This window comes from Nyctibius grandis, chromosome 7 (genome assembly GCF_013368605.1).
Source record: "Nyctibius grandis isolate bNycGra1 chromosome 7, bNycGra1.pri, whole genome shotgun sequence".
Classification (NCBI taxonomy): Eukaryota; Metazoa; Chordata; class Aves; order Nyctibiiformes; family Nyctibiidae; genus Nyctibius; species Nyctibius grandis.
In genome coordinates, this window is record NC_090664.1 from 56,995,093 (window position 1) to 57,126,948 (window position 131,856).

Below are 131,856 nucleotides of genomic sequence, written 5' to 3' on the forward strand. Positions count from 1 at the left end.
AGCTGTGCTGGATCAAACAGCAGGTTGTGTTGGCCCCGTCTGCTGTCTCTGACAGAGACCAAAAGTAGGTGCCTGGGAAAACGCAGAAGAACAGGACAAACACAGGGTAATACTTTGACTGGCATATGACCAACTCCCAGCAACCCCTGGCTGGGATTTCTGATTGAGGAGTTTTATCTTTGAGTGTAAAAACTCCTTATGCATTTTTCTTTGGTGAATTTTGTCTAGTTGCTTTTTAAACTCGGGTAAATTTAAATATCCACACCCTCACATGGAAGAGACTTCTACTGTCAAGTTATGTCCCATGAGAAGAAACACTCTTTTCTGTTGTTTTCCACCTGCTAATTACGGTGGATGTCTCCTAGTTTTAATATTATGAGAAATGGTGCATATTTGTTCTATATTCATCTCTCAGACCTATTGTCTCCCCAGGCCTGGTTGCTCCAAGGACTTCTTTTGCAGATCATGCCAGCTTGCACCCTACGGCCTATGCTTACAGAGCAGTTCCCACCTTCTTTATGCCAGCAAGGTATAACCACATGCTTGGTGAGCTAGCAGAACTGTAACTTTTTTATTGGCTTGTACTAATTCCAAGCCACAAGCGAAAAAAGTAATTTCCTTGACATGACGTTTGATAAATGATGCTAAAAGGTGGACATCACTTTTCTCTAGTTCAGCTAGACATCGTTACTGTTACTAACTTGATGTTATTTTTGCATTCAGATGGCTTACAAAACATCTGCTTGACATGTACAACTTTGTGGCCTCCTTGGGTATGGCTGTTGTGTCTACAGGCAAACTGGCTTGGGCAGCCTACAGTAATGGCTAGGAGCTATTTTTGTTTATCAGCATCACTGATGGATGTAAACAGCGTTAGGTAGAAACAGATCACTTGGACTGGAAGTTCTTTAGAACAGAGTCCACCATCTTGTTGCGTATTTGGGCACTAGGGGTGGTCTTCCATCGTAATGAGCACTAGAGACACTGTCACGAGACAAGGAGTATGATTATGATTGACACTATCATAATAGCAATGACACCTGGATCTCCTTGTGTTCCTCAGATATTGAAACATCCTAATTAAAGGGGAGGAAAAAATAAGTCAACAAAGTTGTGCAGCCAGCCTTTTGGTTGTGTTTTATTACATATGAATTTTGAGTATCTGCTGCCTTTTAATGTGTAACCTTCCTCTTCCCCGCAGGAACAACATCTGCTGCTAAGGCGAGGTGTGTCGTGCAGTCCCTACCAGCCTGTAACAGCATCTGGGCAGCCGGGGAACTTATTCAGAGCTCTTGAGAACCACTCAATTATCATTTATTAACAAGTCTAAAGGTTAGCTCCTTGCCAGCCCTCCATGTGCCAAACTCCTTCTCCCTGTCTGCAGTGTTTGGGGGATGGTGTTCCCACTCCATGGTTGAACCAGTAACAAGTGTGCTTATTGATTTAGCTGTTATATCAGCCAAAGTCCTTCCCTTACCCACTTCAGGGCTATTGACTTGTCTTGCCCTCTCCACTTCATTGAGACACCCAACTGTCCCAAATGACACCGTGGAAAGCATGCCTGAGAGAAATCTCCTGCAAAGTCTGGTCTGCTGTTCTGGCTTGGGTTAAGAATGTGGAAGACAAAACCATCTGTTAAGTGTTTGAAGGAGCTGTGTCTCATCACAGTCTACATGCAAAGGTATAAGTCTCTGTCAAAAAACTTACCCAACTTCATTCACATTGACTAGCCAAAGGCTACTGTGTAGTCTCTACTGTGAACTTGGGTCTAAAGAGTGGGTTGGACCCAAGTTACTACTTGATTTTTGAGAGCACTTGGAATTCAGGTGTACTGCTTGTGAGGGAACAGCATGAGGAACGGAGAGGGAGCAGCAATATCAGAGGAAGCATTTTTTCTCTGGAAAGCGGCAGTTTGTTGAAACCAGAATTCCAGTGAGGTTGCTCAAGACTAGACTGGAGCTATCAGTCACTCAGAAATGGCTGGTGACTCAGACAGGATATTGGCTGTAGGTTCAAGTCTCTGTCTGATAGGGAGGGGAGACTTGCCCTTGGATTTCCATATGCTGCCAGTTGTCCTTGTTGTGTGGCTGTTCTGAGATACTTTTCTCACTGAAGCTATCCCATTTTGCATAAAGACCTTGATATTCCCAGGATAAAAGGCACTGTCTGCATAACCCGACGGCATTGATTAGGACAGAAAAAACAGGTTCAAGACTCTCCTTGGATGCCTGCATGAAAGAAAGTCTCCCTATAACAAGTTGGCACCCCACCACTGCCACCCTGTTTCCCACACGCACCGATGCTGCAGAGTGATGCCAGGGGAGGTTCAGGTTAGACATTAGGAAGAATTTCTTCTCAGAAAGGGTTATTAGACATTGGAAGGGGCTGCCCAGGGAGGTGGTGGAGTCACAATCTCTGGAGGTGTTTAAGAAAAGACTGGACATGGCACTTAGTGCCATGGTCTGGTTGACATGGTGGTGTCAGGGCAATGGTTGGACTCAGTGATCCCAGAGGGCTCTTCCAACCTGATTGATTCTGTGATTCTGTAATTGAGAATGACCATGGCCTCACATATCCCGGGAAAAATACCATAGAGCCAATTTATTTCTCAGAGCTCAGGTGCTTGGTGAGACATACTCAACACAGCCTTGCTGTACCTCCTCTTTGACAAAAGAGCAGATGAAATTTAGGGTGTTGGGACGTGCATGAACCAGGGAGAACGGAACTAGGTTTCAAAGGGTCAGGTCCAGAGCACAGCTCTGTTTTAGATCACTGGTAAAGTCTATTTAACCTCGCTGTCCTTGCACGAAACCAACTTGCAGAGAAACTGAGCTGACCTCACCTTAACACTACCACCAAGTTCATTAGTTAACACTTCACCTGTTGACACTTGCAGGCAAATCCCAGACCGGATTGTAGCCCTGTGGAATGCAAATCTGGCTATGTGCCGCCAAGTGACTGTACGATGGGGAAAAAAAATCCACACCTGCAAATAAAAGAGATCAGTAAGCAAATTCCAAAGCCAGGCTGGGTAGCAATGAGATGGCAAAGCTTTCAAATTATATTGGGTGACAGCTTATTTCTTTATGGCCTGGCTAGCTGCTGGTCAGGAATTGCTTTCAGCTGGTTTTCACAGCTTCAGAGAATGCTGTATTGGACTGATTGCTCAAGTGGGATTCAACTTGCAGCTTGAGATGTCTAAATTTAGGCAGCAATAGGTAGTGTGCTGCTTACATGTGCTCGGAGAGTCTAAGCTCCCAGTACAACCAGTGAAGATGGAATTTTCAACATGCTTGCCTAAACACAGGTGTCCAGTACCATCTATGGTATCAGTGTAATTCCTCTGGGTATCCCCCTGCCAATCCAGAATGACGTGGATCTCCTAAACGGTCTGTAGCATTGTATGTGCCAAGCCCATATGATGTTGCAGATGCCCTAAGTGATATAAGGCAGCACTCAGACCTTATGGTGAAATGAATTAGACTTTACTAACAATAACGGGAACTTGAAAAGCAGACCTCAAATTCTGGCAACTTGGGCTCAGTTCACTTGACTAAAGCATCTAGTGCCTTTTGACATGTCTTGGGGTATCTGAGACATCTTCCTGGAGCTGCCAGACATGAGACAGACCTGCAGGAGACCTGTGGCGGTTCTGGAACAGCACCTGGAGAACAGGCAGAATACTCCAGATCAAAATGCCTAGAGGGCATCAATAAGACTATTTGTGGTTCTGTGGGCACCTACATTTGGGTGTTTGAATCTGTGAGTTGAATCCCACTCTTTGTAACCAGTGAAGCCTGTGTGGCAAGTCTGCAAGTTTGTGGAAACTTTGGATGGCTTGTTCACATGAAGATTTGTCTGACTATGGGTGGTTTGTTTCCACCAGACTGGTGCACAATGACTCTGGGGGCTCTCAGAAGCCTTGGACTCACTCTGCATGTACAGACCAATTTGCACACGTGCTATGGATCTGGTACATCCCAGACTGGTTTGTTACTGTTCGTATGTGACTGGGAAGCCTGTGCATGGAAAGCAGTCAGGAGAGACGATGTAGTACTACCAGCAATGTGGCATGTGAACTTGGCCATGGTTTTGCTTAGGCGTAGTGTAGTCAGTACTGATTTTTTGCTGGGAAACAAACCTTCGGCCAAGTTCAGTGCACTGTTTCTCAAAGAAACGTGGAGCCCTCAACTCTACTGATTACAAGGAAGTTAGGTGTCTAATTACCTCCCTGTGTCAAGACCTGTGTGCGCATCAATCCTTAAATTATGCTTGGGAGTGAGGTTAGACCCTTGACTCTACGTATCAAATAGCTGCCACTTGGTAGTGGAACAGTTTTAGGTGACTTCTGTGACATAGGTTGTCATCAGCAAAGCCCATTGCCATGGCTAAATGTGACCATAGTTAGGCTGTGCTGCCTACCCATAAAGGGGAAAAGGATTGTTCTGCAAAAGAGAACTACAACTACCTGAAGGGAGGTTGTAGTGAAGTGGGAGTCGGCCTCTTCTCCCGGGCAACTAGCGATAGGACAAGAGGACACAGCCTCAAGCTTAACCAGGGGAGGTTCAGGTTGGACATTAGGAAGCGTTTCTTCTCAGCAAGGGTCATTAGCCATTGGAATGGGCTGCCCAGGGAGGTGGTGGAGTCACCATCTCTGGAGGTGTTTAAGAAAAGACTGGACATGGCACTTAGTGCCATGGTCTAGTTGCCATGGTGGTGTCAGGGCAACGGTTGGACTCAATGATCCCAGAGGTCTCTTCCAACCTGATTGATTCTGTGATTCTGTGAAGAGAGGACTTCTACAGTTTCCTTAATAATTAAAAGACCAGATCATGGGGCTGCAATGACTTATCAACACCAGGTTTACTTCTTCAGTCCATAAAAGGGTCTGTAAGGGTTAATAGAATATGTAGGGTAAGAGTGACTGAGATTTCCACTCTTTTCTTAGTTTTTCCTATTTATTTAACCCGCCCCAAAAAAAGGCTCTTGCTAAAACCTGGTGAACCAGGCAACACAGCTTAACAAATAATCTTATCTCAAGTGCTCTTTAATAAGAATGTTTATCATTTATTTCTGGAAAATATGCTGAGTCCGGTATGCTGAAAGCTCTCCGTGGTGTTTGACCTGTGTCATTCAAAGCAAGGCGTGGACGTATGTCTGCGGGGGGGTTATTTTGTCTAGGGCATCACACTATACTACTTGCCTCCTAGTCCCTTCTCATAGGAAAGGTCCTTTTTTCGTTTATAGATGTGCTCATTTAGAGTGTCTGTAGAAAACCAGATGTCTCTGGAAGGTGATTTGTACCAACTAAGGTCTATGTTTTAAATAAGTGGGATAAATGTCTGGATGTGCTCAAATCCCTCCATTGGCTCTAAAGGAGTCATCAAGGATGAGCTTAGAGGAGATACCTGGTCTATAAGGGATAAAGGTAGGTGGCTGGAATCTCTCCTAAATGAATGGTGAAGGCCACAAGAAGACCTGTGGGATCTGATCTGTTTCTATTTGTATGAGCTGGGTGGGAGGTGAACAGGCATAGAGCCCCTGGAAATGCTGCCCTGTCTGCCTGCAACTGTCTTCTCTGCAGCAAACCCATCACTTCTGGAACCAACCCATCACCTCTGCAACCAACCCATCACCTCTGCAGCCCATCCAGTCACACTGAAAGTGTCGAGGAGAAGCTGTGCTGCTTTCTGAATCAAATGAGCTCATTTCATGGGGATGCCTTTCCTCACTAAGGATGGAGGAATGGAAAAGGCTGTTACAGGGTTTCTTTTGGGAGCAGATTTCTCTGTACACAGTCCCTGCTAGCCATGGCAGGTGCAATGGAAGGCCACCCATGGGAGGTTCCAATGAAAGGAACAACATGGGTTCCCCCATCTTGCCTGTCAGCAGTATCTCCCATTAATTGTATCCTGATACTCACTCCCTGCAATCTATTCACTTTTCCAGCACTATGACAGCCTTGGTGGTTGCATGACTATGCCCAGCAGGCTCCCAACCTAATGTACTAATAGAGGAAGAAAATGTCAGCAAATGGCAGAACCAACACAAAATTTCTTAGAGCCTTCCAGGGGCATTGTGTGCAAAGTGATGTCTTGCCCATGTTGGGCTTTTCTTGCTCTGGAGAAAGAATATTTATAGCAGCCACAGGCTGAGGTAGTAGTGGCTCACCATGTACCAGCTCTCAGCCATGAGTAGCCATGTGGTTGGTCTTTGTCCTCCCCACGTTTGAAGTAAGATACATACCTTTCAGCCACCTTTCTTCACATTGCAGCTGGACCCTTGGAGGGAAACTAAATCCCTGTCCTAGTGATGCTCAGCTGAGAAATGGGCTTGTGGCAGTTTAAGTGTACATGGTTTACTAATAATTGGTTTGTCACCTTCCACAGCAGCTGGGCATGGGTTAAATGGTGCCAAATCAGATGGCATCTCTTCTTCCAAAACACATAACTTCTCTCCTACAAGAGGAAGACACATTTGTTCCCTATTTCTTCCCAACTGTATTTCAGCCCATGACATGAAATACCATCCCATCAAAACTGTGGAACAGCGGGAAAAATACTCAAACACAGGTTAAAATTAATGCTTTTTTTTTTTTTTAATTTTCATTATAAAGTTAACACATCTATCAAACTTAACTGGTAACAAAAAACAGTTACAAGACATCGCTAGTGTGCTGTCAGTAGAAAATAGAGTAAAAGCCAATGAGGTCACAAGCACAACAGCAGAGCAACAACACTGTCCCGATGAGTTATTTCCGCAAATATATACTCTTACTAATATATACATTTATTCATAAAATAAATAATCATAAAAAAATCATCAGACTTAACAAAATACTGAGGAAAAAAAAAAGGTGACAATCCTACTTTGTACAATAGCTTTGGAATTTCAGGTTGTATCATACATGCAATCTGTACAAAGGGGTGCTCAGGTGGGGTGAGGGCAGGGGCAGGCTGGGGAAGGGTTACAGACAGTGATGTAGCTTTGAAGAAGGCAATGCAATCAGGCAGACAGTCTGTGGGAAGGGAAAGCAATAGTGAAAAACCCACCCACAAGAAGATACTTGTCCTTGACTGCCGGACAAACATGTTTTGTACCATGGGAGAATCCCCTGGGGTGCTACAAGTCTGTGTTTTATGTCTTCCACAATGCTGGTGGGCTTGTCAGGTAGTCCAAAGCTACGACAGGTCTTGTTTGGGCAGGTTTTGTCCTGGGAGTGACAGAAAGTGATGCCATAAGAGAGAGATCGGGTGGGTCTCCACTGAGATTAAGAGGCGTAAGGCTGAGCTACAGTCAGTCAGGGACAGGTGGGCAGTGGGGCAACCAGGTCTGGAGGAACGCACACCAGTGGGAACCAGGGTTTCATTGGGGAGGATTTCATCACGCACAGGAGGATTTTGGAGATTTTGGGAGCCTGGCTTGGAAAGGCTCAGGCCTCTTGTGCTTTCCAAGTGGTGGCAGTGGGTGACGAGTGCATGTTGGGAAGGAGCTTTGACAAGATGGTGCTTTCCCTCAAAAACATGGGTGATACTCTGCTGCTTGATAGCCTATGTCTGTAGCAGACACGCCTTCAGGATTTTTGGTGGAGTGGAATGAATGGTGAGAAATAAATAAATACTAATAAATAACAAGAAGAAACTTGGAAAAGAAAGGAAAATGAGGAAAGTATCTCCTCACACCTTCCCCACTCTCCACTTCCACACAGGGATGTCCAAGACCTCTCCTGGACCACAGAACATGTGTAAGAAAAGCAAGGTCTACAGAGACAGAAGAGGAGACCAAGTCATGTCGAAAAGACCCTTGTGACTGTTGTGCTTCAAGAGCTTTCTCTGTCTGGATGGTATTGACATAACAGCAGGATTTTGCCCACTGATGACCTGGTGGGACTTGTCCATTTTCATTATGTGCTCACCAACAGGAAGAGCAGAGATGCTCCCTTGGGGTCAAACCCATTACATACCAGTCCGTAAAGTGGATTCAAATAATTATTCTTACAGAATAGGTCCACTCTATTTATAGCCTCCTGATTTATATCAGTTTAAGTGAGAGCAGAATTGAGCCCATATGCAGTTTTCCATCTTAAAGTCTCTAAAGATGTGAGAGTTAGGCATCTGGAGTGGGATCCAGCTCATAGATTGAGACACACACTTATAGATGTCCACTAGTATGTGTCTCCATGTGAGTTAGACATCTAAACACCCATATCTGATGGAGATCTAGTCAGCACAGTCAGTGGAGTCCAGAGAGTGGTTCAGCTTGCCCTACAGAGGACACTTACATTTGGCCAGCTGAATTGTTCTCTAGCCTCCACTGCTTATTGACTAGAAGCTTGACCGAGTTGCTCACGCACAGGCATCTATTACCATCTGAGAAGCCCTGGGGTTTCTGAAGCATTTGCACAGAGCTGGCAGATACATCATGGGACTTGAGGGAAGCCTACACTCTTTCGGAGTAGCTTCTAGAAGCCAGTGGGGTACCCTGAAGCATCCCAAATGGTTCCAGACACCTATCTTCAATAATTCAGTTCAGCCCTAGATGCTATGTTTAGGTAAAAGGAGTTTAGGTAAAACTTGCATGGGAGTTTAAGCTGCTAGCTCACATGTAGATACCTGCATTTAAGCATCTCACTTTGTATTCTGAATCCCACCCTAGGTACCACTGCCTGCGAGTTAACTACTGGCTTCTCATTTGTGCTTGAGAAAATCTCCCCCTACAAGGTGGAGCTGCATCAGATACCTCTGTAAACTGCAGCAAAGTGGGAGCAGAATGACTTGCCCAAGTCCATGAAGACACTGGAAGTGTCAGGAACGAGCACTAAACACCCCTTTCTCAAAAATGGAGGCCACAGGAGCCTCTGTTTCCCACCAAATGGAAGTATCTGCATCCCGCAGCAGTTAACGGAGGCCTGAGGCAGGAGGGTCCTGTCCCCTTGCTGAGTAGTGATGAGCTGCAGATCAGTAGCTTTTTTTGGAGCACACAAAAGAGGGCAAGAAACATGCGTGTGGGGGGGGCTAAGCCATGCAGAAACCAATTCAGCAAAAAGCAAGCCAGATCCCACTGTGCTGCCCAGTGAGAGAGGAGAAATCTAGAAAAGAGATTCTCTCATGCTAAGAACTCTCTGCTATAACAGCCAAGATTTAGCTTGGAGGGAGGTAGAATATAGGACACATATAGCTATGAAGAAGAGATGGGATCTCCTCCCGCCCAGTCCACCTTCTCTCCCATTGTCTAACGCTCTCTCTACAGCTTCTTATCCAAACAGCTGCTTGGGCACACGACTGACAGGTCTGAGCGAACATCCCACTTGCTCGCTACGGCACTGATGGCAGAGCGTTGCCTTCTCGGCAGCCTCAGCTCTGGAGCAGGTCTCTGGAAGAGTCAGGACTCATTTTCCTATGAGCAGCCTATTTAACCAGGTGCAATGGTTGGTGTCTGCAGGGCAGTTTGATTTGGTGCCTTTTCATGGCCCTGTTTTGTCTTCCCAAAGCAATATCATTAAGGCATCAAGGGAAGCCTGGAGTAATTTCCATAGTGTAGAACCTAGGACTGGATTCAGAACTCCTAGCTCCTGCAGAGTGCTCATGCTGTAACCCTGAATATCCCCAAGAACATCAAACCTCAGGTTTTTAGCCCTGAAACCTCTTTTTGAATCTAAAAAGGTGACCCAAAGCTCATAGTGTTTCTCCTGTATTTGAATTTAAGGATGGGGGCATGACAAGCATACGAACACACATGATGAATGTGTCCATGGACCTCTCTGTGGCAATGTATCTGAATGCACTGAAAACACCAAAAATATTTTAGATTGAGTGGCAGAAAAAATTACTCTCTGAGGTTTGTTAATACAGAAATCCTGCAATGCTCAGCTAAGACTACAGCACTTCTTTCTGCAGGGCTGATGTGGTTGATGCTGACTCGGAGATTTCTGTACCGTATTGCATTTTGTGGTGGTGTTGTCTCCGCAGTACCCTCCCAAGATTAAATCCTGACTGCTTTAGTTCTGCACATGAAACCCCTCATAAGGAGCGGAAACGATTCTGGAGACTTCAAAATGTTTTGGAGAAGACTGTCGGTGCTGAGCATGACACTTAGACAAAAGAGATACATCAGGGGTCAAGTAACAGAAGGTATCGTGCATTTCCTTCCCCATATTTTCCTTTTCTCTGGGGAAGAGAAGCCTGAAAATTCTAAAACTAAACCAAAAAAGAAAAAAACTCCTAAACTTTCCATTTCTTTCATAGAAAGAAAAGAGATGAGGCCAAATTCACCCCTCACAGGTAACTCCACTGTCTTTAATGAGGTTGGATGTGGAACTGATGGGGCCCGTCAAACCCATCTGTTCAGCTAAAGGAAAGGTTGGATAGCAGCACGTAAAAGGATGGAATTATGATCCTTTTTTATTTTTATTTTTTACATCTGTATTACTTGGCTGGATGATATCTTCTCCCTTTTCCCTGGTACTGCCAGACACATCCCTGATACAAACCATCTGCCTGAGGACAAACCTCATCAGAAGTGAAGGCTGAAGGGAAGGGCACCATGGATCATGGAGGCTGAGTTGACCAGCTTCCATTTGTAGGAAATGAATTTTCTTCTCCTTTTGAATATAGATTGGTGCAGTACCCAGCTCAGCTGAGCTGGAGGGGAAGTTTTGGCAGAAAAACATTTCCAGACAAGCACACAATTCAACTGTCTACACACAGGCATCTTGCGTCATTTTGGACACCTTACAGTCTCTGACATATCTGCCCAGGTTTAAGACTTGTAGGAGTCCTATGTCATTGAAGCAACAGCTGGATCCCAATAAGATATTGTAGGACACCTAAAATGTCACCAGATGCTTCTATTATTGAGTGAAACCCAAAGTCCCCTCCATAAGGAAGGCCCTTCTGTTTTCACAGAATGAGAGAACCTGGGGTAGAAGGCGGCTCTGGGTTGTACTTAGACCATCTCCTAAATGAGGCCCAGTGTAGACATGATGATGTATAGGGAGGGATGACACCTCACTCATCATTGACTCAACCTTTCATACCAGTACACTGGCAATTGTGACTTGAGACATTTAGTGTAGACAATGGAGTGGGATCTTAGTTTTCCAAAGACACTTCCTGAATTCATGCATATTAGGGAGAGATGGCCCAAGTTTCTTCTCCAAAGCCATGGGGTCTGACACAGGCCTATCATGTGCACCCAGCATGCTCCCAGGCCCCTAGCAGGCTCTCTCACCTCTTCATGAGTGGGAAGAGTCAGACCCAGGACTAGGACCCTCAGATGCACTTGGGGTGATTAACAGAATTCACGCAGGCATTTTGCATTGGCTTTAGTAGCAGCTGCTCAACCCCTTACACTATATCATCATGATGGATGACTAATTACATAATAAAACTCAACAAGTAATCACAGGCTTCCATAAAAATCCCTTGAATGGGGTGGAAGTCCCCAATCACTGAGCTGTTTCAAGCCTGACCCCAGATTTGAATGAAGGAGTCAACTTCCAGCCCATCTCAGCTGATGATCAGATTGTAGCTTCACCTCCTTGACTCATGGTGGACTTTACATCATCAGACTGTACCCATCTAAGAGTTCATCATCTAGTATGAGCTCATCAGCTAAAGTCAGAGGAAAGACAGAGGTACACCCAGAGGGCAATTTACCAAACACAGCTTAGATACCGTCCTAAGCTATAATGAATCACCTTCTGGACTTGCTTGTTTCTTGCCATTGATCCTAGCAGAAAACTAGATAAATAGCTTAGACTAGATGACATGACCAGATGAAATAAATTCCACTGCTGCAGCCAAAATCAGTTTGTTCACCTTAAGAAGCAATTGCTCAGCAAGTGCCTAGTTTGGGTTTTTTTTCCCCCATGCTTCCCAAAGAGCTTCACCTGCTAGTGATGTTGGGCTTGATTCTGGTGCAAAAGCAGAAACGGTGGATGTCAGCATGCTGTGGATGGGCTGGGGTCAGAGTCCAGCTCACATGCACAGAAGCCGAATCCTTCAACCCATTTCTTCACTGATATGGTATAAAAGAAGGAGTTTGAAACCACTTTGCTTAAAAATATTAGGGTAAAATTAGTTGTGGGTGTGACCCTACTGAAGTCAATGAATTGACAGGGACCGCGGTCAATTCATGCAGGGACCTGCAATGATTTGCATCTTCACTGTCAAGGCACCATTCACTGACAGAAGTACCTGGTGGGATGTGTCTAACATCTCTTGCTGTGGCTGGTAACACTGCATCATATTAAGTAAATCAGACGTATCTTCCCTTGTCCCATCTTTTTCAATTCATCAATGTCTTCCACTACATATGTGGTTTTCTTCTGTGTTTTCTTTCTTGACAGCTTGTGTTTGAATATTGGTTATCGTGGCAATTTCCCCCTGCAGTGGCTTCCTTCTCTATTTGCCATAATATCAGATTTTCCTTTTCTCCGAGACTGTATTACAAAAATCAATCATGTGTCCATTAATTGGTCCATCGTCCTCTCAGTTTTTAGTGAGCTATTGTTTTCTACCAGTTGGTGTGTGGTCATCCATTGGGTGCAATGTTTACAGGTACAGATATGATTGATCAGTTTTCTCCCCATTTTTTTTAGTTGTCTCTCTTGATCTCTTCTTTTCTCCTTCTCTCCCTTCTAAGTCTCTGCTCTCATTGCAGTGCAGCTTTTTTTGCAGAGCCTTGATAGGAGGGCCTCCATCAATAAGCAAAGTTTGCTTGTGCCCTTGGGCACAGCCCTGAGACAAATGGGTGATGCATAAACTGCACCAGCTTAGGAGTAGTCCCAGGAGACGCCATGACTCAGAGTCAACCCTTGGAGGCATAATTTCCTCCTGTTTTCTCTCTGATGGGTTTAAGCTCTGTTTGTTCCCTGCCTCTTCTGCATACTCCCTCCTTTGGTTCCTGGGAATAAGCTGACATGTAGGGAGAGAAGAGCACTCTGATTTCTCTCCATAGACATCCAGGTGTGAACTAGCCAACAGCCATGATTACATTGCCATGAAAAGACTCTTATGGGTCACTGGGAGTTAGATCATTCCCCATTTCCCTTCCTGTACTGAAGAGGAAGAAAAAAATGCCAATCCATTGTCCTTTTCCCAAGATAGGAACCCAAAGGTATGGGTAAGGCAAAGAGGACACAGGACAAGTGCATCTGAGGCTAAATAGGCTACAACTCCATGCTTGATTCACCACTCATTTATGCCAGTATCGACCAGGAATAACTCAAGCAGAGTTACGGTGTTGTAAATGCCAATGTGATGGGCTGAGATTCACGCCTGATGATACCCATGTGGCTGAAGGAAGCCCTGATGCCCATGGAGGAGGTGAGAGCTTTTTCTGTAAACTGGCAATCCTGATCTGAAATCAGTAGAGCAGCATGCAAAGATGGGGAGTCAGAGGTGAGCAGCAGAGATGGGCCAGCACTGCAAAGGTGGGATCTGGCTCTGTGTCCAAACTTGCCCAAAATCTGGGCTGGTTCAGAGTCTAGGTTTTGTGCATTTTAATCTGTGCCACTTTTAGAGATAGGAATGGTGGTAGAAATTAGGTGTGGAACAAAATTTGGCTCGAGTCTGAAACAGTTCCAGCTTGTGGAGGGTGGTGGTGATGGTTTGGTTCACCATCATGTAGATTAGCGGGTGACAAGCAGTCCTTCAGAGTCATGTTCCCAACAGACTTGTGGTCTAAGGCTTTTGCTAAGTGCCCGGGGGAAGCCTGCATGAGGTGCAGAGAGCGGATGGACTAAGTGCACTTTCCACTGTTGGTGACGGCGTTCTCTAACAAGGTGGGAGGAGTAAACACTTTCCCTTTCCTCCTCTACGGGAACAAGCTGGGATGCTGAGGAGCTGGATGTCCTACACCCAGCAGTGTGTGTCCACCCCCAGGAGACTTGCTCTGCACCATATGTTCCCAAGGAAGGCTCGTTGGCTGAGCTACGTACCGGGTCACAGCTGGAGCAACATCTCCCTTCACGGGACTGTCTCCTTCTCAATGCACACACTGAGTCCTCTTCACTTCACGTATCAGGCACTGAAGTTTTCCGTGCCATGTACACCACAGTGTGCCAACAGGGCGTTTGCAGGAAACCATCAGCAGTTCTCTCTCTTTCTGTCCCTCTCCTTCTCCCTCCCTCCCTCTCTACAGGTGTCACTGCATCTTGTGTCAACACTGGCAGAAGCTACTATGCTAAAAAGTTCGTGCAAAGAGCCTGCCTGCTCTGCAGCTCTATTATATATTTGTAGACTTCTCTGGTTCCAGGGCAAAAGCAAAGGAAGATTTGAATTTTTTTTTAAATCATTATCTGCTTTTATTTCTTTTGCTGCTGTTGTTGTCGCTCATATTATACACAGAGTCTGGCCATTTGGGAATGTAGATAGATCTCAGAAATCTTAGTGCTGCTGTCCAACACAGCCTCTGCCTGGCTGAGAGAAAAGGAGTTACTTAGGAAGATGCAAGTCTTTCAAAGGACACTTAATCACACGAGTCACTTCAGGTGAGAGCAGAGCAAATCCATGCTTTTGCTGATGCTCTTCTTTCCAGCTCTGTGTTGTTGGCTGGTTGAAAAACCGCTGTCTCCTACAGGAGGCATCCTTGGGGTGTAACTTGTGTGACTGCCAGAGGTACCTCAGGATAGCCCAGAAGTCATTAGACCTATTCTATCCAACCAGTTTTAGCCTTTTTAAAAGTTTTTATTCTTTTAATATCAAAAAGTAGACTTCTCTCATGTCTGCAACCTCAGAGGAAGTAGGCTCGAATCCATTTCTCCACTTGGAGCCCAGTGAAGGGTTTTGCCTGCTTTATTTGCACGTGTGGACATCGTAGACTCGTATGCACTCCTGGCAGCGGACATAGCAGCACCAGTGGAAGATACAATGACACTTCTCTTTACGTTTCTCAGTCCTCGTGTTGTGCCCGCGGCCGCAGCACAAAAGGTCGCAACCATCAATCCCGTGGGAAGTGACATTACAGATCCTGTCACGGGTCCCAAAGGAACCTGTCTCAGGGTTGGGCTCACAAAAGTTTGGTGAGTTCTCATAATAAACCAGGTCCTTCTCAGTTGGAGCCTTGAAGAAGTTATATTTGGGCCTCAGGGTCTCAACCCAGCCACGGGATTCTCGATGTTTTTCCACCACCATTTCAGAAGCGCTATCGTACTTGTCCTTGAGGTAGTCACCGATGACCCTGAAGTCTGGCTGAGACCACCAGCAGGTCTTCACTTCGCAACTGCCTGAGAGGCCGTGACATTTGCATTTAAGATGCATGAGTTCAATAATAGACTGAAAAAGAGGAGAGGAAAGGCAAAGAAGAAGGAAGACATTAGCCTGTAATCAAAACACATGCTGCATTCTGCTATTTAGCTAGGATTTCCTAAAGAATGGCAGTGTTTTCATAGGTATATTTACACACTTGTGGACAAAAATCACCTTATCCTCCAGCCAATGCCCTGCCTGAGGCAATAAAACCTCTGCAGCTTTATTGCTTTCAGTGACTATCTCTGATTCCCACCCCAACTTTAAGCATCTATCAAGTGCTTTCACTAAGGGCTGAAGTGATTTCTGTACATACCAACTTCTGTCTTATCAATGTTCATGGGTGAATATTGCACTCCTGTCACCCAGGGACCCAATTCAGACACATCTAAGCAGAGAAGCGAAGAACACAGAAATCTTCTAAAACAATGTTTTCATAAATGAAATATACAGCCATTCCATTGGAAATTAAAGAAATATGAAATGTCCTAATGATCTAGTCCAGAATTCCATCTTTTATGTATGTTTTCATTAAGCAAATAAGATTCTAGCCTTGCTTGTGTCTATGTTCAGAAACCTGAAAAATAATGTATTTTTGTTTTTAAGCCAGACTTACAATTTTTCTAAAACCATTTCAAAGAAAAAAGCAGCAGCCCAACTTCTAATTTTGAAAGGCTTAGACTTCAACATAAAACACTGTCCTGGAATAAATGGGAAGGTGATTATTGATCCCAGAAGTTTGCTATTCGCTTTCACATCTTATGAAATTAGTCTAAAGGTTTCTAGAGGTGTTGCCCTCCAGTATTCTGAGGTGGGAGACAGCCTTATGCAACTTACTTGATAATCTGCATTTTCAGACTGATCAGCAAATTTCCGGGTACGTGAACAGACTAGTGCCAGCCTGAGTCCAAAAGATTTGCCATGAATCAGCACCTTGGTGTTCACCAGGTGCTTTCCTGTGTTATTTACGGAGTATCACCCGCCGCAAAGGAGGTTGTAATTAGCGATGAGAGAGAACCACAAAATGTTTGGTTCGTATAATCATGCTGAACTTAATCAAAGCTTCTGGCCTGGTGGTAGGGTTTGAGTTCATATGGGAACTAATATTAAACGTTGCCTATGGCTCAGGTTTAGCTGGAAACACTTGAGCATGGAGGCATGGAAGAGCTACCCCATGAGTGCTGGCATGGTGAGAATGGAAAACACTAGTTCTTTATAAACCAGTAGGATTTTAGATAATGGTGTGACATCTGCTCTCTAATCTTTCACACCTGTAAAATGTCCCAAAATAACTCAATGTCAAGTAACAAGATTACAAGAAAAAAATCCTCTGCAGGTCTGTGATCACAGGGATGTTTTCTCAAAGCTCAGTTTTTCCAAGGATTCTCACTTTAAGGCAAATCCCTTCTTTCCACTCTACCCAGCTTCTCCACAGTCTTTATCTCATTATCTATCCCAGCAACTGCCACCAGCAATGTATGATACCTTGGCGTACCTGGAACAATTTGGGCCAGTGATGAAGGAAACCACGTTATTGCTTGTGGTCATCTTCATTGCGGACAATTTTTGTTTCTGGTATTATTTCATTTTGAAGGGTTGTATTTCCTATTTCAGACCAGCTCTCCTGTGGTGTGAGGTGGGATAATTCCACTGGGGTTGATGGTGTCCACCTGAGGAGCTCACACTGAAGTTCTAACCTGCCTGAGGACAGCTGTTTCCTAGTACAGTGCAACTGTGGTGGCTTTGCTATAGCTCACTGCACAGCCATATGTCTTCCTAAGCATGTGTAAGGCCTGCTCCTGAAGGAACAAGACCATATTAATCTCTTTTGATTACAGTGAAGTATCTTTCTTCCACTGAACGATAAACTATCTCAAGTTTATTATGTGAAAAAAAAATGCTGTTATCTCAGAGGAGCTGCAGCATGGTCTCCATTAGCAGGAGCTTTGTGATTGAATTTCATAAATTGTTTCCCATAGATTACGTTCCTCTGGCATTTACAGGCTATTCTTGAGACGAAAGAGAGAATGTCCTCTTACTGGGATTGTTCCACCTTATGGAAAAGATTGACTGTGTACAAGGCAGTCACTGTGAAAAGGACAAGACTTTGTGCTTTCAGTTCCCTTATACATTTTGCTCTATGACTGTTTGAAGTGAAAACACATTAGCTGGCTTTGGGGTGTGGTCCAAGTTTAATCAGGAGGCACCAGAGTCACATTCCCTATTGTTTTATTTAAATATTCCCTGGGAAATGGAAGTGTTGAGAAGAAGGGTGGTGGGAAATGATCTCCTGCTCTTCCCCACCCTCAAGCCTACAGAGCAGAGTGGTGATCCCAGGGGAATGGACAGTTGCACTCAAACTAGGATTCAGTTGCCTAAACACATGCATCTAATGCCATTTGTGAGCTTCAGGGGTGTCTAAGGCATCAGTCCCAAGATCGCAGAGGACCTGGAGGAGACACACAGTCTTTCCCAGTAGGAGCCCAAGGACAGGCTTGATATTCAGGATATCTCAGTTTATACTAAAATGCATTTACTTAAGCAGCTGAATCCTCCCCATAAACCCTGGTCCATCTCTCTTATCTTCAGATGTCTACAGTACAGACATCTCTGGCTGTACCTTCTTCCTACAGCCAGTCGAGGTGGACAGGCACAGTTAGGGCATCATTAACTGAGCTATTTCAAATGAATCCTTCAAGCTGGGATGACATCCCATCCTAGACCTGTCTGTCTTGATGCATTCTCTGTAAAGACATCTGGAACACTGACTCCAAGGTAGACATTTACATCTGGGTGGGTAAATTTACTTATAGCTCTCATAGGTCATCTCCCTGCCAAGAACTTTCATAGGGCAGGTATCATTATTTCATGAGGTAAAACAGCCCAGATTTAGGTTTGGTTATTCCCCCTCAGTTCCCTCCCACTGTTCATTGTGGCAAGTAAGAAAAGATTAAAGGGAGATCGAGAAAGGTGAAACTAAATGTCCTTACGGTCCTTCCAGCTTCATTGTTGTGCCTGTTCATGGCTGACCGAGCATCTGGTCTGTTCTCTCGGGCGTCTGCAAACTCCCGAGACACCATGCTCCCAAACTCCACGTCCTCACTGCAGCCTCCCCATTTCCAGCCTTCCCCAGGAGAGCCCTTGTGGCGGGTGTCACAGCCGCAGATGGTGGCCGAGCCCTCAGCGCAGGATCTGGTCACGGCGAAAGCCACTCCAGCAGACGCAATGGCATGGACAAAGGCTGATTCCCTGGTAGCTGTGAAAGAGAGAAATCAATGAATAGTAGCCAGTGAAGGGACCACGCTTAGCTATGATCAGCCCTGTGAACACCTTCTCTTGAGGGCATGGCAGAAGGCCAGGAAACTCTCCTCTTCCCTGTGGTCCGGCTTGGACCTACTCCAAAGACATTTTCTTATATTAGGAAATAAGCTCCTGTGTAGACAGGACCAGGCTTGATTCAAGCCCACTGAGGTCAGCCAAGAAGTTTAGACTAAGGTCATCTTAAGGTCTTACGATGGGGCCATGGCAAAACAAATAGCAGTGCAAACCTGAGTTTCAGAAGCCGTGTAGAGTATACTACGTGGTATTTTGCAGGCAATGCACCATGTAGCCATACTCTGAGCTGCAGTCTTGGCGTCAGATGCACAGAATTTGGGCTACGTTCCCATGACATGGAAAATGCATGTCTACATTTAATGACAGCTCCACCCTTAGTGGTGGGACCAGCACCAGGTAAAGCACCTCCTCCTCCTTGACTGGGAGAGCTGCTGGTGGCTAGAAGGTAGGAAAATGCCAGAATGGCCAGATACTCCCCAGTCCTCACTATTTAAACTAAACATCCCCCACCCTCCTTCCTGAGGCCACCTTCTTTTTCCTAGGCTGTCTAGTTCACTTAGAGATGGTGTTCAATATACGGCACCTTGCATCTATCCAAAGTTTTGCTCATTTGCCTAATTAAGGCCCCTGACAAGGGGACTGGAAACGAGCTTTCCTTTCTGCCTATTGCCTCAGGATGGTGGGTGGGATCGGTCAAAAGATTTCATGGTTAGGAATTGAGAAACCTTAGTGTCTGTGGAGACCTTCCTTTGTAGCCTTTCATCCTAGCTGGAGCTGGGTGGGGAAGGGCAGCTCAGCCTTAGCCTGGCTTTCCTGGATGCCAGTGCTTTTTCTACACTGTGCCAAAATGAAAACCAAAAATTGCAAACTGCTTTGCAAATGGGGAATATACCAAAATATCAGTTTTTATCCCCACTCCTCCCTCCCCCCCCCAGTTTTGGTCTCATTGTGTTTCTTCACTCACTAGAAATGACCCTGGAGTTCAACACCACACCTCAGAAAACACCACTGCAATGCTTTTTGGCTTCAGCAAAATGGCATTTTTATCATGAACAGGGCTATTCTCAACACCCTGAGGCAATTCAGGGAGGTGGTGGAGTCACCATCTCTGGAGGGGTTTAAGAAAAGAATGGACATGGCACTTAGTGCCATGGTCTAGTTGACACGGTGGTGTCAGGGCAATGGTTGGACTCGATGATCCCAGATGTCTCTTCCAACCTGGTTGATTCTGTGGTTCTGTGTGATTCTGTGATTCTAAAAAGACACAATGATTCTGACAGCTGGCCTCCCTTAACTTCCTATACCATTCCCCACAAGAGCTCAGCTAGTGCCTATAGACCAGCTAGCCAAGAAAGCACGTTGTCTCTGACACCTTTTAGATGATTAGGCTAGGACAGTGTTGAGATATGAATGGATCCGTAAAGGCAGAAGGTCAGGTTTTCAGTTGATGCAGCTTCACCAGCTTCTACTGAGCTTTGCATCAGCTGATGAGGTGCCTACTCAAAACCACTCAAACCTTCTCTGCACCATATTTTGCTGATCTGAGCTTTCCCTGGGCATTTTGGCTTAATCTTTACCTTCTAGATGCTTCCAGGCTTTACTGACACGAGGAGAGTTTAATATGCCAAGCCAAAAAGCCAGCACGTTCTCGGGCAGAAATCAAAACTGCATGCTTGCAGAGCAGTCCCGGACGGATTGAAGGCTTAAGCAAGAACTTGTGCAGCACCACTTTGCTTTGGGAACACTACCAAATACAACAATATGTAAATCAAATAATGTGCATGAACTTACAAGCCAAAGGTATGAGCAATGTCCTGGAACATGTTGTCAATGCACATCGTGGAGTTAGTAAGTCACCGAGGGCTAGAACCGAGAAAGGAAAATGCAGGAACCCTCAGTTCCACAATGTGATTTTGAAAAACCCTGGGTCAGCATCTACCCAGCCCGGAGGATCCCAGCTTCCTGCAAATGGTGACCATGCAGTTCCTGAGCTGTGTGAAAACTCACCTTTTGAGCATTAGCAGATGAGTCCAGTTCTAACAGGAATGGGGACTTGGCATCTTGCACTTGCCTAAGCCCAGGTGCGATGCAGAAACCAAATCTTAGAGGTGGGGAGCTTGGTATGGTGTCTCTAAGGACATTGATGACTAGCCCTGGGATCTGTAAAAGGCAAAGGCTTCTTGCAGAAGCCAGTCAGATAAGCTGGTGAGATGAATGCCATTACCCTCTGATAGGGAGGCAGAGGGTATAGTACCTGACCAGAGAACAGCTGACACACCTTCCACCCTTCCCATTGTGGCCTAACTAATCTTGAAACCTTTTGATATGCTTCTATGCCATGGACAGGAGAAGAAAATGATAACTCTTCTCCTCCCCGCTTCTACCCGACAGCTGTGGTGGCTAAAGCACGTTGCTTGGGTAGGTTATCTCTCATTACTTGGGATCTGGGAATCACGCCTTCCTCTGCTCAGAAGGAGAGACCTGATGATCCAGGCCTTTGGCTACTTGGGAATGTGCTGTAGGTGCTGAACTGATGTTTGCAAATGCCATGGAGAGCCCCTGTGCATTGCCATCCTGGGACTGAAAAGAGAGCATCTACAGCCATGATGTTTGTGCAGAAAATCTTCTCCTGTGTGGGTATGAGAGGGGTGGCCTTGGCTTAGGAATCCACAGTCGTGGATCCCACCCAGGCTTCAGCAGGAGCCATTAGCTCAGAACAGAAGTGTTTCTCTGTGTGTGCAGGTGCAGAGCTCACCAAAACCCAGGGAGCTTCAGACAATGCAGTCTGCAGAATTTCTGCGTTTTCCAGGACTTGGTTGCAGCCGAACAAGGAGTTACAGGAGCACAGATTGGGTTGTAGGTATCCAAATCTGCCTAAATCCCTGTCCATCACCTAAACTCTCCACTGTTGCTAGTCCTCAGTGAAACCCTCCAGCTCCAGGAGGGTATTGATAGGATTTACCTTAAGAAGCACCGATTATACTCAGCTCTCCTCTTCCCCGAAAGAGCCCAATGCCTTTTTACAGCCTGTATACGCAGTAATCACTCCTTTGCTTTTGAAATGCAGCCACCCCTGGGGTGGAGTGCAGCCACCACTTAACAGCACACAACAGGAAGCAAATAGCATTGTATCTGATCGCAACTACCTGGGGAATGTAGGCAGGCAGAGCAAAGCAGCTGAAATCTGGCCCCGGGCACTGAGGTTAGGAGTTTGTCTCTTGAGAAAGTTGCAGCCCATGTCTTAATGACTCCATGAAATTAGGGCACTGGGTTTACATCTCCTACCCCTAACTTAAGGCACCGAGTTCAATATTGACGCAGATGGAAGAGCGCCATCGCGTGAATCATGTCCTGCCACCTCCTGAGGTATAGGACTGTCCTCCGACCACTAAGCAGACCTGACCCTGCTGAGCTCTGAAGAGCTCCCCAGGTTGTAGCCGGAGGCGGTGTGGCTGCAGGAATGGAGAAGGAGTGTATAGAGATATAGATAAGCAGAAGGAAAGCATGCACTTGTAATGGAAATGAGGGGTTATTAAGGTGCCATATAAAAATGCAAGAGACTTAGCAAAGATAACAGGAAAGTGCAGTATATTTGTCAGGTCGCCTCATGCCTCTCTGGGTGGTTCTGGTAGCAGGAGACAAGCAGCTCATTATGACTTGAAGAGAGCTTCTGGAAAGTCATCTGGCAAGAGAAGGTTAATAGGGACTAATATCTCATGGGCATGTTGACTTAAGAGCATTTTAACCACTTTGTTTTCAGTGCAGCACAAGGTCACCAAAGCTCTGGCTTCAGCTTGTTTAATTCCTGCCTGCTCCCGAGTTTCCCTGCAGGGCTTAGAGACTTGGATGGCTGGTGCCCCAAGGTACCCCACGGTGGACTCTTTTGTGGGGGTTGGCTGTTAGTGAAAAAGGTGCTGAGACTTACAGAGGGCCTTTAGGGATGTTTTGTAGCTGCCCCTTCATGCAGAGCTCTCCAAGTCACTGGCCACTTCTGGAGATGATAGTTTCCTAAGGAGCCCAGTCTGTGAAGCTGAGAGCCTGAATGTTGCGTGCAGAACACCTCTGACCACTCTGCCTCAGCAGCAGAAACATCTTGGGATGCAAAAACACATGGCTGGGCAGTATCAGCATGAGAATTCAGAGGCCTGAGGATGAGGTGACCTAAGATTTGATTTCATGCTTTCGCAGGGCTTTTTTACGTGACTTTGGGCAAATCCTTTAGTCAGTCTGTGCTTCTGCTTCCTTATCCATACCCCTGAGGACAATCCTGCTTATCTCCTCGGGCCCCTGCAATGCTAAATTCAGTGATGTCTTCAAAATCGTGAGCAGAAGGTGGTGGAGCCGAACAGAGGATCATCAAGTTGTGAGATGAGGAAGGCAAATGAATAATCATATAAATATCTCGACTGTCTAATATATGAAACCTGCTCTCATGCGTTCTTCTGCCCAGACAGTGACTTATTTTCCCTGAATCTTTCTTTGAATGACTAAATGATTAACCCCAGGTCAGGCAGATATCCCAGATATGAGGGAGGAAGGACTACAGTGACGTAGAAGGATGAACATAATGGTTTATTTCAGTCTTAAAAAGCTACAGTCCCTTTTTACCACCTTTGTGCCATAGTACTGAGCCTTGTTGCCCCAGTCTTGACACTCTGAATCTTCCTTTCCTCTCTGCACAGTTGCCTGGTGGTAACAGCAAGTTCCTGCGACAGAGCAACGCAACTCAACTTCAGATGTGTTGGGAAATGAAGTTGCAAGTCCCGTGTCCTGGACCACAGCTGGAAGAGCTAGGTGGTATTTTAGAAGGGGGGCACTGCTGTTTCCACTGACTTCTCTTTAAAAGAAAGCAGTGAAGTCTATGCAGTCTAAAAAAGAAAGAAAGAAAGAAAGAGAGAGAAGAAGGAAGGGAGAAAGGAAGGGAGGAAAATGTCTTGCTTGAGGTGGTTCTGGGTGAGGAAGGAAGTAGACCTCAGCAGGTGGAGATTAGCCAGGCAGGAGAGATGGACCCTCTCTAAGGGTTTTCCACTCAGCATCTCACTTTTCTAGATGGTCCTCCTGAAGGTGTGGAAGCTTCTTTGCAAAGGGAACCTTGATGTGTCCAGGACAGCTACTGACTCTGATCTGTGGAGACAAATCTCCTATGCCAACAACCCTTTACTTCCCAGGACCTATTCACCATCATTTATGAAACATAGCCCTTGGAGTGAAGCACTGACTTAATGCCTTTTTTGTCTGGGTAATGTATAAACAACATAGAAAATAATAGAATTGTCCCAGATTGCTCCGGGGGACATATGATAGTGAAGGAAAGAGTTCCCACATCTTAGCCACTCCTCCCAGCCATCCTTAGCATGAACTACTCTTGAACGGAGGATCCTACTCCCGACTCCACACTAGGAAAGACACTGCAGTGGTGTGACTGCAAGCCTTGAACTTCTGACACCACAGACTTCTTGAGGACTCTTGGAAGAGTCACTTAACAAGTGGGGTAAAATGGAGAAAATATCATATCTGCTTAGCAGGACTGCAGGGAGGAGACATGCTGTTTTCTCTCAGCTTTGTTTTCAAAGCTAAAAGACAGGAGAAAGCTACCTGTTGTGTCAGCTATTTCAGACACCCAGACACCCATCTCTGAAGGGTAGAAGGTGTAAAGTCTTTCCAACATTTGTCTGGTAGGGCATGTACCCAGGGAGTGTGAGAAAGGGTTTCAATTCCCTCCTTGGCCTGAGGGGATACAAACCCACAGCTCTCATGCTAGGATTTGCACAGCAGTTGACACTACATTGACTCTGGATTAAAAAAAAAAAATCTAAATAAACCCCAAGCACCAAGAAACTGGAAATAAAACTGGGGGCAGACTAGTGCTTCTGGTATTTGGAGCCAGCACAACTCTGCCTCTTACATTGGGGACCTGTCCTAACAGCCTAGTTTCCCCCTGATTACTGTGGCTGGGGTCCTTCTTGAAGGTCAGACATCATGGGGATTGCAGAGGAGGAAGATGTTATCCACTGGAGGAAGATGGTGAGGAATTTGTGAAGGGAGCTTTGAGAGTTTTGGAAGCCCAGTCTTTGACTCAAGGCGAGGTGAATTCTGGTTTTGACTGTAGTGTAAAGAGGACTACCCAGCTGCTGTCAGCACACTGTGGTTTCCTCCTTGAACCCATCAAGAGAGCCACCTTATCTAGATATGGGAAGAGAGCTGTACCGTTCTCTTGTGGGGAGGATCACCTGTAAACTCCTCCATCGTGAAAGCTAAACCAGAAGGGCTTGAATGAAAGGCCATGTTGCACCACTTTGGATGGGAAAGAAGGGTGCAAGAAAAGATTAATACCAAATGCTCCTCACCGTGGATGCAAGAGCTAAAGTACTGACGGTGTAAAAGTCAGTGTCTGCTCCTCATTTGCAACTACACTGAAGCCAAGGCTGAAGGAAGGCCTCAGATCTGAAGGTACCTCTCAGAGCTACCTTGAGCCAAAGCCTTATCAGATGCTAAGTAGATGGTGACCCCCCAGGGTAGGTGGGTTTCTTCAGGCTCACACTGACAGCCTTGCAGGCACAGCTACCTTCTGAAGAGCAGAAGTGAAATCAGAGCTCACAGGAGCTGCAAAAACATACGCAGAGTTCACTATTGGCTTGTACTAGCATAGACAGCATTGCCTGCTGGCCTTGAAATCTGGGTGGAGGATGGGCAAGGACCACCTGCAGCAATGCAGCCTTGCTTGTCCCACATACAAGGAGAAGATATAAGTCCCCTCAGCCCTGCTGGCCTCTGTGCTAAACTTGCCAACCAGCAGATGCCTCAGAGCCAAGAACCAAGGGTTCAGGACATGGAGATAATGTCCCCCATCTTACGATGATCATCACACTAGACCAATGCCCGTGGTAAAGCCTGATGAGGAAAGAAGTGAAGGGTCATGTATCAGAGCACAGGACATATTTCTCCCCAGGGAAAGGAGGAGGGAAGGTGGGGAAAAAGAATGTTAAAAGGGTTTTTATTTTTTTATGATCACAAAGCAGCAAATCGTTTGCCAATCAGAACGATTAAATATTGGCACAGCACCAGGTGAAGACGGAGAACAGGGAACCCCTTGGCACACACCGGCTGACAGATCCATCCACGCTGCAGAGACAGTGCCCAAGCGCTGGAGGGGAACAAGCGTTGTTCCCATCGTAGAGGAGGATCACAAAGGTGTCACGGCTGCTGCGAGCTTGACGTTGCTTGTGGGGAAAATACTGGGAACGTTGGAAACAAAATATTGGCTCTCGTGGCCTCAGAGGCGGGTGAGCTTCAGTTTCACCACATTCCTCTCGATTGTAGCAATAGAGGATCCTATCTCAGATAGAACAACTGAAAGGGTTTTACACAAGCTGGCTGGCTCAGCCTCAAGCTTCCTTCATCTCCTCTCCTGAGGAGGCCCCTCTTTCCAGTGTTCATGTTTCCCCTGACCCATCCTCACCATCCTCAACATGTTGGCCTCCTGCAACAGCATCTTCTGGCCTGGCACCGAATGCTTCTCAATGACCCCCTTACCCAAAAGGGGATCTTTGTACCACACTTGCTCTTTGCTTTCAAAGATGCATCTTCTACCCATTCGGGAAGGTGGAGAGGAGCAAGCTGTGGCCTCGGATGTGCTCAACACAATGACTATAAAAGGATGGGACAAGTCAGGCTTCCTGGTGGGAGGGTGAATAGCCAAGTGCCCTGGCCCTGATTTTCTGCTCAGTCACAGCAGTACCAGTCTTGCTGTGAAGTACTTGCTGTTACTCTGAGAAGGCTTTGGAGGCTCAGGAAGATCAGAGGCTGGTGACTACCTCACTCAGTGGGCTACAAATGATGAACAAAGTCGCTCTCTGGGCACAAGTAACTGTGCCGCTCTGCCTCAGTTTCCCTGTTTGCAAAAATGGACAAAATTCATCTATCATGGCACATAAAGAAACACTCATGGATTCATTCAAATGGCTATTGATTGCCACCCCAGGCCACATCTGGCATACTGTCCATACAGGACAGAGACAGAAAGCTCAACTCACACCCTACAGCCTGAGCTTTGAGCATCCTCTCAGCCTCCAGCATTACAGAGGAGATGGGCAAAAGGGACAACTTTTCTCCTTACCCAGTACTGCATGATGCCTTATTACCCTGTACATATACTTACAAATACCTTAGGGGTGGGTGTCAAGAGGATGGGGTTAAACTTTTCTCAGTGGTGCCCAGCGACAGGACAAGGGGCAATGGTCACAAACTGAAACATGGGAAGTTCCATCTGAACATGAGGAAAAACTTCTTTACTTTGAGGGTGCCAGAGCACTGGAACAGGCTGCCCAGGGAGGGTGGGGAGTCTCCTTCTCTGGAGATATTCAAACCCGCCTGGACATGACCCTGTGCAATGTGCTGTAGGGGAACCTGCTTTGGCAGGGGGTTGGACTAGATGATCTCCACAGGTCCTTTCCAACCCCAACCAGGCTGTGATTCTGTGATACCCTAGAAGTCATGCTTATACTTGGATCACTCTTTTTCCTTAGAGCCTTCCATCAGAGAAAATCAGTACCTCAATCTGCCTCTGTGCTGAGCTGTGTGGACATGGATACCTTCTTATCAGCACCTCATCTGGGCTTATAGCCATTGCAGATCTTGACAGTAGCTTCAGGACTTTCCAGAGCATCTCTGCTTTGCACAGAGAAGATGCGTCCAGAGCTATATAAACCCCCATAAATCTTGTCCAGAAGAGCATGATTGCATGGGATCCTTTGGACAAGAGCAGAGCCTAAATGATTGCCTGAGATCCCTTGGATGCAGAAGGATCACTAAGTCCATTCCCCAAAGATCCGTTTCTAAGACTACAGTCTCAATGTAGACTTACAGACTGGTATGAATGATTTGGAGACATACACCAGTGAAACCCAAACACCTGCTGCTGTTGTCTGGTGCGTGAGCTTGTCTCAGGTCCCCTAGTCTTTAGCAGCATTTCCCAAGTGGGTTTATCTGCAAGTCTGGGATAGCCCCCTTTGCAAAAACACCAGTACTTGGGTGCTGCAGGTGATCATGGCTTTCAGGTCTAACCCTGAAATGGGGTGGGGGCAGCTCCAAGAGCAGATGCAGCGGTGGGAGAAATGCAGCTTTGGAGCACCCACACTGCAGCAAGTGATGTCACTCTGGGCTCTGTGTGACACCACAGCCTATGCCCTTCTTCTCAGAGAGACATGCCAACTCCATGCCCAGCTGATTCTGCACTGTTTCTCATCAAAATCCAGCTCTGGGGTTTGTTTGGCTTTTTTATCCTTTTAAAAATCAGGCCCCAAAATGCAAAGACTTATGCAAATGCAAAGCATAATAACAAGAAGCTAACCACACTTTTGCATATCTTAAAGGAAAGGTTAGGTTTGGGTCCCATCTGTGTTTTGAACGAAGTTCTGATTGAGTTCTTGTTTCCTCTGAACCAGCATGCTAGTGTCAACACATCCCTGGGAAGATGAAAGGCCCTAAAAAGACATTTGATCAGATTAGCTGTGATTCAGATCATCGGAGGGAAATTATTAAATGGGCAATTCCTGCCAGGGAACATGAAGGCGATACAGATAAGAGGGAATGTTGGATTGAGGGAGGTTGGATTAACAGAGTTTGCAAAATCCTGAAGGCCAAATTCTCCTAAAGCATCTGAACGGTGGGTTTTTTCTTTTTCTTTTTTTTTTTTTTAAACTTTTTTCCTGCTGGTTGCTTATGGTTATCGTTGCACCCACCATAACAGAGCTGCAACCTCCAGTGCGGTGCTCGCGCTTGCAAACCTTTTGGGTTCTACCCGAAACAGGTAGAGCCAGATTGTCAGACGCTGGAGCAGCCCGGGAGCCTCGTGCACGGCGCTGGGAGTGGGGCTGGTGCTCCCTGCCACCCTCCGAGCCCTCGTGAGCAGAGGGTGGGTGGAGGGCTGGAATGCTCTCGCTAATTAGCTACTGTCAAAATAACCCCAGGTGATCACAGGTAACCAGACCCCCAAGATAGGCAAATCAGCAGGACAGTCTGGTATCAGCAACGCAAGCCTGATACCTGCAAAGCAAACATCCCTCTATCTCTCCCTCTATCGCCCTATCTCTCTGTCGATCTAATCATTACCATGTATGTCTCCCTACCTACCCTGCTTAATGCAAGCACGTTTTATCTGTCTTTCTGTTGGCTTGGTCGTGTGTGAAACACTCGGCGTCTGGTCCCCCCACTCCCACCGTCCCATAAATGTTGCCTTCTGAATATTTCATCGCCGTCTCGAGTCCTGAAACAGCGTGGTCCTCTTGGCCCTTCGAACTGCCCCAAATTACCCCGACCCCTCATCTCCCCAACCACCCAATGTCCCTGGGAGGCCCTAGACAAAAGGAAGCTGTGCGCCAATTGGGGGTTATTAGCAGAGATACAGCGTGCTCATTGCGGCAGGACGGAGTCCTTAATGAAAGGGGAAGGTGGAAAAGGAGTGGGGAAGGACTGGGGTGAAATTCTCAGGGGTACATTCCAGGTTAAAAGATCATTGGGGTCCCCTTTGGCCTCGAAAAAAAAAAAAAGGCAAGAGAAAGAGGCAAGCCCCAAAGACCGCTATGCAGAACAGCCCCGCTGATCAATAGGATACGGGGAAGAAAAAAAATTATAATTGTATTCTGTTATCAGAAGCAACATGGTCGAACAAAAGGATCGCCTTCGCCCACCTGAGAATGGAATGCGAGGCTCCATTTCGCTGCTCTGATCGTATTTGACAGCCCCCCTTGAGACTGCCTGGTTGGTATGGCAAATCGTCCTTATTACCTGCTGGGGTGAATGAATCCCCCTTTGTGCTGGCACTGTCACGCTGCATTAGGTTGACAATGGCCCGAGATATTTTATATGAAATTTGCCCTCACTTGTGATTAGCCAGCACCAACTAAGTCATAGCAACCTAGAACTATGCATTGGCCAGGCCCCGTTGTCGGCCGAAAGGGAAATCCCTATTCAAATGGTTTAATAAAACAATCTAAAGGGCGTGTGAATCGTGAAAAGCATTTTCACTTTTCTCTTTAGCTTAATCTCATGGTCGCTGGGATATTGTGCTCTGAGCAGACCCCAGCAGGGTGTGGGCTAAGGTCCCCCATCAACTTCTTTTACAGCCTCCTTTTCTGCGAGTTAATGATATACCGGTGTGATTGCCTCCCGCAGCAAGAAGAAACACGCATTTGATGAAAAGGATGGACCTCCTAACACATCCTAAATGGCAACAATTTCTCATCCAAAGGTCACAGGTCATAACCTGGATTTTGAATCACCACCCAGATCTTTTTCAAAGCCCTGCTAAAGCTGGGGGGTTTCTGCAAGGCCGTTTTACACACAGACACACACACACATGCAGACACCGCGTTATCTCCGGAGGTTCCTGCCCCACTTGGGGCCGGAGTTTAATGTTTGGAAACAATTGGATTTTCCCCTGGTTTTGGGCTACAGTTTGCTGCCTTGCGTGTCCTCTCAACCCTGGGTTGCGATGCAGGGAAAAGCACAAGAAAGAGGTGGGCGATGCAGAGATGCGCTGTGTCTCTGCGAGGCACCTCTTGAGCATCCTCAGAGGGGCACCCAGAGCTCAGCAGCACCCAGGGTACAAGCAAGACCTTCAGCTGAATCTGCAACTGGTCCCTCGCCCAAAACCTGCCACTCTCCCAGCCCCGAGCATCACCTCCAGCAAGGCTTCGAGGTCTCAAAACTCCCCCCACTCCCTTGCAGGTGTGGGAAGGCTCCCCCAGTGCTGACACCTCCACAAGCAAGATCTCCCATGCACGGGCAAGATGCAGCCGCAGAGATTTGGCTGTGGAATGGGGTGGGAGGAGGAGGAAGGAGAAGCATTGGGTTCCCCTTTTGTATTTTTGCTCCTCTTCCTCACCCGGTCTGGGAAGCGGAGGAAGGCAGCGGCAGTGGGTGCGGGGTCTCCTCAAGGATAGCTGAAAGCTGGGTGCTCATCGTAACGTTTACCTAAACAGAGGAACACTTTGTGTCTGCAAAATGAGGCTGGAAATCCCCGGGGAAACAAGCTCCCTCATGAACCTCCCGCAGCCGACCTTCCGAGCACAAACGAAAGGTGAAGGGGAAGGCAGCACGGCAACCTGTTTTGTTTTCCCCACTTCTCTTTCCTCTTCTCTATCTCCGCCCCCCCTCTCCATCACGAAGCCTTGGGCCAGGTAGGGGGTTCCTCTTGGTTGCATGTCAATATTCTCCCTCGATTTTTTTCCCAGCAAGAAGAGCGGGGCTGCAAGGACCATACACAATGAAAGCAGCCCAGGCTCTTACAAGGGACCCTTTTAGCTTTCAGAGTCCTTTAGCCTCTCCTAAAAGGTGTTCACACGAGCTGTGGTATGTTTCCACTGCAGTTCTCCACGTAATTATAAGCTATCTGGGGCAAGGAGGGATTTTGTTATTATGTGCTTGTACACTATTTAGCACAATGGGGCCCTGATCTCTGCTTGGGGCCTCAGAGTCTACTGTAATACAAATAATTAACCATAATAGAGCTGGGCAAATATCTTAATAAAACCATGGAATCAATTTGAGGCAATTAAGCAATTTTTCAGCTTGCAGAAGTTTTTGCTTTACAGGTTCAATTTGGAGAAGGGAGGGGGGTTTGGGTGCTGGGAGAACCGCAGGGAACTGCTCACCCCCCTGCAGCAGGCTTTGGCAATCTCTTTTTTTTTTTTCTGTGGGTTTCAGTTGCACCCCGTTGGGGAGGCAGAAGAGTTTTATGCAGCTCCCAAAGCACAAAAGCCACTTTTTATAAATAGCTCGTGAGAGGAGGCATGGTTTGGAGGCTGGATCATAGAATCATAGAATGGTTTGGGTTGGAAGGGACCTTAAAGATCATCTAGTTCCAATCCCCCTGCCATGGGCAGGGACACCTTCCACCAGACCAGGTTGCTCCCAGCCCCATCCAACCTGGCCTTGAACACTGCCAGGGAGGGGGCAGCCACAGCTTCTCTGGGCAACCTGGGCCAGGGTCTCACCACCCTCACAGCAAAGAATTTCTTCCTCATATCTGAATCTCCCCTCTTTCAGTTTAAAACTGTTCCCCCTCATCCTGTCACTCCATGCCCTTGTAAAAAGCCCCTCTCCAGATTTCCTGTAGCCTCTTCAGGTACTGGAAGATGCTAGAAGGTCTCCACGGAGCCTTCTCTTCTCCAGGCTGAACAGCCCCAGCTCTCTCAGCCTGTCTCCATAGCAGAGGTCCTCCAGCCCTCTGATCATCTTCGTGGCCTCCTCTGGACTCACTCCAACAGCTCCATGTCCTTCTTATGTTGGTGGCCCCAGAGCTGGACACAGCACTGCGGGGGGGTCTCACAAGAGAGGAGTAGAGGGGCAGAATCCCCTCGCTCGCCCTGCTGGCCACGCTGCTGGGGATGCAGCCCAGGACACAGTTGGCTTTCTGGGCTGCCAGCTCACGTTGCTGGCTCATGGTGAGCTTCTGGTCAACCATCACCCCCAAGTCCTTCCTCTCAGGGCGGCTCTCAATGAACCTGGATCTATGGTTCCTGAGGCAGAAGGGGCTCAGTCCTAAACAGCATGACTTTCGAACAGCTCATCTGCCCTGCCTCTGCCCCAGTTGCCCACCTGTGAAATGGAGAGCAGTCATTATCTTCCTGCTTTCCAATCCCAAGCACTTGAGGACTCAGTTAGCTGCTAAAGCAATGGGGATTGCAGATCTATTTAGACAGAGAGGAATAAGAAATTTGCAAAGCCCTGGACACAGACTGTATTTACAGGCAATTAGAAGTCAGCAGACAAGCTTTGGATGACAGATATTCTGATTATAGCTGTATAATCTGCAAGCAGAAAAGGGAGCTAAATATATTGAACGCTTGTCTAAAGTTGTATTCCGTTCTGTACTTGTCCATCACGGAGGGACTGCATGTGAGGATACTACAGCAAGGAGTGCATCTTCTAAGGGTGGGCAAACAAAGAAATCTACCGGCTCTCCCAGCCAAAACAGTAACCCCAAGAACTGAACTACACCACCCTTTTCTGAAGGAAATAGCTATTCCCTCCATAAACACATCTGCTGGCCAAGTGGGTACAGACCCTGAACTTTGTCATGCGTAGATCTTTTATGGCCAAGCCTTTGCAGGAAGCCTGATGACCAACAGTCATGTTCTAAGAGGCATTGCCTTAAATCTTTCAGTCCTAGGAAGGCACAATCAGAATAATCACAAAAGAAAAAGTGAAAAAAATAAAGATATCCATCCATACACCATTGTGCATTGACAGTATGGCTAAGACAAGCCTGTTGAAAGGTGGTCAGCCTGGTGTTGGTCCTGGACATGGAGAAATGAGTCCTAGTACTTAAAGATTAAAGAACAGGACCTGCATCACCATGCTTTCAAACTAGACCTCACCCTCTACTGCATGTACGTCTTAATAATGGTTCATTTTAGCTACCACAAAGAGTTAACCTGCCATTCTGCTGGACTGAAAATGTGTCATCAGTTTTATTTGGGAAGCCAAGCAAAAACATGCAAGGTGAATACTTGGCTAGGAGACTACCTGGCAATCTGTCACACCCAGAATAAGACAAAGAGCTTGAGCTCTTGGTGAATGTAAGACCACAGCAATGAGATAAATGGAAGTTTTCCGTCAGCTTCACTGTCAAATGGTAGACAGGGGTTAGATAATAATAATATCAACAATAAAAGAGACATAACTTGTATCTACTTGTGATTTAAAAGAGTGAAGCTTTCACACACACAAACAATGTCTACCCTGCCAATGTGAATGGGTTACTTGTCATGGACAACTGTCCACCAACGCGCCTGTGCTTACACCCGTGAAGTGGGTGACATGCAGTTCTCATCCTGTGGTGTGGACAAGTGGCACATGCTCTTACTGCAGCGACGAGGACCCAGCTCAGGGAGCGAGCTGTCCTCAACTGGAACATCCAACCTAGGTTAGGAAAATGGCCTGAGTTTTCTAATACCCACCAAGCACCTCTCAGACATGATGATTTCTCTTCCTCACTGAGCCACGCAGATTTATGAACCGGTGACTGCAAAACAGTTTCAAAATTGTGGATAGATGTTGCCAAGCCTCAGTTCTTCTGCTGCTGAATCAGAACTGCAGCACAGTTGTTGCAGCATGAGACAGCTACTTGACCTCAAAAATAAAAAACCTACTGCAGAAGCAAAGGATACCAAACACCTCCAGACAACTTTCTCAACCAGTCATCATTTGTATTCATAAGACAAGCTAATTTCATTAATCTTATGCTTACTTTATTTTGCCCAGCTTTTCTTAAGGTCGAATAACGCCCACCTACCTAATTACAGAGATGCAGTTTTCTCGCCCAGCCCCGTGCCATACACTCGTCAGCCCTCGTGGCGAGCAGAGCTGGAAGTGTGCAGAGATGCTCTCTCCTATGGAGATGATCTCTTCCAGTCTGAACTCCACATGGGTTTTGCCCTCCCAGGCAAGGAAAATGATGGGCACCCAGAATGTGAGTAACATCCAGGTGAGGACTGGAGCCTCTCTGAAGAGAGACGGGGGCTGTGAGCAAGTGGGAAGAAGAGGCAGGTGCTGTGGGTTGTGCTCCAGCTTCAATCTTATTCTCTGGGTTCATCTATGTTAACCCATTTTAAGCCAAATTATAACATTTGCTTTGATAAAGCATTCCCTTCCTCAGGGTATACTTCGTTACGGTATTTTTGCCTCTTTTCTTTCACATTGTGAGACTTTTTCCAGAGCTTCACCAACCTGATTGCAATAAAACTTGCAATTCCAGCTTATACGTCTCATTCTTGCTGCTTTTAATTCACCAAATGCCTGTTTGCTCTTATGTCAGCCCTGCCTTCGTGTTTGACGACTGGACACGATGTTCTTCCTGATTTTGCATCCTAAATGCTCCTGTAGTTCTGCTATGGGTTATTAAAGAGCATCCATACCCCATGGCTATGGGTGTGTGCACTCCAGAGTTGGTGGGAACAACTCGTGGCTCCTTATCCAGCATATTAACTTTGGGGGGGGGAGGAAGGGTGATGACCTGTTCTGCCTACACTGTCTTAGATGACTTTAGTGGGAGTGGAAGGCATTCACCAAACTGCTGGAGGAACCCAGTACCTTAAGGGTTTACTGACAGTGCACAGCGCTTTCATCCCTGCCTATCTTACAGCAACAAAATCAAAGCTACGCATCCTGCAGTCTCTTGGGATGGGAGCTGCTAAAGATTCCTCTCTTGCTGTTAAATATAAGCTCCCTTGGTGGCAACACTGCTGCTGCCCTACGTAATGAGTGGGAGTAGATGATGTGAAGTACAGGGGAAAAAAAAAAAGAAGAACAACCAAGAACCCTTAGGAAATGTCTTTGAAAATCAGTTACTGAATAAATTGGGTAAAGTAAAAAGTATATTTTGGCCATCAGCAGAATGACATGGGACCTGATTCTCCCGTTGGCCTGTTGTAAATCAGAATAACCTTTACCTAATTCAATGGAAAAGGCAGAAAAGTTAAGTCAGTGTAATTAGGGGTGCATCTTGGTATAGGAGCATTTTTTTCCTACAAAATCTTACTTTGTTTAATGAGACACCTCACTCCTTGTTATTTTGCATGAAACTGGTATCTAGATGCACTGGGAGGCTCAGTCCCTGCTCCAGAAAACCTTAAAATCATAGATATCAGACTTGGACCTTGCACCCTTCTGCCCAGAGGCAGGATCCACTCTGCCTAAACTATCCCTGACAGATGTTTGTCTAACCTGTTCTCAAAAACCTCCCAGGTCGGAGCTCCCACCCCTTCCCCAGGCAATCTATCGTCATGCTTCACTACCCTTACCGTTAGACCGCTCTTCCTATGATCCCCCAGCTGTGATTGAAGTGGACGTGGAGGAGAACTTGTCAAATTAACCTGGGCAAACCAAAGGAGGAGGAGGTGGAAGTGCAAGGAGGAGAGGAAAATGATGTAATGCTGTGAAGTCATGTAGCAGATCAGTGGCAGAGCTGGGAATAGAGCTCAGGTCCCTTGACTCTATGACTTATGCCTGCGTAAACGAGGGAGCCCTTATGTTATTAATCCCACTGGGTACCTCGCCTTTCTCCTGCCCTTTTTTCCTATGCTCCTTCTTCTCTCTCTTCCATCTCTCATGTTAATTTCCCCTTTCAGCATCTCACATGTGCCCTCAGAGGGAGAGGCTGTTGTAACATACGCAGTCTTGACTGATTCATCCCTTTGCTTGTACATGACTAACGCTCATGCTATTTGTCTAACTATTTCGATTGATGTACATTTAATATGTAAAAATTTAATTAAAGTGTTATTCATAAAAAAATATCTGGGCCAATTTAATATTTTTTTTTAAATACCCAAAGGGAATATTCCAATTAGGGACTAAATGCCAGAAAACACTGTCAGATTTTTTTCCACCCATCTCTAATCAAAGCAGCAGGTTTTGATATTATAAAGAAAAAGCCACTAAAACCACAACTATATTTACAGGCATTCGCTCTGCAGGTGCAGAGATCAATCCTGAGAGAAGCTGAGAACTTCCAGCTCTCGGTGGAAACCAGTGGAAGTTACTCTGAGGAGAAGCCAACTCCGTACCCAGAGCCAGATCCGCACCTAGTGGATCTGCGTTAATGCTCTGATTGGAGAACTTGCTGAATCTTTCTAATCAGCTTGGTCCTGCAACCTTTAATCATGCAAATGGCTCACGTCTTCAGTGCAGTTCCAGACTTGCCAGCAAAAGGCTTCCAGGACTGAGTATGGAAAGAGGAATTGGGATTTGTGCTGGCATAACAAAGTTTCTGACAGTTATGGGCCTGAAAATGCATCCCTCCAAATAGACGCTTCTCCCAGCTTAGCTGGGAGGAGTAAAAACTCTTGGGCTTGCATATTACATGGCCCAACAAGTCTCTTTAGTGGACAACGTCATTCAGGAGCTTAGCGGATATATTAGTATTTCCTGCTTCCACATAAGCAGAGACCACCAAAATGAAGGAGTTAAAAGAAAACCATGGCCCAATAAAACCACAGTATACTTCTGAATTGGTTCATCCTAAGGGGACCAACTTGGTTTGGGTCTTGGGAATAGGCTGGGATCAAATCACCCAGTCTTCAGTTTAGCGTCATCCAGACCTGGTTCACAACCTTGGTCAGAAAGTCCAGTCTCCAGCAATTTCACGTAACTGTGTAATAGTGGTTCAGTTCAAAAGTCTGCCCAGGACAACAACCCACAACAAGGCTGGGTGTGCTGTGTGCAGTGCACAGTGGGTGGTATAGCAGTGAGGACACAAAAGGCTTGTGTGACTCAGAACGGGCTGCCACAGCAGTCAGTGCTGATGTTGGCCCTTGGCCTCCTTACCCCTTCCCAGCCTCCTGCCGCCCACCACAAGCCACGAAATCTTGTGCTCCCTAACACTGCCAGTTCTCCATAACAAACTTAAGACTTTCAGCATGAAACAGCAAAGCCTCAAGAACAGCAATGACCAAAATGTCAGTCACCAACATCCTAAGCAGACACCTTCACCCCAAAACTTCAGCTGCTCTGTGGCTGACATCTACCTACAGGTTTTTGAGACCTTTTCAAGGCTTTTCAAGGCTTATGGAAGTCATGAAAGGCCTCACTGTCATTCCAGTGCAAACCCAAAGGAGCTGTAGAAATCTCAGAATATTCCTCAATCTGGAGTGTCTATTTCCTACCCACACCAAGGAAGTCACCACTGCCATACCAAAAACAAGGCCAATGGAAATGCCGTGTGTCACATCTAAGGAGCAGTCCCCAAACTCTCTAGCAGAAAGCTGTGGATGAGTCACAAGAGTCATTCTTCAGGGAAATCTCCAAGCCCACTTAACCCAAGTCTTCCTTTCAGGCATTTTTATGAGATCGTTGCATAGGCTCAGTCATTTATGTCTTCCGAGGGAGATAGTAGGGTACCTGAAGTAAGTGTTGGTACGTGAATTACCACCATGGAGCAGTAGCCTTGCAGTGCACACGTAGGAGCTGTTAGATATGCTAATATGTGAACACAGGCCTCATCTTGAAATCTTAAGAGGGGATTAGAGCAGATGAGTCCTCATTTAGTTTTCCAGAACAGCTTTAGAGATAAATCTGGCTGCTCCTTTGCAGGGTGTTAAAGGGGGATTTCCTGGTGGGTGGGTCTCCTCCATGGGGTATTATTGTATTGACAGTGGGGCAGGAAGGAATGGATTAAGCAACTGGCAGTGGGATATGGAGCCTTTGCATGTGCTGACAATGGGTATGAGCTGGGGCGGGTGGAAAGCTGTCAGTGAGCTATAGGAAATTGGGTTTGGTTCCTGGATTATTCCTGGAGACCACACTGTTGCTCTTGAGCTGGGCATTACTCTTCAGAAATTCAGCCATGGCTCCCATGCTGGGTACGTCACCAGTGACCAGCAATAGGGCTCAGGTATTGTGGACACTGCTGGACTTCCTGGTGTGGAAGGCAGACAGTTGGAGCTGCTGAAGTTGGGTCATCCATACACTGCCCAATCCTTCAGTGGAGCAATGCCAATGCTGGTTAGGAAGGTTATCTCCTGTCCATAAATCACTCCCAGGTCCCACTATCCTCTTAGCTTTCTTGAATATATGCTGGTTTTCTGCTATGTTTCTTCACTATAGTGAAGATTTTGGCGTGCTTTTCTTCTAATCTGCATGTTTGTTCTTCTAGTCTGGATAAGCATAGGCACTATGGGCACCACCATCAACTTTGGTGCTAATTTGGGGGATTAGTGGAAGCCTGCAGAGATTTCAGGAACTGAGAGAAGAACTGAGCAGAGCAGAGCTGAGCAAAGCAGAGCTGAGAACGGATTTCCACTTCACCGTGGAGATACCGTCTCGTTTAGAGAGGAGAGATTTTGGTGAGGAACTGCAGGGATTCTTCAAATTTCAGGGCACGTGTTTCCCCTTATTTTAATGCTAAGTGCAACGTGCCAGTCTCTGAAACTCAAAGTCCTGTTGAGTAAATACATTTAACTTAAGAAGCAAAATGTCCATGATCTGCAGGTTCTCACACTCTCACAGATCTGCACAGAAATGAAGAGCTCCCAGTTGCTAAGCCCTACACAAAGAAGATGCATACTTCAATCAGGCTGGTTAACCTCAGTTGTCTAAGTCAGGTTAAAACAGTTTTTAAGGCATGGCAGTTTGTGTATTAGTTCAGGTGAGTAGCTTAAGTTCAAGCTGTTAGGGCAGGAGGGACTCCTGAGAAGCTCCTGAATCACATGTGGCTCTCCAATGTTTTGCATATGGTTCTTTGCCCTGGCTAAAGCATGTGGTTGGTTAGCAGTAGGGCTATGTTGCGTGGGGGCTAGAAGCCCAGTATGACTGGGCTTTATTACTCTGGGATGTGGCTTGCTTGTCCAGGCGAGTTCCAGAGGAGCTACCATCATCCTCTGAGGTAGTCCTTGTACACTGCTACCCTGGACTTTCTGATGTACGTCACATGTGGCTCATAGAGCGAAGATCCACCATCCCACACAGAGGTTCATCCCAAGCTGTCTGATCCCAATCAGTACCAAGCTTAGCTCTTCTGTCATTTTAAGCCAGGCTAACTGGTTCATTTGCCCAGTCTGAATTAAGAACACCCTTCTTCTTCTGACAGGGTTGATGGAACCAAACAAAAGTCTAAAACATCAGGAGGCCCAAACCTCACGAAAGAAGGTGCAGCCCTGGATTAACAAACTCCAAGCCTCTCAAATATCAGAATACTCAGCCCTAGCTAGAAAAGCCTAATATACTTTCAGCTTTTGGTCATCCTTGTTAGTGGTCAACCCCATAAAACAGGCAAATATGTGTAGATAATAATTCAGAGTGCTTGACGCAGTGACCTCACTGAGTTGCAACACCAGTGATTACAGCCTCTTTTCCAGTTGAGCTATAATGCTGATACATATATTTTTAAATTGCGTCTTTCAAACTCTGCAGATTTTGAATAACTATTATTTAGTAGCCAGCACTAGTGTACGAGGCTTATGCCAGAGTTGTAATGGTGAGTATGGCTGTTCGAGCAGAGTATCATCCATTTATAAAGTATCTACGTGAAAAGTCAGGTTAAACGTGGAGATTTGTTTGGATTCCCTAAAAAAACCCCAACAACCAAACCCACAAAACAAACATCTTTTTCACTTATCCTTCTCTGTTCTTTTTGAAAAAACACTGACAAAAATCTGGTTGATTTAAAGACTTCATGGAAGTCACAGTAGCCTTAACATGAATAATGAACAGAAGTGTTAATGACTGATGGGACAGGAATATTCTAAAGGTTAGTGGTTGGCTTTGGTTGAAGTGAGGAGGTTCTGGGGAGAGTTTTTAACTATTACATTTGATTATTCTTACCTATTGATTATTATTTGAGATAGTTACTGAAGCCTTGGGACAAACATTGGAAACATGGAACTGAAAACCGAGATGGTGCTTTTCTTCTGCCTGAGAAGTTCAAAAGTTTCAATGTCCATCTGGCCTCTTGAGAACCAACACAAGAAGGCAAGTCTCTGTTGTCTTGCTCAATGGAAGGATAAAGTATTTTGTGATAAGACATTTGTATCCTCTCCAACTCTTTCCTAGTCCACAGGGATCAATGACATGATATGGGGATGTGTTTGGACCAGGATCATAATTAATAAAGCCGTAAACAGAACTTCACAAAACCTTTTATTTGCCAGGGTCTTGCCTTCAGAAGCTCACTAAGTCATCTCTGATGTGTTCAGGTGCAAGTTATGTGCCCAGTAACTTTTGATTGAGAAGACACCGTGCTCAGGCGAGCTAAATACAGAGAATATTCTTCATTTCACAGATGATACTTCAATTACAAGTCTCACCAGAGTGCTGCTGTGCTGGGCACAGACTGAACATCTAACATAGACTGACCGTGCTCCACAGACCTCCCATCTACCTCTCTCAAGAGACATTTATGTTTTCAAATTCATCTGTCAAGGAATCTATATCCACAATGCAGTTAGGAAAGCAGACTGAAAACGCTGTATGAACAGAAACATCTTTCTCCACCGAAACCAACAGCACTAAAATATTTTTGTTTCTTCTGTAAGAAGAATTTATGCAGTTTCCTGTTGGAGCATCTTCATGACAGGACTCAGTATTTGTAATGGGGGAGAATAAGTCACAGATTTGGGGCCTATCTGTTACAGCACTTATTTTATAGAGCTGTAAGGCTGCTTTATGCATTTAGAGAGCTCCTTAGGAGAGCACTGCTAATACTTTTCTCTCAGTTAATCTGGATTTAGGCAGCCAGTCAGAATGAAGGAGTTTGGAGAGTATGTCATGCCTAAGGCTAGTAATGAGGGCCAAAAAGTCACATTTCCATATTATGGGAAATTCTCTTTTGTTTTCTTTTTAAGAGTTGAAAATCAGATGGAAAATATGAGAGTCTAAATTTTTGCATGTGATAAGACTGAAAAAAAAAAAGATATTTTAGGCTGTTGAAATGTTTTATCTTGTTAATGTCAGAATTTTTTGTTTGACAAGATAAAATCATTCAGCTTCAATAATATCAAAACACTCCAATATGCTGTAAAATACTAAAGGTACAGCAGTGTGCTGCTTTGATAGTTTAATGACTTTCTATTTTAACATAAGATCACGTTCAAAGTAAAAAGAAGTAAAATGACTTCTTTTCAAGAACTCAAATGAAACTATCTGAAATGTGCAAAGCAAAACAAGAAAGCCAAAGCTGTTCATTTTTGCCTTGAAATTGAGGGGGTCCTGTGAAATATATCCATTTTGATGCAGCTGCCTTTTCTGATAGAACTGGCCCAGAAAATAAATAAATACATTTCTGACAAGATATAATATCTCCTAGGCTGGATCCTGCGTGCCTAGCCTAAGGGGTCTCCAACTTTTTTATGGCTCCGGGTGAACAGAAATATCTCCCCGTGCCCTCCCCACCCATCCACACTCCCACAACATCCCTGTGGCAACAGCTTCCCTGGGAAAGCAGCATGATTAGGAAAGGATAAACCATAATTATTAGCTATCATTTTATGTGATTTAGCACCTGGAAATAATGGAGAGGAAATTGTGACTGCTTAGTCAACAAACTGCAGCCGACCAGGAAGTGTTCCATGAAGCATTACTGCCCTGTCGATCAAACTTGAGAGCAACAGTCGTAAGTAGGCCAATAAAACTACCTAAATTATGTTGCAAGAGCTGCAGGGCCCTACACATGACCTACTTTGGTATCACTCTCTTTGAAGTATCCAGTCGTTCCTGTGGTGCACTCTGTGTGAAACAGAGATGCAGGAGAAGGAGGACCTGCTCCACTGTCTCCATCACAGCCAGAACCAGAACCAGAACCTCTCTTTTCTGCCTTGCTCACTGTCACTGGTCCAGGCTGGGTCTGGAAAAGCCAGCCAAATAACATGTATGCTTTGTAAACTCTTCTCTAGGAAGGGTAAAATGAGTCAAGATGAAATAAAAAGTGAAAGAAACTCTCCATTCCACCACCCATGACCCGTACCCGCTCTTGAGTTTCACCTCAAGGCATGTGGACAGCTCGGTGTTTCGCAGGACCTTGTGGGCTCTCTGGCTTTGCCATCAGGTTTTAAGGTCACTTACAGCCTCCAGAGCCTCCTTGAGGTTCACCATGCTGCCTTCTACTTCCTAAAAAAAAGCCTGCCCAAACCAAAACAACGCCACAACAGTTTCCTTCAAGTCCTTCCCTAGAGCATATCCGTACTGTGACATACTTATATCTGTCTTTTATGAATCCATCTTACAGTGACCTGCTGTAGGGAATGCTCTCCAGAAGCATCTCAGTGACCCATGGGACACACTGAACAGGAGACAGTACACCACGCACTTCCCTGCTTAATGTCTTGGGGTCTACTTCACACAGTCCTTCACAGTCCTACCTCGGCTTCACACATCTCGTGCTGTTTTTCCAAAAAATGCCACTTCTGTGCAGCACCCCTGCCTACCCTGGAGCGGTGGAAGTCCCTACCTGCTTCAGCAGGGTGCTCCCTCCCATGAAGCTCTCTGATTTGTGACTTTGTATCTCCCAAGACTTTAGAGCCCCCCAAAATCTGCTTTCCTCTTACTCCTGCTTTGTCCTCGCTGCTCAGTCTTAAGTCAACTGTTCCCTACTCATTCCTATGAGCACATCGTTCACATGCACAACAGAAATCCAAACACAGTCGTAAGAATCCATTTGAACCGTTCCCTCTCCTTTGTGGCTGACCCCTGCCCCTTCGTTAATCCTATGGATCCTCTTGGATGATGAGTCTTTCCTTAGAAGGGTGTGCTCCCTGCGAGATGGGGATGAGGGAGCAAGGCATGGGAGGAGCTGATCCATCAAGGTGCACACCTCCTCCTGCAGCAGACCCTAGCAGGGCGCGTGCTAACCTATCTCCTGCCGATAAGTGCCTCGGCTGTCTGCCCTGTCTGCTCTGCAGGAGACAGCCCTGTTCCCCTGCCGTGCTAGCCCACAGCGCAGAAAGCAGCATGCAGGGCATCTTTATACACCCTGTTTTTCCTCTTGCTGTCCTGTCGTGTCTGCTTGAGGGGGGATAAGAGGAAATTCTCTGCTTGTTATACAGGAATCCAACCAGATGATCCCACAGCCCCTTCTGGCCTCAAAATCCCCGTGTCTATTCAGCACTGCCAGCTCGTAACACATCTCACAGGGAAGAAAAGCCACATGCATGGGCTGGGATTCCTCTTTGTCAGAAGACTTTGCTTGTTTGGGCTGTTTGGTACATAGGATCATGGGCAGATGCATGTTTAGCTCCTCAGTTGGTGAAAACCACCCCTGCAGACCCAAGGACAGTGTACCCCGGTTCAGGAACCATTCCATAGCGGTGTTTAGGGGTGAAACCCACCGCGTCCCCCTTCCCCCCAGCGCCTGGATGAAGGCGACCTAGCCTCCGCCATCCCCGTTCCCCTCCCTGGCTCCCGTCCATGCGTGTGCGTGTCTGCGCCGCCCGTTGTGCGCCGAGGGCCCATTTGGGGCCGGGATTCTCCCGGGACAAAGGGATGCTAATCAGCTCCCTCTACTGTTCCCTTTTGTCTAGGACTAGCTCCCACGCCTGGACTTGGCACTCTGGGATGCGGCAGAGGGAGCTCCTTGTTGCAACCAGCCTGAGCCCAGTTGGGGAATGCAACGTTACCCAGCAGGGAAAGAGGAGGAAGGGGAGGGAAGGGGGAAGGAAAGAAATCCATAACTCCCTGCCAGCCTGTCGCATTGTGCACGCTGCCCGAGGCAGAAATTTCCAGTGCCTCCTGCCGCCGGGAGAGACGCCACCGGTTTTGTAGCCACAGGCTGTCTTGTTCCTTCTCCCCTCCCTGATCCCCTGTCTAATGTTTTAGTTGCCAGAAAAAAATCTCCATGTCAGAGTTGACAGATGAGGGTTGGTGCAGTGGGAGGTAGAGGGAGCACAGAAAGCAAACAGGACCGGCTCCTGGCATCGCTGCCTTTTCCCTTTCACCATCGCTGCTCTCCCGGGGTTGCAGCCTGCGCCTGGGTGTTGGCTGTTTACAGCTGTTTACATGGGCTGTCTCATCTCCAGAGAGCTGTACAGATGCACAAGAGACAGTTCTTCATCCCAGGATCACTTTGCAGGTGGAGAGGTGATGAGGTCGGGGCCTCTCACTAAGAAACTCAGAAAACACTTGAGCCCACCAAGCCCGGGACACGCACAGCCTCCAGTTGTGTTGGGGATGGAGAGGCAAATGCAGCCCAATGTGAGTGCTAACCAGAGCCTTCTGGGTGCTATCCTACGGTACCAGAGGGCTGCCCAGCGCTTGCCCTTGAACACCTCTGAAGTCACAGGGGGCTGAAGTCACCCCTTCTGACAGTGACCTGGCCATCCAGCAGCTCCAGCAGTGAGAAGGATCTCCTCTAACACCTCCTTGGTATCCTACTCCCAAAGGCTGAAGGACTAACACGTTGGCAAGTTTCCTCAGCATCTCTGTTTGCTGCCATTGCAACTTGCAGCTCTTGCCAAGGCTCAGTAGAAGCTGCTAAACTCCCAGTACTGACGTGGGCTACAACCAGAGATGTGGCTGCAGCTCATCTAGACCTCCCCAAACTGCATTTCCTCCCTGATGCTGCTGCCTGTACTGAGCTAGCGAGGTAACAGCCAGTTCAGAAATGCTGTAACCATGAATATGGACTGTTCTGTACCTGTGGCCTGGAACATGGACTCAGGGCAGCGCAGCGATATGCTGGCACTTATGACTGTCTCATCCCCTGCAGTAATCCCCAGCTCCAAGTTCAATTTACGCTGACACTAAACACAACTGATGCTTCTGTCTTGAGCCAGGATCTACCAGTCTTTTTCTCAGCAGCGTTGTCAAATTTCTGACCTACTGTATTTATGCATCTTGATGGCTGAGTGGAGCTTGCATAGTCACATTTTCAATCCTGATCCTTCCAGTTTCCTTCCCCATAGTTACAGGGTAGAGTTTGTAGATCTCCGTTGTTGATACCAGGGCAGCTGCCCAAATTGCCATTAGCGGAGAGGTAGACGGGGTGTGGTTGGAAATCAGATCCTCTTGGGAAGAGTTTCATGAGAGAGTAGAGAGTACCTCCTACATGTAACTAACCTCCTGGATGGATCAGTATCTTGTGGCTTTCTGCTCATGCCTTACTTTATTGCAGAAGTGGAGAAGTCTGATCTAGAGCAGGGAAAGGTGGGGAAAGCATTTGGCACAGAGACAACTGAGATGCCAGAATGCCATCAGGAAAATATGGTGAGGTCTGCTAATCATATTCATTCTAAATCATGCAAGGCATTATGAGATGGGATTATGCCTGAATTAGCAAGGGACTACCTGTATTCAGTGGTCCAGGAGATCCTTTTCAGTGCCATGTTCTTGCATTAGTAAAAAGGCCTCTCCAACAGAGGCTGGATGTCAGGACTGCTTTCTAACAGGAGAAAGACAGGGGGTGGGAACTATTTGTCCCCAAACTGGGCCTCTAAGAAATACACATGGAAGTCTGAGCCTGTAGCCCTAGGCTCCCTCTATAGTCAATGGAGAGAAATAAACTTCTTGGTATGATTCATGTTATCCTGAGATAGGTGTCTAAGATAGGTCAGATGAATTGCTCTCTGGAGATGCCGATTGCTCTCCACTGACTACAAAGGGAGCCTGGGGTGACTAGCTCAGACTTTGACATCTAACTTTGGTAGATGAGATCAAGCCTATCAGAGAGCCTGTGGAGCGATATTGTTACGACACAGCAAGAAAAAAATGCGGAGGAGACTTGTGTCTCCGAGGTATTATAACTGAATTTAAAAGTCTTGTTCTGTCCTTGCTAAACCCAGGGAAAAAAATCACACGGATTCCACCAGACACAAGATGAGCTTTCTCATCCACAGCAGTAACAGGGACAAAAGAGTCAACCCATGAACACAGCTACGTTTTGGCTTTCTTGAGAGAGACAAGACATAGAGCTTATCCCCAAAAAGTCTACAGTCCAAAATAAGCCTAGCTGCAAAATAAGCCTAGTCCAAAATAAGCCTAGCTGCAAATGTAACAGTGCCCAGCATCCCGTATGTAACTGGATGTGACTTGAATCCCACATCTCTCATGAGCTAGACAAATGCCTGCTCTGCCCTTCACGTGGTCCCTGGAAGCAGGAGTCTTCTCATCAAGAGCTGGTCTCCCTGGATTCTCTCAGTGATTGATGGAGAGATGTAGAAACTTCAGGGTGTGAATAATTTAATCCTAACTGTCTAGAATACATCAGATCAATCATGCCCCAGAAGACCCCAGCATCAAATGGAACTCCCTTAACCTGTCTCGCTATCTGACATAATGGACCCAAACTTTTGCTGACCCACTGCTCTTCTGCAGGCCTCAATTTAAACTTTTTATAAAAGGTAATAACTTTTTATAAAAGGTAAAGAAAATACTTTGTTCTAGAAGAGTTATTCTGAATCTAGCAAAGAAAAAACATAGTGGCTTGTTGTCAACACCAAAGCCATGTTGCATTTAAAACTAGGAGACTTGTAAAAGGGGAGGTAGACAGATTGTCTGTCTCTTGGTGATATGTCAAGGCAAGATGTCCTTTGGGAACAGATGTCATAGTCAAATCCAGATTTTGGTTTCATTCCAGAAGTCTTGAGGTGAAATTCTCTAATCTGCATCGTGCAAGAAGTCTGCTTGGATAATCTGACAGTCCTAACAGGTTACAAACATGAAGTGTGCACACTACTGCAGGAAGGAAGGAGGCATTCGAAATCCAGAGATCTCATATCTCTACCAATAACACAGTATTATTGTTGACCCTTTCCATTGCCAAGTGGACTTCAAAGAGACTATTTGGTATCATTTTCTGAAGGACACTCTGCCGTGTCTATAAGACAGGGTCATCTGCAAGAACATCATGAGTGATGGTAATAGTAATTCTTCATGGTGTCCCTGGATAAGATGATAAGGGGATCTCATCCCATCCCATCCCACCTTGATTTGAGTTGGAAGTGCTGGAAGGCAAGACAGCTACCCAGTTTAATAATGAAGTAACCAAGTGGTCTCAAATACTTTGTATTTCATTCCATCCTCATCCTGGTAACTGCACAGACAGGAGCTGTATCAAAAGGAACATCTTCTTGCTGGACAAGAACGGGGTTAACCCAGAGAGGTATGAACAGTGGGTCACTCCACAGCTTTTGTGGCTCTTGTCATTTGCTTTCTAGCAGGGGCAATGGCCAACAATTATTTCCGGAATGAATTTATGCCTCCGAGCCTCCACCATTAGACTCTCATTTGTCCAGTGGGGAATTTGATATATGTCCTCAGAGGGCACATCCGACGGGTGCAGACACTTGACAAAGCAATGGGATGCTCGTGCACCCGCCCCGGCTCGTTCAAACCCCCTCGCACGCCGGCAAACGCCCCGACGCACAAAAAGGGACGGTGTGGCTTCCCAAGGTTGCACGAGTGTTAAACTCTAATAAACAAGCCCCATCGGTGAAAGCTGAAAGAATCTGAGCCCTCCCCAACAAAGCATTTAATCCAGTTTGGCGTAACCTTTGACATTATTAGGCATCGCAGTGACCCTAATCCAATCAGATTGATTAACTAAAGCGGAGACCCCATAAGCTGACCCCCCTCTGGCCTCTGCTATTTAGTCCTGACCAAACAGTGGGAGAGACGTGCCGTATTTACACCACAATGGGTCTGCGCTGAGAACCTGTTTCATTACAGAGCGACTTAAACTCCCATTACTCCATCAATGTATCATTCTTCAATAGTTCATTAAAAGCTGCTCCTCCACAATAACTATTAACCATTTCTCAGTCCAGCTGGCAGGTTTAAAGCCCCAGACAGTCTTTAGCAGAAGGAGGTGGGAGTGAGTGAAAGAAATAGATAGACAAGGGCTCCTTTTTAAAATTTAAACGAAGCAGGGGCTTAAATAGTTTGAGGTAATTTACTTTTATTGAATGGGGGGAGGAGAGGGAGGAAACTTTTATTTTGACTTAATTATGTGCTGAGGTCCTTTAAAGAGACAGGGCCATGATAAGCTTTTGTTGTATTACTTCTCTTGAGGTTGGTTCATATTTCTGCCCAGAGGAGTTTCAAAGAGAGATCACACGGCGTTGAGAGGCTATAAAATGCACCACAACTTAAACATGAACAGCATCTTCAGTCCACAAAAGCTAAAACCAGGGTGGAAGACACAATTCCCAATATATGACACTTAAGTCTGAGATGGAAAACACCTGTTAGGTTGCACAGTTCACTTTCTGTTGTCAGTGATGGCATGTCCCTCTACTACATCCTCCAAAGTTTTATCCTGTATATTTTTAAAGGCAACTCAAAAATCTTCCCTTGTCCTTGGAAAACTGAAAGATACAGAAATTGCCTTACAAACAGCTGAACCCCTCAGGTAAGTGTCTGGGCACAAGCTGTGGCTGAGGTGATCACTTAAGGTTGTGTGGCTATGGCCATGTTCTGCTCCACTGTTTCACACAATACAGGTGAAGAAACAAATGAGAACAAATTTTTTCCTCTAGAAATTACTCTGTTAGAAAAGTTCAAGTGAGGCGTTCTTTCTGCTGTCCAGTAGTTGAGACTTGAACTTCTGCGAGACTAGAAATTATATGAACTGTAGCCCCTTATATATGACTAATAGACAGATAGTTAGGTTCAGGCAGGGGAAAAGAGATCAGCCTCACTTCTTTTCCTATAGAAGCATCCTGTTCTTTGCATCCCCAATAGTTTAGGGTACCCAAGCCCCCTAATTCCTAGTGCTTTGCAAGAAAGACCCAACAGTGGCACCTATCTGAATGTTTCTCCATGGACCTGCACAGCAGCTCATATGCTCCCGACACCACAAAGGAGGAGGAAAACCCTCTTCCAACAGCCCCGTAGCAATTTCAGCTCCTGCTAATGCCTGAATCATTCCCCATGCAGGTAGCACAGCACAGCGAGGAAGGTGACTCTGTTCCCTTTGAATAGGGAACAGCTATTCCACAGCCAAGGACCTGCAAAACAGAGTAATCAAATAGCTGGATGGGGTGGGGGATTTCTACTCTTCATGTGTCCTGAGTGACACACGAAGAGCTAGAGGGATATAGGGGCAAGCCTGTCAAGTATTGCCTCCAAATAGCAGGTCTGGATCCCCTGAACATCCCCATTCCCTTGTAGCTGGGCTCATGAATACCATTGCTGTTTAATATGTGATTCATTAGGCCTGGCTATGGAAATGTTAAAAAAAGTATACATAACTATAGTTGTAGATAAAACGTGGGATTTCATTCCATAAACAAGCTGGTGGGGAAAAAGAGCCCAGTTTTAGACGAGATACCAGAATATGGATCTTAACAGGACCAGCGTCTGTGACAGTTTGGCCTCAGTGAGATTTGGGCCTAGAAAGTATTTCCTGAAGGCATTAAAATCGGTCCTTTTCAATGAAAGAATTGCAGATGGTCGTGTAAGGCAAAAGGGGGGGTTGCTTTAGTGACTACGCTGGTTTGTGCTGAGGGAGGACGAGGTCCCTATTGACTCAAATGAGAAGCTGCAGTTAGATCTTGGGTGACTTAATATCCAAGCTGCAAAATAGAGTTTTGCTTGCTTGCTTGCTTTCTCTCCTTTTCTCCTTCTCTCTTTCTGGGTAGGAGCTCAAATATGTTCCTACCCTGGGGGATCTGCCGCACAAGAATGCAACTGAGCTGTTTTTTTTCTCCCCCCCTCCTGCTGTAGGTGAAGCAAAACTGAAGGGTGGTTTGATTCTCCCTCAAGGAACAACATTCTTCGGTTATGAAATCGTCCCAGCCTTCTTTCCCTCTCTGAGCCTGGCTACGAAAAGCCTGCAGTCTCAAGCAAGGACAGCCCCTTCGTGTCGACACCGTTGTGAGATAAGAACGTTAGGCAGCTTGTGGGATTGGGGCTCCTTCGGACAGCGAGGAGGTGAGGATCACTTTCCTGACTCATGCACAGGGTATAGCTGCTACAGGAGATGTGGAGCATCTAATCCAAGAGCATCTGGGACTGAAAGATGCTCCATGTGTCCTTAAGGACATCCAGCCTTGTGACGAGGCAAAATGACTTATGAGGAACAGCTGAGGGAGCTGGGGTTGTTTAGCCTGGAGAAGAGGAGGCTCAGAGGGGACCTTATTGCAGTCTACAACTACCTGAAGGGAGGTTGTAGTGAAGTGGGAGTCGCCCTCTTCTCCCAGGCAACTAGCGATAGGACAAGAGAACATAGCCTCAAGCTTCACCAGGGGAGGTTCAGGTTGGACATTAGGAAGAATTTCTTCTCAGCAAGGGTCATTAGACATTGGAATGGGCTGCCCAGGGAGGTGGTGGAGTCACCATCTCTGGAGGTCTTTAAGAAAAGATTGGACATGGCACTTAGTGCCATGGTCTAGTTGCCATGGTGGTGTCAGGGCAATGGTTGGACTTGATGATCCCAGAGGGCTCTTCTAACCTGGTTGATTCTGTGATTCAGTGAAAGGCACTGGGTTATCTGGTTCACTTATTGCCTGTGCCTCGTGAATGCTCTTGGGCAAATCAGTGGGATTGTGCCTGTGGGAAAAACATTCAGTTTGGCTGTACTGGCCTAATCCAACTGCTGTAGTCACTCAGGAGTGGTGTACACAGAATGGGTGCTTTAATTGCATGCAAAACATTGTGGTATGACACCTTGATACGGGCTTAAGTGCACCAGAGTGCAGATCTTACAGGTGTAGTTATTTTGGGATGATCTCTCACCACTAAACCTGAATAGTGACACCAGCATTAATTTGGTGTCTCAGCTCCCCAGCTCTAACAAGGTAACTCCATGAGCTGAAATCACCCATTCTCCTGCTGGGTGCATGTAAAATGCCTGTTCTGGCTGGTGGATGCTCTGCCATGATACAAACCAAGGCTTTGTTCTCTCTTGGCTGTCGTATTTTTTCAAAATTAATGCAAGAGGAAATACACAAGTCTCTTCTAAGTAATGCAGCAGGGGAAAAAGAAACAAACCCCCTATCTCCAGATGGCAAGCACTGGAAGAACGTACCCCAAGGTGAGTGTAGACCAGGTACGTACACCGACTCAGGAGATTCCCTGAAACTATTCCAGATGGTCCCTCCTCTCCTCATACGAGGTCAAATGGTGCTACTCCACTATTTCAGACAAAGTAATTGCAACTCTCAGACTGTCAGGAACCTGGAATTGTTGTTACTCTTTTGCAAAACCAAAGAAAGAAAGAAAGAAGGAAAGAAGGAAAGAAGGAAAGAAGGAAGGAAGGAAGGAAGGAAGGAAAGAAAGAAAGAAAGAAAGAAAGAAAGAAAGAAAGAAAGGAAGAAAGAAGGAAAGAAGTAAGGAAAGAAGGAAAGAAGGAAAGAAGGAAAGAAAGAGGATTTCCAAGCCTCTTCTGCTGGTGTTCTCCTAAGAGAAAGCAGCCATATTCCTGCACAGCTCTGCACAGGGAACCTGGACTTACCATCCGGGCAGGATGCAAAGTGAGTCTGCCTCTTGGATGAGCCCCTTTGTGCTAAAGGGAAAGGCAGAGCTTGACCCAGACTTACTGAGACCAGCACGAGCATGCTGGACTTTAAAAGACATACTACAAGGGCAAAGAAGGATAAACCAGTTCTTACGGGCTAAAACAGGCTCCTGCAAACTTATAGGAGAAAAGACCAGGTACTCAGTCTTAGCCAAGTACTTAAATCCCTCTGCATTCAACAACTTAGGGCAAAATATTTCTAAGAGCTCCCACTTGTATCAGTGGGTGCTGTGTCAGAATTAGTTGTCTAAATTAGCACCCTGTCTTAATTTGCCATGTTCGTAACCAATGAAAGCAGAACCATTAATTGATGATGCTTTCCTCAGGCCTTTGATCTTCATTGTATCCCATTACGGTATCAAAACTGATGTTATCTGGTAAGTCCAGCCCCTAGGAACCATCTCCAACAGCCCATCATTTCCCCTCTGCAATCATCAAGAGAGCTGAAAATGCAGCATGAAATGCCATGGGGTCAGAAAAGGAGCCAGACGTCCAGCTTGACCACAGAAAACACAATAATCCTTTGTATTCCTTCCAAGGGGCATGGGATCATAGGATAATTCGTGTTGAAAGGGACCCTGGGAGGTCTCTAGTCCAACCTCCTGCTCCAAGCAGGTTCAGAGATGACCCCACTCTCTGTGCACTGCCAAATGAAGCACTTCCCTGTTCTCTGGGTCACCTATACAATCCCAGTAGGGCTTTGAGGTAGAAATAGTGATTACCTGTGACTGGATATTGGCTGTACAATGGAGAGGGTAACCACTGTCTTTACATTGGGGATGCACACATGTATCTGCGATCCCTATGAGAAAGTTTAATTATCTTCTTGTCTCTGCAAAAGACCTTCTGGGCCAGGTTTGAACTGCTTGGATGACGTCCTGGGCCAACAAAATTTTCCCTGCCTGTGTTACGTCTCCTTTATCAAGCTCAAGTCGTGTCTCCAGCAGCCTATTTTACATGACACTTTATCAGAAGCAAATGAGTTCACAGTAGGTTTCTCAAGATCTCTGCTGCTGTTCCACAATGGACGTTGCTGTTACCAAACCCGTAGCACTGCACTCACCTTTATCTAGCACGGGCCCAAAGATGGCTAAGCTGTCATTGACAGTTGTGCAGTTCCACCTCCTCCCTCGAAATTGGTGTTGGCATTCCTGGATCCCAATCTTTACCCCTTCTGCTACACTGGGCATGATCTCCACATAGTTCCGACAGAAGCGTAGCTGCTTGGGTACCAGTCCTGGGATGCTCCCGCAGAGGATGGGCTGAGTCCCCAGGGAGGAATACTGGTGACCAATTGCCAAGGACCTGGAAAAAAATACAAGGAAAAAAAAGATGCTGTCAGTCTGGCTTTCACCTTTGTACTTGGTTCACAAGAACGGGGACAGAAAATCAGTATCTTCAGTTCCTCTGCATTCCTTTCTCCAGAAAATGTCCTTTCCACCGTCATCCCACCCCCAAACAACATCATCTCTCTCCTGAAGTTCTCTGCAGGTCCAACAAGGCAAGCAGCTCTACCTTTAATATCTCCCTTCCCTTTCTTCATCCTCTTAGAGCCTTAATCCATCATGTGCTTCTTCCCAAAGATGCTCAGCTCATACAACTAGTTTCCCTGGAAACCAGAGAATGAAACCCATATTTCTTTCTTTGCAAGCCAAACATACCTATACAAGAGCAGGTAGGTTTTATAGGACATTTTGGCAGCTGAGGAAGCCCAGGGATTGGACAGTCAAAAGCACTTTCAGAGCTATACAAAGTAATAACACCAACAGCAGAAGACATCGAGCTCCACGTCTTTGGAAGGAGAACACCAAAAATTGACAACCATCATATAATTCAGCAGCGTGCTCTATATATTTGAACCTCACCACATAACTTCTGTGCACTGGAGCTGGCCCTAAAGACTCAAGCAGTTTGGACCTTGAGAACTTAATAAACCCAGCTCTGAGCTAAATGCTGCAGGAGTGTTACATAAACTCACTACCATAAGCAGTTAAATTTCCTGTGCTATAAGGGAAAGGGGATGGAAATGTAGCCCTGATAGTATAGAACCAACTTAGGGAAAAACTCTCTTATGGCCTAATATGGGTCCAGTATCAATGCTGTTCTCCTGTGTGAAGAACGGTACTCATGCTACTAGAAACATTGATGCGTAGGTGCATGAAAGCTGGGAGCCATGCCTGGCATATTGGTAACATCCCTGAAAGTATGGTCTAGAGAAGATTTTCTACTGTTCCATAAAGCGTTTCCACACCTGCTTAGTCCAAACATGTGCTTTGCAAAGCTCAATACTGGGGCTTTCTAATCAGGTTGAAGTGTTTTAAAAATAAATTATTAAAATTTATTCTTATCTTCAACGTCCCTTCCAACCCAAACCATTCTATGATTCTATGATTCTATGAAAATGGCTGCCAGTGTCCTTCTGGATATTAGTTTAGCACATTTTCACTTCACTTTCATATCAATTTCAATTTCGGAATTTTCAAAAGTAGGGTTGTATTTTCACAAAACAATGCCAGCTTTGCTGTACTGTTACAAGGATAAGGAGAACTTGCTTTGACGATCAATCTGTGAATTGCTTTGGTTAAAGTGAGGAAAGTGAAATAAAAAAAAAAAACAAAACAGCAAAAAAACCCCAAACTTGAGTGCAAATTCTGTGCTCAGCCCAATGGAAGTCTGTTGAAAGGAGTGTCCAAGAACCATTATGTTGGTTGAAGCCTTAGAGACAAACAAGTTAGCTATTCAAAGAGATCAGCAGATATGTAGCTAATTAGATAGATTTTTTTAAGTGTTTTTACTGGTGCTTCTAATAATAACCTTGATTACTAAAACAGAAGGGATTTTTAGAGTATAATTTCCTTTTATTCTAATTAAACCTCTTGATTGGCTTTTCTGCTCAGAATTAATGACAAACAGAGACCTGCCTGGGCAGTGTGTATTTCTGTTTACATTCATTTTTGCTATGTGGTTTTCATTTAGGAACAGCTTAGTGTGTTTGAATTATCAACGGGGCAGTCAGGGAATATACCTTCACTTTCTTTTGCTCTGACTAAAAAGAAGTGCAAGAATTCTGTCATTGTTGGAGTTCACAAGAAAATCAGCTTGACTTTAGCCCTTCTCTAGGATAGGATAAAAAATGTTTTAAAGTGTCTCCTTTTTATGGGAGAAGGGTCCTTGCAGCCAGTTAGCTCCCTTCTTGGTGGTACCTGGTCAAGAAGGGACAGAAGTGAAAAGGAGATGGACATTCAGATGGTCAGGTACCACGTCTCGGTGGCTTTGCTAACTGTGCATAGACTAGACTTTACAAATCAGTCCTTTCTAGGCGAGACATAGGGACATCCATTTCTGGATCCCAAATGACTCTAGGTAGGAGTCTAGAACCAAGATAATCAGCTCAGCCAAGAATGTGCCCTCCAGTAAATGAACTTTAGGTGGACAAGGTAGGAGGTGCCTAGGAAAGCAAAGGATTTTCAGCTGATTTCCTAAACTTAGATGCTTCTTTACACCCCAGCTGCACTTTTGGGAGAAGATTAATCTCAATCAACATTAGAGGAAAATTCATCCTACCCCAGGGAGGGAAGATGAGACAAATAGCATGAACTGCCCTCCAGATGTGCCTCTCTCTTTCCATTGCATTAAAAGAGGGAGAAAGGCAGCTCACACTGACCAGGAACTGTGTTCATCTCACCTGCCTTCTGATGTCTGCAACATGGACCTATCTAACTGATGTACTCACCCCAGCCTGCTTTTGTAATCAGTAAGTGGAGAGAAACAGGCACTTCTAGGGCACGATTCATCTGCCTCATTTTAGGTGTCTGCTTTGGGATGAGGTGAATCATGGCCTTGCCTCCATTGACTGTATTGGCTAGACTATCAAGACAGCCTGGGTGACTAGTTGAGTGGGATACGTCTGCACTGTAGAAGTCTCCAGATGAATCATGCCGTGATACCTAACAACTGGGATGGCTAAGTTACTTGAAAAATTCCCACCCAGGAAAGCTAAGTGCGGTGTTGAAGCCCATGCAAAGAGCTGAGCTGTAGGAAGGAGGCAAGTTCCTGCAGCAGCCTGCAGGAACCCACAGGAGAAGACCAAGGAAAGGACCAAGTTAACTTGTTTTCCCTATCTAAGTGGCTTGATGTGGGTTTTCTTGAGTTTTAGATTAATTCAGGGAAAAACTAGTGGCAGAAAAGCACCTGTGAAATGGAGCCCATGTCAAGTCAAAGGACATTTTCACTTTGACTGCACTGCGTACATTTTTGTTTCGTTGCTAAGTTATACACAGAACACTGGATCACAGTTCTTGGACTAAAGACACCTTCTGAAACACTGTTGCAGGCTTCAGAGGACTTGTTGAGTGTGTTGCCCCTGTAGCCTTGTTGGGAATGCAGAGTCTTAGGGTGCCACATCTCCAAATCTCAACCCATTAAACCCCCTGAGGACTGCGAGCTAAGAGATATTCACAGATGCTAACTTTCGGCTTGGGAGTTAGGTGGTCCTTATGTCTATAAACAATGGGTAGAAACAGATGTCTTCACTGAAGCCTCCAGAAGAGAGCACCAACTTAGTTGCTCTGACTCATCTTTCAGAGAATAGTTCAGTCACTCATTATACAAGGAGTCCAGGAGGGCTACTTGCAATGTCTAAAGTTAACTTTGGTGGAAGCATCTGTAGAATGTGTTCTCATATAAACTAGAGTCACCAGCATGCTTCCCAAAGCTTTCAAAAGTGCTCATTCCAATTCCCACCAAAGACAAAATATCCACTGAGATAGAATCAGCCTCCTGTAGGCTCCATCCATCATGTTGTGAAGCCAAGAGGACTTTCTTGAGTTATTTCAATAGCACCTGGATGAAGCTTTAGGATTACAGTCTCATAAACTTTAATTTATGTGAACAGCCAAACTCATGCCTGTCTCTATGTTTTTTGGTGCTTACTACCATGGTAGAGTGAAAACACCACTCATAGGAAGAGGAGTTTATAGGTTGGTGCCCTCAACTATTTGTTTCCGTTGCTGGGAAGATCATCTAAGATAAAAAAAAAATAAAAACATGTAGAAATACTTTTAATTGCTTTTCATACTGCTCCCTTCTCAATACAGTAGGGAAACAGTCACACCTTGCTTTGATGTATGTTATAGTCTGGAAAGTTTAATCTGCAAAAGACAATCTCCGGCAAGAGTCTTTTTCTCAAGGCGTCATCAGGCACTGAGACAGTGTAATGCAAATTTGGCATTTCATGGAGGAGTGTGTAGTCACTTGACTTTCAGCTGAAGGTACAGGGTGGAATCTCAAAACATCTGTCCATGACAGTACCTCTGCTGTTAAACGTACCTAAGCACAGTCCTCTTCCTAGCTCACTTGCAGACTCTGGAGTGTGATGACATCTATCAGAGCACCCTCTTTTGGTGTCTACTTTGCTTCCAGCTTCCAGGTGTAAACACTTTCTCCCTCTCTTTAAAGTCACTTTATCTTTAGGAGAACGAAGTCTTTTCATCTTCCTGTCATTTTTATTGATCGTGAGATATGAACCTTATGAACCTTCCAACCCTCCCCCCAAAAAAACCAACAACAACCCAACAACCAAAACCTTTAGGAACCATTGGGAAAGTCTATAAAGATTAGAATCTCATTTCAGCGTTACTCAACTCTCTAGTAGCTCCCATCATTAATTTTTCTCACTGTTTCCAATGATTAAACCTGTCTTTTGCATTTTCTACTCTCCTGCAATCTGCTTCTAAACTGTCTTGTGCATGTGGGTGATTTTGAAAATGTGGTGTTGAAAAATGGGCCAAGTGTTATCTATTGTGGTCTAACCAGACATCAAATTGCTTAAGTACCAACACTTGCTGGATGCATTGACACCAACCTCTTCTTTTTCACTGGAGAATTCGCAAAGCACTCAAATTTACAAAAAACCACTAATCCCTAGAACAGGTACACCAAGGGAAAGGGTCAAAGAGCTGTTCTTTTCAAGCCAATTAGCTTTTTCTTCCCATTAGCTCAGGAGGAGCCATGAAAACACTATTCTATGTCCAAAGCCAAAGTTCTTGGCTTATCTTTAAGCCTTGCATGCCCTGAAGTGTTTAATTCAACCTTCAGTGAGCATTTTTCTTTGCCAGCTTATCTAGAGAGCTCTTCATTTCCCTTATCTCAATCTATCTGCTCCTTCAGCAGAGCCGTTGTAAATAAGTACCTGGCCACCTTCTTAATAAATTACATGTACCCTCCTTCTTGGAATGGACACCCCAGCCAGTTTATGAGGAAGAAATATGCAGGAAATATATGCTCATAGCTTTTTTCAGAAAAAGAGAAGGCTTCAGTTCTGGATGACCTTGCTGTACAGCACCACTCTACTGACTTTTCAAGGTCCCTACCTTTTCAGTATGGCTGTCAAAAGTCCTTGACACAAGTAGCAGCATGTAAAGGTGCATACACCTACTTGCTTCTTCCTGAATTCTGTTATTCTTGAACTCTGTAGGAGCTCTATTTTGTTATTCCTCTTGGAGAGGCCTTTTGCTGTCTCCAAGAGCTGCTCAGAGCTTCCTCAGCGGATGTCCTTCTGGGGTCCTGACACAGGTAAAATAACTTCATTTATTAATGTTGTACAGCAAGAGTGTAACTTGTCTAATGACCCAGGATAAGACCCAGAGAGCACTTAACTCCCCCACGGAATATTGAGAACTGAGCTATAGCACTGACTTTGCTCCCTTTTCCTTACACAGATGCAAGGTGGCAGCCAGTCCTGCTGCAGAAGTTACGTCAAAGGACTTGACTTTGGACAACCAAAGGGGTTTTATGTTTGCTTGCAAATGCCCTAGGATTTCTTCCATGCTGCTCCTTTTGCATGGGATCTCCCAACAGGAAGATGTCAGACCTCCTCCAAATCCTTTCTCATAATCTGTTCAGGTCTCCAGAGGTTCACCTCACTCTCTTTTCCTTTCTCATCCATTTTCTCTGCCTCTCGATGATGCCACTTCTAACTCTTTGAAGGTGAATCTCAGCCACGCTATGAAGAAGGAGACAAGTTGTGCAGAGCTATCTATCTAAAAAGAAGAACACTCACAAAACACCCTTGGTATTATGAGACAAAGATACTGCAATGAAAAAGATGGCCGGAGAAGTCTCCATAGGTCCTGTCAAGCTATAAGGAAAACCCAGCAAGGGTTGTCTCGCATCTCCTCGTACCAGGTCAGAAGGGCTCGCAGGGAAGCTGCTTGCAAGTGATGAGTGGGCAGCCCTTATTCTATCCTACAGCATCAGAATTAGGCTCTCTGTGGCGCCCTAGCCATAATCCACTATGGGCTGCTAAGGTTGACCTGCATGAACTTCATGTATTTGAGACCGCCTAAAAACACATCTGGGGATAAGTGAGCTGCTAGGAGGCTGTGAAGTTTCCAAAGAGTGAAGACTGCTGTGAATGGCCAGTGGCACCTGAATGTTCAAGAGACTCATGGGATAGGATCAGTAAGTCAGCCTTGTTTCAGTTCCCACAAACCCTCACTGCACAGGGCTGGTGTACACGACTGAAGAGCTACAGTGTCCACCTAACATGGACAACTGGAAGCTGCGAAGGATACTCCAGAACATCTCAACCAGAGCAAGGGACAAGGCATAGGAGATGTAGTTGAGCCTACTGTGTCTTCTTTTACACTTGTATAGCATACATCAATTCCCAGTCTCCAAGGAACTCTTCTGTAGAGTTGAACCACCCGCCCAGAGGTCAGGTGGGTGGACAGAGAGAAACGTTAATAAATCTGCATTTATTTAATGGCATTCTTTTGCACAGAAATACACCAATATTCTAGAATATTTTGTGATTATTTTTCTGTTTTCCTAAGAAGACGAAAATAAAGCCTGGAGAGATTTTAGAACGGAAAGAAAGGAAAGGGAACTTGTCAAACCCCAGCATTTAAAGTGGAAAAGGAAACAATTCTGCTAAATAATGGCCCTCCTAGATGGAAGCTATTTTCCTGTATGACATTAAAACTATCCCAAACCCGAACAATTACAAAATGTGGACAATAATGAAAGTTTTAATTAATGTTTTAGTTGAAAATATTTTAGCTGAAAATTTGAAAACCACTTTAACATAGGTCAGCAAAGCAACAGGTTTAGCTCTAGAAGACATGAATAAACTGATTAACATGAAAAATATTTTTCAGCTTGAGAGGTTTTTTTGGTTGTATATTACCCAGTCATAATCAAACCTAGGCCTAAGCAGTCTAACTCTAGTTGCCAAAGTGGCATATTGTAATTCAGAAGTTATGAGTGTCTGTAGACATGAAGACATTAAGGGTTACAGATCACTGGAACAGGCTCCCCAGAGAGGTTGTGGAGTCTCCTTCTCTGGAGACTTTCAAGACCTGTCTGGATGCGTTCGTGTGTAACCTGCCCTAGACTGGTCCTGCTCTGACAGGGGCGTTGGACTCGATGATCTCCAGAGGTCCCTTCCAACCCCTGACATTGTATGATTTTATGATTCTATGTAACACTGATTGCAATGGGGTCTTCAACATTTGATCTCTGAGCATCTGGCTATCAACAGACTATTCCTAAGAGATCCACAAAAAGAACGAAGAAATCTAAGCCTGTTGTCAGACAGCTCAAATTCACTGTGTGGGTTTCTGTCCGTCCAGATTTTATTTTATTTCAGCCTGGAAAAAAAAAAATGAAACCTGCTGAATTAACTGTTCTTTCCACCTCTTTTGTTGGATATCTCTTCTTTCATCCTAAAGTAGAGCACAAGAGCTGTATTTAAATTCTTTTTCTCTTCTAGCCCAGAAATTATGTACACATTTGTGTGGCTAGGTCCAATCCTGCAAACACGCAGGCATGGAGGTAACTTTTCTCCCATGAATAATTCCCTCACCCTTACCCTGCATTAATAATAATGATGGTGATGATGATGCAGCATTGTATTTCTCTAGCACCTTTCATCAGAGGATCTCTAAGCGTGGGACTCATCTCACCTGACTTTGACCATTTAAAAGTTAGGCATCTTGGCCAAGTTAGCTGTCTACTAGAGTCCGTGGAACAAGATCAGCATCTCCAGAGGGCAATTCAGCCCATCCTAAGATAGGTGCCTCAGATAGGTGGGCTGAATCACTGGAGATGCCTAGGAGGCAGCACTGCTGTGGAAAAGTGATGAGCATAAACTAGACACCTTGTTTTTAGCAAGCTAAAGGTAGGGACCAGGAACCTCACCCTTTTTTTCTGAATCTCAAAAATCCCTGGAGGGCTGGTAAGAGGACACCAAAGAAAGTCTTTGCTGAGAGATAGATGGCAGCTGTCTCTAATGTGGACCATGGCAGCTTATTTATAACACTCAACAGCAGTTTGGGTCTGGATTTGGAAAATAACATACTCAATGGCAACTTCAAGTTAAGAAAGTAGAGTGTAACTGTCTGATTTGAGGTTTGGCCAGGACAATGAGTTCCCACAGGAACTAAGGCACACCACAACACTCAGCACCTTCCACCCTAAGTGCAAGAGATGTTTCTTTGACTTTGTCTTCCCTTAGGATCTACAGAACAGAATAGAAGAGGAGAGAACATGAGTATTAACAACCCGGTTCCTTGCAAAAAGTCTCAGGAACTCTTTAATTACCTTAGGCAATTAACAGCTCTGTTACACATGTCATCTGAAAAACAACCCATCCAGCAGGATAATGGCCCCTCAAACCATGTTTTCAAGCCTTGCTCCAGGACACAGAGACCCTGATATTGTTTCCATACCACATTCTATATCTGGGGCTTCTCCCTGGAGGTCTTTCTGCTGAGATCTGCCTCCATCCAGCTCCATTTATCTTGTAAGATTTGCCAGGATTGCAGTACAGGGTATTAGAGATGTAGAAGCCTTAACATTTTAATCTGCCACCTACACTGCAGTTTATGAGAGCTGTAAATCTCGTGGTTATAATGAACTCATCTAATGATATTGCTGATGGATAAATTTACCTGGGATGAGGAACAACAGTTACTTGCGAATGAAAGAAGAGTAATTTAAAGTTTCATGTAAACACCTTTGTTGCCTTACTTCTGACTTCTCCCAGCCTAACCCCTATCAGGGTTTCATGACAAATGGAAAGTATGTATATATGTGTGTTTGTGATGCAACCACTGGCTGGCCTGTGAGAGAACCTGCTTCTTTACCCAGTATAATGCTTCTATATCTTGGGCATTGGAATCAAGTTTTAGATGAAAATAGATCAAATTTTCTGGGTCAGGTGTGCTCAATTAGGGGAATGGAGGGAAGAGAGAGGGCAACACATTAGGCAATGAATAATGCCTACAGTATTTAAAGATACTTAGACTCCTACTATGAATTTCAATAATAATTAGGAGTGTGGCTAGTCTTAACCCTCCTACTTTACCCTCACCCCCAAAGCACTCCAAGTCGAACCTTTTTTAAATGATCAGCAATATAAATTCTATATTGTGGTTTCAAACCTCTCATTAATGCTCATCCCCCTGAACTGAGGTCTGTTCTGGGCTATGTCACTGCTAAATACCTTGGAGGACTGGGCTCAAAGACCTCAGATCCTTGTGAAGACTGGATTTGGACTTCTAAATTGCTTAAGTGCTTAGGGGAATTTTGTCCTGAACTTCGTAGTGATGAAGCCAATTTTGAAATGAGAACCATGGATGGAAAGCACTGTCATTGTGGTAGGTGACCCTGTAAGAACAGCAGAATTGTCACTGTCCACTGTTCTAATACACCCAGTTACTTCCATTTCTCACCCTTTCCTCCAAGGATGTGTTTTGAACATGCATTTGGTCACACCAAACACACGCACATACCCTCATCCAGTTGTGCACACACACACACACACACACGTCTGCGAGTTCCTCCTTTGGCTTTCACTGAGTCATCAGGCTCACCAAATGTGTGAACTCACGCTATAATGTTCTCCCAGAAAAATAACAAATTGATTTCATTTTTACAGGCTACAGCATGCTGTATAATTGGAGACACTGCCTTGTCAACTCAGACCGGTCTGACCCGACCAGAGACATTGCTTACAGCTGTTTACGGAGCCATAAAGTTTCCTCCTCTTTGTTTTTCCTTCCTTTTGCACTCTCTCTCTCTCTTTTTTTTTTTCTTTTCCCTTCTCCCTCTAATGAATCCTACAGCTACTTTTCGTTCTGGTCATAAAATACTGTTAAGGAAAATGCAGGAAGCCTTGATTTAGAAAAGCACCTCAGTCTGTGCTTCAAGTTAACGCTGCAATCAATGGGACTTAAGCACATATTTAAAACTGAGCGTGTGTTTAGGGACTTTTATTGCTCCAAGACAGTCAGTAAAGAACTTTCTGTTACACTTGTCTGTGCTTTTTTATTTTTAATTATCGATACCAAATTAGCGGTTTTGATTGAGCAATCTCAGGCACTGTTTCCTTTTTAGACCCGGAGCACAGCTCCAGTTGCATCAGGAATTTTGCCATTTCTTATTGTCATTGTGTCCAAACCCTGGAAGAGAAAATTCCTACACTAGTTTGTCTACCTACTGAAACTGCCAGTTAGGACTGGACACTTTTTTTGTTACATGAACCTATTTCCCATAAAAATACATGTATATAAAAACCCTCCACCCTGAAATCTTCTGAGTACTTTTCACCTATCTATGTAGTTTGCCACCTTTGCCAAGCACTCAGAACAAGTTTATTTTTATTGATTATTGTAAAAATACAGTTTTATGGAGGGTCATTTTGCATACGATTTTACTTTGTGTAAAAATATTTTACGTTTATCTTAAAATACTCAGAACCTCAAAACTTAAGTGAAATATTCTGATTTCTGTGGAAAAATAATTTCTGTTCAAATGCTTGATTTTTCCAACCATGAAAAAGATGCTTCCACTTTGAACTACTGAACTGAAAAAAAAAAAAAAGAAAAAGATCCCAAACCTGAAAGAGCTTTTCATCTAGTGGCACTATCCATCAAAATCCCATTTAAGTACTTCGCAATAAATTATAGCTGTGCTTCCTTTCATATCATCCATTCATCACAGAATCTGCTCCTCCTTTCATCCGAAATCTCACGAGACTCATCTCATTCAATCCCTCTGAAAGGCTCGAGGACTGATCAATACTGAATCAACTGTTCCAAAGTCATACGTAGATGTGAACACATCTTACACCCTCTTTGAGGACCATTTCTCTACACAGGATGGACTTAGGACTAAGGACAATATTTATCTGGATCTTGGTCCAAACATGTATGGGAAAGGGACATGAAAGTGGGTCAGGGAAGAAAAAATTTTGTCCAACAACACATTGAAGATTTTCAGGTTTATATTTTTCTTTTTAGAAAAAAATGGAAAAGAGCAGAGGGCAGAGACCTCCTTAACCTCTCCTTCCCTCTATTTTGGAAAGGCTGCAGCAAAAGATGACCTGTTGTTAGACAAGAGAGAACACACATGGAGGAAGGCCATGAGGAACATCCCAACCCAAAGGGAAGTCAGCTCTTATTTAGAGCTCAGTTCTTGCAGGACTGTCATGAGACAAAAGCTCAGACCTTTTTTGATGCTTATAAAACTATTTTTTTTTAAATGAAATTTTTGCTGTAACAGAACAACTGGATTTTTTTTTTTTTTGCAAAGAAACTACTTTGCATGGGAAAAAAATCCTCATGGCTCCTTGACATGTTTCAGCTAGATCTCAGTAAAATTAAGGAGGTACAGACTGATGAGTCGCTCAAAGGTACAGGAAAAATGCCAGTGTATGTCCTGGCATTTGTATATACTTTGAGAGAGAGAAAAATTCTCTCTCAAAGATCATCTCTCACAACACAAGGAATAACAACAGCAACAAACCTTATGCAGAGAAAGAGAAAGATTTAATTTGCTTTACAGCACTGACTTTTACCATTATTTGCGGATACCTCTTGCCTGCTGAAATGGATGTATTACATCTCCTTCAGCCCAGTTTATTCTGATGTGAGTGGAACAGGCAAGGATGTTTCAGCCATAAACCAGCTTAATTTTCTTGGGCTGCTAAGCAAAACCCCTGAACTTCTTACATCTATGTCAATGACCTAACATTAAGTCAATGTTTTTGAGATTGGAAACCCTATATATATGCAATGTGAATCTATCCACAACCAGCTTGCTCTTCTTAGCCATCTTCCATGGACTCTTAAGCAACAGGCCACCTATTCCAAGGGTCTCTAGATCTCTTGGTCAAAAAAAGGTGATTTGAGTGAAAAGCTCTTCCAGCCTTTTGAGTAACCAAGCAACAGACCCAGTCTGATTTCCTGCAACACGCCTGGAGAATTACAGCACCATGTGTACATCACCAGACCATGCAGAGAAGGACCAAGCTTTCTTGTCCAGGCTCCTCTCCCTAAACTTGCTGGAGTTTGGTGTTTGCACACCAGGAGCCGTGGCTTGAAGAGCTGCTTCTCCAAGTGACTCAGCACATGTGGTGCCTTGATGTTCCTCAGAAAAACATAACTGTTCTCCAGCCTAGTAACTTCTCAGTGTGACTGGTGACTCAGTGCCTGGCTGAGAAAAGGCTGGCGGTGGTCAGGGTGATGAACAGGGAAGAAACTCGGGTGAGAGAGAGGAAGCAAGTAGGAGGTGCAGGATTTTGAGGAAAGAAGGTGGGTAGGGAGTTGTCCTTGGAACAGGAGAAACTGACCCAAATCTCTGACTTGGAGGATGAAATAAGATGCTGGGTGGAGAGCAAATAACCATAGCAGTGGGCTCGTTTTCCCTGTTGGTGAAGGCAAATGACCCCACTGTGTTTGGGGCAAGAGGCCTCCCACAGAAGGACCCTCAGAGGGTAGCAGGAGCCAGGAGCCATACCTGCAGACCTCTCTGCGCAGCATCGCAGCCTTAATGATTTCTTTCTGAAAGTGGCTGGGGAAATGCAGACAGGCTGCCAGATAGTGATCAGCTCACAGAGGGGTGATCACTATTAGGCAAAGATACCAGCTTTGACATGCAGCGAGGGAAGCAGCCAAGAATTTGGGAAAGCAATCCCAGCTTTCTGCTGCACGCTCCTCTGCCAAGATACCTCCTGTGTTTACTTTAGAAACCAGAGATGAGCTCTCCTCTTCATAATAATAATAATAAAGCTGTAGGGTCACTCACCTTAGCAGATGGATTCTTTCCAGCTTGGATTTCTCCTCGTTTACCTACAGAACTGATGCACTGATGTATCTGGGGGATTATGCAATGTTAATAATTAGGTTTCACAGGAGATCTGATCAGTGACAATGGGAGGCTGTGGGAAGGAAGCTCCACCGGAGAAAATCAAATCGACCTATGGATCTCATGTGGAACCTGTGGACTTTGCACAGGTCTAAGGAGCCTGAGCAGCCACAGGGACCACGCAGCCCTCTGCAGCCGGGGCTCGCTGCTTGCCAGCAAGCTGGTCTCGTTCATGCAACAAAAGCAGCTCTGTCTCACCAAAGAGCTTCAGGAGCAATCAACCAGACTGCTCGCTCTCCAGTTTTTGGCTTTCCCATGCTCGTAGATCCTAAATATCTAGTGGTGTCTATCATAGCAGGCAAAGAGGCAAAAAGTCTGCAGGAATATTCCCTTGCATTTCTTTTCTATTAGTACTGAATCAAAACCTTGAGCTCTGGGTGTGATTGTGCTGAAATCCTCAAAAGCCTAAGCCCACCAAAGATTTTTGTGTGTTTTTTATATTTTTTTTCCATGATGCACAGGCAGCATACAGAACACTAAACCTGTGCCATTGTTGGGTTTAACCTGCTAAGGTTTTATTTTTTTACTTTAAAAAACTTAAATGTTTTGTTCCAGTACAAGTAACTTATTTTCTACATTGAAACAACTTTTAGCATTATAATTTCTCACTATAGTCCTGCATGTATTAGAACATTGAAAAACAGAAATCTAAAGGAGACTTTTTGACTGGCCAGAAATATTTAACTGAACAAATCACTCAGAATTTTGGCAACTTTTTTTGATTAAGAAATCAAGAAATTTCCAACTGTCCATATGGCCTGGAAAAGAGAGAGTTCAGTTTTCAAGGATTTTTATAGGAACAACATATTAAGTGGTATACAGATGTTACAACTACTATCTTAGAAGACCCTGCACAACTCTGGGTTTTACTACAATGCTCAACTAATTAAATAATGGAACTCAGTTTCACAAATTATCATTGAGGTTCAGAGTTTAGCAGGAATAAGAAGGGATCAGCGATTTTACACAAAGCAGGAACACCTGGAGACTTGACAGCACAAAGATGCCAGGGTTTTAAAAGTTTCTAAGCACTTCATCTACAGGACATTAGCCCATTTATAACCAACTAGGAGGGCCAAGAGGAAGATTTCTTTGGAAGGAACAGTCTATTCCTTAACTTCAAGGCTGAAAATTACACTGGAAGCAAAACCACAAACACAAGAACGTGTTTACCCTTGATGCTACCATCAGATGTTTTCTGCCTTCTGTTCCCTTCCCTTCTTGCATGTACCCACACAGAGCCACACCTATCGACACGTCCCTGTCTGTGGAGGCACAATTTAAAATTTCTCTGCTCTAGTGCACCCAAGCATTGACCAGAAACGTTGAGTGCCCTCAAGGAACTCTTTCTTATATCTTTTTTCCTACTAATACTGACTAACAATATTAGGAAATCAGAAGCTCAGAATGAAGTGGGTCAAATTTCCAAAACCTGGAGAGGTATTTCAAGACACGGGAGGGTCAGTTTGGTTGACTGCCCATGGGCATCTCACACCCTTTCAGCTACGCTTGGAGATCCTACCTGGCTCCCAGCTGCCACACAAAAGGGGCACAGGTCTTCTGTAGGACGTGTGTGGTAGCTGCCAGCCACACTTGGGTGTCTTGGGTATCACTGGGAATCTACAGCAGAACTGGGTGCCTTGATGTGGCCCGCTCAACTGGGTGGTATTCAGTTCACCACCCTGCAGAAGTCTACAGCATAGACCTGAGCTAGCCATCCTATGTTTCCCATGTGCCTAACGGAGAGAAAAGGGCATGACTAAGACACAAGTAATTTGGCCTAGTTTAGATACCTGTTTCAAGGTGAAGTCATCTGCTGGACTCCACTGGCTATAAGAGTTATACCTCAGGTGTGAACTACTGACACTGTAGGTGTTTAGTGAGATGAATACCACCTTGAACTCAGGATCATGTGGTCAGGTGGTTTGTATTCACCTGCACCAAACCCTTTGACCAAACAAAGACTTGGTTCTGGAGGAGATCCAGAGAGACTTGCTGAGAGAAGGGGGGTTGCAGTGGAGTAGAAACTCCCTCCATTGGGAAGTGTAACAAATACAGGAACAGAGACCCAAACCCAGCAATTCCCAAAGCAGCCTAAACCATGACAGGGAGACTCTCACTGAGACAGGAAATTCTGAACTGAAGATTCAGGACTGTTCCCTTCACTTGCCTCCTTGTGAGATAGTTTTCCTCAGCTGGGGTAGGGGAACTGGTGAGAGACAATCACAAAAGTCTAGGAATTCTGAGGAAATTATTCAAGAGAAAAATAACTTCTTTCTTATGAGTTTCTCTACAACAGTATTGTAATCTTGTTGATTCATCAATGTATACACTTTCCAAGCTGGGCCACCCATTATCTTGTCTCCTCTATACCACTGGCCACTGCATTTCAGACACTAGATACACCTGGAGCAAACCCAGCAGCTTTTCCTCAGCTGAATCACCTCCTTCAGAAAGGTACCCAGTCTTGATCCAAAGATATCCAGAGATGGGGAATCTACCAGTTCCCCGTGGGGACGTGCTGTGATGGCTAACCACCTTCGCTGCTGAGAGCTGCTAGTGCTGCTGAAGCCAATCCATGTCACAGTGGTGGCAATTTTGACAGGTGCTAATTTTGACTCCACTGAAATCAGTGAGACCTGAATCCTGTCTAGAATAACAAGAAAGAAGGGGAAGACAGTAAGTCCCCCATAATTCTTAATCTGGTTTTGGTTTACTTCCTTAATAATTAGAGGCTTCACCCATTCCCTACAAGAGACCATTTATTCCTTCTGCTGAGAAATGAGTTTGTAAGCAAATATGTTGGATCTCTCTTGGAAGTGCTTCTGCTGGTTATTCACTTTAATGAGGGTGATCTCACCAACTGAAGAGGGAGTTGGTGATGGGGAGGAGGGGAAGGTTTGCACTGTTTAAGGAGGCTCGTGGGGGAGGATGGGGGACCTACCTCCCCTCCACCCCAAGCTGCTTTCCCCTCAGCTCCCCACCACTCTAACCTCCTTTTACTTTCTGAGCAGCAAGCTGCTGCTCCTGCTGGTGTTATTGACACATATTTCAAACAAGCCCGTGCAAGGGACTCGAGACACATTACATTGCACATGGTGCCCCGGGCCACATATTCGCTTCTTTACACCGACAGCACGTTTTGCTTCATAAAGAATGTGCAGGCCTTCACCTCGAGCTATTTATCTGGTGTGCTCAGAAGAAATAAGAGAGAGGAGAAAGCCCTACATGCCCATGTTGGCTGTTTAACCCCATACTACATACCCCACAAGTGGCCAAACATTGACCTCTCTCTGCATGAGGTCTGGGCCGCTGTCTGCTGATGAACCTGGATGGATGCCTGCAGTCCATTCCCCATCTTTCTGTGCACCTGCATTTAGGAAAACAGCTTCTTACATCTCTTTGCAACTTCACCGACCCATTCAAACAGCTCCTCACACGTGCTCCATCATGTAGCACAACCAGAGCTCCCAGACTCTAGTATCACCCCACACTGGAAGAGGAAGATTATCTGGTGAATAAAAGTTGCTGATACACACCTCTTTCCAGGATCAGGATGATCTTCTTTTGCTGTTAGCAACATTTTTTTTCCTGCTTTCTCTAAATCTTTCCATCATTGTTATTATAATGATAATAACAATAATTATTACTATTATGCCTTGAACTTGAGTCTAAAAGATTAGGGTTCCCATTGTGTTAAGAGCTTGATGGGGAAATGTCAAGGAGTTGATTCCTGCTGTAGAAAGTTCATTGTCTGCATTCAGGCAAGACATGAAGGGGTGAAGGAAACAGAGAAAAGGGGCCAGGAATGAGGTAGGATGAGAGGCAGCAGTAAGTAGAAAATGAAGAGCAGTTAGCAGAATAGCAGGAGTCAGCACTGGTGCCTTGCCTAAGCAAACCCCGCTCCTCGTCTGTGTCCACACATGTCAAATCTCGGCGGGGAGAAGAGGAATGCTCCCTTGAATTTCCCAGCTGCAGAAACGTGAATCTTTTTTGACATAGCAGTGGGAGAGCCTTTAGCAGCTGCACACAGGTCTGATCGCTGCCGTTGCCTCTTCACTGAGAGAGCTCTGCTCCAAGTATGTCAATTACCCAGAAAAAACCCTTCCTCTGTGGCAAAATCAGGGTGGAGAGCTTTCCACCACAAAACCCCTACGTTACTCCTACCTTGAGAAGAGACATCTGCAGTCATGTCCCTTTTGGGGGCTGGAAAGCTGCCAGGGATCTGGGGTAAGGAGTTGCTAACATCGTGCCATACTAATAGTTCTTCATTTCACCCACCTTTTTTTCTGTCTCTTTAGATTAGATTTGAAGCGCTTCAGGGCAGGGACTGTCTCTCACTATATGTGCATGTGGTGCTTAGGACAAGGAGCCTTTCGACTTCTTTGGAATTGGTGACTGCTAAAGTATTGCAATTAATAAATAATTGGAAAGATCTTGAAAGGTGAGATGTGGAATGACAACAGACTGACTGAGAGGGGCTGGGAGGGTTCTAAAAATTTTTGAAAGGTTTTTGTTTTGGTAAATGGTAAAAAAAATGCACACATTTCCTGGCTGTATATAGAATAAAGAAATTAATGCCTCTACCTGGACTGTGACACATGAACACTGAACTATAATCTAGGTCAGGGAAGGTAAAAGAAAAGTCTGGCTAGGTGGAGTGGCATGAGAAGTTTAGGTAAGGTGAATGTAATTCCCTAAATGAACACTTTTGCTCTTACAAAAAAATATGACAATGTAGGTGAAATCCCATGGGATAGTTTAAAATTCATCCATCAGCTCATAGCGCTGCCCATGAATCTCAGACTCGTTCCATTTCTACACGCACTCAAAAACAATGTGAGAAGAGTGAGAAATTGTGAACAGAGTGGATATAAATTAGGGCTAATAAGGCAGATAAGTGATAAGGGAAGCTCAAGCCAACAGTGAATAATCCATGACTAGTAGCGCTAAGAACATTAGAATGACAAATAAATAATTGTTTAATGTGTTGTTAGAGAATATACAGAGATATTCACACACACTCATACACAAACATATGTTTATAGTCCCTAATAATATGTTAACCATATGTAGATAAACAAGGAGATAAAGAATGAAGAGAATCTAGGATATTTCTGGATAACTGCTGTTAACATTTGTAATAAATCTCCAAGTGATGATGGAAAACAAGAGAATGCCAAATAGGTTAAGAATCTACTGTGCTGTTTAAGAGCAAATGGATAACTGTAAATCTGTTATCTGGCCCAAAAGGGAAAGGGATGATACAAGACTGAACCCACAGAAAATGAAAGAGTTGTAACAAAATTAGTGGCAACAACCACAGTGATATGGAAAATTAATTTCATGCAATTTTTAAATGAGATTGTTAAACATAGGTGATAAAAGTAATTCTGTTGATATAGCATTCTTGTCAGAACATAAAGAAAAAGAGTGAATAAAGAATTCAAAATGGTAATATATAGGATCAACAGAGTACACAATAAATAGTTGCACAGCTGACAGCTCTCCAGTGTCATTCTGCTAGGCAATCATCATCAGAGGGGCTGTTTGAAACTCTCTGAGATCATCTCAGTGCTATTTAACTCTCTTACCAACGGTCCAAAAAAAACCCTCCATCACATCATTATTGAAAAATTCTGTAGGATACAGACACTGGGGAAGTGAGAGTGAAGGATGCAGACAAGGCAGCAGGATAAAGTGCGGGATCAGGCTGTGTCCACCTAAAGCCACCTTCATGCCCTAGATGCCAGGTCAGGATTGCAGGAGCGACGTAAGCAGTGTCGAGGCTCCAAGAGGATGTAGGGATTTGGGGACTGACTCCCATGATGTGAATGCTGAGCACAACAGGGCTGGCTAGGAGAGTGAAGACAGAGAAGGAGAGTATAACCTCTGCACACAGCAATGGTGAGGACACTACCAAAATACCACATCCAGATGTACTGAAAAGCTGAAGAAGGCCCAGAAAAGCAGAAAGACATCTATGTTTGAGAGGAATGACAGATGGTATGTCTGCAGTCCATAGCTGCTACATCATTCCTCTCTTTATAGACAGCGAAGAAAGTGGACACAGGATTGAAGCCAGTCACATACAGGAGATGCTTTGAATATTACCAAAGCTTCTTTCTGGTGACTCAGAGCTAGAGTTTTGACCTGAGTTATTCATTACTTTCTTGATCTCCAATGCCATAGTATGCACCAATAAGTTCCTCTAAGGTCTAAGAATAGTGGTCTGAACGAGAACTACAGGAATTTTAGGAAATGCCACCTTGGACAGCTTTCTGAATGGTTTAGCTCAAACACAAGTTATTAGACCTGACAAAGGAGGGACCAGGTGTAGCTCTCAGATGTCATGGTCATAATGGTCCTGAAGAGACAGAATCATATTAAGATTTCCTTGAAGGCTTCCCACCCAAGTAGTGACTCAACCTCCTTATTGTTTTAGGTAAAGAGTCCGACACGATCAGGCCGAAGATGGTCTGTGGCTTCAGGCCATAAAGTCCCCTATCACTAAGTGCTATAAAATTCTCTGATCAGAGAAGCATTCACCACAAGCCCTCAAAGGACTGAGTACCAAGATCTGCCTTAGACAATGGGATGTAATATATCTACAACCATATAAATAGCTATTTGGATGAGAGCTGGATAAGATCATGGCTTTACAATGCTGCCCCTCCTGCTTTTAACCCATCCCAGCGTTGCTGAAACCAGGATGTGGCAAGCCTCAAAGGGATTTATGCCTTGAAATTACCAGCCTTCTTCAGCCTTACAGGAATAAGGTTGTTGATTCTCACCAGCAAATTGCTCCCACTCAGCACTGACTTTCCTTGTTGATCCTTTTAGCACCACCTTTTTGTTTAGAGCATCTAATCACTTATCAGCAAAGGTCTTAAACTAAAAACACTGTTTGGAAACATCTCAGTTGTGGCCCTTTCATTCCATTGTCTTGTAGCATCCTGCTCAAGACAGGCTTTTGCACCCCAGACTCTCCCTGTAAGTGATACTCTACTCAGTTTGGATTGTCATTGTGAAAGACACCCTGTGCTAGCAGAAGAAAAGGAATTGCCTTGCTGCAATTTTTATGCTGCTTGCTGTGACAGGACAGAAATGTCTCTTCGGTACCCAGAATTTGGTTGGCGCCAGAGCTCTGGGAACAGACTGAAAGGCGTGGGTTGGTTTTGGATGAATCATGTTTTTAATCATCAAACACTGCCAATCAGAACTGCAGCAGATTTTCTCCATTTTTTTTTTGTTTTTACCTTAAGAATGATAATTTCAGACTCACAACTCTGGATTAAGCACAGATAGGAACTCCACAAGCACCAGCTAATGAAACCTCTCAGCCCTCTTGTTAGATGGAGAACTGTCAAAAACAAAAAATTAGGTGTTTTATGAACCTGTCCTTAATAGAGCTGACATTAGATTTGAGATAATAATCCTTCCAGCGTGCACAAGGATCAATTATATCAGTGACTAACTTTAATTAGGAGAGAAGATGGCGTAGTTATTAAGGCATGGGTACAGGACTGTGGGCTCAATACCTCATTGCACAAAAGATCCCCTGTGGACTTGAAGCAAATCAGGCATTTTGGTTTGCCTCAATTTCCCATCTGTGAAGTGGGAATAATATTACCACACACATGCATGAAAATAGCCGTGTATTTAAGGAATTAAAGACAAAGGCCATTAACACTTAGATGACGGCTTATTAATGAATGAGCCATATTGCAGTGGTAAACTGAGGCTCATGTCAACCACAGAAACACAAGAACAGAAGGCAGCTGATGGATCACTGAATGTATTTTCTTCTAGAAGGGCTGCAAAGATGCACATCATGTCTCTGCTTATAACCAGCTGTTCAGTAAGTGTGATGGAGAATGCAAACCTGCTGTCCAAGTCACTGTAGCACCTACGAACACTATTTTGGGTGGGGAAGGTTTCACTTCCATTTCTATGTAGGAATCCCCCCACCTCATCCATAAAGTTTTCTCCTTGCAGTCTTCAGAGCAACACCAAATGCAGTTGTTTTCTGTGGTTCTAGTAAAGCCTTGTCTGATCGCTGGTGGATTTTTGTTTTCAACCTTTCAACTTTACTAGATAGGGCAGATGGTGGGAAGCTGCAAATTTCCTTTTCTCACTCTTAGGTCAATTACATTTGCTCCCGATTTACCCAATGTCCCAGATCAATGAGACGTAAGCAAGTATATAAGGACAGAATGTCCCAGGTGCTTAAACATGTGGTTAAGTGTTTGGCTGAACCAAAGTTTTCATAAGGATTAGATTTAATGCAATAAAAGTAAGTAAAATCCCACGCATGACCCAGGTTTTCCTGTGTTAGGTGCTATAACTTTGGACCCTACTCTGACGAAATTACTGTTCTGTTTTAAATGTTTTAAGACTTCCCTAATTTAAAAACATGAAAATCTCCAAAAGTTAAAAAAAAAACCACCAACAAAACAACTTTCAGGAAAAACTTCCAATAAATCTATGTTCAGCTCTACTTTACCAACCATAACCATCCACTTATGGATTTCATTCAAAATTCATCTACTGAGGGTACTATTTCTTCCTATCAGTTGCTAAGTCAGCAGAGATCTACAGGGATGCTTTAGCAGTCATAGACAGAAGTGGGCACATCGTGCACTTACATTAGATGGAAGGTTTGACCCATAGCCTGATCCAAGTAGTCCAAAGACTATTCCTGAGTAGAGATCTCCAATAATTTCCAGACCTCTAGGAAACCTCTACCTCTGCAGCCGGTTGAAGCTGTCTTGAAGGGGAGCCCGAACAGAAGCATGATACAATATTCTGAGTTAGGAAATGAGAGTACCAAGGTGGCACGTTTGTGTCTTTCCACAATGCATATTTTAACTGACATGTTTTCACCTATTATTTCTGTTACAGCATCTTCTGGAATGATGGTCAACAGGCCAAATTCAGCCTGTGAAGCACAAATAGATAGGAAGCTCAGAGGAACCCAGAGAAGAAGCAGCACACAGTTGTCTAAGATCTGCTACTCATAGAGCGGAAGGCAAAAGTCCTGAGCAGATATTGACCTTCTAGACAATCACACAAACAAGACTCAGATAAGAGTCCTGAGCTCTCATATTCACTTTACCTCACCTCAACCATTGTTCAATGTGGCCTGTATACTTTTAGTGTCGTCTTGTTTCAGTTCCCCTTTAAAACAAGCTGGGAGCTTCTGTTTGTATTTGTTTTAAAGGATACATGAAAAGAAACCACTCTGTTAGTCAAGTCAAGCACCCTAAATTTTGAGAATGTCACTCTTCAGGTTGTGTTTTCTACTATTTCTTCTTTTTCACAGAGACCACTAAAGAATCATGTGGTCAGGCTGTCCCTTGGGAGAAAGGTTGGATTCAGGTGGCCACAACTGTCACACACATCGTCCCAGGAGAAACAAGTCCAGAACAGGCTGTCCTCATCTGACCCAGGAGCTCAGCTCCTGAAGAATGAAAATCAAAAGGCATTTTGCATGTTCCCTTCATTGTGTGCACATCATGTCAATCTGCTTTCAGTGAAAACGGTATTGCCTGGCAAGAGTTGGCTTCAGAGCTTTACCAGGGCTTTGGATAAAATAAAGCAGGATCCTGGTCATCTTTTTACACCCTGAGTCCCATGCATAGCTTCTGCCAGCTAACTGCTCTTGGGTACCCATACAGTGCAGACAAGATCAAATTAGCACGCAATCAAGATCCAGGGATTTGATCAAAGTGAGGAGATAAGAATCACAAAGGCCAACTTTATGACTCTGTTACTGATAAGGTGACAGAGCAGGGACTAATCTAGATACTAGCATAATTGATAATAACCTTGGAACTTCTCGGAGCTGTTTAATGACCCAGGAATCTGGGGAATGCTGTTGCATGGCAGAATTCCTGCCATGTGCCTAACACAATCTCTACCTCGGGCTGTGAGAGGAGGCATTAGGTCAGTTAGATGGGATTGATAGGCCAATACTGAGCAAAAGGATTACTTCAGACCCAAAGGTTGGGGGTATGAGATCTTGGCTCCTGGTGCACCCCAGATCTTGGAATACAACATCATGAAGGTGAATTAAAAAATATATCTTTCTTGGATAATTCAGCAACTGGGAGGCAATCCAAATTCACCAGGCAAATTTGCTTATATGAGCTAGGAACCTGCACGTCACGCCTCAGCCTGGAATCAATCATATTTTCAGTAGCTATGGTAAAATATGCAAACAGTGACTTCCAGCTGAGACAAGTTCGGCACAGCTTGGCCAACGGGGTGGAGGCTCCATTTTTGACTCACCTAATAGAGTTACTGCCTAAGGACCATGAGGGTCTCTGTGCAATGTGCACATGAGCCATGAAGTCCAGCCAATGCTGGGAGAAGGGGTGGGGAGGATCTGTTCGTGTATCTGGGCGCCAGCTGGATGGGAAGTGTGAGATTCTGCTCCCAAGCTTGTCTCAGCTGGAAGGAACTCACCGCAGACGTAATTCATCCAGACTCTGTCCTCCACAGCTTTCTGTATAAATCTCATCCCAAGGCATTTTGGAGCAGTACATAATGTAACATGACAACACGGCTCAGTGATTTCTATCAGCTCTGAGGGAAGACAGATCCTCAGGTAGTGTCAAACAGCAGCACTCTTGGACTCTCAGAAATGTAGGACTCGGGTCCTTAAAGGCATTTAGCAGCCAGTCTGTCTCTAAAGATACTTACTCCACTTGGACTGCGTTGATAAAACCCTTCCTCCTTCCTACCAGCTGCATACCTGTGCATTTACACAGTGATCTAAACATTGATGGCAACTCCACAGCCAACAGCACGTCAGAACTTCAGCACAATCTTGGGCACTCCAAAAATGACTTTGCAAGTTACATATTCCCTTCTTCTGTCTGTATCTTGTCAAGTCAATCAATAAACTCTGACTCTTTGCCCCATATATATGCAATCTTTTGGCCATTTTACATGTCCTGTGAGGAGTCTCTTTAACACCAACTCTTTGATTGTGTGAGCATGCTGGTTGCCCAACTTTTCAGCAGGGTGCTAAAGAGAGAAGTAGGTGCTCAAATAGTGTTGATCCTGAAAGTCTTTTTACATCTGCTATAGACATAGCCCTTTCACACACTGTAAGACTGGGAAGCTGAGAAAATGACCATCTCACACTGAGAATGTGTCCAAAGGAGGGGAATATCTAGGTCCTACTCTAGCAAGTGGCAGATTACTCCTTCACTTCATCTTCACTTATGAAAATCTAAAGCATTGAGCTTAGCTTAGTGTCTCTGACAAATTATTATCCTTTCTCATACACTCCAGAGCTTCTCCAATGCTCATTTGTAGATCAAGTAGGACCCATCTCACCTAACATAAGCCATTTAAAATGTAAATACCTAGTCTCACCTACTCATCCCATTCCTACTAATTTTAACGGAAGGAAAGGCACTTTCAGGGTGCAATTCAACCTACCACATCTAAATTATGATAACCTAAGTGAGAAAAATCCCATTTGTGGAGTCGTGGAGTCTTAGAGTCATAGAATAGTTTGGGTTGGAAGGAACCTTTAAAGGTCATCTAGTCCAACCATCCTGCAGTGAGCAGGGACATCTTCAACTAGATGAGGTTCCTCAGAGCCCCGTCCAGCCCGACTTTGAATGTTTCCAGGGATGAGGCATCTACCACCTCTCTGGGCAACATTTTCCAGTGTTTCACTACCCTCATTGTAAAAAATTTCTTCTTTACATCTAGTCTGAGTCTCCCCTCTTTTAGTTTAAAACCATTACCCTTGTCCTATTTCAACAGACCCTGCCAAAAAGTTTGTCCCCATCTTTCTTATAGGCCCCCTTCAGATACTGGAAGGCTGCAATAAGGTCTCCCCAGAGCCTTCTCCAGGCTGAACAGCCCCAACTCTCTCAGCCTTTCCTCACAGGAGAGGTGTTCCATCCCTCTGCTCATTTTTGTGGCCCTCCTCTGGACCCACTCCAACAGGTCCATGTCTTTCCTGTGCTGAGGACTCCACAGTTGAATGCAGTACTCCAGGTGACATCTCACCAGAATGGAGTAGAGGGGCAGAATCCCCTCCCTCGAGCTGTTGGCCACGCTGCTTCTGATGCAACCCAGGATACAGTTGGCCTTCTGGGCTACAAGCACACATTGCCAGCTCATGTCCAGCTTTTCATCCACCAGTACCCCTAAGTCCTTCTCCAAAGGGCTGCTCTCAATCCCTTCATCACCCAGCCTGTATTAATACGGGAGATTGCCTCAACTCAGATGCAGGACCTTGCACTTGGCCTTGTTGAACCTCATGAGGTTCTTGAGCTTGTCCAGGCCCTCTGGATAGCGTCCAGTCCCTCAAGCATGTCAACCGCACCACTCATCTTGCTGTCATCTGCAAAATTCCTGGGGGTGCACTCAATCCCACTGCCTGTGTCATTGATGAAGATATTAAACAGTGTTGGTCCAAATATGGACCCCTGAGGGACACCACCTGTCACTGATCTCCATCTGGGCATTGAGATGTTGACCACTGTCTTCTGGATGTGACCATCCAACTAATTCCTCATCCACTGAACAGTTGACCCACCAAATCCATATCTCTCCAATTTAGAGAGAAGGATGCTGTGGGGGACCGAATACAGTTACTATTTGGCTAGAAGATATGTTTCATGATTAACACTGTAGAAGGCACACAAACCTGGTCAGAACAAACTATTGAAGTCAGTGGGAAATTACAAGTATACACACTTTGTTATACCTGCTACTCAAAGTCATGAGTTGGCAATTTCACCATTTTATATGTAAATAAGTGAATGTCCAAGCCCTCAGGCTGAGTACACAGATTAATGCCTAGGCAGTCCATACACTCATATCCTGAATTCCAGCTTTTCAGTAGCTTCTTCTAAGTCTTTGGATATCTGCAACAGCTCCACCAAAGTCAGGGGAGCTATGGTGATCCACACCAGCTGAAGGTAAGCCCTCAATGAATTCCATAAAACAAATTTAGTCATTTACCTTGATTCCATCCATCTATAAAATAGAAACCTCCATCACAAATTCTCCATGGTCTTGCCTGGGATTATGCTGAATAAGTCAAATGATGATACTTCCATCATTTTAAAAACACTCCTCTACACTCTGAAATTCTAGGATATCATCAGACAAGTTTCTTTCTCTGATGTCTAACTGGCATCCCCCTTTCTTTCCTTCTCCTAGTTATGCCCACTGGTACCCTGTGGAATGATTCCTCCTTGCTTTCCTTTACTATATACACCTGACAAATATTTGAGAGCTATTATCCTATCATTATTTGGCCCAGATTAGTACTTGCTAATCTTTGCTCATCAGCATCAGTCCTTCCAGCCCTCTGGCTCTTTGAATACCCTCCAGTTTGTCAACATCTGCCTGGCATGAACATGGGATGAAATACAGCAGTCCAGGTGCACTCACTCTGCAGCCATATCATCACATCAACTCAATTCAAGGGCTCAGTGCATTGGATCATGTGGGTTCTTCTTTCCTGTCGCCTTGCATTTCACACTGAGGCTGAAGGATGCATGCCTGTGCATAGCTGATCTGTTCACGTGTATCTACGTGAAGTTGTGCGTGTTGACATGGCAACGTTTTTCATAAATGTGGAGGTAGGAGCTCTACCTCCTTCTGTTTACTCACCAAGGTGACGAGAAGCAAGGTATTGGCACACAATGAATGAGATCAAGTAATTGACAAGTTCCTGCCTGCCAGGAGAGCTGCTGCAACTGTCCATGTGAGTGCTCTTAGCCTACACCAACTGGGAGACATACAGGCTTGAGTCTCTTCCTTTCTCTTTGACATTAGATTGAGTTGAGGTAATGTATAGATGTTGCAGTGCTGCTGATGGCTGCTAACGTGTCAAGCCAAAGAAACTATATTACATTCAGTCACCTGAAGATGATGCATTTTTTTATCACAAATGAAGGTAAATGATTTGATAACCTACCTGTCTTTAACTTTAGTGCAGCTGCTGTGGTAGTAAATTCAAGATTATCCTATGCAAAAACACAGCTTATCCTTCTAGGTGAGACTAACATCTTAATCTTCTTCAACTAATCAGACACAGATCTAAATCAGTAATACTGGATTATTCTTGAAAGTAAAAAGTATTTAAAGTCAATTTGAAATTGGTGACTGGTGCTAGGTTACTAGTTGCTGGGAACTGTGGTCTTCTTTCATCATCACACATCCACTGGCAAAGTGAATACCGACTTCCCTGAACATAGGCTAAACCTGATCCAAATTAACTGAACCAAAACACAGAAAGAGGTTTAATTCTTTTATCTTATATTTCAGCTCACTCACTCCATGATCAATGACTCCCAGTATGTCCTGTTATAGTCAAGAGCTCCACGGCCAGGCTAGCAGACCTCTCAACTATCATGCCCATTACCAGGATAGAAGTCCATTGCAGATAATTTGGATCACATTATTTTACCTAATACCACTTTTAGCTGGGAAACAGACATTCTGAAGCAAGCCTGCTAACAGAAGCTTTTTGGGAGAAATTGTATGTGCCTGCTTGAAATTATCTTGATTTTTTTTTTCCTCAGTTTATCACATTGAATTCTCAGTGTGGAATTCAATTGCTTAAGCATAGGCGTGTTGAGTACCATTTGAGGTGCTTTACAGTATCCACCTGGCTCCAGCCTGCTTTTCTAAAGCATGTGGGTACCTCAGATGACATAAAGCACCCCGAATGGCACTAAACACTTCTGCGTACATAACTATGTTGAATCTTAAATCTCCACTAACTGTAGTAGGACTCAGAAAACTAGCCAGGCATTGACGTCCATATTGTAGAAATCCAAATTAACATATCTGAAGCTTAGGAATCGCTTCAATTGCCTAAATATTTCCACATGAAAGACCCTGTATGAGATACCTGCACAAGGCGTGTGGATATGACATGGGACCTATGGGAGACCTGTACCCTTCTGGAGCAGCACATGGACTCCAGGGGAATCTCAGATGGCTTCAGACACCTATGTTTAGCCAAATGTTTCAAACTCTTAGTGAGGACTGTTAGTGTTCAGTTTGAAAATTCACTATGTGCAGCATAGGACTAAAGTCCTCCTTCTTTTCTTTGCTTGGGATTGTACTAGAAATAAGGAATCATAAAAATGAGATTACAGAAAGAGCTATATGTGTTAGGGAAAGGAAACTTGCAGCATTGTACAGGCTATTGAAAGATACTGATTTTAAAAAAAAAAATTGCTTGCTTGGGTCATTATTTCACAGAATCACAGAATCAACCAGGTTGGAAGAGACCTCTGGGATCATCAAGTCCAACCGTTGCCCTGACACCACCCTGTCAACTAGACCATGGCACTAAGTGCCATTTCTACAACTCTCAGCCTCTCCATTCATCTCTCGTGGGCTCAGGTACCCAGCTACTTTGTGTTTTGACCAATTCTATCATTTTAGCTTGCATGAAGGCAGGAATTGCACGCTGTAGAGAATCTCCAGTTCTCTGAGTCATCTTATACACCTTTAGAACATGTATAGAAATCATTAATGATTTACCTACATGGGAAATCATCACATAGCAATCTGGATTGTAAATGTATTAAGTGCTACCTACTCCTCACAAACCCTGAAATACAAATAGTCAACAGTACTTACATTTGAATAATCTGCAGTGGAATGTCTAAAAGTGACTCGTTCTTCTTGGAAAGGGGGCAAGTCACGCCACGTTTGGGGCATGGTTTCTGAGATATGCTTGTGGGATTGGCAGATATGACACAGGACCTTTGGGAGACCTGAGCCCTTTTTGGAGGGGCAGGTGGAGGCCCCTCGGATGGCACTAGACCCTTACGGCCTGCAAAAGTATTGATCTCTCGGTGTGCACTGGGAGGTGGGATGCTTTTGTCCAGCTGATGACATCTGTAATGTAGTGGTCTATATATCACAGAATCACACAGAATCAATGAGGTTGGAAGAGACCTCTGGGATCATTGAGTCCAACCTTTGCCCTGACACCACCATGTCAACTAGACCATGGCACTAAGTGCCACGTCCAGTCTTTTCTTAAACACATCCAGAGATGGTGACTCCACCACCTCACTGGGCAGCCCATTCCAATGTCTAATGACCCTTGCTGAAAAGAAATTCTTCCTAATGTCCAACCTGAACCTCCCCTGGTGAAGCTTGAGGCTGTGTTCTCTTGTCCTATCGCTAGTTGCCTGGGAGAAGAGGCTGACTCCCACTGTGCTACAACCTCCCTTTAGGTAGTTGTAGACTGCACTAAGGTCACCTCTGAGCCTCCTCTTCTCCAGGCTAAACACCCTCAGCTCCCTCAGCCGTTCCTTGTAGGTCAGACCCTCCAGACCCTTCACCAGCTTGGTCGCCCTCCTCTGGACTCGCTCCAACACCTCATGAGCAAGTCATGCAGATTTCCTTTTCAGCAATTAAGAGAAATACATCATTTTAGGGCACAGTTCAATGTGTCTTCATGTAATTGTTTTTTAACATCTTTATGGTAAGAAAAATGTCTCACTATAATTATCCATTTCTCCTCTTTATCGACTATGAAGGAGACAGAAAAAGATATCTCTGTTGCAAATGTCTGAATGTGGATGTCCTAGAGTGTGTCCTGAAGGAATTAGTACACAGACACCATTGCAGAATAAATTCAGATCTCCACTTAGGGCTCAATCTCATGGTCAAGCAAGTGGAGCTCAAATTACTATGTGCTAGTTGACCCACAGCAATCCTACATATGTGGATTCCTAGCCTACAGCAAACGCTAGCGAATGTGATTTAAATTAACCCTTTTTTATTGTGGGTAAGCAAAGCCTAATTACCTCACTTGCTGCAGGCTAGCAGTGAGCACACAGACAGTTACCAAGGGTCAGCTGATGTGTGGTAACTTGTTGCACCGCAGAAACTCGATCATGAGTTTAATTTGCTATAACTTCCACACACAGACAAACCCTTAGACCTGGATTCTAATTTCTCCTGAAGCCTCAGGCAATACAAAGTCGACTAAAAGTTGTATTAAGGAGAGGGAGAAGTCACACTGATACCCCTCTCTGCTGGGAGGTGCTACGACATGGTGGGCATCAGTCTGTATACCTCCAAAAACTTCCACTTTGCACAAATGAAGTATCTAACTGTGGTAACAATAAAAAACCCCTAAATTCCTGAATCTTTTTCCAGCTTAAAACGTTAAGAGCTACTTGTATCAAATAGCATTTCATTAGAGGCAGCCAGCATCCCTTTGTAACAGAGCCATGCTTAACAGAAAACAATGAAATGCATTTATTTCTTATAAATAATTAAAGTTATAAATAAGTTAATAGTACTGTTGCTTCGGAGGCAGGAAACAACAAATAAAGGTCACCAAAGGTCCTTAGCCATAGACACCACGACAGTCCAGCTAGCTCTAAGTCAGAAACTCAACCTCTTTACTGTTAGAAGAGACATCTTTCAAGAGGGACACTGGCCATTTTGTTCTCTCCACATCGTCTATGTTGTCTGCTGCCTGGTGGAAGGTAGACATGATCGACAGCAATCTCAACATAAGAGGAGAGCTGCTCACCGCACCAAGCTCAGGACAGAATACAGAAACGCTTGTTTCCTGGACCTCCAGTGGTCCATAGGGCACTCTTGAAATAACTTACTCAGCAGAGGACAAACTCCCAACCAGATACTTGGATTATATGAGGGTGGTTTTGGATCTAGCAGTGTAACAGGAAACAGTGATGGTTCAGAGCAACCAGCTAAAATCATCTCAGAGGTTGACCTGAAGTACAGTGAAGTTGATGAATCCCCAACTGGCCAAGTCCATCAAGAAAAAGGATGGATTCTCCCTCCCTCTTGACAGTTTCAAGACCACAGATGAAATCTCTTCCCAAAAATGCATTTCAGTCTAGTAGAAGTTGTTTGGATGAGTAGGGAAAAATGTGGTGAAAACCTCATTGTCATCTTAAGAAATGAACCCGTAGAGCCTTACATCCCAGACCCACTTTCAAATGGGTTGAACTATCAGTTCTAATGCTGAAGTTTCTCAGGATGGGACTCAGTTCACAGGCTGAGACATATACACATAGATACCTGCAAACAAAAATGTCCAATAGGGCTAATTCCGGCTTTAGTGAATCCACTGCACACAGAATATTTTGCAATTAAACCTTACCTATCCAGAACTGCAGGGGTCCCCAGTCACCTCTGAGACCAAGCTCTCAGTATTTATAAGCAAGCCTTGAAAACATGGGCCAGTATTATACTAAAGAGCTGAGCTTGCTACTCCCACCATTCCCTCTGACTTCCTAAATAATGCATATGTGTGGATTGCACTGCACTGACAAATGAAAGAGTTTCTTAAAATCTAGGTGAAACACGATGCAAAGAGCAGGAAAATGAAGGAAAAGGTATTCAGACATCGTGGAGTTACAGGAAAGTAGATGAATGTTTCAATTAAAGAAAAATGAGGTCAATTTTGTTTAAATTTTGCAAAGCTGAGACTTTGCATTTACTTATAAATCCAATTGTTATCACTTTTGCCATAATGGTAAGAATGGGATAATTATCATAAAAAAAAAATTGCCATGGGACTTTGAAGGTCAGTGGAGACCAGACCCATGCTCTGCAAAGCCACATTAGTTGCAATGACATCTCTCGTTTGCTCAGGATGTTCTGAGGAAATGTCCCCATTTCCACGTTGCCTCATCTGAATACACATCCACAAAACCTAATGAAATGCAGAGGTTTATGCTTATGAAATCGGTCTGGAGACAGAGACTTTCTCACTGTAGAGGTTTGAAGCAAAGCAAGAAGGAAGCTTCCAGAGATTCATAGCTTGGTTAAAAACTTCCCTGGAGTCAGGGTTGCATTGTGTTAGCGCAATTAGACTTTGAAAAGACGTGTAGGTACTAGTAAACTCCTCAAGACATAACACTGCAAGCAGCTTCCATAGCTTTCTCAGCCACAATGACCTCATATTTCATCTCTGCACTGTAATACCGTTGGTTTGATATTTGTCAGCTGTGGTCCCCATCCTCTAGGCTATAGAGCTGTGCCAGTTCACACCATTTCAGCTTTAAACAGGTTCTCAAGGCTTCAGGACTTCAACAGATTTGCAAAAATCTCTCCATTCACCAGGACTGAAATCTCACGCATGTTCACGGCAGAAACCAATGCTCACACCAAAGCTGGTCACCTGGAATAGAGTTCACCTCATCTCTCTGTACCTACCTAAAAGTTAGGAATCCAGTTAATGATATCATCTAGGCCCCCTCTGTCCTCATAACAGAAAGATCAGGACCTCAGAAGAGCAAGTTGCTCTGTGCTAAGAGAGGTGTCTAGCATAGATGCGCTGAATTCTGAGGGAGTTAGACCCTATAAAAGGAAACTACATGAAAGCCATAAACTAGATGTTTAATTTTGAGATGGCAGAAGCTTGCTGAGATGAATCCTACCCTTCTTGTAAGCCATATACACCCACAAAATAAATTCAACAACAAGTTCAAAGGGAGAGGTTTTAAAATCACCTTTCAGCATGGTTACCACTCACTGTTGGCAACTCAGCTTAATATTTCTCCAAAACATTGTCAAAGTTATGCTGAGCCATTGGCCAGTCACAAACCATCAGCTGCCCCCTGAAGGGTGCAGTGATGAAAATCTGCTTTTATTTTCTCTACAAAGATCTTGGTGTCCCCATTGCAGCCATAAATGGATTAGCACTTTGCACATCAGGCTGGTAACAATGCTCCAGTCCTATAGAAAAATATGGATTAGCAGACCTGAGGCCAGTAATCCTTTCCTAGAGTGGTCAGAACCAGCTTCTCCAGGAGAAAATATAATTACCCTGCACAGGATATTTGTGGAACATTGTATTCTTGTATGAATCTTCTTCTGGTCTTCAATAGCCAGATGTCACCTTAAGCCCAGAAATAAAAGCCCAAAAATACTTGTCATTAACTATGACAATCCTGAATATTTGCAATGTCTCTGTAAATATTGCCTTGAAAAATTCTACTGAAAAATCCTCTTGAACCTTGTTAAGTTTTTGGCCTCATTAACAATCTGTGGTTCACCCCAAAGCTAAAACTGGCAGGTTCTGCTTTTACATCAGGACAGAATATAAAACTCACTTTCCATGGGAAGGGAGGACATTTTCATTTCTTTCTGAGGCCTTTTTGGTCTTTGGAGTAGACCTGCCTTCCCATTCAGTTTTCATTTTTTAATAGCAAGCTTTTTCTTCCTGCTGAAGCAACTCTTCAAAGCAGTACCTACTTCAGTTTGTTTATGTGGAAGAGTTGTGCTGCTTGCACCAGAGAGGATTTGGGTCTTGTACCTCTTATCTCCAGGCAAAATCACCAAGGAAGGTCAAGGACCTGACAAACACTTAAGGCTTCTCATCAGCTACTCTTAAAATAGGGATAAAAACCTTCCAGACACCAACTGGCATCACATCAATGACATTTGTTGGGTGTTCAGGCACTCAGTCATACCTCTCAACCTTAGCTGTCTAAAAGGTAGGTGTTCAGGCTGTTTCTAGAGTGGATGGAGAAACATAGGCAACTCCAGACAGTGATTCATCACATCCACTAAAAAGATACCTATCTCAGGAAGGATGAATCGCCTTCAGAAGCTGCCCATCTTTTTAGAGGGAGGTAAAATTATTAGCACAGATAGTTAAACATTACATGGCTAAAATTGAGTGAGTGAATTCCATCCAGAGGTCTGTTAGGGGAGTGTGCTGACACCCAATAGAGTACAGATACAACTCATTATATGCTTGGAAACAGAAAGTGTCCTCAAACTTTCTGAGAAAGCCCTGCTTTCAAAGCAGAGGTGTCCCAAGTTGGTGGAATGCTTCCTCAAGGATGAATTGAATCTTCCCAATCTACTTGAAAGGAGATGCCTCAAGATAGCTTGAGTCAGCCAGCCTTTGGGATCACCATGAGACAAGGCCCCACCCCATAAGCAAGTGGGGTTTTTTTTTTGACTGGAACATTGAGTCCAGTTCCTGGAACATTGAGTCCAGTTCCTGGAACATTTTAAAGGCATTTTCCCTTCACAGAATCACACAGAATCAACCAGGTTGGAAGAGCCTTCTGGGATCATCGAGTCCAACCGTTGCCCTGACACCACCCTGTCAACAAGATCATGGCACTAAGGGCCATGTCCAGTCTTTTCTTAAACACCTCCAGAGATGGTGACTCCGCCACCTCCCTGGGCAGCCCATTCCAATGTCTAATGACCCTTTCTGAAAAGAAATTCTTCCTAATGTCCAACCTGAACCTCCCCTGGCGACGCTTGTTCAGTCACTTGGGCTCATGCACAGTTATGCTCAGCCTGCTCCTAGGAAAAATTGTCTATCTCTGCAACTGTGGAAGGCTCCCAGACCAGTATGCCAAGAAATGAAGTCAAGGTCTTCTCTTCAGAGCTGCTGCCTTCCTTTGTGGCCATTTCCCAGGCCTATGGGAAGTGCATGAAAAAGCACTGAGCACCCAGTGACCTCAAGGCAACCTGCCAGCGCTGCTTGTCTCACAACCACACAACCTTTTCTCCAGTGGCTAAATAGTGTTTTATGTGCTTAACTTCGTATCTCCACATGTTTAAACCTCAGCTCAGGGGCTGGCTGTGAGAAATGGGAGTATTAACATTATGTCAGTGCCCAGAAGGTCTCTGACTACGAGGCAGGCAAAGCTTGTGAGGCGTCGGCAGACTATCTGCCCATGTTGGCTAAAGCTGGCCACAAGGATCTCAAGTGGAACAGTTCTCTGCCAAAACGGTGCAGTGAAGTCAAGCTCAGCAAATAATTTCTGGCAAACCAAAAATGTACTAAAATAATTATAATTGGAAATGTAGAAATAGCAGCTTTGGGGTTTTTGTAAAACAGAAGAGTTTGATTTTTTTTTTTTTCAGAATGGATTTTCAGAGGTACTGAGGTTAGAGACACAGACCCAAGTTACTGGGAGTCAAACCAGGGTGTGAGCCATGTGAACACCCATGTGAACATTCTTACCCCCTGGTATATATGAACCATCTTGTATTTATTGCAGGGTAAGAGCATTCACACAGGCAGTTACCACAGAAAAACTGGCATCTTATTAGTTCACACCCTAACTTACCTCGTGGTAATTTGTTCATGTGCCCATTCCCTAAGGTGCCATTCCAAAGTGAAGTTAGAGGATGCAATGTCCCCTTTATACTCATAGTCAGCAACTTAGTGGTTAGGGCACTTACCCGTTGTATGGGAAAATGAGCTTCATAAGTTTCCTCTGCTTGATTTGAAGCAGGGTTTTGAACCCAAGTTTCTCAACTCTCCATGGCATAGCCCCGCCAACAGATTATGCTGTTCCACAGAACTACCAAATCAATTATTCACATTGATTGAGCCTTGGCCAACACTGGGGATTCAGCCAGAAACCTCTGGAGCTCAGAGCAGAAGCTCTCAACTTAATACCCATCGTATCTTAGACCTGGGGGTGGATCAGGATAGGTAGTATATGGATGGATTTTGCAAGTGCTGAAGCCCATTAGGATACACACAGAAGTTCTGCAATTCTGCCTTTGCATGCCCCAAAACCCCATCCAGCTCCTAGCCAAGTTTTGCTGCATGTTGTCAGATGTATACAAGCCTTAACTGGGTTCCTTCTCTCTCCTGCAATGGGATAGGAGATGGGACTGAGATATGCCTGTAATTTGCATATATTATTACTGTATGTCCCTGATAGCATGTATAATAATGTGCTATGTATCAGCCCAACACAGGAAAGACTCTCCCTGCTCTCGGGCTTGATCTCAACCTGTGTGACCCAGCTTGGTGCCTGTGCATAGAAAATGAACAGAACTGCGCAGATATTTAAGGATAAACACAAAGCTAAGCAGCACTTTCCTGGCCCAGAATCAAAGTATGAAGCAACTTGCAGGATCAAGACCCAAAGGAGCTCAGTCTAAGACAGAAGACAAAGAGATTGCTCCGAAGTCTGTTAGAGTCAAGGGAAGATTTCCCTTGAGTTTGACCTGTCTTTGGAGTAGAAGCTAAAGCTAAGGAGAGGGATATGTGCATGTACTTATCCATGCATATACATATGTATACACAGGCATATGTATCATTTATGTATATGACTATCTTCCTTCATGATAGGTACTTCTCTCCAAAGAATCCTCAAACTGGTTGCTAACTGGACTTTTCTAGGAGATGTCACTGGTAGCTGCTAACACCAATCCACCAGGGAAGGTGGGTGCCTTTCTGCAGCTGTCCTGCTCCCGTGCTCACAAAACACAAGCCAGCCATTCTCACAAACCCTTCATCACTCTCATCAATCTCTCTCTCTTGTGACCTTCTACCAAAATGCCTGCAATACACATCTGTGGTGTCAGGTCCCCACCAGATGAGGAACAGGATGATATATGTCCTGGTATAGGAGACAAGCCATGGCTGCGAAGCATGGACCTTCCAAGAACTGGAGCCCTCCATCCTCCCTGAACCTAATGAGAAGGTTCATTCACTTCATCTCTTCCTCAATCATATGATGCAATATGTCTGTGAAGAGATTCATAGCGTGGCCCACTCCCTCCATGTTCTCCTTCCTCCCACAAATCGCATAGTCAGAATGAGAAGGAAGGGGGAAGAAACAGAAGATGAAGGGATGAAAAAAAAAAAGAGCACAGAATTATTCTTTGGGCACTGAAACTCGTGAGCACTGTCTGGATTTATGATGTCCAGAGAACATTGCACACACACACGTATGCATGCACACACATGTGCATACTTACACACACAAGTGCGTGCACACGTACACACACACACTGCAGCCTCTCCCTTTGGGAGGGCACAGGTTCCATCTCTCCTCTACATAGCTGTCCATTTTTGTGAGACTTGTGGGTATCCAATATCTTCCAGAACCTCTGCCAAATGAAGCTCATTAGGGCAATAGGTTCAAATGTCATTAAGGGGACAAACAGGTGGGCAGCAGGATTGCTTAAGCCTTGGCTCATGCAGAAACTGGCTGTAAGAGATGGAGTAGAGGAGCAAGGTGTCTGAGAGCTCTTCCATGAGTCCCTGCCTGCCCCCAGCCTGCCAACTCCTCCAGGACCACTAGGCACATGCCCTGAAGGACATCAGTCTCTTTGCACAAGCTCTCCCGTTGCAGTTAAAGATCTGCATTTAAAACACACATTGGAAGGGCTTGAATTTCACAGAGAAGGGGGCCAACACTGGCTGAAAATTACACAAATTACACCCGAGGTGTCTCTATCTATTCTCTCCTAATATTAATAATAAAGTCTAACTTAGCATAGTAGTGCCTAAGGCTAAGTTCTTGCCTAACTTAGCACCCAGGCAGTTTTAATAGCAAAACCTATGTAGACACCTGAAATTTACACAGTTTAGAGGGATGTTCATATCATTTCTCTCACTCTTCCATTATATTGTTGCCACCATATTCTTCTGGCATCAAAGAAAATCTCAGGCATCTTTCCTGACAACTTTAAGATCAAGGAAATCTAAGATAAGCCAAACTCTTTCTTATTCACAGTTACAGAAACAGTCTGGGAATTTGAGGACTAGACAGCACAAGGGTGTGAATAAATTTGTACAGATCTTATCAGCAAGGTCAGCAGAACCATAAAAATCTCAAGCTCAGGGCAAGACAATATGAGTCGGTGACTCTTGCCACAGTGATTCCAGAATCGTGATTGGCCTTGAGGGTGGTCTCTGTCATGGTACCTCCACTTGGCAGCTCATTACTGGTTACAAAATTCAGTCCAAATGACCATTTCTTTGATGAATTATGCTTCTGCAAGAGCACCTTTCTCGAATCAACCTTTGCATTGTAGGCTAGAACCACAGAAATCCAAAAAGGATAGATTTGTCCATGGGGTCCCACAGCTGTGGGCAGGATGAGCCTAAGGATTTGGGCATGATGAAGTTAGAGCATTTGACCTAACCTTGTTCATCCAGAAGTCAGGTACCACACTGGTCATCTTGGTTGTCTTGATGAGCAACATAGAGAGATCAGCTGCTACAGAGAGAGTCATTGCATCCAAAGATTGGTGCTGAAGATAGGTCTGATGAATCACAGTGAGGAAGTGTCAGCCTTCATTCATTGACTAGAAAGGGAGCTTAGATGACTATCTCAGATGAGATGTCCAGCTCTGAGATGGAGTATGACGAATCCTGTTCAGCACAGATGTAGTGTGTAAGCATTATGTACATCCCTACAATAGAGTGAACGAACCTAAACTCTTCACTCACGGTCTCTGTTGTACTGACTCATGTGTGTCCAGCTGCCCTGGCTGTTATCCTCACCCCAGTGGGTTTTTTTTTGAAACAGTGAGTCAAACGTAACTCCAGCACAGTTTTTCCTCCTGTACCTCAGCCTCTGCTCAGTGACCCCATGCTACATTGAAATGGGATGTGTGCAGCCTGCCTCTGCCAGACACTGTAGGAAACTGTCTTGTTTTCCAGCTTTCTGATTCTCATCTGTCCAGGTCACCAAGCTATTTGTTTAGGCTTGTGGAGAGCAGAGAAGGGATGTGACCAGGTGTCCCATGTCCTAAGGATGTGCTTTAGCCCCTGACTTATTTTCCCCTGGTTTGTGACAGAGTCTGCAATTCATTACACAGCCAAGGTCTTGCGTGTTGCCCTACCCTTCTTGTACCAGAGATGGACAAAACTGGGCTTTTGCATGCAAGAACCCAAACAAGAACCTGTATTGCCCTATTTCTGGAGCTTGTGTGCAGGACAGAATTTCTCAATTTATTCTGTCTGAGTACCAGTGCCAGAGGCACCAGGAGACATCACTAGCATCACTGTTGGTGGCAGATGCCACCACTGTATCTGTGGCTGTAAATATATGCTAGATTATATAATCCTTGAATTAGTTTCTGTGCTACAGTTTGGTGACTCTTCTGGTAAAAATTACGGTTTACTCGTAATTTTAGTGGCACTGTTAGAAAACTGTACTGACAACACCCTGCCTTGTATTATGACTGAGCTTGAATCTTTCATTTACCAGGAGACTGAGACTACACATCGTGTCAGCAGGACAGATGAAGTCAATGCTCAGTTTCTATCACAGGCTTCCCATATGCCTGTGGGCAAGTTGCGCCAAGGATTTCAGTGGCCACTGAATTAGCATTTCCCTGTCTGATTCCCAATCTTCTGCTAATGTGTCTTATCTATTCTCTTTCAGCTCAGTTGTTTGCCCCATCTGTCTGGGCCATATACTCTTTCAGGCCAAAACTAGTTCCCACTGTGCCTTTAGTCTTCTGTTGTGACTTTTCGGTTTTGCAATCAATCTACTAATATCCATGACCTGTCCTGTTAGAAAAAGGCTGTGATCCAGTAAGCTCCTTCCTTATCCAGATGATATTCTTGTTAGTAATGACTCAGTGCTAACTACCTCTTATATCCATTGCTTCTCCACAATTCTGATTTAGGTATATTTAATCCAGCCTGAGGCTGGATTAAATTGATGGATTGAGGATGAATGAGATGATTTCTGGATCGAATGATTTAATGATGGTAGAAGCTGTTATACCTATTATTGCAAACCCACAGTGGGATGCATCTCAATTAACCTAAGGTGTCTAACAGTTAGACAGCTAAATGTGTGCTGCTTAACTTTTGTTATCTCTTTGGCATGTGAGGAGAAATAAACACTTCAATAAAAGCAATAGAGATTTCACATTCAGAGTAAGCTAAGGATATTCATGGTCCAGTCACTGCTATCCATTGACAAGGGGCAGCTCAATAACATCAGTTAATTGATCAGGTTGCAGCAATGCAGTCAATAAGTCTAAGGCATAAAGCAAGAATTATGTGTCTAAATAGCCTTGCACTTCACTTCTGTCCTTTTCCACTCAGCCTCTTAGTGTTTTGTCTAAGAGCTTCCACCAGCAAATCTTTCCAGATGGTGACCAAACCACACCTCTGCTAATGCTGCAGCAGAACAGCTTTCAGGTCCTGGAGATCAGGCTGCTGCTTTTTTTCCTCTGTAGATTTACACTATTTGTAAATGGGAGCTTATCCAGGCCTTGAAAAAACCAACACACTTTGATCAAGCCAGCTGATGAATGGGCGAGGCTGGACTGAGCTTCCCAGTCCCTGGATCTCTCACTGCCAGAAAATAATGGACTACATCAACACACACTTCAAAACACCTTTAGTCCATCTTAGTAGCATCTACACATCCTCAGAAGGGCACTGTTCTCAGAGCCTTCGGGAGTGCACCGTTACAAAGCCAATCCCCAAGGAGAGGCAGCACTCCTGTGATATGCAGGATCAAATGTGGTACCCAGCTCTCCTGGTCTGGATCAGGAAAGCAAATTATTTCATGAAAAATGCGTCTAGACTGCTCTTCCCATGGAAGAATGTGCAAGGAATTGATACTTCATAAGAATTCCCTTCAAACACCCTTCTGAGAGATGGGATTTTGGCTCAGCTCTTCTGTGCATATGTAGAATGTAACACCAGGACTTCAAGTGATGGGTTTTTAAAGGTAATGTGGTCACTCAGGATGTAAAGCAACGCCCACGAGGATGTTCAAAAGGGTCTTCCAATGGAAGTATCCTCTTTCAGTATTCTAGATGTCTAGGTAGATCATAAAATACTTAGATGCTCCTAGCCTAGGAATGTATTCAAAGAAAAAAAAAAAAAGAAAAAAAGAAGCAGGATTCATCTATCTAAAAGGAGACATCTTTGTCTGACCTAGTCATCCAGGGTCCTCTTGCAGGCAATGGTGAGAAAACTGGCACAGCTGGGATGTGATTCATGTCAACCAGAAGTAAATGTCTAACATATGTTAGATATGTTGCATCTTATTTCTCACTAATAACTCTAAACCTGGCTAGAGACAGATAAACCTGCAAGATGATTCTGTCTCCAGAATGGGTAGGAATCAAACCTCCATCTCCCAAAAACCAGCATTAACCAGATTTTTATGCCTCTAAAGAAACTGTGGGTCTCCCAGTAAATTCTACAAATCTTATCTGATGCCCAGTGGTGTTTTCCCTGTCTTCACTGGGCTTTGGAGGGGGTCCTACCTGTCCAGCAAGAGCTTAGACTGTCCCATTTCTTCCCAGCTACTGTAGGCTCATAAAAAATGGAAAGGCTCCCTTAAGTGTGTCCCTCAGCCTGCGAAGGATTTAGAGTTGCTTTCTGTCATGCCACACAACACTGTCTAGCAATAGGCTCTATTGTTGCTCTTCTGGGGGCAGAGGGACAAACTGAATGGTGGGCTTGGCAGCTCTTCAAGGAGTTTCATTCCTGCCTTCCCACCCCTTAGTAAATATCTCTATTAGACAAGGTGCACCCTCTCGGAAGCAGAAGAAACTCCTGCTCTACTCAGTGCTGGTTGGCTTCATTTCACAGGCTCGGCTACAGCAGAGGTGGGCTCTGCCTTTTCTCACTCCTCCATCCCACAACATGAATTCTGCTGAATAACAGTGACTTCCTTGGCAACCTGAGTGTGCATAACCTCTGCCGTAAAACCGTGACTTCCAAGAGAGATGTAGAGGAAATATGAACCTGGAAAGTGAAATTAAGAGATATAGACTGGGAAAAGAGAAAAGGTTTTGATTCCAGAGAACTGAAAGTAAAACAAAGTCAGAGGAATTCTCCAAAATGCAGATACAACTCCTGCATTAATAAGAGTGACGTGTCCTCTGCTGAGATAACTGTCACAACAGGGAAGCAAAGAAGCCATTTTATATCTTCTTTTAAAGTTCTGAGAAAAAGTTCTATTATAAGCTTGAGCCAATGACTTGTGGATGTGGTTGGAGGGTGGTGGGAGACTCTGGATGTGTTTGAGAATAGGGAGCACGAGGAAGATGTATTAGTGCTGGATTAGAGCCAGGATTAAATACGTTACAGAGAAAGCTGCAAAACACTCAGAATCACAGAATCACAGAATCAATCAGGTTGGAAGAGACCTCTGGGATCATTGAGTCCAACCATTGCCCTGACACCACCATGTCAAATAGACCATGGCACTAAGTGCCATGTCCAGTCTTTTCTTAAACCCCTCCAGAGATGGTGACTCCACCACCTCCCTGGGCAGCCCCTTCCAATGGCTAATGACCCTTTCTGAGAAGAAAGGTCAAGCTGCTTAGGCTTTCAGCAGCTATGCTGAGGCATAACAAAATACAAGATGGTGTGAATTTGCTGAGGAGAAGGGTGGCTTAGAGGTTTTTAGTACCAGCCTGGATGGCATGCACGTTCCTGCAATAGCATACAGTGGCTGCACCCGTTCCAATACACCAATGAGCAATGTGCACTAAAGAGCTTATTAAAATATGGGAAAGTGATGGAGAAAAAGTCCATGGCTCGATTTTAGCCATGTGAAATTATGCCAGGCAATGGGAATTAGAGCTCCTGTTTTAACAGCTAGGAAACAGGCAAATGAGCAAACTCTCAAAGAGGATTCCCTGTCTTGGGTATAATCTGAGAAAACCTGGATCACAGTGGTGGAGATATCTCTGAGCTGGTTGCCTCATCTTGCAGAGGATTTAACCAGTCAAGGTCAGCTGAACGATTGAGCCTTGAATTGCACCATAAGAAAGTGCTACTTCTCCCCATCAATGAAAGGAGCCAAGAGCACCTGGCTTGGACGGAGACATTGAAATTGCTGACGTAATGTGAAAAGCGAATTCCACCACAAGGCTTTGCTCAGTTGCCTACAGATAGGTATCAAGTGCCACTGAGATGCTCTAGGGTTTTCTTGACTGGCCTCCATCTGCTGCTAAGAAAAGAGCATGTCATAAGTGGATTGTTTACAATCCCTGCCAGGCCTCTGAGGACAGCCAGGATGCCATTGGGTGTCTTAACTGGAAGTAGAACCTATGCATGGGCATCTGATGGGAACTCAGGCATGTTCTTTTTTGGACTAGATGCCTTTCCTGCTTAAACTGACCACTAGGATTGATGTGTGGTGACCAGGAGAGTTTCCATAATCTGTGATGGACACGAGGCCAGGCCAGCAATGTGAAAGTCCACCATGATCTGAGCTCAAGGAACCCCTGAGATACTCTCTGAGCCTTCTAGGAAAACCTGCTGCAACACACTTCGAGCCTACAGAGTCCCCATGGAAGAGGAAAAATTGCCATCCCAAACACTTGGGATGCCTTGTGAGGCCTGTGATGTGAGAAGGGGACCAGCCCACACTCTGTGACGTGACCTTGTTGATGAAGCCTGAGAGTGTGCAAAGATGCAATAAGAGAAAAGCATTTCACATCAATAGAGTGTGGAGGAATATCCATGTGGCAAGAGAGTAACAACATCCCTGCTAAAAATTGTCACTATACCAATATAAAGCATAACTATTATTTACACCAGAACAGAAACTGTGATGAGAAGACCAAAGGCACCTTGAACTCCTTTGATGGCCCAGGCTCTACAAATGCAAAGTGCTCTCTGGGTAACAGCAACATCCAAGTGGGAAAGGAACTGTGAATATGCAGGTGACAAACAAGGAAAAGAGACAAACAACACCTTTGTGATGCAGAACGCTCTCCCCTGGTTTACAGGCTGTTTTTAAATGCAGTGCCCTATGTTAGGAGTTCAGAACAAGGGAGTTAATGTATCGGTTCTTCTTCCCTTCCCTTGTTTTTTGCAAGCACCGGTAGAATTTGGAGTGAACTGATGAACTGGTGAATTTTTACGTGTTGTGCTAAGGTGATAACAGGACTCAAAGCAAACCTTGCCAGTTTTAAAGGGACAGGAGGGGTGAAAACCATTATGAATGGCCCAGTCTAGATGGAAACAGTTGGCATAGACAGTGTCAGGAGTGGCTTTTCTACAAAACCAGCCCTGGGCCTGATCCAGCAAAGCCCTGGTGGATACATCATGGAAGGGCTCCTGCCCTTATAGACTTTCCTGAGCATTCATCTCTTTTCAGTACTAAGCCCCACTGAACTGTCTTGGCTCTTACGGACCCTGGGCCTTCATTTTGCTCTCGGTGGTGTCAGCAAAGCAGAGATAGGTTTGGTGAGACAGGATGGGAAAAGTTCTTGCTGCAGCCTTGGGGTTGTGCCCCATCCAGCTTTAGCTGAGCATGCGGAAAAGACATACATGCTCTGGCCAATACTTCTCCCCCTGCTATTTCCCTTTCCTTTCCAATATATTTCAGTGGTTTTAACTGGCACCATCACCCCAGCACCTGCTACCACCTGACTGGGCAGAAAGCACCAAGCTCCACATCACCAGAAGGCAGCAGTTGCCTGTTCTGAGCCTAGAAAGCCCTTCTCCTTCTTTGCAGCAATGGTCTCCAGACCTCCTGCATGGTTCACCTCCCCCATTTCCCAGCTGCACTCTTTGGCCCCACAGGGTTTCCTTTGGGATCCAGAGCAGGATCATGAGTCCAGTCCTGCTCCAGGGAGGAAATTTCAACATGGATGTTGGTTGGAGTAGGACTGGTCCACCCCTGCTCGCAGGAGGCCCTGGGGATGAGACTGCGTGCTCATCACACAGCCAACTGCATTCATCTTACTGCATACAGATCAGCTGTCCAAGTGGAGCATCCGTGAGTCAGAGCCCAGAGGATTCCCCCTGTGACACACTTGTGCAATGCTCGTTAAGTGCTGTCATTATGCCCAATAAAGCCCTTTGAAATGCGGCCGGGCTATTTGAATCATGCACTTGAGGAGCACAAGCACAAATGCTGAGCAAGAGGGAAGCGGGCGCATCAACCCATGGTTGTCCCGTTGGGCTTTTCTTGCGCTCTCATACACGCAAAGCAAAAATATCTCCTCCTTGCAAGGTCTAGCACAGAACAACCTCCTTCCCTTGCTGTTTTGCACCTGTGCTAAGCACTAGTGATGCGGGAAGAGGTGCAGAGACTGGCAGTCCCTGTCTGGAAAAGCATCATCATTGCTGCAGGGCTGGAGTTGAGTTGGCTCATCCCAGTTGCAGGAAGTGGGATGCAAGCAGGAAAGGGATCCCATAGATTTGGGATGGAGACACCAGTGAGTCAGCCTCATCTCCCCTGGTACAATCAGCAATCCTTGACTTTTCTTTCCTAGGAGAGATCACTGACAGCAAAACTCAAGGCTCCTCCAGACTGACCCTTCAGAAGGAACAGTCAAAAAGTCTTTTTTTGGCCAACAGAAAGCGGGGCTATGGCCATCCCCCTGTTCCAACTACTCTACCTACCGCAGGTCTAGCTGTAGAGCTGAGCCTGGAAAAAGAAATGCCATGTGCACAAGTGAAATGGCTCACCTAGGTGGCACAGGAGCTCAGAGAGGAGAACAGGACCCTCCTACTTTATTAATGTCTACTGTCCCTGAAGCAGACACTTCTTTACCCTGCCCTGGTGCTGTGCACTTCAATAACACACAAGGACATGGGGCTGGTGCAGAAAGGTGTTTAGAAAGAAGAAAAGACCTGCATTCCCTTGGTGCACCGGACAACCAAGTGTCTCGATGCTGCACCCAGCCCTGCTGCAGGCTCATTGCAAGGTCCAGGGCAGGGTGTTTAAATTCTTCTGCCTCTGCTTACACAGCTGCAAAATAGGAATAAAAAACATCCTCTCCCTTCCTGGGCACGTATCAGAGCTTAAACCATGTTAGTAGGTGCTCAAAGGTTTTCAGGTGAGAAGTCTTAGAGGTGTTCAAGTGTCTGTAAAGGACATATTTTGCCTCTTGGGCTACCTGAAAAGGGCTGGGGAGCAAAACAATTCACTTTTCCTTGTCTTAGGAAAACTTGCTTGTTTGAAGCCATGCCTTCGTTCAATGCTTTGAATATCGAGTTGCTGGTTTTCAGGTTAACTTATCTAATAGAGTCCTCTTAAAATTGAAAGAAAAAAGTCAATGAATATGTAGCAGGACAGCACAATTTAATAAAATGAGTCTAAAATATGAGTAAATGAGGGCTCTTTAGCACGTGCTGTGTTGGGAGAGTCCCAGCCCTCCCCGTGTTTGAAGCAGGGGCTTTTGCTAAGACCTTGCAAAATTTTCAGTTCCTGCTGTGAGAAAGGTTCCTTGTGTGATCTTGGTCCAGTCATTTAATCTCAGCAGCACAGCTCCTCCATGCCTGGACTATGCCAGGAGCAACATAAATACCATTAGAGTCTGTTTCTTCAGTGCCACCACAAAAAAATAGAGATGGGAAAATATTTCCCTCCCCCTTTGCACACTATACCCTGCGCACGGACCAGGCAAGGGCTTCTTACCACTTATATCTATACAGCAAGATCCCCTTGACCTAGTTGCCCTCTATCCCTGTTGCTGCTTGGGTGCAAATCACCCATGCTGTGCTCGGGAAAATCCAAGCTGGTGGGCGAGTTGATATCTGAGAATCACAGAAACACAGAATCACAGAATCAATGAGGTTGGAAGAGACCTCTGGGATCATCGAGTCCAACCATTGCCCTGACACCACCATGGCAACTAGACCATGGCACTAAGTGCCATGTCCAGTCTTTTCTTAAACACATCCAGAGATGGTGACTCCACCACCTCCCTGGGCAGCCCCTTCCAATGGCTAATAAACCCTTCTGAAAAGAAATTCTTCCTAATGTCCAACCTGAACCTCCCCTGGCGAAGCTTGAGGCTGTGTCCTCTTGTCCTATCGCTAGTTGCCTGGGAGAAGAGGCCGACTCACACTCGGCTACAACCTCCATTCAGGTAGTTGTAGACTGCACTGAGGTCACCTCTGAGCCTCCTCTTCTCCAGGCTAAACAACCCCAGCTCCCTCAGCCGTTCCTCGTAGGTCAGACCCTCCAGACCCTTCACCATATATATGGTGAACGATATCTGAGAATAGGCTAAAACATCATTCCGTGGTTGTACGCTGCCTGGCAAGACCGGGCTGTGTAAGATACTGCTGGAAAATAGATACATGTACATAAAGACAATTCCCAAGCCTTGGGGCAAGGGTGGGAGAGGGCTGCGTGTGTGGGGATCGCGCCGTGTACAGCTGATCTGCAGCCACCGCAGCAGAGGAAGGGAGGATGGATACCATCACCTCGGAAATGTCAAAGTCCTCGACTCCGGCTAATCGAGCAGGGGAGAAGTGGGCAGATGCAATTCATATTTCTGAGCTCTAGAGATTGCTTTAGGAGGCCCTGGTGCCAACGCACGTGGCTCACGCTGTCCCTTGGGTGACCTTCCATGGCTCTGCCTCCCTCCTGGCTAACGAGGGATGTTCATCTCTCACTTAACACGGTTACTCTCTGCCAAACCTAAGCTTTGCTTTCCCAGGTGCGGAGCCTGCCAAGACTCAGCTTGGTTCTCCAGGATTTGCAACAAAAGGAGAACCGGGTTTCTCATGGGATCCAAAACCTGGCCTGGCTTTCATTTGCCCCAGTGCAAACTGGGGGCTGTCCCACCCACCTCAGGGGAGGCAGATCCCAGGAGAGACCTGAACCAGGTCACAAGCCAGGACTTCATCCGTGCACTACTTTTATTGAGGTGATGCCATCAAACTCTGACAGGGACACGTTCAGGTGTTGCACCTGCGTATTGCTGGAGTAATGCCACCGTGTTACTTGTCTTTCTGTTGGCAAGGCTCCCTCCCACCCTGCTCTACACTTGCATTTCCTGAACCACAAAAAATAGAGATGGAAAGATCTTTTAGATCACTTTCTCCATCTCTCATGGGCTACTGCAGGACATGACGGGCGTAGGGCAGCTTCATCTTACATGGATGATTCAACCAACAGAGCTTCTCAGAATCAGTCAGGTTGGAAGAGACCTCTGGGATCATCGAGTCCAACCATTGCCCTGACACCACCATGTCAACTAGACCAGGGCACTAAGTGCCATGTCCAGTCTTTTCTTAAACACCTCCAGAGATGGTGACTCCACCACCTCCTTGGGCAGCGCGTTCTGTGACCAGTCTTGGGGAATAAGCAATAAGAATCCAAGACCAAAGACAGGTCACAGACAGAAAAATATTTCTAACACACATCCTTCACGTCCACTTTCCAAACACCAGCCTGGCATCTCCAGTAATGCTGCATTCACTCTGCCACTAGTGGTTATGGCTCATCTCCTTGCTCAGTTCGTTATGGGGCCGATCTCATCCCACCCCACTTAGGATGTGCTACAGGTGTTACAGAGAGCAGCAGAGGAGATGGGAGCTCCACCACGACCAGTGCAACAGAGGAAGGGACAAACATCGCTGTCTACAGCAATGCCACCAGATGAGGTCCCAGCCAGCACCTGTCTCCTGTGGGATGTCCTCTTCCAGTCCCTCTCCAGGCACATGCTTTAACCACCTGCATCCCTCAGCATGCACCAAGCTGCCTCGCACCCCAGGAAGAATGACATTTGAGATGCCAGCTGGCAGGTTTCTCCCATGGTGAAGAGGTCTGCCTGTACTTCTAATTCAGCCCAGAGATCCTCTCCCGTGATCATCTGCCCTAGTACCAGCCTCCTGGGCTGCAGGAGGTTAAGATCCCCAGCACTGAAACTCTGTGTTAATTTTTATTGCTGTTTTTTTTTTCCTCTTGAACCAAACCCTTCTCCCTTCTGAATCATTTCTGCACTCTGGCTGTCCTCAGACCAAGTCAGGCCTCATGTCACTGATTAAAAAATAAAATAAAACGCTTTTTCTATTCCATGTGCAGTCAGCTAGAACAGGGCAAGTTACCTGGAAAAAGTTTTAATTTTGTTCATGCTGCTGCTGTGACTTTGCATGGACCCCAGACCCCCACAGGACAGGGGACAGGTTACATCTAATCCTCCCCCAACCATGAATTCTGCTTCTAAATTTCCTAAGTCTTCCTTCACCCACTCCAGTCTCTCTTCCTTTTTTTTTAAAAACAAACCAAAAAATGAACAGTACTGACATTAGAAAAAAAAAACCACAACCCACATTTTTGGTCATAATCTGTCCCTCTGGGTGTGGAGGAGCCTGTTGCTGCTGCCAGTAGCTCCTTTAGGTTGAAGAGCGTGTGCTGGAGAAGGTCCCACGCGGTTACTGTGCCACAATAAATCACACCAGCATGTTCCTAAAAGCCTGCCCCATCAGCCCCAGTGGGATTTTTTCAATCATTATTTTTCAAGCCTATTTCATCCCTCTCTGTAAATAAGTTATTTGGGAATTTTCTGTTTTTAAGCAGCTCCCGTAGCTTTCCCCACCCCATCATCTCTGAAGGGACGTGGACGGACTGCGAGAGCATCACTGCTCCCAGGGCTCTGTTCCCTTTTGCTCCACTGAACTTCTGCCCAAGGTACCACACACACCTGGGGCTGGGCAGAGGCCACCAGCATTGCGTGGCCCGATTTAAACAGGTGCCTCTATGCCATGGTGGGAACAGCAATTAAACAACTCAGCTACTTAAGGAGATCTATTTAGAGGTAGAGAAAAATTACAGTTATATGCACATGCCCCCTTGCTCCCCCTGACAAATATGCACTTGATATTTCCCTTAATTTGTTTTCTTCAGGAGAATAATTAACCAAAACATATATATATATATATATATATATAATTTCTCAGCCCCTGCTTTTGCTCAAACTGTCTTGAAGCTGAAAGCAGCATAAGTATCCATAGCTCAACGTGCTTTAGGATGAGTTTATGTTTTAATTAGATGAGGGGGGCACAATTTGGGGATGGTAAATTACAGATTTTCTGCTGTAAGCAGTAAAATCGCTATGAGCTACTACAGGGGAGGCTTTAAACAGAGATGGTTGGGATGAGATGTTTATAGCTTGCACTACCAGACTAAAAAATTCCGGTCTGCCTCTGCAGTCCCTTCAAAAAAGAAAAAACACCAACAAAAACTTAAAAAAAATAAAGAAAATAATAAAATTAAATTAAAATAAAGAATCACGATGGATTTGCTAAATCAGCTGGTTTGGAAGCAGGCTGTCCTCGACTAGGAGAAATATTGGGATATTGGGATGATATTGGGATGTGCATGGGTGCGTCCGGGGGACCCCTGTGCCACCCTCCAGCCTGTCTCCAGGGCTGTCCCCCAACTCCAGCCATGGGGGTGGCCGTGGGTTTATAACTTGCTTGGGGATAGAGAAAGGGGAGTGGGGGGAGGGTGTGAGGGGGAATTTAGACAGCCAGTGTAACAGCACCCGGCCTCTCCTCAGACTCCCCCACCCCAATCAAAACCTCCTTTGCATTTCCATGGCCTAAGGGGAGAAAGAACCGTCTCAAACCGCTGGTTGACACCGGGGAAGGATGGAAGGGGGGGAAAAAACCCACCCCAAAAACCAAAGTGTCTCCTCTGCGGTTCCTCTGATGAGGGGGGGAACACACACCTGATGTCCCGGTTTGGGAAGACACCTCCTGCCCCTCTCTCCACCGCCTCCTTCCCTGCCTTCCCCCCCGACAGCCGCCGGTCCCGGGGCTCCGGGAGCGGGGAGCGGGGCTGCGGGCTGGCCGGGACCGGGGGGTCCGGGGCCGCTCTGCCCTCCTCTCCCCTCGGTGGTGACAAGACAATATTTATGTTGGTATTAAAGGAATGCTTTTCCTTCTCCAATCAGGAATGCAACCGGAGTTTCTAATTATAAGTTAGATGGTGGCTGGGAATAAAAGATTGCTTTTTAATGACTCCCGTCCAGGTGCTCTTTTCTTGCCTGTCTTCCCGAGAACACATTTGCATTTTATTGCCTTTCTCCCATCCCAACGAATTCCCTGCTTTCAGACATACCTGACATAGTTGCAGAGGCTGCCTTCAACACCCGCACCTCCGCACGGCCGGCTTGCGCGGCCGCGGGCGGGACGTACCGCACCCGCGGCCCCCGCCCGCCTCGGATCGCACCTGAACGCTGCTAACACCCCTCGCCAGAAGAGGAGGGGGCAGAGATTAAACACACTTAAAAAATTAATTATTATTATTATTAGCATTTTTTTTTGACGCTTCTGGGTTATTTACAGCACCGCCCCGCGTGCGGAGCAGCCGCTGCTCCGCGCAACCCGCCTTCCCCCTCCGCGGGCGCGGAGCTGGCAGCTCCCTCCATGAGTAGCTCCGCACCCGCGCAGCCAGCGGCAGAGCCCCACGGCTTTGCCTGCGCCTCCTTGCCACACCGCGCAGCCCCGCTCCGCGCTTCCTCCGCGGAGCTGCTTGCAGAGCAGGAGCCGTCCTGCGCCCGGGCTTCCCTCAGCCCAATTACCTCCGCGGGGTAATTAAGGCAGATCTTGCAGTTACATGCCTTGCCCAGCACCATTTGCTTTTTGTGGGGGAGAGAGAGAAAAGGCTCTTAAAGGCGTAGGGTGCGAAAACGCGGATTAAAAAATAAAAGGAGCTGCAGTCGGACGCAAAAAGTGCGTTATCCCGGGGGAAGGGGGTGCGCAAGTCCCCGCCGATCTTGCGCGGGGCAGCGCCGGGCATACCTCCCCCAGCCCCATCTCTGCTCCCTGCTCTGCCTTTTCACAACCAGCCCAGGTTGTTCAGCCTCCTCTCACCTCCTTTTTCTTTCCTCCCCCCCCCCGGTTTTTTTTTCCCTTTTTCCCCTAAATATTCCTTAAAGCCAAACGGGGGGAAAAAAGAAAAAAACTTTTCATCCTTTCTCCCCCTTCCTTCCACCTGACTAGCTCGAAATCACCTTGAAATGCTCATGTCAACTTGTATCATTATCTCTTTAATTCAGGCAGCGCCTTTTGTTCTTCACAGGAGAGGATCAAAGCACTTAAAAAAAAAAATAACTTTCCGATCGCTCTCGCTCGCTCTCTCTCTTTTACAGTAGGAGAAGGAGAGATCAGGTATAACCCAGTCAAAATAAACAAAGTGAATGCATAAATAAAAGAGGTGAAATGCAGGTTCTAAGAACTTGCTGGCGCTGGAACAATCCCACCTCTTTAGCTGAGTGGCAACGAAAGGAGAATTTCAAGTCATCTTAAGCGCAGGGGTTGCACAGAAAACAGAGGAGGGGAAAAATAAATGAAAATGAGAGGAAAAAAAAAAAGAAGAAGAATAAAACTTACCACCAGATTGGGTAACTTGACAGAGCCTGACTCAACCCACAAAGAAACAGGAAATATCCAAAAGAGGCCATTGATGAAAAGTTGTCTTTCTTTTTTTTTTTTTTTTTAACCAGAGTTGCCAAAAACCTTCCTTTCTTCTGAGGCAGGATGATTATTTTAATAATAATAATAACAATAATTTAAAAAAAAAAAGTCAAATGAAGTGAAGTCAACCCGACCAGGTAAATCCTCTCTTGCTTCCTCTACTACTCTCAAGGAAAAAAAAAAATCTCAGAGAGGTAAAAACTCTTCTCTCAGCCAAGACACTGAAGGCAAATATTAAAAAAAAAAAAAAAAAAAAAAAAGTTTGAAGTAGCTCTCTTAAAAAGGACCCAATCAGCACTTATTGCCAAAGGGAGAATTCTGATGCTTTGGCTTGTTCTGTCAATCAGGAGCGCGAAGTCAGGAATGAGCTAATTGCGAGGAGATAGTGTTTTAATACTCATTAGGGGGCACGTTGGCCCACAAGCCAAGGGATAAAATGTAGTTTTAAAAAGGGGAAGGAAGATTTAGGGGGTTTAAATAGACAGGGGGGACCCCTGTGGATTTGGGTAGCTATAACAACCTGCCCGGATTTCACTCCCTGGGTCGAAGCTACCAAAATGCGGAGAAAAAAAAAAAAAGGAAAAAAAAGTGTGAAGTTTTGGTTTGGTTTGTTTGGGTTTTTTTTTAAAAAAAAATTATTATTTTCTCATTTTGCTCCTTCTTGCCATTCTGTCTTCTTCTCAAATCCCCTTTTCCTCACGGTGACGGTCGGGACACATTCAAACTAACTTTCTAGAAACTTTCGGCTGGTTCTTTTTTTTTTTTCCCTCTTTTTTTCATTAAAAAAAAAAGGGGGATTTACACCCAGACATGCACGCACACACACAGACATGCACACCCCCCCAGACACGCACACCCCTTCCCCACCAGTCCAACCAGCCAGATATCCAAGAGCTCCACTGAAGACATCTGCTAAGAAATCAACTTCTTCCATGCAAATCTCAATAAGGCTCATCCAGATCATCACAATTTGCAGGAGTCCCAGCCCCGGACTTGGCGAAGGCGTCGCTGCAAACGACTTCATCCACCAGATCCACCCCACAGGGCACTAGTAATTGATCTCTTGTTTTTTTAATTTCTTTCTCTACATATTGTAACAATCCCTCTCCTTTCAGTGGCGGTGGTGGGGGGTGAGTTGGGGTGGATCGCGTGGTTCCAAAAAATCTGCTGGTTTTCGATGGGGTGGAAATAATAATAATAAAAAAAATCATTATTTGTATTATTATAAAGATGTAGCTCCTCGAGACTGGGTACACGGTTAGATTCGCTGCTCCTCTGGAACATATTGTTTAAAGCTTGCTGTATCTGTGAGCAAGTGTCACCCAGCTGACAGGCTTTCCCCTTACCCTGGGTCGTTTGAAAGGGGGCTGGAGAGGCGAAAACGAGGGGACGGAGGCACTGCATGAGCTAGGAGATATTTTCTCCCTGGAATAACAATGATGTTTCTCTTTTACTTGATTTTTTTTTTTTTTTTTGGTTGTTGTGGCTGCTGCCTGTTGGGTTTTTTGCCATTTTTTTGTATTTTTTTTTTTTTAGCAGAGAGAGAGAACTAGATGAGATTTTATCTATTTATTTGATTTTATTTTATCTGTGAATCAGAAAAACTCTGTGGCTCACACGGAACAAAGAGAGGCACAATTTTTAATGACTTCGTTGGAGGAAGGCTTGCAACTTTGCATTAACTCAAATCAAAATGCGTTTTCTTTCTTGTTAAGAATTGCATATATATTTTCCCTTAGTAGGGAATATTTCTATTTACACACACAGAGCTTTATATGCATATATATAAAGATATGTTTGTGTTTAGCTAGATGGAGAGATAGACTCATTCTAGTGAAATTATACTAGAAATGCAGTTCATTCGGGGATATTTAAATCATTGGGAATTTGGCAGGGGTCGGGCCCTGATTGTTTTCTTTAGGGTTGGATGACAAGTGATTGCAAATGTGAGCTCTGGCAAGTGCTCCGAGATCTAATCGCCCCGTGTAGCCAAGCTCGAGTCGATCTGAGCGGCTCCTCGCTTGCTTCCAGAGGAGGAAGAGATGCTCTCTCCAGCTCTCCCAGCAAATCCCCGTGGTGTCGATGCTGTAATTATATTGAGTGTATTAAATCCAACCTCCCCCCCAGCTCCTTCAGCAGCCCCCCCACCTCAGAGGAGCCAAAGAGGCTGGAGAGGGAGAAGGGAGTTTTATTGCGTAAGGTAGGACGAGGGAAAGGAGGAGGGTGGCGGTGTGTAAAAAATCATCTTAAGGACTTTCCCTCTGTATTAGAGAAAATCCCATCCAATTACAGCATTACTGGAAAGAACCAAGCGCTGAGACTTTCAAAGGAGGGGATTTCTCTGTCTTTTCAAGTGAAATTGCTCACACTGCAGACTGGAACACACACACGCACATCCAGGGACCCCGAGCCACCAGCGCCCGCCCGGGCGAGGGGGTCCCGGCAAAGCGGGGACGGAAGGGGCAGGACACACATCCCTTCCAGGGGTCGAGCTAATCTCCCCTCCTTTTGTTCCTGGGGAGAGATTTAAACATCCCCCAAAGCTTCTGCCCCTCCCACCAGGAAACGCCAGGCAACTTCACCTGAAGGTACAAATTCAGCCACTCTCCCTTTTCCTCTTTGCTTTGCAGCTGCTCTTGGGGGAGGATGGAGATAATCCACTTTGTCGTAGGCACACACACACACACACACACATGTTCGAATTGATTTCTTCAGCAGGCAGCATTGCTACTTACTCTGACGCCAACTGCTTTTAATTACACTGATAAAAAGGTGTATAATAGCTATTCCCATCACTAGGATCACTACTGTAGATTAATTATCTATTATCAGCGTTACCTCCGAACCAGAGCCCTTTAAGGGCCAGATTTTGCAGTCCATTAGAGTCAGTAAAAAGACTGCCACGAGCTTTGTGGATGTGGGACTGCTGGCATTTGGCTGCCCAAATTTTCTCCCAACAGTTGGTTTTATGGCCTGATGTCAAAACCTGGTTAACTCATCCGTGCTGGTCCCTTGGTTTCCATCCTTCTCCCAAATATTTGGACGTGCATTCAGTCATATGCTTTGCGATGTGCAGGATCTGGCCCTTGCTGGGGTGACAGCAGCATGGCTTTGGCTCCTTTGCTCTTGGCATTGCTCATCAGTGTGCAGGGAGAAGTTCTGAGGGAAGTCCAGGTTGCAGGGTTGTGAATCCTCACTGGTAGGCACCAAGGCTCAGTCCTGGAAGAGCTGCAACCTGCCTTGCACAGATTTTCCACAGTGCCCATCCTTACACCAGCAAAGAAAACACCAGTTTTGGTTCTTGACTTCCCCAGGAGGTGAAGGTCCATCACCCTGACTGTCAAAAGGGAGAATAAAGTCTTGACCATGTTCACAGCCTTGGGGCCAATTCCTCAGCCCCCATAAGCCTGCTGCGAAAGGAGGTGGATAGCTTCAGTGATGGGGAAAAGGAGATGGGAGGACACGGAGCAGGCCTCATCACCATGGGGCTGGAATGCCTTATGAAGGAGCTGCAAGCTGGTCCTATCTTGCTTACTCATAGGGATGGCCCAGCTGGCATCTTCAGGGACCACTTGAGTGTGCAAATAGAGCTGGATTTAGAAACATGACTGCTTCACGGTGCAATTAGTCACAAGAGGGAACAGCTGCACTCACCCATGTTCAAAAAAAGGTATGTCCAGGGTGCTTCCACCCCAGAGACGTCTATGTAAAGAAATCAGGGACAAGGAGAGGAGGTTTGGAGGGATGCAGGCAGACAGGAGGGCGGGCAAACTGGTGCAATGCAGTCCGTCACACTTCTCAAATACACTTTGTGTCACTTCTCTTGCTCTCCTTCCCCCTCTGCCCTACATGGAGAAGATTTGTCATGGCTGCAGGATGGGAAGATCATCCTCACTGAGAGCAAACACAGAACCTGGAAAGGCTCCTCGCAGGGCAGAAGGTTTTGCTTATTTTTTGTGGAGGACAGAAGTGCATTCTGCCCCTTCCCTCTTTAATATTTGTGATCCCACTAGTAATATCTGATTCATTATGCACTTTTGCAAATTGCAGCTGGAACTAGTTCTTGCTGGAAGATGGTTAATCTTCTTCATTTGTAGTTTACTCACTGTCTGCCCCACACGTCACTCTCTGGGCACAGTGGTCTTCATGGTTGGGTACAGCCACCACAGCAGTGTGAGAAAGCCGCAGCCTATTTTTTCTTCCATGGCAAGGAGCCCACACTGCAGCATGTTGTGACAATGGGAGCACCAGTAAATCCCCACCAGGCAGCTTTGTAACCCATCTTGCCTAAAGCCAGCCCTGCTGAGGAACCTCAACAGCACGTAGGAGTTGCCACAGATATCTGGAGACCCAGATATCAAAACACTCCGTGAGCACTAAACCTCCTCCCTCCACTGATGCTTGGAAACTAGCATATAAATGCTGGGATCCTAGAAGCCTGGGCGCTGGGTTGCTGGAGGCCTGGCTTTGCCATGGGCCTGTTGACTTGTGGCATGTCATTCTGCTTCCCTCTTTCATTTTGCTTCTGTGCCTTTTAAGGTCCCTGAAGACTGAGATCCATGTCATCCATATCATCCATACAGCTTGACTAGAAGTCACATCACTACAAGTAGTGACAAGGGAGGTTAATATTGATCTCATCAGATGTGGAGAACAGGACAGAAGATGGGTAACAGCTGGCTCATGATGTGATTCAGTAGCAGAACTGGTGAAAAGATGGATTTTGCTGCTAAATTCGTATGTCCTTTTCAAGACAGGTCTCTCTGTGACCATAGAAAGGTCACTGCTGTCCAGAAGTGGAGGTTGGTCCAATGTTGGAGATGGAGAGGGTTTTCAGAAGTGTGCCAAATATACTAATAGCATGGGTTTCACCTTGCCTGACTACAGGTGTCTGAATGCTGCTTACATAATGTTGGCTGCCTCCATGGTCAATGGTGCAGTGGAGACCTGAGCAACTCTAGATACTAGTCTATGGCAGGTGGTGTGAATTGCTTCTGGAGTTACATTTCTCTTTGTTTGGGACCTAGTTTAGACTTGGTGCTTAACCTGCAGGTAGCTGAAGTTGGGTGAGATGCCTACAGGCCATTGCCTCTTCTCTGGGCTCTAAAGAGCCACTGATAGTAACGAACAAATCAGGAGCACATCTGGGGTGGGTTTCTCAGCTCTTTAGGCTGCAAGATGTCCTCAACTGCAAGGGAATGGCATACGTTTGACACTGCCTAAAGCACCCTTGGCTATGCCTGCGATCTGCCCAGGTTTTCTATGCTAATGGCAGACTGGGATTTTGGCTGCTCCTGGATTCCCATCAAAACTTTTCTGTTTAAAGGTGTTATCTTCTGATCACAGTGCTCGTAAGAGAAATGAAGGATGGCTGAAAGCATAAGATCCAGCACTGATATGTCCCCAGGAGGACAGGAAGGATTAGATACATGGCATGGCTTTCAGTTTAATGGGGATAGAGCGCCCAAAGAACTGCACTGTAATGTGCCAGACCTTCTGCAGACTAGAGCAGATCTGTTGTGGCTGATGATCCATTCTTCGGGCTTTTATATACAGGATCTTCTGTCATTTCACCTTGGGTGAAAAAAATGTTATTTTGAGGAGACTTCCTCTCTCATATTGTGTGTGCCTCCAGTTACTATCTGCAGACACTAGTTCTGACTCTGTTTCTTCCATACCAGGCTCTGAAGAGCATCTCCTGGCCATCAATGAGCTGCTTTAGAGAGGCAGTAGGTGGTAAGGCCAGGCCTTGAACTGGTGGTGGGGGCTCTGCTCTTGCCTTTGCCACCAGTCTGTGATGTGACTTTGTGCAAGTGACTTCACTGGCACATGTCAGGTCCCAGCTGTGTTGTTCTCCCTGAGATGGTCACTTCTTTAGGACAGAACACCTCTCCTGCTAGGGCTTGAATGACAGCAAGACTCAAGGTGAAACCTGGGGCGCTCTGACACCTCTCCATGTTCCTTCCCTCCATCTCCTGTCCCTCAGCTGGCTGTGCCCTGGCCATCAGGGATCAGGCAGGCACCTGCCTTGCCTGTCTTCTGCAGGAGAGGTAGGACTCTCACTGGTGTAGCTTTGGCCCACCTAGTGGTACAGCAGGAGAATAAACCTGGAGAAAGAAAAGCACAGACCAAAAATTCAGCCAGTGCACAGGGATCTGCAGCACCAGGGCTCTGGTTTCCTTTCCCCACCGCAGAGGAGTTGGCAGAGCCCAAGATGGGGAAGGGGCTTGTCTCTATGTTCCTGGTGGGATATCAGGGAGGTCTGATGGGCAGAAGGATGGTAGAGTCTTGCCTTGGAAGGTGGGAGGATGAATTGTGGATGCTACGTCTTCTCTTGCCTCCTCCATGCATGCTCTGGAGGGATCAGTGCTCTGGGACGGTGCCACCATGCAGCTATTTCCTTGTCACCTGCACACTCAACAGCACAGGGCAGGTGGGGACACCAGCACGCCTGGCCCTGGCCTTCTCCCCTGGTGAAGAGTGGGTACACAGGCAGGCAAAATATCTCCTGAGAGTGATGGTGGCAAATAGAAACAGCACTGGCTTCACCTAAATCTCCCCTAATAAATGACAACAGAGGGGAACCGAATACGCGTATCCAGTTTTATTAGCAGAAGCAGCCAAGAAGTTTGTGCCATGTCTATGTTCAGATAAACATCTCCTTTCATTGTCCCTTCCTCCTAAACTCACTGAGTTGGTCACCTTCAACTACCTTCTCCAGAGCCTCTCACAGCCCCTCGGGGTCGTTGCAAGAGGAATCAGTGCTCTGCTCGGTAGGTCCACTTGCTGATGGTGAAGAAGACTTTTCCAGGTGGTCTCCACCAGCAGTTGCCTGGTTGTTGCAGTCACTTGGTCGAGACCTTCCTCTGACAAATGAGTGCTGTGAAGGATAAGTTGGGATCTTCGTCACGGAGTGAGATTTGGGGAAAACCAATTTATTTTGAAGGCAAATTGACCATTTGAAGGCAGACTTAACTCCCTGACTACATAAGGAGCAGCCCTGCTTTTCTGGCGCTTTGAGAACTCCAGGTTCATGGAGGAAATAACCTAAAACAGGAACTGAAGAATCTGATCAGCATTAAGTTTTCCCCTAAGGACTCTAATTCAATAAATGTGTACATAACCTGAGCCCTGTGTGTGTAACGTGTGTTTGCTTATGTGGAATTTCTCTAGGCCGGCTTCAGATTAAAAACCTATTAATCAGCAGTGGAAGCTGATAATCTCTAGGGGCCCCAACCTGCTCTTATGCATACAAATAACCATTCATAGGACGATGCAGGCTTAGATGCTTCTAACTAAGGACAATGAAATCTTTCCAAGAGAGTAATAATAATCACTCGCTTTCTTTGAGAGAAAGATTTTAGGCTCTGGTATTTTGGCTCCTGGGGACAAATCCTGCATCCCTTTCTGGAGACATCCATCTCACCAAGTCTCAGCATCTAGAAGGGGGATGACAACTTGTTAATGGTGTATATCCAAAGGGAGCTCGTGCCCTTGGAAGTGAAGTGGCTTCGATGGGTGGAACGAAATGTTGGAGCGAGTCCAGAGGAGGGTGACCAAGTTGGTGAAGGGTCTGGAGGGTCTGACCTACGAGGAACGGCTGAGGGAGCTGGGGGTGTTTAGCCTGGAGAAGAGGAGGCTCAGAGGTGACCTTAGTGCAGTCTACAACTACCTGAAGGGAGGTTGTAGTGAAGTGGGAGTTGGCCTCTTCTCCCAGGCAACTAGTGATAGGACAAGAGGACACAGCCTCAAGCTTTGCCAGGGGAGGTTCAGGTTGGACATTAGGAAGCATTTCTTCTTAGCAAGGGTCATTAGCCATTGGAAGGGGCTGCCCAGGGAGGTGGTGGAGTCACCATCTGTGGAGGTGTTTAAGAAAAGTGTCAGGACAATGGTTGGACTCGATGATCCCAGAGATCTCTTCCAACCTGATTGATTCTGTGATTCTGTGAAATGTCCTTTGGGGGTCCTTGTTTTCTGCTCCCCTTTCGCTAACTACTGCCTAGACAACGACCTTCACCTACATGCCCAAATCTAGGTGGTTCTCAGCATTAACAGTCAGTACTGCAATGAGCATCACTACAGATGCAATATTGCTGCTGTTCTGCTCAGGAGGAGAACGGGGCTTTTAGGGAAGACTCCCTCCAAATTCACACTCAGAATAAGGATTGGCTTTAAAATTGTAACTTCTTTACTCTGCTCCAACAAACCCCTCTTTATAGAAGTGATTTTGGGGGCGGGGTTATATATTGGATTAAGGAGAAAAAAAGACCAAGTGTTTGTGAGACAGAAAGGTCAATAACAGAAACATTTATTAATTCATTGGTGCACCGATGTTGAAATTTTCTAATGCCATTCTAATATACAACTCAAATAACCTCTTTTCAAAGGGCTAGCCACACTCCTGCTGCCGGTGCAAACAAAAGAAAAAAAAATTAAAATTGAAACCTGAATTTTACCCCTTTGTGAATTCACTCAACCCCTCTTTGAAACCCAAGTGATGCTATCACTTGAGATGAGTGGTGGGATTCAGTCTCATGCTTGCAAATCAGTGTGCATCGTAAACAAGGATTACTCTACGCTGCTGACAAGTACTGGACTGAAAAGCTACCCAGACTGGAGTGTCTTCTCTTCAGCCACACAGCAAGGCTAATTAAGATACATTAAAACTAGTAATTGGGAACGTAAGGTACAATTTGAAAGCACAGGAGCATCTGCTAAACTGTCTGGTGTTGCAATAGTGCCCTGGTCGAGGTCTCCAAATCCATTTTTAATGTGTTTTAAAGTGAAGAACATCAAGATTTTTAGTTTCTCTGATAGTTTGGCATTAGATTTATTCTGAAACAACTTAATACGAAATACCACGATGGCAAAGTTGTCATGATGTGTCTCATGCACGCCAAAAATCACCCTCACAGGTGAGGGCTGGACAGGGCTGGATGAGGGATTGTCTGGTGTTTTGCTGTAGGAGACTCTCTTGCTGAGACAAGGTGCATTCTTGCAAAAGAAATGGGAAGAAAAGATCTGCCTGCACTCAGGGGAGGAAAAAGAACAGATTTGCCTGAGAGAGTTAAAAAAAAAAAAGCACAAAAAAATGCCCAAACCCCACCAAGGTGCTAAAACCTCAGTCAAGTGAGGTGTTGACAAGGGATCTGAGTTGATAAATAAACAGAAAGGAGCTCTCCCTTGCAAAGCCTGCATGACAAAGAGAGCAAACCAGGCGATAGAGAGTGTCCCTTACCATTTTCATCACAAAAGCTGATGGTGGTGGGGGGGGAGGTTTTAACACGGCAACAAGTCTGACTTTCTCTCCCTTTCTCCCTCCTTTTTTTTTTTTTTTTTCCCTTCCTCTCCCTCTTATAAACAGAGAGGACAAGAGGTCATATCCCCAGGGTTTAAAGAGACACTTCTCCCGCTTCCAGGGAGGGTGGATGTTCTTTCAGCCTGTTTACAAATTAGTCAAAGTTATGATGTCTTAATGTAGTTGCTGGGTGGCCACCTGTCCTGGACTTTCTTCTGGTGCATTTACTTCACGTGCAGGAGTGACACCTGCAGATAGTTTCTTGCCCGGCATCCAAGTCTGTGTATCAAAATGGGGCAAAATGCCACGACTCGGGTTCTTTGTGCCAGTTTTCACAGAATCACAGAATCAATCAGGTTGGAAGAGACCTCGGGGATCATCGAGTCCAACCATTGCCCTGACACCACCATGTCAACTAGACCATGACACTAAGTGCCATGTCCGGTCTTTTCTTAAACCCCTCCAGAGATGGTGACTCCACCACCTCCCTGGGCAGCCCCTTCCAATGGTTAATGACCCTTTCTGAGAAGAAATTCTTCCTAATGTCCAACCTGAACCTCCCCTGGCGAAGCTTCAGGCTGTGTCCTCTTATCCTTTCACTAGTTGCCTGGGAGAAGAGGCCAACTCCCACTTCACTACAACCTCCCTTTAGGTAGTTGTAGACTGCACTAAGGTCACCTCTGAGCCTCGTCTTCTCCAGGCTAAACAACCCCAGCTCCCTCAGCCATTCCTCGTAGGTCAGACCCTCCATTTTGTTCCAGTGTAAGCAATGGTGAAGACTGGAGATTGGGTCTGCGTGATGCTTTGAGGAAGGATTGTGCTCCCAGATGGGGTGACGTGTGCTGGGTGCTCTACAGACTCAAAGGACAACCTAGGGAGGGATTTCTGCCAGGGGATTTGGAGCATGGCGATGTACGGGAGCAAAAGCAGGGACTGCATCACTCTGGTTTGCTCTCAGCCTCGTGTTTGCAGGACCAAAATTAAGCCCAGATCCTCCCATTCTTCACATTGCTCTAAAAGGTTGTTTCCAAGCCCTGGACATGATGCAAAGTGGCTTAAGCAGCAAGTAGTCCAGTGGGAAATGGTGCTAACGATGCTCAGTGTCCCCTGTACCTTCCCCCTTCCTATGTGGGCTCTCTGGTGCTTAATAAAGGTTGAGCTCACATGGCAGCCCTTTTCTCCCAGGGAGAAAGGAGGCAAATGCAGTAATAAGGTCTTTCTTCCCTACCTGTACACTTATTTTCATACAACTTAATCTCACTGAAACTTTTATCTTTCTGCCAAATTGGGCTGGGATTGGCCGAGGGGTTCAGAAGTCGGAGGGGAGGAAACGAGTGGATAGAGACACACAACTTAATCAGCTAAACCAAGTTTCCCAAGGAAACCAGACTTCAAATGCATTACAGCACTTTGCAAGTCTTGCAGGAGCTGCTTACAAACCCCAGTCGTGAGCCAGAACCCCCCAGTGCCAGGCACTGTACGAACATATTCCTCAACACAATCCTTTCCCCAGGCCAGTGCTCAGGAGTTTAAAACGAGAAGTTTAAGGCATGTCATGTTGGCAAGCACCCGCTTTTCAATATGAATGTAGAGCAACTCCCTTAATGTGGGTTGTATTTGGCTGGATTCAGCAAGGGAGCAGAGCTGGGCTCTGCTGGAGTTGGTTTTTTCATGGGAATGGCAAGGAAATCACAGGGCTTGAAGAACTTTGCCTCCTCACAGCCCTACTTGGCTTCAATCCTGCCCAGAAATCCCTCTGGCTCTGTGGAGTAAGAAGGGAGTAAAATCTGCAGGGCTTGGCCGCATTGGCAGCTGTGCAATTTTTTTATATTATTCTTTTTTTCTCCAAGAAAAAAGGGTTATACTCTTTCTCTGCAACCATGTCAGGTAGAAAAAGTGCTTCGGTCTTCACAGGGTACTGGGTCACCCATATGCCATTGCCCTGCTGGTGTCACACCAGGGATGAGCTGGTCCAGTGTCTGGGAAGTGCCCTTACCTACTAAGGCAAATGTTAAACCCTGGAGCCTGCAGTGGGGCCCACTACACGGATTATTTCTCTTTTTAGGCCATTGTTGAGCTCAAATCAGTTCCTTGTGGCCCTGACTTACTGGCTTCAGGCAGGACTTCCCAAGGAGCAGTGGACTGGAGGGGAGAGGTACTTCGTGGCCACAGCCCTGTGGTAGGTAGAGACTGCACAGTGGTGGGGATATTTGGGTCAGTTCAAAAGTCCTGGCTCTCCTGGAAGGATTTGGCCCCTCACTTCCCAACTCTGCATTTCCCAGAGAAGGGACTGCTCTGCTCCCGTCCCTGGGCCGTGGTGGCAATACTGCCTGCCCTAGAGGGGAGTGAGACCTTCAGCCACCTGCTAGGAAAGCCCTGTAGATAGTCCATGGCTGCCGAGTCCTCTCTTGAGATGCTTCCTCATCCTTTCCTCTCCTTCTCTGTCCTTCAGTGGACTCCTTGGAGCTAAAGCTGCACGAGTCTGAACCTGCAAATTCACAAGACATCTAGCAATAAACCATTGGCACTCCAGACATCAGGAGTCAACCCTTCCTGCCTCTGTTTCCTTCTCCCAGAACTCATAAGGTTTTAAGGAATCAAATATATTTGAGGTCATGAGTTGCTTTCTAGTTTCTGAACTTTTAAAACAGGTGGGGAAGATGGTTTCTGAAATATTTTGCACATCATGAAACTTGATGAAACTTGCACAAAACAGCACGACTCCAGAAGTGTGTGTTTTGAGAAGAAAACAATAAATACCCATCAAACATTGAGATATTTGGTAACTTAATTTGGAGATACAGACATCTGGGGAAGTAGTGCACAAAATGGAGAAAGTGATGGGTATATTCAGATGAGGTAGGCAAGACTGGTCATAAACAACGCAAATTTTTTGGAAACATTTATTTTTGAAGAAAATTCTCTTTGCTTGCAGTTCCCATCATTTCTTTGCAATTCTAACATCTCCTTGAAGCTCTTTTGAAGAGCTGGGGGTGAGGGGGAGTCCCCACGAGCTCGGTGTGGCCAGTTAAGGGAAGGTGTGGGCGAGCTGCTGGTGGGAGAGAACGAAAAGCCATGTTGTCCAAACTGCCTTTTTGCCCCACCTCCCCATCCAAAGTCTGCCTGACTCTTCCTGCACAATTTTGAACACAGAAAACTCTGGAGCTCCCTTGGTTACAAGGGACAGTGAGTTTTAGGAGGGTCAACAGAAGGAAGTTCTCATCTCAGTTAAGCAGTTGGAAAATGCCCTAAAGCAAATGCCCCAATGACCTTGTTTAAAGCTACTGAGGGTATTTCCCAGTGTAAGGTTACAGATGAAGAAAGGGCATTGATGGCTTTTCAAGGGAGAGATAGGTGACAAGAGAAGGTTAAAACCTTTCTCCTCTTGCAGTATAGGGTTTGCAGAAAATTGGAGGTCTCTTGGACCTGTGTGGGTTGAGAAATGTGGCGTTGCCTTGGATGGTTGGAGGAAATATACTCTCATGAACTTTGCACCATCAAACATCACAGCACATCATTTGAACCTACTTTAAACTCAGCCTTTTAGGGTTTATCTGACAACTCTTCTCAATGCTGTTGTCCATGATGGACAATGTGGTGAAGCAGGGCCATCATTGCTCAGTCCCTGCAGTTAATCACCGATGGCATCCCTAAAGAGATACACACCACATCTCCTCCCTGGGACCACGGACAACATCCAACAGAGTAAAAAAGGCTTCTCAAGCATTTTCAAACTTTCTGCACCATCTTAGATGTAAAACAGTGTCCTGTCACCTCCTTTAGGCTGAGGATTACTGCAACACCATGGACTATGAAACATGGGATAGATTTCTCAGGGTCCAGGGGGAGCATGGCTCATGGAGAAACCACCAACTATCCAGAAGAAAAAAATAGCAAAACCAGAAAGAAAACACTGAACTCTGTTGAGGGAGATGGAAAGATGAAGAGACGGGAAGAACAGTGAAAAGGAAAGGTAAAAGAATGTGGGCAGGAGGGAAAATGTCAGTTCCTGTTAAAGGATGTGGATGAAGAAGGAACGATCGAAGTCAAATACACTGGTTAAAAAATAGCTTATGGATTTCCAACCAAGTGGTGAAAAATCTAGTGAAGGTTTAGGCTGATCAGGGTTTTATTAACATTGGGCAAGTGAGACTGGCTGATAGAATCACAGAATCAACCAGGTTGGAAGAGACCTCTGGGATCATCGAGTCCAACCATTGCCCTGACACCACCACGTCAACTAGACCATGGCACTAAGTGCCATGTCCAGTCTTTTCTTAAACCCCTCCAGAGATGGTGACTCCACCACCTCCCTGGGCAGCCCCTTCCAATGTCTAATAACCCTTTCTGAAAAGAAATTCTTCCTAATGTCCAACCTGAACCTCCCCTGGCGAAGCTTGTGGCTGTAGCATCCAGTGCAGGTGGCAGGTGATGTTGCCTTTGAAGAACCTAGATTGGTGGTCACTATGCAGAGCTTCTCCACAGACTGTCATTGCTCTGAAAAAAAGCTGTTGTCCTCAATGAACAGCTCCCTGTGCAGGGATGGTCAATAAAAAAAAAAAGGGAGTCAGAATATACCTAGGAAGAAAGTGGGAATAATGGTGGGAGTGCTTCATAAGATTGCCTAAACATGAAAAATGTGTTCAGCTCCAGTCACTCTCTGTCAAAATAGAAAAAAAAAGGAAGAGAAATACAGAGAGAGAAGAAGAAGAACAGTTTAAAAATATCAGGGTTTCATTGCCGAGAGGCGGTGACTAAGAGATGTACAACATAATGAACAGGATAGAAATCAGTCAAGAAGCTATAATTTGTTCTGACTCATGATACCAGCCCAATGGAATTAAAAGCAACAAAATTAAAACCAGTAAAAGCAGATGCTTTTATATACGTAGCTAATGATTAAACTGACGAACTCACAGCCACAAGACAGCACACGCATCTAGCAGGATTCAAATAAAAAAAAAATTCCAGAAGAAATGAAAAAAGCAGTTTTATGCTCTGATAAATCACATAATTCCAGATTATGTTTTGGAGAAGTGTTGTAACAGCACCTCCAGCATGGCTTGGAGTCGCTGCTTTGGGCCTCGCTAGAGGTGCCTTGAGGATTTTTAACCTCGGCTTGCATTGGACCTAGTTTCTAGCATGTGTGAGGCTGCTTTGTGGTTCCCAAAGCGGTGGCTCTTGATCGCAGACACAGATTAAATGGAGGTGAGTTTGCAAATAAATTTATTTTTCTTCTCTCCACACTCACCGTTCCGGTGGATGAACATTCACTGACTGCAAGGGATAATTGTAGAATATTAATGACATAGAATCAAAGAATCATAGCATGGTTTGGGTGGGAAGGGACCTTAAAGATCATCTAGTTCCAACCCCCCTGCCATGGGCAGGGACATCTTCCGCCAGACCAGGTTGCTCCAAGCCCCATCCAACCTGGCCTTGAACACTGCCAGGGAGGGGGCAGCCACAGCTTCTCTGGGCAACCTGGGCCAGGGTCTCACCACCCTCACAGTCAACAATTTCTTCCCAATATCTCATCTCAATCTCCCCTCTTTCAGTTTAAAACTGTTCCCCCTCATCCTGTCACTCCATGCCCTTGTAAAAAGTCCCTCTCCTGCTTTCCTGTAGGCCCTTCAGGTACTGGAAGGTGCTAGAAGGTCTCTCTGGAGCCTTCTCTTCTCCAGGCTGAACAGCCCCAACTCTCTCAGCCTGTCTTCATAGGAGAGGTGCTCCAGCCCTCTGATCATCTTCGTTACATCATCATTACATCTAAAATTAAAAATCTCCATCCCAGATGAGCACCCATTGTCCTATGACCATCTGGTGTGTACCCTCAGTAAGGTCTGGTCTCAGCTCGTATTAAAACTTGTGGATCTGACCACCCCTAAAAATTAGACTAAAACAATTCCTCCAGCCATATCAACCTTTTATTCAGTTAGAAAATCAACAAAATCAAATCAGCTGATCCCTCTGTTGTTTTGTTTTTAAGAATTTCATTCCTTGGTCAGATGGACAGCAAAATGCACCACTCTTTGGAAAATCACCTTGAGACATATCTCTCTCATTGTTATTAGAGTAGGTGCTTATGGTACCAACCACCATGACAGACTTACTCTGTGGGACAGATTAGGGCTGTTTTTTACAATAGGTATTTGGATTCTGATGATTTTTTAAAACTCTGTCTCAGGTTTTTCAAGGAGAATTGAAGAATGGGATGTATGTTCCATAACTGACAAAAAAAGCCTATTTTTAAGAATTTTTTTCCTTTTCCAGGGTTGTCTGTATGGCATTGACCACCACCATGGGCTTGCTGTGCTCATGTGCTGCCCCAGCAGAAAAGAGGTCAGTGCCCTCAGATGGGGAACAGACCCATTCCTTCCTCCACCTCCTCTCCATCCCCCAGGGAGCTTCAGACAACTCAGTGGACAACACCTTCTCTTCTCCCAGCCCCTTACACTGTCAGAGACACTTGAATGCCCACTGGAGGTCACAGAGGAAGCCCATCCATTGCAGAGCTGGAAAGACCTGTGCCAGACACCAAACCAAGGACAAACTCAGGAGAGGACATGCACAGGCTCCACCGATGCTCTGCATTCAAACACAAAGGCAAAGCATCGCGTTCAGATGTGCCTTCAGCATCTCAGACCCAGGGCTTCAAAGATGTCAGAGTGATGGTTAACCAAGGAGAGATAGGTTTCTCCATGTCCTAAGGACCAGATTCTCGAAGGTTTCCTTACATCACCTGAGGCTTTTCTACCTCAGGGCATAAATATACATGGTGAGAATGCAACCATCGGGCCAACAATAATTGATCAGATTAGTTGTCTACCTCACTTAATAGCCACCTACAAACTGTGCCCAATTAAGGGCTCTTCTGGGGAATGGTCTCGTGGGAGATGGCTCACACACAGCAGTAACGGGTTGCTTTCTGCCCTGGAATGAGAATGCTCCTCACCTTGTCACAATGTTAACTTCTTTTTCCATTTGCTCTTATATCTCCTGTGTTTTTGTAATGAGATAAATGTGTAATCCACTTTGATATTGAAATTAATTATTGGCAGTAGTAGGAGATATTGAGGAGTATTGGCCTCAATAGCTTGTAGCAGTGAGTTCCACTGGTGAACGATATATGGCAAAACCTACCCTTACTTTAGAAGACTTCAGAAGTGTAGGATCATCTCGCACACAGTGTCTGGAACAGCACTGCAACCTTTTAGTCCAGGGCTCCCAAACTATTAGCCACAAGTGTATACTGAACATAACTACAAATGTGGGAGTTAAAGAGGGAAAAAGGGGTCATCAGCAAAATGCTCAGACGAGCTCAGACCACTCCATTTCATCGGCTGTCGGAGCCCCTGGAGCTACAGATCTGAATGTCCTGTGCTGATGCAAAGCTGAGCCCATCCAGGCTATAGCACTAAGTGGGCAGCAGTCTGGAGCTATTGCTGCTTCTGGCGGTACCCACGGTCAGAGGTGGGGAAGGAGTGCAGAGCCCCCAGCTCCGACTTGCTGTGGCACATTGGTCCAAAATTGCTCTTAACCACTGAAGAAGGAGCTTCGCTGTTTCACTTGGTAACTTGTCCCAGTGGGCTACCAGTCAGCATCCGTCCCCACAGCACACAAAAATGTCCTCGCTGAGAATCTTTGTTCCAACACTGATTTTTTCTCACCCTTAGGTAGCTCTCACCTGTCAAGAGCTGCCAAATATAAACAGCCAGTGCCATCTAGTGACCATGACACAGCCCACAGCTCCTGGAAAACAACTTTTCTGGCTTCCTGAGGGGCAATTGCGAGGGGACGTGGGAAAGGCGATGACCAGTGGGCCTCAAAGATGCTAAGCCTCTGTGTAGGTACATGTGAAGCTAATTTAGGATTGCAACTGGAGACAGCATTTCATTGTCCATTGGTTTGCCATTTCTTGAGCAGGTGGGAAGGGAATATGTGCTTCACTGAAGTGTCCTTAATAGCTGCCATCTCCAGGGACTTCAATTAGATGCTCACGTCTTCAGCAAAAAGCTGTCCTATCCATGGAGAGGGTGATTTGGGGGGGTTATGCACCTATTGCCTTTTCAGGTCTTGTAGTTGTCCTTCTGGCTCCCGCTAGAGCTGAAGCCACAAAGGTGCATCCAACAGTTTGACTTAGCAGAGCGTTAAAGTAATTAAATTAATTTATTGTCTTCTGCAATGTAAGAGGAACCCACTGGTAGCAAGAACTGGGATTTGAGGGGTCTGTTTCTCAGCTGTTCAACGTCAGCATCCCATGAGATGGCTTACTTCAGGATGGTCCCAAGCCCCATCTCAGATCCAAAATTTCAGCCTCAGTGGATTAGCAAAATGGGACTGAAATTACAATTAGTCCCTGATCAGTCACGGTGAAAGCTGAAGTCGGGCTGTGTTATCACTCTCCACTGCAGTGCTTCTGAGGAATCCAAAACTGACCTAGTACCACGTTGTGTAATCCCATAATACCACACGGACACGGCAAAGAGGTGGATTCCCAGCTGTTCCATGCAGTGACAGTCTCTTATTCTACATCTGCACATCGTCTAGCAAAACGTGGCTGCAACCCAGGGCTAAGTGTGGTGGTAATACAAACAATGCCAGTGCATCCTCTGGAGACCTCCCTGTCCAAAGTGACCCCAAAATCTGGTGTTATGTGCTGGCTGGCCAGCGAGCCCCTGGCCTTTGCTGCCTGCCTGCTGGTGCTGGGTTGGGAAAGGTCTTATTTACCAGAAGATGGCACTGGTTCTCCATGGAGCAGCGTGTGGGAACAGGTGCATCCTTACCCATCCCAGCTGCTTACGCTCCTCAGGTTTGGTTAAAGCCCTTCCTCGAGATACTTCTTCTCGGGGATCCTGCAGGTTGATGGCTTATCAGGAACACAAGGGCAGCTTTATCCCCACTTGGTCGGAGCCGGGGTCCCAGAGATTCACATCTCTTCCTACATAACTAGTGCAGACCATGCAGAGTGGATTCCTCACTGGTAAATGTATGAAAAAGCCACCTCTTTTTTTCCCTTCCTGCAGGATTTCACTCCCTCATCGCAAAGCCTTGCTTTCTTCAGGAGAAAAATCACCTGAAATAAGTGTATTCAGCTGGGAAGGGCAAGGCTAATTTAGGTTAATTGCTATTTATCGCTGCACTTGCAGCTGAGTAGCAGCCACTGGAGATGTAGGTCTGCTCATTCCAGCACGTGATGGGCCCATGCTTTGAGAAGCCCACAGAGATCATGGGAGAAGTGGGAAATTAAGGGTTGTTATCCAGTGGTAGATGAGCAGTTTTGTATGACTTCAGCACGGTTTGAAGGTCACTGTGCTCCGAATTAGTTTTGTGGCCAATAGATGGGGCCATTTCCACACCTACTACCTTCAGGTCCATCAGAGCAAGTTCTCCCAGCTCTTACAGGAAGGTGGATCCTGTGTCCGTGGGATGAAGGCTTCCTATGTCTGTGGTTAGGAAATGCTGTCAGGAGGAAGGTCACTGCTTGGGCTCTCCTTCTTCCATTTTGCAAAAGACCAGAAGACAGGCAGGAGCAAGTCTCCTGTTGCTCCACTTCTTTCCCACGACAAAAACCTGCTGGTTCTCCCAGTAAAGCCTGGAGAAGCTACTTGAGGGCAGCGCTGATTCCTCAGAGGAGAAACAAGGCTTTCCTAGCCTGCCAAAGCAGGGAACCCCAGCAGAGAACAGCACTGAGGTTTTTCCAGCGCTTTCCACACTCACCAGGACCAAAGGTGCATCCACTCTGTCCCCAAACTTTCCACTTGTAGTGACATGGGACTTCTCTGTGCCTTCAGGAAATTAAGCTATTAACAATTTAGTGACTCATGGCACTTTATAGAGGTCAGATGCTCACTGATGAACCACAGGATTCCCAGACTGAGATCTGGGACCAGCAGTGGATCCATCAGAATAGCAGGGGAGGTTCAGGTTGGACATTAGGAAGCATTTCTTCTCAGCAAGGGTCATTAGCCATTGGAAGGGGCTGCCCAGGGAGGTGGTGGAGTCACCATCTCTGGAGGGGTTTAAGAAAAGACTGGACATGGCACTTAGTGCCATGGTCTGGTTGACTTGGTGGTGTCAGGGCAATGGTTGGACTCGATGATCCCAGAGGGCTCTTCCAACCTGAGTGATTCTGTGATTCTGTGATCTGGGAAAGCAGAGACAATGGAGAAACACTAGTTGGAGAGGAAGACAGGAGCTCCTATTTTATCCCACTTTCAAGTAACTTTTGATCCCTTGTGCATTAAGACCTCGACACGTAAAAAGCAAAAATAAAAGCACCCACAGCAGAATTTTCCTGCTGATTAATTGCCCTTAGACATGATTCAACAGTCAAGTGGAAGAGAGTAGTGCTCTGACTTGCTTTGGCCTGCTAGCTACCGTTCTGTATGTGGATTTAATTGTCTGGACGTATGAATTATTATTCACGTCCTATGGGGGAAAAAAAACCCCAAACAAACAAAAAAACCCCAACATCAAAGAATAGCCCAGCAAGCTTCATTTGTAAGTGAGGGCATGTCTGAGTCACCCAACCATAATCCAGCAGTGCAGGTGAGTGCTAGTCCTATATTTTTACAAGGCTACTGCCAGTCACACATGTGGAAGTATTTCTGTTTCCAGCCTTGCGTCCCCTCAAAGCATGACTCTTGTTGCTCAGAAATCACAGCAAGACAGGAGCATGACACTGGTGTCCATCAGAAAGGATTTACCACAGATTTACATAAATTTTCAGCTGAAGAAACCTCCCTTCCTAGAGGAGTGAACTGCATTCTCTCCTCCAGAACAGGGAAAGGTGAAGTTTAACTAAATCCTTCCACCTTCTGGAGATAAAAGTCATCCTGGCTGCCAAAAATAAGAAGAAACCTATTCCCACTCTCTCTCTGGAAATTCAAGTCTTGGGCTTCTCTCGGGGAGAAAATACCCAAACTTTGCACCATAACAAATACTGTATTATCCTAGTTCTTCTCTTCCATCAGACCCCATGTCCTTCATCTTCTCTCAAGGACAACAGCTTCACCCAAAATCCTCTTCCCAGGCTCTAGGCTCCTACTATTTCTTCTGGCCAAGACTATAAGGACACCTACTTTCAGCATCAAGGCGACCTTCAGCAGTTAAACCTTCATTCATTATAAAAGCATCTGCTGCTGTAGACCTCCTTCAGCACTTTCCAGCTTGGCCTGCCAACCCCAGACTTTGCTGCAACTTGCAATTGCATGAGCCCTCACAAATTTCAGAATAGCTTTGCTTCAAGACTGGACCTGAAGGAAGGATGGACTAGGTCCAGCCTGTACAAGTGCCAACAAACCTTGGCCAACTCGTACATACTTTTGAGGATTTAAAGTGAGTGGTTAAAATAGATGAGAATGACTTTTATCTGCCCAACAGCAAAGGCCAGGAGAAGCATGCACTTGGAAGTTGCACATACCTTCAGGTTTCTAACATGCCATGGTAGAGGGAATGAAGGGCACATAGACTCCACTCTGCAGGAAGCCTGACAGCTGCACCCTTGCCCTGAACGTGGGATTGCACAGACCTACCAGGACATCCTTTCTACCACCACTGTAGTGCATGGAAACCCTGTCATAACCCTGCCTGAAGTGGGTTAGGGATAAGATTGCAATTTACTCCACATTTATTGCAGAAATATGGAATGATTCAGGTTGGGAGGGATCTCAGGAAGTGCCTGGATGAGTGAGGGGGTGAGGGCAGACATCGTGGGGAGATGGATGGGAGACACTTGTTTGGCCTGGAGGTGGGATGCAGGAAGAATGTGGGAATGGAGGAAAGAGAAGACCTGGGCTGATAAAAAGGTTAAGAAGGGGATTAAGAGAGGCTTATTCAAGCTGACCATGGTGATCTTTTTGTTTTCCATCCACATTGCTGTTTGCCTGGCTCCAGCTCACATTAACAATCAACATTGTGCTTAAGCAGCACAAAAATCTCTCAGTAGATAACCTGCAGGAGACTCATGGCATACAGCTGATGGACTGTGGTGTGCTGCCCTTTGCCCATGTCTTACCCACACAAATCACAAGAGTGAGAGCACGATCATGTAGTGGCCAAGGGATCAAGTGGGCCCACCCTTGACGGATGACGTAGGTGTGCTCTATCATTCCTTTGCTGGTGAAACCAGCATTTTCCACGCGTGAGGCATCTGAATGTGACAAAGGAGGAGCAGCTGAGGGACCTGGGGGTGTTTACTCTGGAGAAAAGGAGGCTGAAGGGAGACCTTATCGCTCTCTACAACTGCCTGAAAGGAGGGTGTAGTGAGGTGGGTGTTGGTCTCTTCTCTCAGGTAACAAGTGATAGGACAAGAGGAAACAGCCTCAAGTTGTGCCAGGGGAGATTTAAATTGGATACAAGCAAAAAATTCCTTCACCAAAAGGGTTGTCAAGCACTGGAAGAGGCTGCCCAGGGCAGTGGTGGAGTCACCATCCGTGGAGGTATTTAAAAGCCGTGTAGATGTGGTGCTGAGGGACATGGGTTAGTGGTGGCCTTGGCAGTGCTGGGTTAATGGTTGGACTCGATGATCTTAAAGGTCCTTTCCAACCAAAACGATTCCATGATTCTATGATAAAGCTGCATCTCCTCTGACCCACAGGAGCACCTGAAAATGTCTCGTGCTCCCCATAGCCTGATGAAAACGCCTCATGCTCCCCTCTGAACTTGCATGAGGAACTGTCTCGGGAGTGCTGTGCTGCGACTGCTCGTAAATCAGCGGTACGATGGCATGTTTGGAGTGGATGCTTCATTGGTTAGTCCCTGAACTATGGCCTAATATGTGTGAACGCTGACAATGATTTACAGGCCAGGAGTGGTTTGCATGCCCACACACACACTCACAGGTGCCGCAATGCCCTTGTGTGCTGGCAGCTATGCACTCCCCTCCATCCCCCAGGATGCCCTGGCATGGGACAGGTAGGTTCTGTCTCTCTGGTCCAGCACCATCAGCTGTGCAAGGAGAGGGAGAAAAGCAGATTTCTTCCCTTCTGCTCCACATTGAGGTTTAGCAACAACCAAAACAGGGGAGAGGAGTAGGAGGGCAGATGGGTGATGGAGTATCAGCAGCAGGAGGAACCTGGGGTGAACCCTGCACATCACTGCCTGCAGCAGTTTTGAAATGTCACACTGCATTTTGAACTCACGTATGCCAGGCTGGCTGCAATGCTGCCTGCGTGTGCCCAAAAACCTGAGGTCTGAGCCAGGACCCTGTGGCAACATCTGTGCCACTAGATAAAACAAGCTGGAGAACGCTGTCTGCATCTGAGGGCAAACAGCATGGCACAAACACATCCAGATACTCCAAATAGGATGGATGATGCAAATTAGCTCCCAGGAAAATTGCATTTTCCCCAGAAATGCACTGGAAGATGAGTCCCCAGTAAATAATTACATATTTATATACATATATATACATAGGCTGATACTTTCCTCCAAAAATACACATGCACTGGTTTCATGGAACAACAAAAAGCTTGGAAAAATGTTCCTGAGCAAACCACTCAACCTGTGACTTGTGCACATGGTCCAGAAACGACTATTTTTGAGCAACATAAAGAAAGAGGTCTGAGCATCCAGTGGCTGCAGTGCACACAGTGGAACTTTTTCCTACTATCTCGTCCTCAGAAGCCCGGCACTGATCCAAAAAAACCAGAAGATGAAGACAGTAAAGGTAATGTGGAGATAAAGTAAACTGTAAACTAGAGCTGAGGGCGCCAATAACCTCCTTGTCAGACAGGGAAGGATGAAAATGCAGAACCACAGTGAGTCTTTTGTGGCTTCTTCCAAGGTCAGATTTTGCTTCTCATTCCAGGTCAAAGCTGAGGGCATCAGGCAATGATGTGCAAGTTAGCCTGACACTTGTGGACCTCTGGGCCCCAGAAACCTCCTGGAAAAAGAGGTTTTGCTGAATCCAGGTAACCAAATTTTACCAAATTCAGGTAACATTTCCATACATTCAGGTCATTCCATGTGGCTTGATGGGGTTCGGGTGCATGAGTAGGAGATAAGCAGTGGCTCTGTGTCAGCCAGGATCAGTTGAGTGATTGCCCATGTGTTCTGTGACGGTGGCAAGTGCCATGGCAGCTGAACCCCCTTCACTGACATCAATCTAGGCAGCTCTGCCCCATGCTGGTGTGAGCAAGAGACGCAGAGATACAAGCACATGGCTGCCTGAGGCCCTCCACAGTCCCCATCAGATCTCCACTGATTATAATGGGAACTTAGATATCCACCTAAATGGAGACCCCAAAGCTGGAATCAGCTGCTTCAATGTAGGTGTCTAGTGCTATTTGAGACACCCTGGGGCATCCAAGACATCCACATGAGCCTGGCCTGCAGGGCACAGGACCCTTTGGAGGACTGCATTCAGATGGGGTGGCAGCTGGAGGCTGGTGGGGCATCCCACAGAGCATTTTAGGTGGCAGTAGGTACCTGTGGTTACGAAACTGAATTGTGCCTCCAGATGGAGATACCAAAATTTAGGTGCTTTAATGTGCAGTCAAATCCTGCTCCTACAGCTTTTTCAAGGTGGAGATTAATCCAAAGGCTTCCTATAGTCAGCAGAGCTTTAGGGCAGCGATGAATGAGAAGAAAACAGCCAAACTGGTGAACATCTGGCAACTGGGACCTGGAGGTGGTTTTCACCCATCGTTTTCTTGGGCAAGAGCTCTGTCACCAGCAGTCTCCTAGCTAGCTATGAGTGAGCTGCCCTGGGCTGCTGCCAGTCTTGCCTTTGGCCATAGACCTGACAGCCCCAGAGCTCACGTGGAGCACTTAGGAAGCGATAAAATAAAACCATTTGCTACAGGGAAGTGGTGGACGTTCAGAAGGGGAACCACCGAGAACCAATGTCAATAGCTTTACCCAACATATTTTTGCAGCAATCACATTGTAAAGAGCAATCACATTGTAAGAAAATGGAAGTTTAAACTGTGAAGCTTTTTTCTTAGCTGAGAAATAGTGTGGCCGACACTTTGGATCTGTTGGAAAGAGATATTTGGGTGGGAAGATACCTATTAGTTTCTTGCACTGCATTGCAATGATCTGCATTGGGCATTTTTGGGAGGACTATCAGCGATCTGCAGGCAGGTGTGCTATTAGAAATGACTGACACATGGCTTGATTGCATATTTTTTCTGTATCTTGCAGACATCAGCAGCAGAAAATGAGGTGGGATTTGAATTTGAATTGAAATTCATGAGTTAGGACCCTTGGAAAAGGGAGAGGTGGCTCTCACAGAGCTATAACTGGCCAGGCTGGAAAAAAGTCCTGGGGATTTCACAGCATTGCTGTATGTCCTCAGCTTCCTGGGGTTGGAGTCTCAGGCTGGTGTTTTCTGAGTGACCCCTTCGCACTTGAGCCCAGTCCATGTTGCTGCCAGCCGGGCCAGCAGACGGGTCACACTAATGTTTAACTTCAGCCTGTGTCACTGCATTCGGAGCCTGTTGTTGCCTCCCCTCTAGATGAGCAGTTTATTCCCTCTCTTTCCCAGCACTGCAAGTGGATACAATGACCCCATCACCTCTCGGTCTCCCCTACACCAAACAAGTCTATTCCTCCATTGCCCTTCACAAGTCCTCTTTTGAGACCTCTTTCTATCCCAGTTGCTGTCCTGTGACCCTCTCTAGAGGGGACACATCCTTCCTTGAAACATCAGGAAGCCTGAGACAGGTCAAGGTTTATTTCCTTGCTAGGAAGGACATGTGGATTCCTGTGCTGGGATGAGGATAGGGTCCAGAAACAGGTGAAATCCAGGAGTACAGGGTGAGTGGGCTCTGTCTCGTGGTCCCTGAGCAAAACTAGGAAGGAGGTCCATCTCTCTTTTATTCTTTGCCCACAGTGGGGTTGGGTATTTTGTCCAAGGGAATGGGCTCATCTGGAGTAGCTGGGCTGTGGGTACGGTTCCACAGGCTCCTCCAGAACCTCTGGCACAAGGACAAGTAGAGGAGCTCATGTCTGAAACAAGGGCAAAAAGATCGACGCCAGCTCAGACCATCAGTGTTTATCTCAGTCTGCTTCCTTGTGGAGAAACTACAGACAGTCCCATTTTCCCCATTTTTAGGGTGCAAGTTAAGCACATTTTGTCACTGGAGACAGGGACTAAATTCTACTGCTGATCCTCTTCTCTAACCTGGTGGCTGTGACCTCTCCCCATCATCCAGTGCACTGTTCACTGCTTAACGACAAAGAAATCTGATGAGGCTGCAGTGTTGGCGTGCCTCTCCAGACGGAAGGGGACCTTTACTTCAAAGGTTACCCGTCCATGCCCTGGAAGGCTGGAAGTACTTCCCAAATGACAAGTATCCGCCGGGGAGGAACAAACACTCCAAGTGTTTGTAGACCATTCTCCTACTACCTCTTACCACCCTAGATGATGACATGAAGTCAAGGCCGTTGTTCTTAAGTGGACTTGAAGTGTATTGACCATATTGAGTCACAAGCATTTCAAGACCGCCGTGGGGAGTCCTTTGTCTGGACTGTTAGCTGTTATTGTCCAAGATGTGTCTTTTTTGCTCTAGTGTCCAAGATGTGTCTTTTTTGCTCTCTCTTTTGCTCTCTGTCTTTTCTCAGTGTTGGGTTGCCTGGCTGTGTGCTTTAGCAGGTAAGAAAATCATTGTATCCTACTCAGGGTGATGGGAATATATCAAGGTAGTTATAAAGGACATCTCCCCAGCATATTGGTGGTTGGTGTTTCTTTGCATCAACTCATAGATACCTGTCTTGGGAAGGAACAGATCATGCTCTGGAAGTGACCTTCTCAAGAGAGTGACGTTGGATGCTCAGTTTAGACTACACATAGAAATAAACTCCAGTCAAATGAGGGGAGCTTGGAGTGAAAACACTATTACCCTCAACCAGCTAAAGTGCATATTTGTCACTGTCACAGAGACAGAGATTTTTAGGTCAAGATGTAATTATGCAGTTTGATAGCCTGAATAGAGTAAATCAGAAAATTGGACCCAGTGATTCCTGCCTTGACCCTGACAATCTCTGACTTCTCATCTTGATGACTCCAGGTGCTTGAAGACTCAAAGTAGTGGTGTATTCCTTGTATTAGAGACGTCCAAGCAACAGACACCTCCTAAATAACACCAGCAAATCAGGGCCACTTGTAAGTAGAACTTTACCATCTGACTTCAAGGTCCACAACATCTCTGCTGGATCTATTCAGACAACACAGGGTGCAGGGGTGGGATGTGTGAGTTTGGGATCCAGAAGTCTGGAGTTGCGTGATGCTCAAGCAACCAGAATAAGAGATACTACTGAGATTCTAAATCCTGAATGGTGGTGACCTGACTCACTGCTTAAAAGAGGTTGTAGTGAGTTTTGCGTGTCAGCTTGCAGTCACTTGTGTGATATCTGATAGTCAGCTAATTTAACTGTTGGAAGATGGTCTGGGGTTGACATATCGATTTTGTGTGGATCTCTGTGTGTGTCCATACACACATTTTTGTATGTGCATGCATGTAAGGTTGTGTGTCTGTACACACACATGTATTTATGTGTGCTATTGCCCCCATTGTTCCCACCAATTTGAAGTCAGAGCCTCTCAGCCTGGCATTTCTCCTCTCTCTTATTCTCCCAGTGTCAAATACTTGCCCTGCTCACAACTGGGAAGTTGGCCTGTCACATGGACTGTAGGCAAGGAGCATTATCTGCGTGGGTTTACTTGTTGAACAATGTAAGTAGATGATTAACCATTAAAGCAACAGAGTTTGCTGACCCATTAACCAAAGAGGAAGGCCCTCGGGTTTGCTAAACAATGGGTCCCATACAGAAAGCACCCCGACTTGTCCATCTCGCCAGTGCCGCTGCTGACAGACCTGTGCGGATATTGCGATGTAATGACTTAGTTCAGGCTCTCACGTGACCA

At 45.5% G+C, this 131,856-nt stretch overlaps 1 protein-coding gene across 1 annotated transcript; it reads right to left on the reverse strand.

Annotated features, from left to right (window-relative positions):
• Positions 1–14,798: 14,798 nt before the first annotated feature.
• WNT3A (Wnt family member 3A) lies at positions 14,799–104,670 on the reverse strand. Its single transcript, XM_068404994.1, has 4 exons — positions 104,600–104,670; positions 52,595–52,836; positions 18,242–18,507; positions 14,799–15,278 (listed from the first exon to the last, which is right to left on the reverse strand). The coding sequence occupies exons 1-4, from the start codon at positions 104,668–104,670 to the stop codon at positions 14,799–14,801; spliced, it is 1,059 nt and encodes a 352-aa protein (XP_068261095.1).
• Between the last annotated feature and the right edge of the window lie 27,186 nt (positions 104,671–131,856).

What these genes read in the sequence shown, in the direction of transcription:
- WNT3A (XM_068404994.1), bottom strand. Translation starts at nt 104,670, where the DNA reads ATGGCCTCTTTTGGATATTTCCTGTTTCTTTGTGGGTTGAGTCAGGCT. An exon ending in TCAAGTTACCCAATCTGGTG is followed by an intron (nt 52,837 to 104,599) that starts GTAAGTTTTATT and finishes ATTTTTTTCCAG; the next exon opens with GTCCTTGGCAATTGGTCACC. An exon ending in ACAATGAAGCTGGAAGGACC is followed by an intron (nt 15,279 to 18,241) that starts GTAAGGACATTT and finishes CCTCTTTTTCAG; the next exon opens with TCTATTATTGAACTCATGCA.